The sequence below is a fragment of the Catharus ustulatus genome, chromosome Z (genome assembly GCF_009819885.2).
Source record: "Catharus ustulatus isolate bCatUst1 chromosome Z, bCatUst1.pri.v2, whole genome shotgun sequence".
NCBI classification, from domain to species: Eukaryota; Metazoa; Chordata; class Aves; order Passeriformes; family Turdidae; genus Catharus; species Catharus ustulatus.
The window spans coordinates 224,402-364,805 of NC_046262.2; the positions used below are offsets into that span (position 1 = coordinate 224,402).

Here is a 140,404-nt window from a genome sequence, read left to right on the forward strand (position 1 = left end):
CTTCTGTGGAGAAGAGAATAAAAAATAGGAAAAATGGGGTGATGAATCGTGGAAAAGTAGGGAAAATTGTGGGAGCAAATCTTGAGAAAAACTCCACGGTATTAAATAAACATTTTGCCAGCGGCGTTAAGGCCGCGCGCGGGGCCGGCGCTGCGCTCGCGCCGCCGCTCCGTGTCCGCCAGGGGGCGCCCGCGGGGCGGGAGGCGGCGCTGAGGGAGCGCTGAGGGAGCGGCGGCGCCGGGGCGGCCCCGGGGCGGTCCCGGGCGGTCTCCGTGCTCCGCCCGCTCCCAGCCGCGACCCGGCGTCTTCTCCGGCCAAGCGCCGCCCTCCTGGCGGGCCCGGCACCGGCACAGCCCCGGGCTCCCCGCCGCCGCAGCGGGAGCGTGTCCGGAGCCCCGGCGGGACCCCCGCCCCGCGCCGGCCGCAGCCGGAGCAGGAGCGGCAGCGCCGGACGCGGCCCCAGCGCCCGGCCCGGAGCGGCTCTTCCCGCCGGCGGCGATGCCGGTCCCTGTCCCAGCCCGCCTCGATCCTCCGGCCCCGGGATCCACACCCCGGCCGCCGAGGGAAAAGCGGCTTCGCACGGGACTCCCCAGTAGACGCCGTAGCCTTGGATTCCGCCGCATCCCAAGATAAGCATCCACCGCACAAAGTGAAAAGGGCGCGGATCCGCCGGGATTGGCGGGCCTGGCTCAGGTATGAAGGGCGGGGCCGAGGGGAGTTCCGCCCCCGGGCCATTTGCCTCCCGGCTTTCGGTGCGGGAGGCTGTGTCTGGGCCAGGCTTGGTATCTCTTGTCTGCTAAACTTCTCTTCTTCTGTACCTCTTTTCTGCTATACTTCTCTTCCTCTATCCCTCTCATTTCTCACCTCCCTTCCTCCTCTCCTCGACCCTCCTCCTCCAACCTTCCCTCTCCAGCCCGGCCTGGTGCCCCCACGCCCCCTCTCCCTGCTCCCCTCCTTCCCCCCAGATCCCCGCACTGGCTTCCAATCTTCCCTTTCCTCCTTCCATCCTTACTTCTCCCACACCCAACCTCTCCCTGCTCCCCTTCACACGCTCACCTTCTCCCCCCATCTGCTGCCCTCAATCCTCCCTCCTTCACCTCCTTTTCTGCCCCCTCCACCTCACCTTGCACCCTCTCCCTGCTCTCTTGCGCACCCTGACCCATCTTCCCTGACCTCCGTCCTTGACACCACCTCGACAAACCCTCTGCTCCCTTCCACTCCTGTTCCTACCTCACTACCTCCTTCTATTCCCCCTCTCCCCTCCCTTTCCCTCCTCATCCCTGCTGTCTCTCCCGTCTCCCGGTCTCTGTTCTCTCCTCCTTTCCCCCTCATGCGCGGGGCTTGGGGCGCCGGAGAATAAAGTCCAGAGGACCGGAGCCCGGCGCCCCTCGCCCCCGGCAGGGTCTGGGCCCGCTCGGCGGGTCCCCTCTGCTGTTCGAAGCAAGGGCCCGACACCGCCGGACCTCCGGCTCTCCCCACGTCACACTGGGAGGCTCCCCGGGAGTGAGGGTCCCCTTCTGAGGAGGGAGTTCCGGGACCCACCTTCCTTACCTGCCAGCCCCGCCCGGTTCCGCCCCCGGTACCGTCCTGCTCCACCCCGTTACCTCCTGGGTACCGCCCCGGTTCCGCCCTGGTACCGCCCCGGTTCCGCCCTGGTACCGCCCGGTACCGCCCTTGGTACCGCCCGGTACCGCCCCTGTCCCGCCCGGCCCCGCCTCCGTATGGCCCTGGCCCCGCCCCTGAGGTCGCCTGACCCCGCCCCCGGTGCCAGCCGGGACCTGCCCCCGGTTCCGCCCGGCCCCGTCCCTGGTCCGTATCCCCTCCTTCGTCCTGGCGGGCCGGGGCTCTGGGGCGGGCCCGGGAGTTACACGGGGCGGGGACCCGGCTGGTACCGGGCCGGTTCCCGGGCAGTCCCAGAAGACAGAGCCCCCGCGGGACCAGGGGCGGGGCCGGGCGGCTTCAGGGGCGGGGCCGGGCGGGACCGGGGCGGGGCCCGAACCCGGCACAGGTGCGAGGGGTTAGGGCCCGAACCCGGCACAGGTGCGCGGGGTTAGGGCCCGAACCCGGCACAGGTGCGAGGGGTTAGGGCCCGAACCCGGCACAGGTGCGCGGGGTTAGGGCCCGAACCCGGCACAGGTGCGCGGCGCCACAGGGCGCTTGCGCGGGACGTGGCCGAGGTTATTTAAGCCCTGGAAATCACCCGGCCGCCATTTCTTCACGCCGAGCACGGTGAGGGTAGGAGCTCCTTCTCCGGGCTCCCCAGGTGAGCCGTGGGGGCTTCGGCTTCCCCACCTCTCCCTCCTTTTACCCCTCCTTCCTTCTCCCCGTGTTCCTTTACTTTCTTTCCCTTTCTCCCACCTTTCTTCCCCCCCTAAACCGCCCCTCCTCTCTCCGATCTTGCTCTCCCTCCATCTCCCCGTACTCCTGTCTGCCCCTTTCTTCCCCCTTCCTTCTTCCTCCCAAAACTTCTCCTCTCTCCCCTTTATCCCTCCCTTCATCTCCCCGTGTTCCTCTTTTCTCCCCCTTTCTTCTCCCTTCTTTTGCCTTCCAAAACGTCCTTACCTCTGCCCCCCTCTACCCCGCTTCCTTCTCGCCGTACTCCTCTACGTTCTCCCACTTTCTCGTCCTTTATCCCCACTTCTTCCTCACCCGAAAACCTTCCCTCCTCTCACCCCGACCTAGCCCTCCTTATCTGCCCCTTTCTCCCACCTTCCTTTTGCCCCCCAAAACCTCCGCTCCTCTCCCCCCGTCCTTCCTTCTCCCCGTATTCCTCTTCTTTTTATTCCTCTCCTTTTCCTCGTTCTTCTGCCCCAGACCTGACCGCCCCCCCACTCCTTCCTCTCCTGTTCCTAAACAGCCCCTCCTATTCTTCTTCTGTCCACCGCTCCCCTCTCCCCCACCCCCCCATTCCCCGTCTCCCGGTCCCTCGTCTCTCCTCCTTTCCCCCTCATGCGCGGGGCTTGGGGCGCCGGAGAATAAAGTCCAGAGGACCGGAGCCCGGCGCCCCTCGCCCCCGGCAGGGTCTGGGCCCGCTCGGCGGGTCCCCTCTGCTGTTCGAAGCAAGGGCCCGACACCGCCGGACCTCCGGCTCTCCCCACGTCACACTGGGGGGCTCCGCGGCGGTGGGGTCGGGGGGAGGGTGAGGGACCCCCTCGTTAGGAGGAGGGGGGACCCTGGGGGGGTAGAGGAGGGGGGTTATGGAGGGCCCCCCTCGTTTGGAGGAGGGGGGGTCCCGGGGGGAGTGGGTTAGCGAGGGTCCCCCCTCATTAGGGGGGGGGATCGGTTGGGGATGCCCCCCCTCATTAGGAAGGGGGGGGGGGGGGTCCCTGGGTGGGGGGGTTGGGTTGGGGATGGCCCCTCCCTCATTGGGGGGTGGGGGGTCCCTGGGTGGGGGGGTTGGGTTGGGGAGGGCCCCTCCCTCATTGGGGGGTGGGGGGGTCCCTGGGTGGGGGGGTTGGGTTGGGGAGGGCCCCTCCCTCATTGGGGGGTCCCTGGGTGGGGAGGGGTTGGGTTGGGGGGGGCTCCCATATACGAGGGGGTGGGCCCTCCCCAATCCGACGCCCCCCCAGGGACTGTGGATTACCGCGTACGCTAATACGGTACGGAATTACCACGTACGGTACCAAAACCGTAATTCCGTACGCGGTAATTCCGTACGCGGTAATTCCGTACGCGGTAATCGTAGTACCGTACGCGGTAATTCCGTACGCGGTTATCGTAGTACCGTACGCGGTAATTCCGCACGCGGTAATCGTAGTACCGCACGCGGTAATTCCGTACGCGGTAATCGTAGTACCGCACGCGGTAATTCCGCACGCGGTAATCGTAGTACCGTACGCGGTAATCCCGTACGCGGTAATTCCGCACGCGGTAATCGTAGTACCGTACGCGGTAATTCCGTACGCGGTAATCCCAGTACCGCACGCGGTAATTCCGCACGCGGTAATCGTAGTACCGTACGCGGTAATCCCGTACGCGGTAATTCCGCACGCGGAAATCGTAGTACCGTACGCGGTAATTCCGCACGCGGTAATCGTAGTACCGTACGCGGTAATTCCGCACGCGGTAATCGTAGTACCGTACGCGGTAATCCCGTACGCGGTAATTCCGTACGCGGTAATCCCGTACGCGGTAATCGTAGTACCGTACGCGGTAATTCCGTACGCGGTAATCCCGTACGCGGTAATCGTAGTACCGTACGCGGTAATTCCGTACGCGGTAATCCCGTACGCGGTAATTCCGCACGCGGTAATCGTAGTACCGTACGCGGTAATTCCGTACGCGGTAATTCCGCACGCGGTAATCGTAGTACCGTACGTGGTAATTCCGCACGCGGTAATCGTAGTACCGTACGCGGTAATTCCGCACGCGGTAATCGTAGTACCGCACGCGGTAATTCTGTACGCGGTAATTCCGCACGCGGTAATCGTAGTACCGTACGCGGTAATTCCGCACGCGGTAATCGTACTGCACGCGGTAATTCCGCACGCGGTAATCCGAAATCGCAGTACCGTACGCGGTAATTCCATATGCGGTAATTCCGTGCTTTATTAGTGTATGCGTAATCCGAAACCGTGTTAGCGAACGTGGTAATCCAGTAGCACATTACCGCACGCAGTAATCCACGGTCCCTGGGTGGGGGTCGGATTGGGGAGGGCCTCCCCTCGTATAAGAAGGGGGGGGGTGGGTTAGGGTGGCCCCCTCCTCCTCCTCCAAAGGAGGGGGGCCCTCCCCAACCCCCCCCCCCTCCCCACCAGGGACCCCCCCCCCGCCCCCTAATGGGGGGGAGCCCCTCCCCAACCCCCTCCCCCCACCCAACTCCCCCCTGGGGACCCCCCCCGCCCCCTAATGAGGGGGGACCCTCCCCAACCCCCCCCCGCCCCCTAATGAGGGGGGACCCCCCCCTCCTCCAAACGAGGGGGGCCCTCCATAACCCCCCTCCTCTACCCCCCCAGGGTCCCCCCTCCTCCTAACGAGGGGGTCCCTCACCCTCCCCCTGACCCCTCCGCCGCGGAGCCCCCCAGTGTGCCGTGGGGAGAGCCGGAGGTCCGGCGGTGTCGGGCCCTTGCTTCGAACAGCAGAGGGGACCCGCCGAGCGGGCCCAGACCCTGCCGGGGGCGAGGGGCGCCGGGCTCCGGTCCTCTGGACTTTATTCTCCGGCGCCCCAAGCCCCGCGCATGAGGGGGAAAGGAGGAGAGAAGAGGGACCGGGAGACGGGGAAAGGGCGGGTGGGGGAGAGGGGAGCGGTGGACAGAAGAAGAATAGGAGGGGCTGTTTAGGAACAGGAGAGGAAGGAGTGGGGGGGCGGTCAGGTCTGGGGCAGAAGAACGAGGAAAAGGAGAGGAATAAAAAGAAGAGGAATACGGGGAGAAGGAAGGACGGGGGGAGAGGAGCGGAGGTTTTGGGGGGCAAAAGGAAGGTGGGAGAAAGGGGCAGATAAGGAGGGCTAGGTCGGGGTGAGAGGAGGGAAGGTTTTCGGGTGAGGAAGAAGTGGGGATAAAGGACGAGAAAGTGGGAGAACGTAGAGGAGTACGGCGAGAAGGAAGCGGGGTAGAGGGGGGCAGAGGTAAGGACGTTTTGGAAGGCAAAAGAAGGGAGAAGAAAGGGGGAGAAAAGAGGAACACGGGGAGATGAAGGGAGGGATAAAGGGGAGAGAGGAGAAGTTTTGGGAGGAAGAAGGAAGGGGGAAGAAAGGGGCAGACAGGAGTACGGGGAAATGGAGGGACGGATAAAGGAGAGAGTGGAGAAGTTTTGGGAGGCGGGAGAAAGGGGGAGAAAAGAGGAACACAGGGAGATGGAAGGAGGGATAAAGGGTAGAGAGGAGAAGTTTTGGGAGGAAGAAGGAAGGGGGGAGAAAGGGGCAGACAGGAGTACGGGGAGATGGAGGGAGAGCAAGATCGGAGAGAGGAGGGGAGGTTTAGGGGGGGAAGAAAGGTGGGAGAAAGGGAAAGAAAGTAAAGGAACACGGGGAGAAGGAAGGAGGGGTAAAAGGAGGGAGAGGTGGGGAAGCCGAAGCCCCCACGGCTCACCTGGGGAGCCCGGAGAAAGAGCTCCTACTCTCACCGTGCTCGGCGTGAAGAAATGGCGGCCGGGTGATTTCCAGGGCTTAAATAACCTCGGCCACGTCCCGCGCAAGCGCCCTGTGGCGCCGCGCACCTGTGCCGGGTTCGGGCCCTAACCCCGCGCACCTGTGCCGGGTTCGGGCCCTAACCCCTCGCACCTGTGCCGGGTTCGGGCCCCGCCCCGGTCCCGCCCGGCCCCGCCCCTGAAGCCGCCCGGCCCCGCCCCTGGTCCCGCGGGGGCTCTGTCTTCTGGGACTGCCCGGGAACCGGCCCGGTACCAGCCGGGTCCCCGCCCCGTGTAACTCCCGGGCCCGCAGCACCGAGGCTGGAGCAGGAGCGGCACTGGCCTCGGCCGATTCCTGCGCTGCCCCTCTTGCTCCGGCTGTGCCCCCGCCACTGCCCCGAACCCCCCAAACCCCACCGGGTTTAGCAGAACTCGGGGAATTTTTAGTCCAGCGTCGCCAGAGAATTAGTAGGAGAGGAAGGGGTAGAGCACACCAGGAGGAACAGTGGATTGTAACCCATAACCTGTCTCAGCTGGTGCCAGGCTTGGTCTGTGCCTGAGATGGCACTACAGCCTCATTGCCACAACAGGCCCAGCAGTCCCTATGTTCTGATAGATGCATCACACTTCACCAAAAATCCTCCAGGAGAAGACAGAGAAAACAAGTTCTGGAATATGACACTTCTGTCAAAAGCATTATACGTTAGAATAAGCTGTTTTTAATGTAGAGCTAAGTGGGAATACCTGGATTGATCTATTCTATCCCCAGAGCCAAGCACTCTGTCTAGCATTCCTGTCTACTCTTATGGCAGCCACTGTCTTGTGTTCCAGCTTGCTCCTCAGATGGAAAAGGTCAGGCAGAAACGCCAGGAATTCAGCATCAGCCTATTTAATAGAGAAGGAATCCTGAATTGCATTCAAGTACTACCCTAATCTTCCTCAGGCCTGAGACCAGAACTGCTGCAGGTTACTGGCAGTAAGGCTTCTTCCCAGCTGGGTGATCCTGTATCCCAGGCTCTGCAGTATGGCTGGACACACAGGTAAGGCTAGGGCTCAAAATCTTTTGGCGGTGAGGTGGAAGTTTGTTTTGGGAAGGGGTGTCACCTTGCTTGGATGCTGGGAACAGGCCGAGGCAGAGCTGCAGGTCAGTGGAACCAGCCCTGCTCCAGCAGTGCTGTCACCATGTCACTGCACTGGGGCAAGCACAAATCTGTCACCTTTAATCTGCCACAAAACAGATGCAAATCAGACATTATAGATTAGGCATGCAACATGTCATAGGTAACAAAATGGATTAGATAGCAGTGTATATTAAATAAATCTTTTTAAGTAAAAAAGAAATCACAGAAACAATTGCTGAGGAACATGTCTGCAGGCTCAGGTCTAGAGCTGGTTGGGTTCTCTCTTACATAGCAGCAGCCAAATCCACCATGGACAGATCTTGCACCAGAAGGTCATGTGCAGTGGGAAGGAGTAAAATCCCATTAATCTTTATGCTCAAACCAGGTCTGCCCTCCTGGTGGTACAGAAAGTGCCTTCAGAGTCAGTGCCGTTAGAAATGAACAACCCCAATATTAATTAGGTTCATTAGCAGGTGCACACAAACAGGAGCATGAACAGACCTGTGTTCCAGAGTGCCAGATTTCTTTTGGAACGGCTCCATTGCAAACAGGAATGAGGAAAGGATGGAAAACAAATCACTGTACAGAGAGAATGACAGGGTTCAGCACATTCTCCTCAAAGGCTTAATGCCAACCCCAGCCCAGATGCTTTGTAGCACATGTACAGCTTGGCAGTAATGAGGCAGTTTTGGTAGAACAGAGATCTGGACATGCTGTGGTCAGGGCTCTGCTGTGCCTTGACGCTCTTCTGGTACTTACACAAAAATGCAACATCCAGCCCATACTTCTGGATACAGAACAATAGTGCTTACTGAAGAGAGTTGCTTTCGATAGACAGCCCGTGGAGAGAAAGCTTCTGACAGAGCTTTCTCCTACTCTCCTCATGGTTTAGGAACACAAAGCTCAACGTGCTTTGAAAAAAAAAGTCTGGTATGAAATTAAGAAAAATGCTCATTTTTCCAAGTATATGATATTTAATTGTAATGAAATAAAATCTGCAAATGTCTAAATCAATTAAGAAGTAAACATGAGTTGTAATACTATACCTGTAAAATGATTAATTCCATTCATTGTCATTAGAAATTGTGTAAAATATTTATTAAGGGCTTTGCCTACAGAGGCACAACATAAATAGAGTAAGTCCTGCTGAAATGTGATCAGTTCGCAGCTGCTGCGGGAACATCAGCAAGGCCACCCCAGGTGCCAGTCCCAGCCTCGGGGCTCGGCCCCCGCAATGCCGGGGTCTGCTCCAGAGCCCAGAGCTGGGCAACTGCTATGCCCCAGTCCCTTGGAGTCCCTTGGGCAGGTGCCAAAGCCAGCAGAACGTGCTTGGAGAGGGAACGGGTGCTGTAAAGTTAATCCACCCCTTCAAACCCTTGGGCATTCTCCACGGCCATGAGGAGCTTCTCCCGCAGGTCCTCAAAAGATTCATACAGAGGTAAGTCTAGGCGGTTAAAGCTGGAAGGGACAAGGAAAGAGTCACTACATAATCCATGGAAAAATAGAGTTTTAAAGAACTAGAAAAGATGAAATCATTTGGGGTCTTGATTAAGAATGCAGCTTGTGGTCCACGCTGTTCCCTGTACACCTCAACACCTGCCCAAGGTGAGCTCTGCAGTAACTGTGCTGCCTTCCTTTGCAAAACTGGGAGCAGGAAATTGCTAAGAATCACTTAGAAGGCAGAAAAAAGCCAACAGAAAGCCCCTCACTGTACTTAGATGATGGAAAACCATCTTTGTCAAAAGATGATTTCTTGAGATTCAGTAAAGATATTCTGGATTTAGAGGACAGATCCTCTGTACTCTGGAGGGAAAAGAATTAGACATCAAGAGAAAAATCTTCCAAAGGTAAAAGCTAGAGAACTGGAACCTAAAGAGGATGGCTTGGTTTTGGAATGTGTTTTTGTTGTGTTTGTGTTTGGTGGGCTTTGTGCTTTTGTTTTCAGGTTTGTTTTTTTTTTAATTTAAGCTCACTACTATAGAATTAGTTTCATGGAAAGATCCCTAGTCTGCACTGATAATCTATAAGGTAATTTTCCAATTCAGAATATTTTTCTTTAAAAAGTCACATTCCTGAAATGTAACAGAGCAAGAAAAATTAGTACTGAATGCTTGCAATGTTTGCAAATTCCATAAACCAGGGTTAAATTATCTTTTATAACCTTACATTTGTTTTGAATTCTCCAATGGTTTATGGGCTTTCCATGGCTGTTTGGTGATGTCTGACTTGGTTCATTACATCCACTTACTAGGACATGGGAAATAAAGTAATATCCTTCAGTTTCTCAGTCTGTGAAGGCACTGGGGACCCACAGGGTGAAATGTTGTTTGATGCAGAGCTGAGCATGGTCAGCAGTGTGACCCTTCTGGCAGGAGCAGCTGTGGTGACTTACCAGGTGTGAGCTCGGGGCAGCTTATCAGGACTTCCCCACTGCTCTATTGTAAACAGCTGAGGACCATTTGAACCTGGGTGAAAATGAAAACCATATGAAACAGAAATTGCTGGACACTACAGAGATTGCCTAAACATTATTTTTAACATGAAATGTTGGCATCAGTTGTGGGCCAGATTTTTCACCCATTACTGGTACGTTAATGCAACACTAATGTGGTTCTTTCTTTCCAAGCCCAGTGAGTAGGGTTTAGAGCTTGTGTAATGCCAAGGCACTGAGCTCAGACATCAGCATTTAAAACTCAGTGGGGTCAGAGCTTGGCTGGACTCCCACGGCACCACGAGCAGCTCACCATAAAGTTCAGCAAATCCGTTCATAGGCACTCGTGACGTCCCGGTCACAAACTGCAGGAGCCGGATCCGTTTCTCAGCATCCATCAGCAGAACAGCCTGGTGGCAAACGGACACCATCAGCCTCAGCCTTCTAGCCCAAAGCCAGCATCCATCACCCTTTGTACACGCCAACCCTCAGGACACAATGCACTGTCTCTGCTCCAGGTCCCATCTGTGGGCTGCTCTGGCAGGAGCTACACCTGCCCTCGCCTGAGTGAGGCTGGAGCAGGTCCTGCCCCCAGCACAACACCCCCCGCTCTCAGCAGTTTTCATACAGGAAAGTGATTGCAAAAAAGGGCAGTAACTTGCACCTGCAGGACCAGTCAGAGGTGGTGCCCAGTCTTACCTTCCAGAACCACTGGATGACGGGATGATTTGGGCAGTAACCGTTTTTGTAGATGGTGTGCTGTCTCCAGTCATTGACATCGACGTCACCAAGGCCACACATCAGTAACTGCAGGGAAGCACAAGGGTGGGGTGTTTCCCTGAACTCACAGGGTAACAGAAGTCATTTGTGCACACACAGGGAGAGTCAGAGCATTCCCAGAGTATTCCAGTCACTGGGGAATGGCTGCACACTGCCATAATGTGACAGCAGCTTCCGTGTGTTTGGCTCAAATGTGACTGGCAGAGGCATGATGGCACTGATCCACTAAGCCACTTCCAGGCTTTCAGAGGCCACCCCCAACCACCTTCCTGAGTAAGTGCAGTTCTTTGCATGTCATGAATAGATTTAATAACTAGGAAGAAACATCTGATTTCCAACTCTGAGCAAGGCAGCTGTGTCTGCACATTCCCTTAGGGAGAGAGACAGGTGACTGAAAAGCCCAGAATATGGCACATCTGACAGAGAACTTGGGGCACCAAAATGACTCACCTCCAGTTCATTCTCATCAAAAATTTTAATCAGATCAATAGGAAGCAGTTCTGTGAATCCCTAAAAAGAAGAGCAAAGTTAAAACTCTCATCCCACATGAATCCTAATTTAAAAAATCAATGACCAAATTACTTCAAGCTCAAATAATTAAACTTGAAAGAGAATACCTTATTCTCATAAGGGAAAGGTGATACATTCTTACACAAGGTAAAACTGTAAAATCATAAAACATAAGTACTCTATTTGCATTCCTTGCCAAGATCCCCGCTCTCTTTACACAGACACCAGTGGGTAGGAAATCTGTGTTAAAAAATAAATCCCTGTTTTTGTGAAAGAAAGGAGCTAAAGAGCCTCACCTCCAGAAATGCATTCATTTGTTTCTGCACTCTGTTGACAAACCGCCACTGGATGACCAGGCTGCAGAAAGAAACAAAACCTCATCAGAAAAACAAACTCATTAGCAGGTCTCAGCCAAGTGAGCAGAGGTTTCAGCAACCCCAAATGCTTTCAGTTTGTCATTTACAACTTCAGCAAGTTCAGGTAACTAAGCAGCTTTCACCAGCTGTTCCAATTTATTGGCTGGTGACTGATGGAATTTTGAAGAAACAAACCAAAAACCCCAGTGACTATGACCAGATCACAGTGGGAATATTTTCACTCCTGTAGGTACCTACGTGAGCAGACATTTTATTCTTCCAGAGCACTGAGTAATTAAAAATTCCCAGCAAAGTCTGCAAGCTCTGAGGAGAGCTGTCAGGACACAGCACCTCGCCTATAAATAAAGAAATAAACTGCAGCATCAAAGGGACACCTTGCTTTCAGTACCAGCCACCCACAGCACAAACACCTCACAGGTGCAGGCATCAAAAATCAATTCCAGGCATGGAATTGGTTCAGGTCCAGGCACTGGAACTGAATTCCCAATTTGCATGAATGTAGCAATCGTAATGTCTTTCACTTTGGAAAAGGCCCTGATTTAAAATGCCAGCAGGTAGAAGTGAATTTAGCATTTTACATCCTGGTAGGTGGAAGAACTGAGAATTGTGAAAATTAAACCTAATTTTGGATTGGTAGAAATGCTGCCACTGGAATCCTAGCTCTGGTCTGTGACTGGCAGAGGAGGACAATGGGATGAGGGCCAGGCTGGAGAGCACTCCTGGCTCAGCTGAACTTGAGCCAGATGTTGGAGAAGCACGTTTCCATGGGGGGAATTGCAGGAGAACAAAGCACATAATGTAATTTACTCTTTGTTCTTATATCTGACTGGATATAACCAATGTCAACAGTAAGATTTTTTTTTCCCCAACAATCCCTGATGCTCCTGTGCAGTACAAACTACAGGGATTGCAGCAGGGTCAGCTGTAAGTACAACTGCTCTGTCTTACCCCAAGTATATTCCATAATGGTACTTACTCAATGTACTCCCGCTTGTTTTCATTTGTTACCATGATTTCAGACCCATTTGGCTTCAGGTCCACTTGATATGTCTGTATTTCAAGAGACCAAAAACCTGTTATTTGAGGACATCTTTCTCCCAGAACCCACTCTCCCTGAGCAGCGTTTTACAAGAAGTATCAGGCAGTCATCAGCAAATGGATTCACACTTTTGAACAAACTTGCATTGACAGAAGGGAAAACTGTCAGGGAGAAGCTGGCTATTTACTAATGGTTTTATTATTATAATAATTTATAATAAGAAAATGATATATTTATATAAAATATAACCACAAAATACATACTTTATATGCACAAAATTATAGTAGTTATTATTTATAATAAAAGAGGCTAAATCACATACTGAAACTGCCCCAAGCCAACCAGTATATTACAAAACCTCTATTCTGTGGCTTCAATACTCTCCCTAGTTCTCCATGTAATCCATAACCTTATGTTGCTTCAGGAAAAAGGCAGAATGCACTGGAAAGTGGATCAGAATATTTTTGCCAGGACATCGAATGCATGGTTTGAAATGCTGAAATCAGTTTTTATAAAAGGCCCTACAGTCCCCTGGACCTGGAGCCAGGATCTAGGTCTCAAGTAAACCAAGGGAAGACAGAAAAAAAAAGGTCAAAAAAACCTCTAGGCAAATTAATTTAATTTAATGTCTACAACATTTTCATTTGTAATAAAGACACCCATAGACTGAGACCCTTTTAAACCAGCTGCCTCTGTGACGGCACTACAGAGAGGGCCTCTGGTGTCATTCTGCTGCTCTCCTCTGAGCACACCTTCAGCCTCAGAAACCCAACAGTCCCTGAGCTTGGAGCATGTCCCAGCTGGACTGTGGGACACCTTCATTCCTCCTCATTGCAAGTATTTTACCAGCTGCAATATCCAGCCTGTCCCAGAGATGTCGCAGCTCCCTGCCAGGAGCGCGGCACCCCCTGGGAACACAGCGAGGTGAAGGCTCCTTGGTGCATTCATCACCACCAGACTCTGCTCAGTACTGAGGTTCTTGTTGGCAATAACCAGTCCTAAGATGGAAATAACCTTTACATACCTGTCCAAAGTTTTCCTCATCTATGCAAAACATGAGATCCAGCTCCGTAGGGTCATTTTCCAGGATCCACTTCAGAGAGTTGTAGTATTCACTGTCCTAGGGCAGATCACAATCAGGCGAGTTTGAAAATGGGCAATTAGTGCAGAGCTGTAGAAAGCCAGGGGCCTGTGAGCACTGGCACAGGTTAAATGGGCTCTTACCACTGACTCCATGTCCTTCAGAGTTATGGGCTTCCCCAGCATCATCTTGTAGAAAGGTCTGATGAAGAAGCCTGTGAGAGAGAGGACAGCATTACCTGCCCTGCTCTGCACCTGTGCATTCCATAAAGGTGGGATGCTTGGGGCACCACCCCTGGCATTTCCTGTCACCTCCTGACTGCAACAGTCCTGCAACTGCAGCAGCATCATAGCAGCTCAGGTTTATTTAGGCCCAGAAAGTTCAACTTTTCAGTTTCAACAATTATCTACTAACTACCATATCCACTGATCACCCTAACATGCTGCAGTTGACCCCCCTAACTTGGTTGCAGGTTTGCATGGAAATGACTGACAAAAATTCCATGCTTTTCCTCTAGGGACAGAACCAGACAATGCTGGTTCTGGAATTTTAACTTGAGCAGAGAAAGGAGCAAAACTCTGTATGAAAGCCACTTGTTGAGTAAGACCCTGTGATTTAATCAATCACCATCCAAATCTCAACAGTGCCAGTCCCAGGCTGTCCCCAGAAGCTGGGGCTCTCAGGCAGCTGCACCTCCTTCCCCAAAGCCCAGTGGCAGCAGCACAGCAGGAGCAGGACTCACCGTCCAGCAGCTTCCCGTGGTACACGGCCAGGCCGGCCACCCGGCCAATGAACGTGAAGTAAGACAGATGGTCTTCGTTACAGAGACCTGAATTAGGATTAATCTGAAGTGTGTAGTTGTCCCTTTTTTGGGGAAAGAAAAAAAATAGCTAAAGAACCAAGTCTTTAAATAAACAGACACTCAGATATGTTAATAAATAGCTCGTGCCTAGGGGCATTTCCCTTCAACAGCATCGTGGGGCCGTATCCAAGTCCTTTCCAGTCTGTCCCACCACGGAGCCACTGAGGGCTGAAGGGCTGACCCAGCAGCAAACCAGAGCCACTGTGAGCCAGAACGCCCTCTCTCCCTTGCACTAATGGATGGCTCCCAGGTTTTAAAGCTGGGCAGCCCCCAGTTCAGAGTGCTGGGAGGCCACTGCTGGGGAGCTCCTGCAGTGTGAGCACACAGCTGCGTTCCGAGCTCGCTCTACAGCGGCGCTGCAACTCTGGGCAGCAGAGGGAAGCAGCTTTTCTGTGACACCGGCCTCAAAACCTGCAGGTTTGCTGCCCTGGATACTGTCTGAGCCATGGAAATGTTTCCTGGGTTCTCAAGGACAATTCCAGAGGCTCTCTGAAGGGCAGCAGGAACAGGGCAGGGGGCTCCCCGGGGCACCCTGGTAAGGAGGAGCTACTTCAGCCCAGAGCCACTCTGCCTCTTATGCAAAATGTAATGTATATCTCTTGAGAATACAAATATTTAATGGACACTTACGTTGCTGAGTATTCAAAGAGACCATAGTAAGGGTTAAACATCTCCTTGGACAAGAGAAAAAACCATTCTCTGGCCACACCACCATAGTCAAGTCCTTTTTCTGACTCAAATTCAATCCAGAGCCTGGCTTTTAGTACATCAGGTCTCTTCACAGACATGATTCTTCTGTAGGACTCCTCAAAAATGTTATTTCTGTGCAATTTCATCTCAAATCTGTTGGGTATGTCAGCCTGTGTCAAAGAAGATCAGATTATCATTGTTAGTCTCAAGAAATAAGCCTTTGGACAAATTACTGACTGGTAACACCTCAGGGAGAGATCAGACACCTCGTGTTCCAGTTCCCCATGTTTTTATTTCCCAGTGCTCTCTCAGTGCACATGCTGAGAGCATGGGGGGAACCAGGCCAGTTCCCAGACAGTGCTGCAGACTTCTATGGTAAATATTTGATGAAAACGACAAGAAAAGCATCAAACAAGCAAACCAAAAAAAGAGGAAGATGGGCTGTGCTCTATTTTAAAGGCATTTGCATTTAGCTAGAAAAAATGGGAGTCTTAAAGACTTAGAAAAGTTTTTTGTTGAGAAACCCAACAAATTGCAGCTTTGCTTCCTCCCTGAGCCCTTCAGGAGCAGCACAGTGGAGTAAGGTGGCAGGTGTGCCCTGCAGCCCCTGCTGGTTCTACTCACAGGTTTCTTTAACTTCTTGCGGAAGTAGTCGTACTTCTGCTTGAACTCCCTGGAGTACGGCACGGCCTGTAGGGAGCAGTGGGAGCAGGTGTCATTGCAGCACCAGTCTGGCACCCACAGTGTTTAACAGGAGTGTACAGCCCTGCTGCCCACACACACTGTGCTATCAGCCCCCTTAAACCCACCCAGCAGGGACAGCAGCCAGGAGAGACTGCAAAATCCCACATGACATCATTGTACATGCTAACAGGACTTTACTACAGCTCTTAAATAATCTTTCTACATGTTTCCTTTATTTAAACACAATGTGAAATGCAATTTAAGTAATTCTGTTTGTCATGGCACCAGAAATATTATTACTGAAAGCATTCAGATGCTTTCAGGATTAAGATGATTCCTTAGTGCTTCTGTGAAATGGATTAGCTCCTGCTTTCCCTTAAACCTACAAACAAACCACTGTCAGTCACTCAAGGGGACCATGATCATTGCATTTCCTTCAAACAAACTCTCAAATAGTCTCATTTATGCTCAGCATTTCTGGGGAGAGGCCTGTTAGCAGGCACAGTGCTGTGTGTGAGGATCTCCAGTTTTAAATGCCTGATAAATGGGTAAATCCCTCCAAAAGCAACTATGGTCAAACAAGTGACTGTTATTGATATTATTACTAAGCAGTTGGAATTACACCATTCAGCAGGCTCATCTGCTGTGTCTTGAAAGTCTCAGAGGTCCCAAGGATTTATCCAGAATATCATAAAATGCATAAAGTGGCACAATTCAGCATAAAACCAGCATAGAAAGTCAAAGAGCCACTCTTTGATGTTTTAAAAATTTGATACTGAAGTAAAATGCTGTGTTTATTTTTTTTCCTAAGGCTGATATTCTGTAACCTCTGTTTACCTGCAGGAAGTTTTATGTCTCTTAAACTGACAGACCCATATTTTGTCTTTTTTTTTTTTCCCACTCTGAATCCACATAGGCCCACCTCTCTCCTCCCCAGTGCAAACAGCTTTTTATTGTCCAGAGATCCCCAGCTAAATAGAACTGGCAGCTCAGTGAAATCCCACTGTCAGGAATGACCCATGGTAAATAGAAGCACTTCTCCATAGGCATCCCCAATCCCTGAACAAGCAGGGAGGCTGCCCAGAACTTGGTGTGGCACTGCCAGCCTTTTCTGACTTAGATGTGGAGCAGCAGAGCTCCTGCTTGCCAGGCTGCCCCTCCCTGCTGCTGCTCCAGCTGTGCCCCACTCAGGGCATTGCAGGGAAGATCCCACAGCAGTACTTACTGGGCCAGTGATGGCTGGGTTCTGCAGCCTGGGGTCTTCCCACTGGGTGATTTTATTATCTGCAAATAACAAAAGAAATGATCCCATGGCTTCTCTGGTACCACACTGTGAATTGTCATGGGTTTTTTCCTCCCTAGCACTGCTCAGCTCTGTCAGGGTTAGCAAAGGCTTGTGTCTCCTCACCCTCCCCAGACCCCAACACACTGTTTAGTTGAAAACATTCACTCGAAAACACAGAACTGCCCCAGAACCCAGGGAATCTGCACTGCTTTGATGGCAACGTCTGCAGGAGTGAGTGAACATGGGCTGGAATTGGAGATACACGGCCTGACAGGGAAAGGAACCCAAAATTTTTGGCAATGACACCCTAGGTTCCTGTCTGGAAATTTTGCACAGAAAGCTGAAGTATCATACTTCTAAATTTGGAGGGAATAACATTTTTCCTAGACTCTGATTTAATGAGAAGGTAAAGGGAGGCAGAACTGTCCTGTTCTGGTGCAAGAGAATCACCCAGTTATGACCAGTGGAGATGCTGGCAGTGGCACAACACAGCCCAGTTCTTCCCATCTACAGCTTTGAAGTGCACCAGGATTAAGGAAAGGTTCTACAGGACCTTGGTGGGACTCCCCTTCCCTGCCTCCAGACAGCTGCTCCTCCCAAGATTCTGAGCACGACAGAATCACAACAAAACAATGGTGTTGCAACAATAAGACAATGCTCCAAATCCCATCTCAGGTGCCACCTGCAATGGCAAGGTGCTGGTCACCCTTGGCCTGTCATCCCTCTGTTTGTTACAGACACTCCTCTGGCTTGGGAACTGGGGATCAGGAATCAAGATTGCATTTTCCATGTTTCTAGAACTGGTAAAGTCCTCTAAGTTTTGAGCATCCCAAGCTGGTCTAAGAGGGACTGGGATCTGAAAGGTGTCATTCAGAAATGTTAACTGGAAAAAATACTAAAGGATTGCAAGCACATTTCAAGCCATTTGATCTATTCGTTAACTTAACAGTAAAATACTGCTTTATTTCCCTTCGCACATTAAAGTTATTTATCACTTATGGAAATGCTGAGGAGGGCTGCCAGCCTGAGACCCCAGAGCTGCTGCCAAGGCCAGACACCCAGCCCAGCCCTTTCCATTTTCAGTCCCTCCACTGGAATCCCCTTCTACAAAGTTCTCTGGTCACCTTCTTGGCAGCCACAAATCCCAGAGCCAGTTTTCTGTGAAATCAGAGGTAACATAGCTGGAAATGACTGACTGTGCGTCAGCTCTTTGCTCCCTGTACTTCAGTGTGCAATGACACCAACAAATCTCAGTCTCAGTTTCTTTTCAGAGTCTTACAGGGACTTTGTAACTAAAAATGCTCTTCCAGGGCTACAAGGGTCTGGCATGAACCACTCCACCTGGGACTGCAGCTCAGGATTCTCTGCCTGATCCCAACTGGACATGGATAACAAACTCATTCTTTTCAAAGAACATTTTCAAAAGTCTCAACATTTTCAAAAATTTCAGAAATTTGAGTCTTCCCACCAATACAATTCTCTGTCATAAACCAGGCTCTCAGGCCTTTGAGGATTCCCTCTTCTCCCTGCCTTTCCAAGGGGGCCACTCCTTCCCTGAAGTTTGGGACCCCCTGCCAGATACAGAACTCTCACAGCCAGATGTTCCCAATGCTGATGGCATCAGGAGGGTCACTCCAGCTTGGACTTAGGCACTGCTGTCAGTACATCACAGGGTGAGGTAACTCATGGCCAGGTGATGGTATTTTTCATGCCCTTTTCAACCAAAATTCTATTATTATTCCCATTCTGAGTAACACTTTGCAATTCTCCTTACACAGCCTCTTCCTGCACACTGCAATGACCATTTGCCAGACTCACTGTGACTTCCCATCCCATTCCAGTGAGCCCTCTCCTGCCCTGCTGAACTAAGGAGTTCTTCTCCCTAGTTCCTTTTGTGCACCACTGCTGCAGATTGTGAGTATCACCATGTGCTGTTGGATGTGGACAGACTTTGAGGGGAACCCACTCCCCTATCTGTGAATCAATGGTAACTGTCCAGAAAATGGTTGTTTTCCCTTCTGATCCCTTCCAACATGCAGCTAGTGCCTGGGAGGCTCCCAGGAATGGCAGCAGTGTGTGTGTGCTGCAGGGAACAGGGAACACCAGTGTGTCCATGGAGGTGAGGGGTCACTGTCACTGTCACACACAGCCTCTGGTACCAGGGGAGGGGTCTCTGTCACTGTCACACACAGCCTCTGGTACCAACACCACCCTTGTGCTGCATCAGCACTCGGTGATTCTGGTCTCTGTGTGACAGCACAGAGGCTCTGCTGCCTGCAGGGGACTTCTGCAGTTTCTCCCAAGGATGAGAAAAACATTTCAAAAATAGGACAAACAGCACTGGAGAACTACACAGCAGAGCTGCAGAAGGTAGCAGGGAAGCAGGACATGAGCAGCAGCTGGCTCTGTCACACCTGTCCTGCTGGTTTTGTCCCCTGGCCCTCCAGGCCCCCCAGCCCAGCCACCACAGCAGCTCTCAGCACCAGGCTGGGACCAAAGGGACATTGGCTGCAATCAGCATTATCTAAAGCTTCCCTAAACTTCTGTGAAAAAGGCTACATAAGAAGCTAAATCCACTCACATCAAAAGAGACTAGAGGGAGAAGTCAGATGCACATAAATTTTGCTTCCTAATAGTTGCATATTCTTTGAGGAATTCTAATTAATGTATGACTTTAACATTCCATTTTAGGGACTAACATGCTCAAACAGCTTTAGGAGACTGAAAAATTCAAGTGTTTTAAGAGAGACTGGGAGGCTCAGCAGTTACACAGGTGTTTTAAATGGGACAGTTTTATCCTGTGACTCCTTAGTGGCAGCAGTTCAGAATCATTTGCCATAGTTACATTTCCAGACCTCTGCTGGGAAAAACAATTACAGAAGGGATAAAGGATAATAACTCTGTACTGAAGTTTGGAAGAGGTTTAAGGGGTGCTTGACAAGTGTATTATTTCTAATGTTAAGTTAAAAGTATTTATACCATTTCAAAATTGGTATTACTTTAAAGGCAGCCTTTTAATAATGACTTAATACTGTCATCTTTATGGATGAGCGTGGGCGTCAGTGATGCTGAGGGACAAACCTAATTCTGTCAGAATGGCTAAGTTTAGCTTTTAACTCTCTGTGCACCCTCCTCTGATGGTTATGAGAGTTAGCTGTGGATGTGAAGAAATGTCTCATTATAAGTCTTAAAATCTTGAAAAGAACAACCAAAAAAAAAAAAAAAAGACCCAGCCCAGCCTTTGTGGGCTGCTTTGTTTTCAAACACCAACAAAACTCACACAGCAGTTCTGAGATGCTCTAGGAAGACAAATCTACAATGAAACATCACTTACACTAAAACTCCACTAACAGAACTGGAGAATATTAATGGGCTGGTGCAGTTTGACATGCTCTAAATAGGAAATAAGATCAGAATCAGCACTGCCACAGACCTGAAAGCAGAGGAAAGTACTTCTCAGTGCTAATTGCTCCACTGCCTATACGTGGAGCTGTGGCTACAGGATCTTTTCTCATCTTATTTTCTATTCCTAGTGTAAATTTTAATTTATTAAGTGCAAATAAGCCATGGGATCATCAACAACAACAACAACAAATCCAAAATATCAACAAGAACAAAAGAAACCACAGAGAGGAAATGTTAATGCTTCACAAGTCAGAGAGGGACAAAGCTTGATGAGCCAATTAAAGCAAGCTTCCAGTGAATGTACAGTACCGTAGGAGGGCACTAAGTCTCTGGTATCAATGTCTCCACATATCAACACCTGGCTTCCTAAATGAAGAGTAAAATCACAAAGCTTTCACTTCAATACTTAGTACCTCCCTTTGTCTATTTGCTCTAGTACCTGAGTGCTTACTTACTATGGTCTATATAAAACGTTCTTCCATCCAGGTGTATTCTTTCCTCCCAGCCAGGCTGGAAATGGGAAATAAAAACAAAGAAAAGACAAAGTAAGTGCAAGGGTCACACAGCCTGAAGCAGTGCACTGCCCACACCTACTGGACTCGTCTCAAAGATGCTGATGAGGTAGGAAACCCCAAGTGACAGAAATCCAGGCAGACTCAGACCCAGATCTTACATAGGTGACTGCATCCCATGCAGGGAATACTTTTGAAAGCTTGGAAATGGACACCTCTTGCCTCAGCATTCCCACCCATTTCCTGCTCAATCACACAGAACAGATGGCCCATCGTGGCTAAGTTTGAAACTTTCTGCTCCTACTTCTGAAAGCCATGTGGGTTATTTACTGTGAAAGTGTAACCCAGGCTCCCTGTACAGTGGGACAAGAATGTCCTAACCCAGTCCTCAGTGCCTCCCTTTTCATCCATTCCCTTTTCTCATGTCCCAAGCAGTGCAGTGCAGAAAGGAGAGTGGAGGGCAGGCTGTGGGGACAGGCAATGCTGGCCAGCCTGGGCTGCCAGAAAACACACAGGAGAAATTATTTCACTTCAATCTTGCTGGAGAAACTCATGTTGAATTCTGCAGTCATCCCAACCTCACTCCAAACCAGGAGGTTGCACTGAGGTGCAATCTGTTACTAATGATCTGCTGCTAGTGATGAATCAGGCTGCCCTGGTTTCACTGCATGTTTCACCCCTTGCACCTGACAGAACAAATGGGATTTGGCCCTTCAGTGCCTCCAAGGGTAACACAGGCCCCATGTACCTGGACAACAGCAAAAGCACAGCTGTTTCCTAAAGCCACAGAGCATTCCTGCTGCTGTGACCACTCTCTGCCTTTAAAGTCAGGGAGTCTTTTAAAACCAAAGCAAAGCTCTGCAATTGACATGTCTGTAAATCACCATTACACTATGACTACAAGTATGACAAAATTTCTGACATTAAATTGATGATCTGCTCCGCAAAATACAGAGGTTTCATTGAAAAATCAAAATGTATTCAGATTTCTAAATGCTGGAATATGCTGGTGCACTGATAGAGCTTGCTTGGCACAGTCTGCTCTGGTTTTCCCAAGCAGTAAATTATTAGCTAAAAGCAGAAATACACAGCCCAGGTAAGTGTGTGCAAAGCCCAACACTTCAGCAGCACAGCAAAAGGCCGTGAGTTGGAGCCTCCTGGGCTGGCTCTGGAGGGCCTGAGCGAGCCCCAGCACACAGCAGGGCTCCAGAGCCTCCAAGGGCTGCAGCAAGAAGAGCCCTGGGACAGCAGGGGTAGCTTAGAACACAGGCACAGCATCACTTACAGGAAGAGGGCCCAAATCATTGGGGTTCAGAGATGCTTTGGATCTCAAATGCACTGGAAACTTCAGCCGTGGATCCTCCTGGAACACAGATATGCAACTGTAAATCCAACAGATAAGGCAGATCCACAAAGTCAAGCACAGACTTATCTGGAAACGTTCCTACATTAGTTATTCTTTTATTTTTGGAGAATAAAACAAAACATGCCTTATGAGGATTCCTACAGTGCAATGAGTTTTCCAGTGCTGAGTGAGTTAGGGTGATGAACACCTGACTCCATTAAATGTGTGGGATATGCTTCAAAACCCACAGGCCTGTTCTTAGGCTGCCTGTACCCCACAAGGGCTTTTACAGCCACATGCACATTTCTGGCTCTCAGAAACACAAAGAATGAGGGCATGCAGGCAGACAGACAGAGATAGAATGGCTCTTACCCAGGTGGTGGTCTTGGTGTTGTGGTCGATGAAGAAGGGGCGGCCGTTCGGGGCGATGCGCATCTCCCAGCCCGGGGGCAGGAAGCTCTGGGCCCCCTTGTGCTGGGGCTTGGGGGAGTTGTAGGGGGATGGCTGTGGGGACTGCGGGTTGGAGAGGGTGTCCTTCACTGCCCTGCGCACCGGAGAGTCCTTCATGCCCTGCGGAGCAGGAAACAGCACCGCTGCTCACACGGGCTGCAAAACAACCCAGCCTGGCTCCACAGCCAGCAGCTTTCCCTCCCAGATGTAATGAATACCACAGTTAAATGCTGGGGCTGATTGCTAGAACTTAATTGGCTCTATCTGTGCCTTCTGACATCCCAGTCTTGCTGTGAAGGACGTGGTGTTCTGTGCCTTCCACTGCACTGACCGTGTCCCCAGGATTTACAGCTGACTGCTCCTTCCCCTGCACCTGCCCTGGATGTGCCCACATTTCATTTTACCAAGGAAAAGATAAAAGCAGTGCTTTGTGCTTCAGGGGCAATGGATCTAATTTACAAAACAGCCTTTAAGTGCAAGGCTGTGTGAGCCACAGCTCTTCAAACTTGTAAGTGTGAGAACTGGCTCTCTTCAGCACAGCCACGAGTAGCTGAGGCAAGAGTTTGAATCACACCATCAGAAATCAAATACACACAGGCTCTGTGCAAGGAGCCACTCCAGCTATTCTTTAGCCACATCACACTGAACATCAGCTCACCTCGAGTGGTGCTGACAGGGTCACAGTGGGGGAGCTGAGGCTGCGGGGCCGCCGGATCTGGGGCTCACTCAGGTGGTTGCTGCTGCTCGTGCCCGGCCCCACCATCCCATCCTCAGCGAGCTGTGCCAGAGCAAAGCCAGGTCACAAATGTCACAAACATTACCCACACACAGGACATGTTAAAATTGAGGTCATTGTTATCATCACTACCATTCTTCTTAACCCTATTTCCTTAAAGGCCAGCTATTTAATGTAATTCCACTGGAAGGGCCAAGAACTATTAAGTTCAGGCTCTATTAACGGCTCCAGGCAACTTTCAAATTCCATCTGAAGAACACATTTGCCTCCTTTTAAGAGCTCTTCTGCACCTCTGGAAATTGCTTGCCTTGCAGCAATCACCTTAACCTGTGCCTTGACACATAATTAAAAGTAGTAACCAAAACCATCCCAGATTGTTGCAGCTTTTTATGATTCATCTGTACTGCCATGACAATGCCCAGGAATTTTCCTGCAAATGTCAGATTTCTAGGAGCTGCTTTCTCTGCAGTGAGGCTCAGCCAGCCAAGAGCTCTGTCCCTGGGTCAGGGTACCTGCATGATGGGCCGTGTCCACGTCGTGGTGCGGTTGTTGTGGTTCACGTAGTAGGTGCGGCCCTTGGCGTCCTTGCGCTCCTCCCAGCCCGAAGGTAAGCCAGGCGTGGTGTGCACGTAAGCCACAGAAGGCTGCTCAGGCAAGAAATCACTGAATTCTTATTTTAGAATAGCTAAAAACCATTTCTAAGTCTGTTCTTTGTAAAAAAAAAAGCAACTTGTTAACTTACACTCTTCCTAATCCTAACAACCATATGGAAAAATCCAGTTTCTAATTTAATTTAATTCAACCTCTTTGTCATGTGCCTTGAATCAAATAATTATTTTCTCCCAAGAGATCTTTTGGGTCAGTTTGACACAGATTCAGCAAACACACAAGTTTATATGCTGTCAAACATTCTATTTTGTTACACATAGTGACAAAAAGGAACTCAGTGTTTTAATGAGTTATCCTTAAAAGGCTGGGGTTTCTTCCTTTTATCAGGATGGATAAGTAAGAGCTGAATAACCATGAAGTCAAGATCTCCCAAGTCCTGTTCTTGTCTTTACCCCAGGGTGTCCTGAATCAGTTGCCAGAAACTGATGGGTTTAGAAAATTAATTTTAACCATTTGGCTCAGTCACAAGTGCTGCACTCAGGGCTCAGTGTCCACCAACGACACAACCCCAAACTGGAGCCTCACCTTCAGCATGACAAAATCTTTTAGTGAAAGCTCCACAAGTCAGACACTACTCTGAGAGAAGCACACAGGGAACAGAAGAGTCAGGTCCTGCTGCCCCCAGGAACTGTGTCCTGTGTGTGGCTGCTGTTCCCTCCTGTCCCCAAAATACCCAACACACGAGCTAGGAACTGCAACCAAGTGGGGTGAAGGACCTGCACAATTCAGATGTGATGCACTACAGACTCTGGGGTTTGCCATGAAACAGTAAAGGCTCCTGCTGTAATCCAGGACACATTCTCTTCCTACCCTCTATATTCCTTATTCTACCAAGATAAGGAACTTAATTCTTGTTCTTGCTTCATCTCTGTCAGACCTTTGCCAGAGCAATGCCAAAGGCTGTTTAAGAGAGAGCACAGATGACACAGGGAACTGAGAACTGCAGGGATAATCAAGAAAGGGAAGGAGAAAATATACTGGATGGGTCAGGAGGCTGACATACTCCAACAGGGAATAGAAAACAGAGGGAAACAGATGAAGAATCCAAGCTCAGACTATTTTCTTTCTCTCCTGAAGCACCAAGGGTTATTTTCCCTATGAGAAAAACACCTTGGAATGTGCCAGTGACTGCCAATCCATCAGCCAGGTGAGTCACTGATGTTTGAACCCAGTTATTTGCAGGAAAATATTACTATTTCTCTCTAGAAAGTCTAACCAAGACAAGATGCTCTGCCAAGGGAGTACCACTGCAGTGCAGGTTCATCCAGCACAACTAACTAACTACTACTGAGTCAGGCATTCTATTTAGACTTTGCTATTTGCAAGTGTGCTACTCTAGTTCTAAAATTAAAAAGAAGTGAATATAGACAGTATTACAGAATGATGCATCAACACTCAAAGCAAGATTTATCTGTTTCCCAGATGTAAATAGCAATTTATACCAAGTATAAATTGAATTTCTTTCTCTGCAACAAATTCTCTAGGAGAGCATAAATTCATGAAAGCCATTTATGATAGTTACTGTAAATGATTTTCATGAAATAACTCACTTCAGACTGGCAGTTAATTAGGTTAAAGGTTCAATATATATAATTTGGTTGAAGTTCAATACAGATTAAACCCATTTTCCTTGTATTAGAGCAAAGTACATCAAGAATTTTATGGGATGATCAAACTACACTTGAGTGCTGAGGAACTGCTGGAAAGTGGAACTGGCACTAAGAACTCTGTGCTAGATCACTGTACCCCCAAGGCTCTCAAATCAAGACCAACTGTAAGAATTAAATTTAATTAGTCTAATGGAGAGTAAGGAAAGACAGATACAAGATGCAAACACAGCTACATGTACAATGATTTGATATCTCTAATCACTGGTGCTTCCAGTATCCCTTTTTAAAGAATTAGTTGCTATAACTTTCACTTTTCAGGAGCCCATGGCATTTTCTTAGTGCACAGCTTCCTCATAGTTCCATGTCACGTCCATGTCCCTAAACCATGACAGCATTTGAGTGCAACTGCAGCGTTTTGAGAAAGAGAAAATTGAGACAAAAATATTCAAGTTTTCATTCAATAGTTGTTTTTCATTCAACACCAGGCTGCTTTAAAAAAAAAGCTCCTCCTTGTACAAGACCTAAACACCCCCCACTTTATTCAGAGAAAGTGCTTGATAAAGAGTTTCATTACCGTTGGCTCCTCTCCCCCTGTGACAGTTGAAGAACGAGCTCTCCTAGAGGGGCCATTCTGCTGTTAAATGACAATTCATGTTACACATATTTACTGAAGGTCACAGGTTACTGGCACATCTTTAGGAGCAAGGCTTCAGACATTTACCAAGAGAGAGCAGTTAGATGGATACCAGCAAATCTGAAAAGCCAGCAGCTGCTGGTAAGCAGCAGAATCCCAGAGGAGTGCTGGATTTAGGAAGAATGTGTTCTTAGTCAGCAGAAGAGGAATGCTCATTAGCTCAGGGAGGATGAAATGTGGTTAGGATCAGGTAAGATGATGTGTTAGAGCAATGCTCTCAGTGCTGTAATTTGAATGTGTGCTCAGTGTCCCTCAAGCAGCCCCTGCCAGCCCCCACACAGCCCCTGGCTCCAGCAGTGCCAAACCCAGCAATAAAGCAGCACAGAGCACCAGCTGAGGCACCTCTGCTCAGCCCCAGAGCCAGGGACATGCTTCAGCTACACTAAACAACTGCTACAGCAGAACCATCCAGTCAGGAGGAAACCTCTGTGGTTTCTGCAAATGTTTGCCCAAGAGCAGCAGAGAGAACAAGCAATGCAGAGACAGCAGCCTCAGTAACAAACTCCTGGGTATGCACAGGTTTTCTATTTGCAGATTCACACAGGACATACAACTTTTTAAAAATGAAGGAAAAACTCTTGGAAGAAAAGCATAATCTTTTGAAATATTCTTTTGCAATCTGACCAGTTTTATTCAAAAGCACACCTTGCACACTCCTACTGTAAGTGGTCTGTCTGTACCTACTGCTGAGGTGGCAGGGAGAACTATTCTGCCACCTCTGCAACCTCTGCACGTGGCACCACTTCCTGCCAGCTGCAGCAGCACGGCTCTGATGGTAGAGAGCAGCTTGGTTTACAAAACAGCTTTGTATATTTTCCTGTTTGAACCATCTCCTTGAATAAACCTGCAGAAGTTGCTTCCTTTTCACTACAACCAGGCAAAACACCAATCCTTTGGGATTTTACACAGATTTATATATTGCAAGTAAAATCAACTTATGTGCCACGGAAATTGTCAGCTCTAGGAGTCCTGTGGCTGCTCCAGCTCCAGGCAGAGCTGCTTCTCCTGCCCTCTGTGCCCAGCTGGGAGCACCCCTTGGAGGAGTTTCCCCACTGACTGCACAGCAGTGCAGCAACCTAAATTTCCATGGTAAACAACCAAGGAGATGGTGACTTGCTCAGTCTCCAAACATTCTCCTGTGTCAGGAGTGTCCTCCTTTCTTAGCTCACATGAATTTGGTCTCTGTCACTGTTTGGGACAATGAGATTCCCACCCTGGTCTCTGAGCTGTGCCTGATTAGAGCTGAGCCAAGGCAAGGTGTTACTCAGAAGCAGAGAATGGGCACCCCCAAAGGAAGGACCAGAAGGGAGCTCTGGCTTACCAGGGATAACTGGGACTGTTCAGCGACTGTGTCTGTCACACTGCAGGACCTCAGCCGTGAAGAAGGTTCTCTTTGCTGCAAGGAAAAAAAAATGGAAGATGTCATGTCTCCAAGTTAGTTATGTTTATTCAGAAAATTCAGTAATTACAGGTACTAACCTCTGTAAACAATTACCTAATTCTCTTTTACCACAGAGTGGTATATCTCATTTCTCTACTTCCTATATACTAGCAAAAAAAAAAAAAAGAGACCCATGTATGTGTATTATCCCAACTTTTTATGGTATCTAATGGATAACACAGAGACCATTTTTTTGTTTTTCCCTTTCCTTTGGAAATTCCTAGCTTGATACCTCCTACTCATATATTTTGTTTCACTAAAGGTTTAACAGTAGCAGAGTCTGAAGTTAAACTCACACAGAACTCCTGACATCTGAACTGAGGAATTCTGCTGTGAGGCAGTTTGCTTGATGGTGAAGCTGTGATGCATTTTTGGAAGGGAATTTTAGCTTTTCCCTGAGCCCAGCAATTGCTCCCCATGCATGAAGTGGTTCAGGAAATGCCAAAGAACAGCACAGTCGTGCATTAGAGGGTTACAGACCCACGTTACGTACAATCAAAGAGCCGAGTTGTTCCCCATTGGAATCAGGAGTGACCTGGAGTCTTCTGCTCAGCTCCTCAGACAGCTCCTGAGGACTGGTCCTGGACACTGGAGATGCAGGAGGAGGTGGCAGTGACAAGCTTAAGGAATCCCCACTGGCACTTGCCTCCTCTGAAATGGTTTCCCAAGGCTAAGGAAAGAGAAGAAACTAAGTTCAGGTTTTATACAGACCGAGTCTGCTTTCCCTCTGCCTTCTGTGTGATCACCTCACTGTGCCCAACACACAAACAGCTTCTCTGCACCCTAAATCAAGGCACAACAGACAACTGAAGCACAGGGCAGTTCCAGCCAGTCCACTTCCCTTCTTTTGATCATTTATTCCACTGTTGTTCAGAGCAGAATATGGAAGTATCATATCAATACTATCTATAGTATATATGTGCATATATAGATATACTATGTCAATGCACACATGATAAACAATTTGGAATGATAAATGCTTCTGGCAGCATTCACACAGGACTCAGTGCTGTCCACAGGCCAGCAGGCAGCTGCAGGGGACCCTGGCAGTGTGGCTCTAGCTGCACTGTCACTGTGCTGCTAGCACTTTCCCAAGGCAGTTTCCACAACCACCATGTAAACCACAATTCTGTGTGCGGTGTGGTAATCAGCTCAAGGTGTGGTACTAAGCCAAGGCCTGGGCATACCTCAGGAATGTCTCCACTCTCCATAGGCTCTGGCTCCAAATCCTCGCTGATGTGGCGCCGAGAGCGGAAGCGCCTGTGAGCTGCCTCTTGGTTGATCTGTCTGATATTGTTATCTGACTCAGATCCCACATCGCTGCAGGGGGGAGAAAAGAACAGGAAAACAACCCAAGTTCAACTAAGCCCCCATTTTGTCCATTGCCTTCAAACCCTCGGTTATAAAAATCATTATTCATGCATGTATCAAGAGCTTCGTAATTAGGAGACTGTTTAATCCCTCAGTTGAAAGAAAACGAAACCAGAAGCACTTAACAAATATCACAGAACATCAGGTTGGGAAGGCTCTCAGGGGTCATCTGGTTCAACCTCTCCTGGCAGGAAAGCCATGCCTAGCAAGATGGCCCAGCACACTTTGGAGCCCCACCCTGAACGTGTCCAGTGGACAAGGTTTAGTGGTGGCCTTACCAGTGCTGGGTTAAACACGTGATCTCAGGAGAACTCTTAACACTCAGTTACTCACTCTGTAAAATGTGAGCCTGCCACAGCTTTTTAAATCTAATCTTGAGAAGATACTGCTGTGGCTTGCAGACCTCTCAGCAGATCTAGGGAATGAAGCCTATTCACAGAATAATAACCAGGATCTCCACAAAGCTGATCTGTCCAACTTCATAAGAATCTAACAGAGTTGACTTTCCCTTCCCTCTTCAACAGTCTCTATAAACCAAGTAATTAATTCCTATTAAATCACTTGCTGAAAATTCCTTTTCTGTCTCCTATTATTCCAAGGTGCACTGTTAATGTACTGCCTTGGAACTTCCCAGAATTCCCAGACAGAGAATTCTGTCTGCAAATCTCTTTCAGGCATAATCCAAGTTTTCCTTTGTGACTGCAGCCCCAGGCTGACTCCACCCCAGAGCCCCCAGCGCACAGGAGGCTGCTCACATGAGGCTGGGCCGGTGCCACTGCGTGGTCCTGTTGTTGTGGTTGACGTAGTAAGTGCGGCCCAGGTTGTCCACCTTCTCCTCCCAGCCGGGGGGCAGCGGGGGCGGCGGCAGCTCCTCCTGCCGCTGCGACGCGCCGTCGCCGGAATCCACCACGTCCCAGCCGTGCTGGGGAACGAAGGGAAAACACCTCTGTGGTCAGTGTGCCTCATCTCCAGGAGAAAAGAGTTTCATTTAATAATCCCCCTCAGTCTATTAAAGGGGCATTTCCAGAGGTGGCTGGTGCCTTGGTGCCAAAGAGAACCAATTGCCAATTCTATTTCTAGGGCTTTATCCTTCAAGTGCAGCTGACTCTATAATTTTTCTTCAGCCTTACCTCGGAGTCATCCCTCTGATCACTGTTTTCTTCCTCTTGGCCACCATTTTTGGGCATATACGCCATCTTCAGTCTCAAGAAACCCTTCACACGAGATTTATGGCTGCAAGACACGGAGGTACATTGCATTTAACAGCTCTTAAATAAAATAATGAAGTAAGAAATGTTTTAAAGTCCTCAAATGTCCTCTCACCTTCTTGGTCTGAGGAGGAAATCCTTAAATGTGTATGGCCTCTCCATGGTTGGGTCTTCAGTCTGTGAGTAGTGGAGAAAATGGCAAATTGAAGGGCTTGCCCACAAGTCCAGCCACATAAAGAACATTCACACATCAGGATGACTGTAGATGTAGTGTGCCCCCTGAGCCAGTGTGCACACAGCCCTTCCCAACAGGTAACTCTCCCTGGAATGGGGCAGGAGCAGGCAGGGGAGGCACAGCTATGAAGGAAGGACTGCTCTCAGACACAGCAGCTTTGCCATAGAAAATGGCTGAGGGGAAAAGGACCCTTCCCACTGTTCCCCCAGGGTCCTGGAGATCATGTCTGGGCACAAGGATACATACATGGAGATTTGCTCGCAAGCAATCCTGCACAGCACAGCTGGGATGGGTGACAAGAGCTCCCCTTACAATACATTTATCACCACAAGGTGTTCCTGATCCTTCCCTTGCAGCTTTCCACTGTTACAGTTTATAACCCAATACACCATGTGCAGACTCCAGATCAACCACCACAGATACATCTAAACAGGCATCACTGTGCAAGTCATTACAAAGCCATTTTTCTCCTACAATAACATCCATCAACAGCAAGAAGTCAAAATCAGACACAGAAAGGCAGTTATGCTCAACTGACACCTTATTTTGATGTAAACACTGCAGTAACTTCACCCACTCACACATAAAAAAGTCACAGACATTAAGATTAATATGCACAACATTTAAAAAATATTAACTACATTCAGCCAATGTTAGCCACCCAAAACAGTATATAACATCAGAAATGTTTGTACCAAGGCTAAAGCAATCACTATAGATACATACACATTTATATTTATTCCTATTTATAAATCTATAAATAGAAATTGCACTTAATTTAGCATCTAATTTTGCAGCCCATGCAGAATCCTGGCTGCTGGGGGAAACCCAGAAAACTGGAGCTTTACAGAATTACAGAACCAGCTTTACACTGAATTCCTCCATTAATTAAGAAACAGAAACAAACATTCCCACCCTCTAACCAAACACCTCAAATGTCTGTTGACAATAAAATGATTCAAACCCTGTGTCTATTGCTTTCAATTGATTGCTATTGAACTCTTCCTGCTGGCAAAGAATTCAATTTCAGCTGAAAAAATGAACAGATGACATAGCTGTGGCAGCCTTTTGGTTCTCCATGCATTTTCTGAAGCAAATCTGCTCTCCTGAAGCTTTTTTTGCACAGTAAGTGCATCCCTTCCATGCACAGCTGATGCATCTCCCTGTGCCTGTGCAGGTGAGGCTTGGTGGTGCCCAAGTTTCCTTTAAGCTCTTGCTTTGGGAGCAGGAGAGTGAGCAGTGAGCTGTACACAGCCCCAGGGGTTTCAGATTTCTGGTGCTTACCGGGAGGTGACTGAGCGGCACATCCACCTGGCCCAGGAAGTCGTCTCTGGTCTGTCACACAGAAAAGCAAAGAACAACAGATATCAATCCAGTCACAGTCAGACAAAGACACAGATGGTTGAGTACCATTATTTCAGGAGTTTCTACCCCCTACTGGTGCCCATTACTTGTTGTTCTAATTCATTTATCTCAGTGCAGTATTTCCTGTGACACTCCAGGTTCCTGAGCCCACAGCACACGTGATGGTGCTGACACAGTTCTGCCTGGGGGGAAACCACCAAAAACCAACCCAGAACCCCCCAAAGCACTGGGAAGGTGCAGGTGGTTTCCTGTTGGAGGGGCACAGACCCAAGCCCTCCCTCATGGACTGACAGTGGGAGCAGCCCCAGCCCTTGGGTCTAACCGGGAATGTCACCCAGAGCAGGCAAAGCTGGGAAACTCTGGCAGCAGCCGAGGCCAAAGTGCTGCTGCTGTGGACTGGGCCCTGTGCTCCAGGGACACTTGGGATTCAGTCAGACAGGAATTTTCACCATCAGGCACTGGTGTTGTTCCAAAGCCAAGCACCTAGCAGGGAAGGCAGCAGATACTGTTTGTGACACCAGACACCAGCCCCAGTGATTCCCAAATAACCTGCTGCTATTTATAGCCACGCTATGCACGGAATTCCAGGAAGTGCATGCTGCTGCTGCACAGCCAAGTTTACATATTTCTCATAGCAGAGCATTAAGTTTAATATTAAAATTCATATTTTATATGATAACATGGTAAGAATTCTGTTTCTACTACAAAGATAGGATGAGGTTTCATGATCCCCACAGAATGGACACATCTTGCAGTGCTGGATGGTATGGACAACACAAAAAGCACCAATTTTCAGTAAAAACAGTCAGCAGATTTTTCATTACAGAATTTTGACTATTAATCTTTTCCCTAGCAAATACTAGAAAAACCTGGTAACATGCCCTGTTTTTAGGGAATTAATGAATTTTCCCCTTAATAAATCCCAAGTATTCGCCACCTCCTGCTTCAGTACAGTCACTCCAGTAACTACTCTGAAGAAAACACACACCTATTGCTAAATCTCTTCTTGCAGCTTTTAGCTCAAGAAAAACACAACTCATGGATCCAGAAACTGTTCAGGTAGGTTAGGAACAGCCTTAAAGAAGTTTAAGCTACAAACATATTTTGTTGGTTCCAGTGGAACTGGAAATCCCTCAATCCCAGCCAGCTCTGTAAGCAGAATTAGTTCATCATCTTATTCTGCATGGATATGGTCACCTCTGGCAGAACTAGGGCTCTTGTAAAACTCAGTCTTTGTGTAACACTTGGCTGCACACACACATCTCTAAGGAAAGGGGAGGAGGTTAATATATTAATACTAACACTAAGCATTTTTGGTCTGTGAAAAGAATTTTCTCTTGCAAGCCTCCACAGCCCTAAAATTTAGGCATTCTCACTTTGAGGCTTCCTGTTTCCAGCAAAAGCACCTCATGAGGCACAGGAACTTTTCCCATTGCCTTCTTTTTCCCATTTCCCATGCTGTTTAAGTTTTGCCTGTTTTCATTTCTATGTTCTCGGTCACCTGTTGTATTAGTAGCTGGTAGCTCCCAGTGTCACACACGCCCCTCACTCTGCAGCCTGGACACCACAGGAGCAGGGAATATGCAGGCAGCCCCTGGGCCTGGGAGCCTAACCACAACTGACATTCATCAATTATGTCCTGAGCTGCAATTTCCCACATGAGGCAGTGGAAAATAGGAACAGAATCAATGTATAAAAGTGAAAGACAGGTGGAAAGTGCAGAACAAAGTAAATATGTTTTGGCAGCTGCTGTCCTGTGTTCTGTAAGAAATGAAGGAGTTACTGATAAAAAACCTCTCAGAACAAAAATTAAACAATATTCCTCTGAAGTTCCACTGTAACTCCCCAGGAAAGAACAGTGAGGCACAATGCAATGGGCTCCAATTCCCAGTGCAACAGTCAATAAGCACCAACAAATTCTAAACATTCTGCACCACAATCTGCTCTGCAGTAACACAATGACCTGCCCTCTGCAATGCCATAATTGCAGCCTGTGCTGCACAAACAGCACTCCCACATTAGCCCCAGAGCTGCAGCCTGGGCAGGAGCACAGACCTTGGGACCTTGCTGATGTGGCCAGGGCAGCCCATGGCTCTGGCTCTGAACGTAGCAGAGCTGTGGCACGTGGGGTGTAACAAACACCTGCATACCTCTGATAGCTGAGCAGTCAAAAGGCACAGAATTTCAAAAACATTGGCATTCAAAGCTGAGAAACCGGAGATGTGAGGCCAGCTTGGTAAAGGCAGCAAGCAAAAGGAAGGCAGTTAAGAAATACAACTTTCAGAAAAACCAAGTACTGTAAGAGTAGAAATGCTCTCCGGTGTTAGGGGAATTTATATTCCCCCTAAAGCTATTCCAGTGCTTCTGCTATATCCTGGAGAACTGCAGAAACAGATCTGAAGGACTTGAGATGCACAGTGTATGCAGCTCTTGCAAGTGTGCTGGAAGATGAGCACTAGGATAGTTGGTATTAACAGGAAGGTTTAAAATGGTCATCACATCTTAAAACACTTTCATCTCCTCCTGCAACTTAAAGGCAACTGAGAAAGAAGAAAAATGTTCAGACTCTGACTTCAGTGGGAATTGAACCCAGACAAAACTGAAGAAATTCATAGATTCTCTCTCAAAATCAGTAAAAAAGTGGAACTGCTGTTTTAACAAATAGCTTGAAAAACAGAGGGATTAGGGGTGCATCACTTCCAGAGGTATAATGTGCATATACTGTGCACAGACATGCTGAGTAAGCAAAACCCTGCACTTTGGAAATTTTCCTCTCTGCAGCTCTTCCACGATTCTGGTCAAATTTACTGGCACTCTTCATACAAATTAGAATAATTCTCAACTCAAGAACTCTGCCACAAAGAGCTGCTCTTGAAGAACAATGAAATTTTAGTCATCCATCATACCCATCACGCTGATGTAACATCCCTCATTAATGAGCATCATTCCTGAATTTCCTTGATATGCACACTGCTCACTGCAAAGCAGCACTAAAAGAATATAAAATGACTCATGGCCAAGTGAAAGTCCCCAGTTTTCCACCCAGCAGAGACACTCATTTCTGCCATTCCAGCCCCCCCTTACCCACACCACAAACATGGGCATCAGCCACTCCCAAAGTGCAGAGCAGCCTCAAGCCCACAATAATCCCCAGTGTAACCTGAGCATGCCAACCCAAGCTCTCTGGAGCAGGACAGTTTGGAACCAAATGTTTATGTGAGCCCTCATGAACCCCACCAGCTCACATTTGTACAAGCTGTGACTCCCATGGCAGTGTGGTTGTGTCCAGCTCCTCAAGTCACAGCTCCCTGTGTGCTGAGCTGAACTTCTCTCTCCAGGGAGGCTGAGGGTGCCCATCTTTATTAGCAAGCTGTGGTTGGAGTTCTCTCAGTAATAACGTGGGATCAGACCTTTGTTTAAAACTGCCATCCAAGGGTGCAGCAGTGCAGTGAAAGCTCTGCTCTCCCCAGGAATTGCCAGCACCTTTGCCAAGCTCTGTCCAGCTCTGTTACATCAGGAGCATCACCACGCTTTTCTGGATCGTGATGCAGTGCTTCAGCTATGTGGGCTGAGGTTAAACAACAGAAGGGGTGGCAGGGAAATCAAAGTCGTGAAAGGCTCTGCAGGCAGGGAAATGAGATTGCTGGAATGGAATCAGGGAAGGCACGCTGACATTTATTCAGCCTGAATTTTCCAAAGGTACTAAGTGCGTTCTTTCAAGCGGCTGATCCCAGCAGCACTTACACTCGAGAAGGCATTAGGCCTGCAAATGTGTGACATCGGATTTTTGCTTTAATGGTTTTCTTAATGTTATGGAAAAAAGCAAGATCCACTGTAAGAGTTCTAAAGGACACTTTTCTGTGACACAAAACTGAGTTCTGCTGGGCAATATTCAGAATCCTGAGGGGAAACATGGCTGTGCACTGACCAGAGGGAACAGGAAGGTACTTCATGCTTAGGCTACCAACATGTTAATTCTGTAAATTAATCATCATTTACACCTACACATCTTCAAACACTTTTTCCTTTTTGAGACCAAGAACCTTGACATCTGCTCAGTTTTCAAGGTTAGAAACAACACATTTGTTTGTAACAGAAAGGAGAGCCAAGATTATATTGACTGGTTCATGGGGATCAGTCACTAACAGTGCCACATTTTTTATGGTGGGTCATTTAAATTGCAGCCAGTTGAAAATCCAGTGGGTAACTGATAATATGAACTCTCTGAGTCTCTCAAGAACACAGGACAAGGCTTGAAAAGTTTATTGCACACATTTTTTAAAAACTTACTTTGTTTGAATGCTGGAATTCTGCGCAATGATTTGATTAGAGCAGAAAGCAGAACAGCCAGAACTCGGCTGCAAACGCCTGCTCAGAACTGCCAATCCCCATGAAATCTGGGAGCAGAACAAAAGGCAAGGCAGCCTTGTGGCCAGCTCAAGCTCCCAGGAAGGCTGAGCAGGAGCCTGCCTGTGCTGGGAAGGGAACACACCGTGCCAAGTCCCACGGCAGCTCCGTGGAGAATGGAGCTGGCGCTGCAGCTCCGCATTCCCCCTCCCTCCTCTTCCCGCATCTGTTTGGGCTGCACCTGGCACAAGGAGCCCGAGTGATGTCACCTGCCCAGCCAGGCCCTCTGGAACTGCCTGCAGGCACAAACAGGGCCCAGCACAGCCAGCGTGGCACCTGGGGGCACCAGGAACTGTCCCAGCCATTCTGGCTGTTGAGCAGGGCCAGGCAGCATGACAGACACTTCAGACACTGCGTCCTGCAGGGCCATAAAGATGCATCTATTCAGTGGGAAAGGAAAGGACTGCACATTCTTACAGTGGGCCAGTTGGTTAATCACCAACAGCAAGAGCAGGAGCAGGCTGACTTCAGTTCTCTCACTAAATGTAAAGCAGGAGAGGTTTGCTTTCCTTTAAGACATTTGCTTTAGGGTGCTGCTGCAAGGCCAAAAAGATATTAAAGAATGGTGACATCAGACCAAAACAAATCTATTAAGACCAGTTCCCACAGTGAAATGGTTCCTGGAAGGTTTTCTCTACTCAGCCAGCGGTGCCATTCCCCACATTTGCAAACAACAAGAAAACCATCCTGTATTTCACTTGCTCAGTTAAGATCAGGTATTTTTACACAGTAAATTAAAAGTAATAGTCCTCAAATAACGTCACCACAAATGAACTGATTACTGACAACCTCTTTTTCATACTTCATGCGTTACTAAACCCTTTCAGAAATTGCTGGTATCCACTTCACATCAGAGACAAGGTAACCACTGAAAATGGAAATATAATTTATTTCATTATGCAATTTTTATGCATAGAGCTGACTCACAAAAGTATATTTAGGCCCTGGATAACATCCAAGCTAATAAATAATTATGTTTTAAGCTACATGCAGTGTAATTCCTAATATTTCCCATTTTACCTCTTCTTTTTTAGTGCTGTAGGTGTGACTGCACGACTGACTGGTGAGCAGAAGGGGCAGAAACAATGGGACACTGACATGGTAAAGAGACAGAAGCAATCACAGAGGCAGCATCAGATTTGTTTTCTAAAATTAATGCTCAGCCTTAAAATAAAATATCTTTGAGGTGCTTGCTGAACAATAATCCCACAGTACTGTTCATCCTGGAATCAGGAGAAAATCCTCAGCACACTTCCAAATGCAACTCAAAGGAGTAAGCAGATATTAAATACACAACCAGCAAAGCCTGCCTTTGCACAGGGGCACCAGCCCCAGGAACAGCAGGAACACAGATGGATCTGCAGGTTTTCCTTCCCCCATGGCTGCCATGCAAATAGAAGCAACCTTTTGGAAGCACAGACTGTCCCTTCCAGCTGCACAAGCACCCTGAGCACATCCCCTTCCCTTGGCAGCACTCCTGCACACCCCTTTCCCACACAGGCATGCTCAGACAGAGCTCAGTTTACAGCTCTCAGGGCTTTGGGTCCTCCTTTCCCTTTGCCCCAGGGATGAATGACAGCACTTGAGACAAAGCTGACAATCCCCTCAGGCCATGGACATTCAGGGCTGAGGATAAAACTCCCACCTTGCAACACAGTTGTAAAAATTATTTTCTATAATCCATAAAACACAGCCTGGACGTTGTTATTTCCAATCAGGTTCTTTCCAGCAGAGCACACAGCACAATTTTTATTTTATTTGAACAACTCATCTCACTCCTTTGCCTTCAGCTCTGGAAGCTCCTCCCACACACCCTTTTAACTTTTTCATTCCTTTTGGAGACAAAAACCTGGATTATCATCATGCTGGTTTAATTAATCTATTTTTCTTACTTTTGGAAGCTCCCAATGCCATCCTGGTAGAGGAAAAGATGGATAAGAGCATGGGACTTCAGATGAAGAGATGCAATAATCTATTTTACAACGAGATTTAATCTGGAAACTAACTGAGGGTAGATTTGGCTTTGGGATAGCTAAAAACTAAAAACTTCGTGTGCAGAACTTCTGTTCTGTTTATGTGCACAGAACATGCACATTCTGAAACTCATCATTACTCGACAGCTTTTCTCAAATAGAAAAGCAGCTGAACAGCACAAAAAGCAATCAACACTCCCTGGTTTCTTAGCTGCAATTTTCTGTGGTTAGATCTGCACCAAGGCAGCTCTGGCTGGCACCTGCAGCGTTAAACCCGTGTCAGCATTTCCGTTATAAATTCTGCACTTTAGAGAATGCTGTGTACCCAAACTCACATGCAGATTTTCCAGGCAGGAGCAAAAAAGTTTAGTACTGCTATTTTAAAAAGTGATACTATTTTCATCTCTGCTGCTCAAAGTTTTATTCTGGTGTCTTCAGAGAAATACCAATAGACACAGTTTTCAGGGAGAAAATGAAAAAGGCCTAACACAAAATTCAGAATCCCAGGGAGCTCTGGGAATGTGGAAGGATGAGGTAAAAAGACAGCACTGCCAATTCTTGATTCTCTGAAACCTTGACTAAAAATTACAGATGGGTTTCTTAATTCTATGAGCTAACTTACACTACTTGCCATTTGTCCTCCACCACAGTGGGGGACTGACAAAAGCAAAATTTATTCAGGTCCTGGGTACTTCCTGCCTTGAAAACCAGCTCCTGCTCTGCCCAGGTTTGAGAGTGCCCACCTGCCCCCTCCCCAACAGCCAGAGTGCTTCAGAACAGGCCTGCAAGCTGATGGACACTAGAATTAAAAAGAGGGGCAGGTGATTTCTTGTTTGAGAACAACTGATTTTGTCCTTAAGAGAAAAGCTAAAGAGAGCCAAGAAATGCAATTCATCATCCTCTACCTGCAGCTGTCAACAAAGTCCTTATCTGCAGAGAGCAGAGGCTCTCCAGATGGCCATCTGCACTCCTTGCAGAGCATGTGGAGAGCCAGGAAATTCCCAGCACTATTCATTTGAGCCATTGAAAGCTCCAGCTAAGACCACATGAGTTATTTTCTAGAAGTGCCCGCTACAGTCCAGGCAGCACTCCCTGCAGGAGGGCTGTAAACTCAGACATGTGCCCTGCAGAGGGAGAAAGCAGCCCCTGGAAGGTGCCCAGTGGCTGGCACACACCTGCCTCCCAAGAATGGCAGAGTGCAGGTGAGCTGTGCCAGTCCAGCTGGCCTGGAAGGGACCCCCTGACAGGAGGAAGAGCTGGGGCAGTGCATCCAGGTTTGGGATCTCAGGAAAGGGAGATGTGCACCTGTTGGAGTGGGTCCAGAGGAGGCCACGGAGCTCTGCACTTCTGTAACAATATTTATTCCAAAATGATTCCTAAGAAAGGAGAGGAAGAGCTGAGCTGTGAGAAATGCAGGCCTGCAGAACCCAGAGGTGCTGCTTCTGTTTGTTTACTAAATATAATTCAGTCCTACTCCTGCAACACTCTGTTAGGGCACGCTGTATTTTGCTCACAAAGATGCCTTTGTCAGCTCTCTCCAACAGTTGTCCAATACATTTTTGAAGTGTTTCCCACAAATCCAGCTCTGCACTCACAGCCCCCAGTGATAAACAACAGCAGTATGTGGGATATGCACAGTGCACAGACATTCTATTGCGTGGAGTATAAAGTATCAGGGCAGGCAAAAGAATTCGCAACAAGGCTTCCAAATAAAATTTTTCACAGTTTGACATGAGCTCAGCCTTTACTTCATATTTGACTCTGTCTGGTAATGAAAGACATCCTGCCTGTCCCAAAGCACTTGTCTAAAAGAGCAGATATTTGAAAGGTCACAAGCACTCGGAGCAGCAGGACTGCAGACGCCCGCTCGGATGTTTGCTCTGAGATAAATCAGGCTGCAGCAGCTGCTGCTCCCAGCCCCAGCCCCATATCAATCACATGCACTGAAACTTCTTGCACTGGGACACACCAGTCATTTCTTTTTCACACTATCAACTATAAACCATGGCAACCTCTCCCTGCAGCTAAAGAGATCAGATATTTCAGGCACTCCCTCACTCACATCATAGATCTTTCAAACAAACTTCTGTGGGACAGATTTAGAAAACCTTAACAAAGAATGGCCTGTGGTCAAAAAACGCAACAAAACACTTGCACCAAAACACTTCCATTCCCCACACTTCCCATGGCATCCTGCCCAGCCCGTCACCTCTACCCACAGAATCCCTGGATTTACTACAAAGATGAGAAATACCACAAAAGAGGGTAAAGTTTCAGTTAGCTCTTTTCCTCAGAGAGTTTCTGCCCTGCAGGATGCAGTGCCATGTGGGCTGAGAGCCTCTGTGCCTGCCCTGCTGCATGGCTGCCTCGAGCCATTCCTCACAGCCCCTCCAACCAAGAGCACAGAGGAACACATTTCCTCATTCCACTCTGGACACTGAGGCACCTCCTTGGGCTGGGAGCTGTTACTTCAGGGGGGTGAAATCAGGGACTTGGAGGGGAGATCCTTTAGGGAAATGAGACCCCAGGGCACATCTCTGCTGCCTCTGTGCTAGGTCTGACATCCCACAGCTACTCATGGACCTGGTTGTGGTGGAGCTCCATCAACAGCTGTCTTGGAAAGGAGCAAGAGGTAATAAAGAGGAAAAGGAAGCTCAGACATACTTCTTCTTCCTGCTCCCTGTCCTGAACCAAACCTGTACCAGCAAGGGAATTCTTTTTATTTCCCTCTTTGAAGAGCTCCAGAGAAGGCTGGAAAACACAGAGCCTCTAAGCTTTTCCATGGGAAAGCTGCAGAGTAACCCCTGGCCTTGCTGCAGGGAGCAGCTGTCCCTGTGCTGCATTTCAGTGCCTGAGAGCCCAGGAGCTGTGGAGCCTGAAATCTCCTCAGCCACCATGCCACAGCTGGAGGCAGAGCTATGCTAAATACAGCATCCCCGAGCTGGGAACTCGAGTGGGCCGTGTTGGATTGCACAGCAAAGCAATTTAAGCAAATGACTAATCGAAACCCTTCGGTTTCCTTCCTACTTTGGGCTTTGAAAAAGTGGCTGAAAAGCATCAACCATCGAGCCTCACCCACTGTAACAAAGCAAACCCAGAAGATTAATTTTGCCATCCTAATGCCAAATCGAGGCAAATCCAAACAACATGACTGTTAACTGAGCTGTGCTGAGCCACTTGGATCAGGACTTAAGGTATACAAAAGGCATGACATGTTTTTCACTTCTGGAAGGAGGAAAGAAAAATTACTAAAGAAGATTACTTTTCCCCAGACTTCTTGGTACCTTGACTAAGTCAGTATTTTGATTCCCACAGTCTTAACAACTATTTCATTACAACACACATTTTTAAAGTGTATAGAGCTACATGAGTGTCAGTTACACTTAGAAAGTGCCAAACTATTTGTTTTTAAAACCAGAGTGCACAAAGAGCTCTTCAAGCAGCAAGGTCTCTGCCAACTAAGTTAACAGGAACATTTAATTTGCCATTTGAATGCTCTGATTTTAAAAAATCTTTCCAGCTGACGTAACAGTGAATTAAGAAACATGTGACAGTAAGATCTGGAAATATTACACTGGATGTAATCATGACTGAGAGAGAAGTTACATTAGCCTAGAAATAAAATGATGATTCGTGGCTTGCTGCACAGCAGTGCAGAACATTCCAGCACAGACAATGGCCGTGCTGCGCTTGGCTCCGGGGGGCAGCTTTGTAAGGCAATCTGTGTTTCCCCAGCACACACCGCTCCCGGCGCTCAGCTCAGCTCAGTACTTACTGCGGCTGCCGGGGGAGCAGGGCTGCCCCGACCCTCCTCACCACCAGCCTGACTCTGCTCTTCAGCCCCACGCGTCACAAGGATCCTGAAGTGCTGCTGCCTCATGTTTTGGTCTGGTCTGATTTTAAACAGGCATCCCTTCCCTTGAGGCATCCGCTCTACCGAATTGCTCCTAGGGATTTCTGCCCTGTTCCTGCTGTTTGCAGGCAGTTCTGGATTCGGCCCATCACCTGTGGGGCTAATTCCTTCTGCTGGGGGCTGGACAGGGTAGGAAGTACTCCTCTCCAGCCGAATCCGAGGGTACCTGACCAATCTGTCTCCTTTTGTTCCAGTGAAGCCAAAGTTACCTCCACCTCCTGCGCCCGTACCGCTTGCCTGCGGCTGCTGTAACTGGAGAACAAAGAACTTTTTCCCTGAATTTGCTGACGGGTCTGGCACATGCTGCAAGGACCAGCGCCGGGGTTCAGGCGTGGGAGCGTTATTTGGAGCCTCAGGACCAAAGGGGAGTAGAGTCACCTGAGGCACATCTGCACTCGAGGCGCGATGCTGAATCCTCACACCACTGATGTTTAAACCTGGAGCTTCGCTCGCTGCTTCTCGCTGGGCAGTCAGCAGAGCCTCCTCGCTCTGGTCACCGGGAGGAACGCCACAGAACACCCTACGGTTACAGCACGCAGCTCCATCCGCCTGCTGCCCTAACTCCAGGGCCGGCCTGGCCGCACAAGCGTCGGGAGTCACCTGTGGAGAGTGTGTTTCAGCAGAGGCTGCGTGCCGCTCCCCGCGCTCAGAGAGCTGCCAGGGAGGGGTCTCCTCCGGACCCCGCAGGGCCGCGCACTCGGCGCAGCCGTCGGCGGCTTTGCGCTGCAGCGAGATCTGCATGGACGAGCTCCTGGTGGGGCGCGGGCCCAGGCCGCTGAGCAGCTGCGGGATGAACATGGATGTGCTCCTTTTCAGGGAGCCCACTTCGGGCAGGTCTCCATCGCCGCCGTCGTCCGCGCCGTGCCGCGAGAAGGCGTGAGGGCCGCTTCTCCTGGGCAAGGTGTGGAATGCCATGAAAAAGTCATCTTCTCTCTCCCGGCCCAGGATCTCCGACTCGGGGGCCGTGTTGCTTCTCCCAGAGCCAAAGTGAAACCGCAGCCGATGGGCCATGGTTTTACAGAGAGGAGAAAAGGAGAGGGAGAACAGCAACAATTCAGGCACTGCCAGAAGTCAAAAACCAAAGACATCAACTCCGAGAAAACGCGTCCCATCTGCCAAACGGTTAGCACTGCAGCCCTGGGAGCGACAGATAGCAGAAATAGCCCAAGTGGCAAGCAGCATTCCAGGCATGATTGGGCAGGAGCAGTCAGCGCTCCTACACACACGGTGACATAGGGTAGGATGGTGGGAGTCACGTGGCCTGGTTCCCCCTCTCCAATGTAAGTGTGTGAGGAGTTTGTTTTTTCCTTTTTTTTTTTTTTTTTTTTTTAATGCCAGCAAGAGCCTGAAACAGCACCTTCCCAGCTGCTCCTTTTCCATCAGGGAGGAGTGGCCCCAGCGGGAGAGCTCTCGCAGCTGACCGAGGCAGCGAATACACTCAGCACTGCTATAAATCTAATCCACATCAGATTCACGGGGCACGCTCGGAGAAAGCACTTGCAGAAAAATGTAACTACAACAGAACCACTTCCATTTTGTGTTAAAAGTTTAAGTCGACACCACATGCAAATGAGGAAAATTCCTTCAAGTGTAACATTTTGATGTGTTACAGCTCTGGGCTGTCACAGCAGAACAGGAATAAATACAACGCGGTTACGCTTCCAATTTTAACCATGCTCATAACACAATTAAGCACCAAAGTTTTGCCTTTAAAAAGCTCCAACAGCAACAGAACCTGCACTCCCCTGTGAGTAAGTACAAATTACAAACAAGCAGTGGTACATATCTCACACAGCAGGAACGCGCAGGACAGCAGACACAAAGCTCCTGTTCCAGATTTACCAGGCAGTCCAGGTGAGGGAAGAGCAGAGCTGGGTGCTGCATGTCCGTTTGTGCTGATTTGTCCCAGAGCCTGCACAGAGCTGCCTGCTCCTGGCTGCCTCAGCGAGGGAGTCAGCAATGCTGCCACACGTGGCACTGCCAGCACGGAGTACAGTTACACTGAGAGCCACAGGAGCAGCACAGGCACGCAGGATACACCAGAACTGAGCCTGTCAGCTCTGCTACAACAAAGATACTCAGTGCCCTGAGGGCACTCTCAGGGAAGGATGCACACACTCCTCAGCACACACCAGAAAACAAACCGGTTAACCAGAAGTGCAGCTCCATCTCAGGACCTGGACAGCTGTTCCCTTGGAGAACTGGAAAGCCTAAATCTTGTCAACAGCTCTGAACACTGCAGGTCAGTCCTCTGCACAGACATCTGAACTCTGCTTGCAAGCAGTTTGTCTTCAAAAGCCAGAAAATTACCAGTCCTGAGAGCAATGGCAGCTCAAAGTGATCGAACTGCCAGCAGCCAGCACAACCCCACATGGTTTTATGTGGAGTATGAGACACCACAAAAGTGTGAAAGTACAATCCCACATGGTTTTATGTGGAGTATGAGACACCACAAAAGTGTGAACAGCTTCCATACAGCAATGGTCCTGGAGACTGCCCTGCAGAAGCACAGGTGCTGGTATTATTTTACCTTAATTTTCAGTTAAAACATACTGCTCAAGAACACAGTCTCTGCACCCAAAATGAAGCTGCATCACATTTACTCTGTTGAGATTGAGGAATAGAAAGGCATGGACACCTGCAGAGACAGAATGTACTTTGGTAGTTTGGGAAGAAGGAGGAAAAAAGTCCTTCCAATGAAAGCCATTTAAGTATTGACAATAGGTACGTGAGAGAAAAGCCAAAACAATCAGTTCAGTGTCTTCTCATTGTATAAACACAACCTGATGAAAAGCTGCTACTCCAAACCCCCCAAAGCAGGCACCTTGCCAGAGACAAGGAAAAGCCATGGCTCCTAAGCCCAGCTGCTGCCTTGGCAGGAGGAGGTAGGACAAGGAGAATACACAACAATCAGTTCAATAATAAAAAGTGCTGGAACTGCCAGGGTAAGGCCAGTCCTGCACACCCAAACCTGAGAATCCAAAGTAATGTGTCTGAAATGAGCATCCCAAATCTGTCATTTCCCAGCTGTCACTGTATGCAAGCTTTTTCTCTAACCCACCTCTCTGTTCCTGTGGCACATGGCAGTTTGAATAGTGCAGTGGTCATTATGATCATTATATACAAATAAATATGCTGCTGGTCAGCACACTGGAGAGGCACAGTGCCACTGGCTCACCAATTCACCTCCTCCTGAAGAAAGATCCAGTCATTCAGCTGCCAAGTCCCCTTTCTCCCCACATCACAGCTTGTGGTTTCCTTTGCTCTTTATTAATGAGGCAGACAGAAGGAAAGAAACTATTTGTTGAAGACAGATGCTGCTACACTGTCTTTTCTTAAATGAAAGTATTTTTGCAACTCTGGTCCTAATTTTCACAAAGTATCCCAATTTTCACAAAGTATCCCCGTTTTCACAAAGTATCCCCGTTTTCACAAAGTATCCCAGTTTTCACAAAGTATCCCCGTTTTCACAAAGTATCCCCGTTTTCACAAAGTATCCCCGTTTTCACAAAGTATCCCCGTTTTCACAAAGTAAACAAGTTTAGGAAAGGTTACACTGTCCCCAGCCCCGAAAATGTTAATTCCTATCTCATGACCAGAGGGATGGTGTTACAGTGTTCAAACCCCCAGGAGCCACCCACCAGTGTGTCACTGCAGTGGCATGGACACAGGGACACTCACTCTTCCCATGGTTTTTACACATCTGTTTGTGTCTCCTGGCACACTCACTGAAACAACAGACTAAAGCCAGCTTTAAGCTGTGCTGCATTTCTGTAACACAAGCCTTGTGGTCAGTGTAACACAACCAAGACAAGCACTCACCAGTCTGTTTTCATCAAACACCTCGAACAGGAGCCGATGGTTGGTGGGGTTTACCTGTGGGGAAATCCAAATGTCAAACTTAAAAAGAACTCTGCCAGAAAGACAAAACAACTGCTATTAATAACAAATTTTATAGTGTTTGATCCAGTTGATAATTTTTTTCAGAAAAGCCTTGCAAGCCAGGTTACTATGACCAGCATGCTTAATTAAGAAAATTTAGAAATAATATACCACAATGCATTGATAATTCTGTGGGCTGGAAATGGGACTTCCCAGTTCTGAGAAAATCAGGGAACTGTGACACACAATATTAGGGTGTAAATTACTTTGTAGGTCCCATTATTGCTGAGGACTTTCAAGATGTTTTAACAGAGCATCTATGAACTATACAGAGGTTTTGAGCAGGGCTGTGCATTTCCTGCTCCTGAGATTTTAGATCTGCATTACTCAGCTGCCAACCCCACAAAAGTCATGTGTCCCAGTCAGCATTCCCTGTGAAGCTGGGCCTAATGACTGCAAATAAACTTACCCTGAAGTAAAACTCTTCATTCCATTTAGGGTTCAGTGTCTGTAATAAAACAAATAACAATATTTACATGCTAACATTTCTGGTGTGCAATTATAAGAACAAACATGCAATTGACAGTTTTCTAGGGAAATAGAAAGAAGGATATGTAATAAATGAAATTGAAAAATATATTGTCATCTAGAAATTCTCTACTGAGTAAACCAAATGTGGGAGGACAATTGAGTCAGATGATCCTAAAATAGACATTAAATAGTAATAGAATTTGATGATTAAAAGATAAATCATTGAGAACCTATAGAAATAAAACATGAAGACATGTAATTCTCACGATTCATGTAAACCCAGGTTAAAAAAAAGTATTTTTAAACACAAAGGTAACTTTAGGGGTACAAAAATATACTCAGATTTATACTGTGAAATAAACAGAAGAAAATTTTTAAAAAACCCCAGAAACAAAGAGAAAAGGTTACTCCTTGGAATAGGTTAAGATACTCTTCCAATCTCCCAGCCCAAGGATTTTAATTTTAACAACCTGACTAAAATGCACAGAATAAATGTGCATATAGACTGCAAGCTGAAGTGAGCTCAAGCATGACATAATCAACTGATAAAAGAGATGAGAACTACAAACAGTCATTGGGACAATTCAAGCTGGGGTAAGTATAAAAACAATTGGACAATATGTCCAATGTTTTTGTGCTCATGCCAAATCATTCCCTCATGCTCTCACACAGCAGAGATTTATGGGCAGTGCTGACAGGAAAAATTGGCTTTACACCCACAACAATTCTGTTCTAGCAGAGAAGGGGAATCTTGGCTGTTTCTCTTACTCCTTGCTATGGATCCAACAGATTCCTCATGGGCAGGACATGGGGGCTGACTACACTGCATCTCTCTACAAACTGGGAATACAGCACTCATGGCAGAGCAGGAAATACCCCCTGAAAGAAAAGACAACTGTAAAGGACAGGTGAATCAATGAGGGGAGGGGTAGGAATGGGCTTGTGGGCAGGGAGAAACTTTCAGCTTTTTTCCCTGAAGGAGTACAATGTATGCAGTAAAAAAAAACTCAATTACAATGAGGCAGTAAGGGAAACAATTTTACATTTTAAACACTTGTATCCATCAAACGCTACTGCTGTTGGCTACAGAGGGCACACACAATTTACCAGAAAAAGAATGGCTTCACACTGGCTTTGAGGGCACTACTGCCCATTGATCATCCATTAATTCTGAATGCTGATTAACCACAGAGCTCAGGGAAGTCTGATGGACGAGGCAGAGGAGTCTTTGGGAAATGCCTGGGAACTCACAGACATTTCTTCCACCTTTCCAGGTGCCACTCCTGGTGGGCCAAGTCAGAAAGTGCCAGCAAAGAAGGAACTGCAGCAATAGCTCCAAACAGGACATGAGCAGGGAAACCATAACAAAAACTCAACCTCCAAAAGAGCTACATCCTAAAATGGGCAAGGACTGCCAGAGTCAAACTGAGCTCGACCTTCCCTGGGAATTCAAAAAGGGGTTTCAACCCTCCACAGAAAAGGAGGACATGGAGAGAAAGGATGCTCCTGAACACTGGAGCTCAATGGGGAGACTCAGAGATGGAAAACTATTTTTAATATTCCATATTGGAGCTCGGTGCAGTCAAGGTGAAGAAATGAAGGAACTGGATAATCTTCATCTGAACTTTGAAATTCCAGCAGGAATTTAAAGAACACTGACCACAGTACACCATCAGAAGGCAGCAAACAGCAAATCCAGCTTTCCCTCCTTCAGAGAGCCTTTTCAGCAGGGCATTCCAAACAGCTCCAAAGTGAAGCACAGAGCATTCATCAAACCTTACAGCTGGATTAGCTATGGAGGGAGAAAAAGGGAAGCAAAAAGCCTCAAACTCAACCCAGTTAGGTCATGGCACGTTAAGCTGGCATTCTTCTGGTAACTTTGTTTGTACTCAGTATTTCTTTATTAGTGATTTGAACTCAAAACTGGGATATGCTAATGATGTTTGGTATTTACAAAACAGAGAGGATTGCAACTCTGCCTCGAGATGAAATGTAAAAATTCACCTTTCCAACATATGAGTTAATACCACTATTACAGAAATGACTGAGAATGTCTGGGATTTAACTGACAGCAAGAAGAAACAGTGAAAAATCAGCAGATGCAGCTCTGGGAATGAAACAAGCACCAACAGCTAACCAGGAAGTCTTTGAAAAATCCCTTTTGCACATCAAACATGCCCTGGTTCTGGGACAGCTCTGCTTGGATCTTGCACACCTCCAGGATTCCACACTGGTTTTCTCATGACACCCAATGTCCTGATTTCAGAACCACACCATCCCAGTTTGTGTTTTCAATAACAGAATTCTCCTCATTATTCTGTTTTGCAGTAATGACTTCAGCTGAACCCCTGCTGATTCCAAATACCTCCATAAAAAATGACAACTCATTATTTTCCCTTATTTTTCATATAGCTTATGACTAGTTTCCTCTCTGCCACCAATGCCAGCAAAAGAAAAAAAAATACATCCTTACAAAACCTGATAATGACAAATATCCCTTGGTGGAATTTTGTTTCTGTGAACTAAAATTGAGGAATGAAACAGAACTCAAAATAAAATAAATGAAAAACTCAAATGAAACTTTTGGTTCTAATTAAAAATGTAACAAGTCTCGGGCTTTCCTTACAGCATATTTTCTGTCATCTGCTTATTTTAAATTCCCATATTAGGAAAATATTTTGAAAATGGAAATTTTGAACAGAATAATTTTTGCTAAGTCCTTTATTTCAGCCATGTCTTTCAAAGAAATATGAATTTGAAAAAAGAACCTGCAGTGGGATTTGATAAGCCAAGCCTTAGGGAACAACATGCAGCACGTTAGGTGCTGTCTCCAGGCCAGACACACTGAGGTGCACACACCTGTTCTCTGATTCTGGTTTGGAGAAAACCACATTAAAATCATTACATACATGTATGTAATGGATAATTAGTGCTGCATTGTGTTCTCAGTCTTTCCAAAGCCAAGGAATTAAAGAGTATATACATACCTTTTTGATAGTTTTTGTCTGCACAAGAGCAAGTTCTCTGTTCTCATCTGCTACATACAAGGAAAGTTTCACATAGGGGTCACTGCAAAAGAAGACATCAGATTTAATGGCCTGCAGTTGTACAGCAGACAGCACTGCAGAAGGAATTTGTCATTTAATTCATTTAACTGGGTAACAACAGCACCTCCAAAAGCCTCCAGTGCAATTGTGTTGAGTGAAAGCTCAGAACTCTGGTAAGCTACTGCCACACTGACAGTGTTTGAATGTGCTCAGTGAAACCTTGCCCATGACAGCAGAGATCATCCCCTGCAGCTCTGTCCCTGCTGCCTGGAAGAACTGCTGCTCCCACACAGCTCCTGCCCACAGGCATGCCCCTGGCACTCCACTGAAACCACTCAGGGAAAATGGGAGCTGTGGCCTCTGCAAGAGCCTGGCTACAGCTAACCCTGGAGGCTGACAGCAAGTATTCTCAAGCACTGGTTGTAATTGTTTTGAGCCACAAAATCAAGCTGCACAGTACCAGCAGTGATTCAGACAGGCAGGGCAGAGAGGAAGCTGCTCCTGCCATGGCAGAGGGTGGGACTGGGTGGTCTCTAAGGCCCTTCCAATGCAAACCATTCCATGGCTCTGTGCTCCAGACTGGGACAAAGAGCATCCTGCAGAACTGATGGACTGCACACAGGTACAATGTCAGGATGTGGAGCTGGAGCAGAGCCTGCCTGAAGGGAGGAAATGGGTGCTTGAGCAAAACCAGGACCTGCTCTGGTGCTTCCCTCTCAAGGCTGCAGCACACTCAACTGGAGGATGAGCCAAGACTCCCAATGCCACCAGTCACTCAGAGTTAGCAACCAAGTCATTCAATGCTGGTACTTTGTGAGTTTAAGGAACTATTCTGTGACAGTACCAGGACAGAACAATCAGCACTTGTATGTCTATTATACTGGCTGCTCCATGTGTTGAATATAAAATGCTGTAAGGGTGGAGGCAAGAATAAACAAGACATCGTGTTGGACTGATTATTCCTAAAAGTAGATGCACATAAATGCATCAACTTCAACTGCAGTTACATTCAGAATTAAGCACCAAGGTTTAGAAGAAAGCAGAGCATCACTGTGATTACAAAGAAATGTTGATACTGCTTGGAATAGCTTGAGGTACTGTGCTAATATTTACAGCATCCTCCCAGATCTGGGTTATCAGTTCATACCTGGACAATGCTGTTTTCAGGAACCCTTAGAAATACTAAAATTTTTAATGCTAAAATATGCTGGGTGAACTTTCTGTCTATAGAAAATGACAACTCTGAAAGTGGCACAGATTATTTTTAAAATCCATGTCTATTTTTAAAAACTAGAGAACAATGAAGTTTATTAGCAGTTTCAGAGAGGAAATCTGCCTTTACTGAACAGACCAGTGCCATCTCTGCCTGCTCCAAAAGCAGGCCAGAGCGAGTCAGACTGAGCTGTGCAGCCAAGCTCTTGGTACTGAAGGTGAAGCTGGAGTTTACCCAAACGACTGGATATTTGAGACTGTTTACTTACATGCATTTGTTTACTTAAAACAAACAGGGAGCTGGACAGAGACTGGAGCCCAAGAAAGCTGATACTGAGAGAGAGTGGAGCTGTGTCACCCAGCCCTGCACTGCAGCCTCTTGCTCTGCCCACCCCAGAGCACAGAGTCCTGTTCCCTGCACAGGAGACCAGCTGAGGCTTCCTGGGGAGCAGACACTGGCACTGAGCTCACTGGTGAAGGAACCAGAAAATGGGCAAAGAATGGAAGAAGGCAGAACCCCAATTAAGAACATAACTACAGCAGCAAAACAAAATAACTGGGATCCCAGAGAACAGACACTACATGTCAAAGCAGCGGTGGAAACGCTGGGGGAACTTTACAGTGGTTAATTATACCCTGAACACCCAGCTAACAGCAAGCATTCCAGATAAATGTGGCATCTTTGCAAGGGAAAATAAGCACCAACATGTTTGATGTGTCAGATAAAAACATGAAAATCAGTAAAATTGAGGAAAACTGGCAAAAGAATGGAAGACCACTAAAAGTCACTGGAAAACCTAACCACAAATTGGAATTAAACAGACACAGTGACAAGCAGTAAAATGCTCCTTGCTACAAAATCATAAATGATTAAAAGCATCAAATCTTGTCTATCCAAACATGACTGGCCAAAACCTAAAGAGAACATCAGCACCTGCCAAAATCAGGAGAACCTTGAAGCTCACAGCAGTTCTCTGGAGAATAAAAGGGAATCCTAAGAAAATTATGCTAATAATGAAAGTTATGTTAATCATAATCACAAGTTAGTACAAAGTTTGATACAACAACAGCCATCAAACCAATCTGTGCTTAAGAAATCCTTTTCCTGACCTCTGGAATCCCTCAGACATCCAGATTTAGCTAATTGCCATGGTTTTGCCAACTTGCAGAATTTGTCATTTTCTTAAAGCTCAAGCAACTGTAGATATATAATTATCATCTCTCATTTCAATCTCAGCATGAAAAGGCAAGCTTCCAGTTCTTCTTCTGGAGGACAACAAAAGCTCTGATGACTTAAAAACTCCAGCAGAAAATCTCAAGGAAGATCAGCCTCCTTTAAAAATCACATTACTTTGGAGCAGTGTGAAACTGGGACTCATGAGCAGTGTCCCATTTGTTCACTTGAGTCTGGAATCCCATTTGCGCTCTACTTTTGAAACACTTTTGAAAGCAAGTCTCAAACCACCTTCTCCAGTGACATGATGTATTATTTACTTATTTTAAGCTCCAAAAGAAGGGGGTGGAGAGCACAGGCACATGTGAAAGAACAATAGAACTACTAAGGCCTACATGGCTCTATTTTTATTTGAAAAGCTGAAACCGCCTCCCCACATATAAAATTTAGTAACACTTGTTATGCAAGTGTGTGAATGCCAGGCCTGTCACATGCAGGCAAACTTTGCATTTCAAAATAGCCCGACTGCTTCTCTTTGGAACAGTCTTGCACAAGATAATTTTGCTTCTGTAAGAAACACAGAGCCATTCCCTTTGTGCTGCCACTTTTCTGCCTCACATATGTGAAAGAGCTGATCAACAGCTCCTGTAATTGTGGCTACAGACACACACCAACACAAAGGCAGAGGAGCCACAAAATTATGGGAGCCTCAGGGCTGGAAAGAAGGTTATGTGTGACAAAAGGAAATTCTGTGAACCTGAAAATGTTTTTCAAAATCATTTAAACACACTTAGAGAAACTGTCTATGTATGCACTTAGTGGAGCTTGCAACATTTTTCTAAAAATTCCAGTGAGGGAAACAAATTGCCAAAGCATGTATCATTAAAGATCAGAATTACAAGGAGATACTTCTGACCAAGTTTTATGGAGAGCAGTGAAAACAGTGTTCTAAGGCAGAGGCTCTCTTACAGCCACAATCATTTTATCCCAATAAGCATTCCCCTGGTGACTTTCCCATTCCTGCACTAAGAACACACAGCAAATACAAGGAAAGCTCCAGAGCACACTGGCTGTGTTTGCTCCCTGGTTTTATTTTAGCAGAGCTTTCTGGGTTTCACCTTTCTGCCTGTACTAACATTAAGAGTTTTTCTCAAAAAGAAGCAAGATTTTGAGCTCACTGCCATAAAAGTCTCATGTCCTGTGACTCAAGCAAAGCACAAGGATAAAGGAACATCGGCTTCTGGAAAGAAAACAAAACCTTACCTTACCCTTCACTGCAAAGCCAATCTTGCAATCCATTGTGCCTAAGCATCCCAAATCTCACTGCTCCATACCAAATCCCAGAGTCATTTCACACAGCTCCCATTTCCCTGCCAGTGTGTTATTGCACAAAGGAAGGCTCACACTTCTGACTCTACAAGAAACGTAGCAAGGCTTTACCAAGGAGCTGCTAGAGATAATGACTCACATCACAGACAGCTGCAAAGAAGTGTCTGTGGGTGAAAAAAGGAGTTAAAAATTACACCTCAAACCCCACCTCCAGTGTCTCCACCTTCCTTTACCATGTTATGTTCTAATAAAGGATGGCAAGATGGATTCCTCTTGTATTCTTGCTCTCTTGGAAGTCTCCCAGAGGATAAAGGATATTTTAATCTTCAAAACAGATGGAAGTGTAAATATGGGGTTTTTTCCTCCCTGAGGCCATTTTTTTTTTTGCAAAGGTTAAATGAATGCTCTAACAGAATATGCTGAGGGGCTGATGTATGCATAGATCTTCTTATGCCATTTCACACTCCCAAAATATCTTAACAAGTTCCAAAATCCAGCGGGCGTGGGGAAGGAGCAAGAGAACTCCATGACACCTGGCTTTAGGAAGAAAAAAAGCTCAACACAGCAGTTCTGCCTTAGATATTTAAGATCAAAAGGTTTTCTTGAGATGATTTTATTGACATGCCCCTTTTTTCTTTTCAAGATACCAGATTCAGGTAAACTGACAGATTACAGCAGACAGCAGGCAGGTAGGAAGCTGAATACAGAAGATTCAAGTAACCAGAAGCATTTTGTATTTCTGTATTTCTACAAAGAAAATTTGCCATTGAGCAATTATCTGATGGGAATTATTTTTTACTATGACATCATAACCATTAGGAATTATTACCAAGTCCTCTTACTAAGAGGCAAGACCACATCCTCCCAGTGCATCCTAAAGAACAGAACATGTAAAAATGGGTAAAAATCCGCTCATTTTGGGGAAGAAGCTGCGAGCCTGCTCGCTCCAAAGCCACCAGGTGCCGGTGGGAGCTGCAGAAACTCTCTGGTGCCCTCTGCTGCCGGGCTGGGCACACACACCCGGCTCTGCACCCAGCAGGGACTGCGCTCATCCCAACATCTGCAGCTGCTCCCTGACCCACAGCTTCATTCCACAGGGCAGGCACGAGCCACGTGCGCTTGCTGAGCAGTGCAGACGCTGCTCTGGCATTCCCAAGTCCAGCTAGGGCTGGGTCAGAGGAAACTCTCAGCTGGTTTCTTTCCCTTCCCACACTGTTCAGAACATTTCATTTACAGCTACACTGGAAAAACTTCCATTGCCAATCAGCTGGGAAAAGGAAAAAGCAACAACAGAGTATGAACTCTCTCCTACTTGAGCAACTGCCCTCTGGTCAGGTGGCTCTGGGAATTCATCCCTGGGCCAGGATGCACACAGCACTCTCCCTCTGGCACACGTGCAAGTGCTGAAGAGGCATTCAGGAGCCAGATTATTTTTTAAATGGTTTGAATAATTTATGAAAGTAACTCCCTTCAATGGGTTTGTCTCTGCTCCTCAGGGGAGCCATCAGTACAGAAGGGGAACAGGCTGGGAGCCAGTTCCAAGGCACAGCTCCAGGGGTACAGCTGTCACCACACTTTTTGCAGTAGTTAAAACCAGATGCACCCTAACTCAAAGTGGACTAGAAGCAGTGCTAGAGGACTTCAAAGAACAGGCACAAGGTGAACACCTGCCATCACTGTCACCTGCAAAGCCACAGCCACGAGTGCTCTCCTCCCATCAGGAGCCACAGGGACAGGGCACACATGAATTAAAAATTCAGCCACATTTCAAGCAGCCTTGCTCACAGTAGGGGTAATACAGCAGGACTTTCAATCCTGCCAGCAGCCTGGAGCCTGCCTTCCCAGCTCCACCATGGATCCTGCACACATGACATCAAACCAGAAAAGTGCTTTTCAGAAAAGAGCAGGTAAAAGCAACAAACCCATAACAAACTCTTCTGCCACTAGAAGCACAGCTTTCTGACAATGAAAAACATCTGCAATTTTAACTGAAAAGCACTTCACATTTTCAACTTGCAGACAGCCACAATTTTCATTTATTTCATGCTTTAGAAAGCAAAATACAGTAAGTAGCTAAGGCATCCCATCAGCTGTACCTTTATGGGATGCACACAGTCTGAGTTCAGCCAGTACTTGGATTCTTATATGAAATTTATTAACACATTCCAATTAAGAAGTTGGAAGGAAATTAATTCACACATGCAAGCTGATACTAAACTCACAAAATCCCAGCCTGCAGTATCTACTCACCATCAGTACCTATCACAGACTTGTAGTTTTACAAAATATAAAATATATATAAAACAAAATGTACTGCTCCAATCTCCAGTTTCTCCAGTGCTCTACACTGGTAAGAGACTTTCCTCAGATTTAATCAAGAAGGAAATGGCTTTCAGACTCTGCAAGCCCACAGGCAGAGTTTCATAATGGGGAAGTTGATTAAAAAGGGTCAGGACAACCCACTGAGATGTAGCTGATCTTCCACAGTTAGGCAGGAATGGTACCTGTCCTGCCCCAGTCTGGAGCCCTGCACAACTCCTCCACACAGAGGCACAGGAGGTGTTTTCAAACTGTACATTAACTCATCTGGAAGATTAAAACATGTAGGGAATATGTTTTTAACTCTCTGCTTTTATTGAAATCCTACTGAGTTTAAACCCATTTCCTTAAAATATGTTAAGGGCCAAACCAACAGGATTCAGCACAAATTACACTTGGGTTTAGCTTCCAGCATTTTGAAAGATGAAAGTTATGTTGCTAATGGTCAGCATCAAAACCTGTTCTTCAAAACAACACATCTGGAGAAAGAACATAGCAAAGCTTTGGCACAACATATTCTGCACTAAAGGAACGCTTGTTGCAAATTTCACCCAAAACACTGAAGTTGATGAAACCTTTTAATTGCTGCTTTCATGTAGTTTTAAGCTGATACACAAGTTAATGAACAATTTGTAAGCATCATTAAAGAAATACAGGAAAACCCACAGGGAAGCTCATTTATCCATTAAGAAATTAGTCACTTCAATAAAAGCTAAAATTGGATACCACTAATTTCAAACTGATAAAAACCCTTCTAAGGAGATTGGAACATTTGCAGTAAAGCATTTTGTCATGCTTAGGCAGAATTAAGCTTCAGAAAAAGAAAATGACTGTGCTGGGGTTCATTTCAGCTTCAGCAGCAGCCTGTCCCCCAGCCATTACCTGGTTTGTCACAAGCCCGGGCTCTGAGCTGCTTGCTGTGCCATGAACCATGGATTTGTGTGGGGAACACAAATGCTGTGCCAATGCAGGGGCTGCAGCCCTCACCAGCTTCCCCAGCTGATCGTGCTCCAAGGACCCAGGCACTGCACAACACCCACCTGGCTCCAAAGATGTCCTTCTTTGCCAGATCAATGCCAGAAACCACCTTCACCCTGAGGATGCGAGACTCCTCCTGTGACAAAAAAGAAAAGTGGCTTTAGTGTTGATGCTGTGGGGAATTCTGAAGAGGTTAGCAGATAGCAGCAGTGTCTCCCAGGGAGGATCTGGAACAAAGCTCCTCTTGGAAGGCTTATCTGAATCCAGCCATGAGGAGTATTTGAGTCCAGTCAGAGCTGTTAAGAGTTCAATAAAGACGGAGTAAGAGCAGATAACAGTAATAACATCACAGCAATAACACTGTAACAATAACAGCAATAAAAGTAGGAGAGTATTTGCTGAACAAGGCCATTTCACATCCTAAGTGATCCACATGCCACAAATTCATTCTGCATTGACAGTAAAGCTCTTCAAACACAAGGGAAATTTCTCCTAACATTTTAGTAATGAGAGATGTCTGTGGTGTAAAAATCTAGGGTGCACAGTTAAAAAGAAATCTTTAAAATTAAATTTTTAAGCCTGTCTCACCACTTTGGTGTACATGGAGAGCTCCACATCAGCACTCACTGACAGCCAGCAAGTCCTGCAATGCACATCACTGGAGCATCAGCCTGATGCTCAGTTTATCATTTTATTACATGGAGCCCTGAAGAACATCAGTAAAAATGGCCTTTTTTACTTTTTTTTCCACCCTGTTTGAGCAACACAAAGAGGCCACCAGAATAAAACCTGGAAAGTCTTGTACAGAAACAGGTTCTGCAGTCCCCCATATCAGTGATACCTTCTCTCCTCTGATAAGGCTCCCCGAGCTGCAAGATACTGGCTTCAATTACAGTAACCTGACACCCCGTTCCTTGAAGCCTGTTCAGAAAACAATTACACTTTCCCACAGGTTTCTCCCGGTCTGTTTGCTTTAGGCAGCTGAAAGCCAGACACAGCTTTGTCAGCTGTCTTGGCACAGATTTCGTGACTGTGAGGAAGGTCAGGACCGGCTCCAAAGCAAAGCCAGAGCTGGCAGCCCAGCTCATCCCTCTGGAAGGACGCACGGACACGGGAGCAGGAGAGAACAGTCCCACTGAAGCTGTCTGCAGGGCAGGCTCCACCTGGCACACGTCCTGCCCTGGAACAACACTTGAGACACAAATCCTTCCTGTAAACCCGGCCTGTGGTATGTTCCCAGCAGCACTTAACACTGCAAGGTGCTTTCTAATTTGGGAACAGGATTTTTTCCCCAAAAGAGCCCAAAGCTTACCTGACAGGTGAAAAAGAACAATGGAAAATTCAATGGAGAATTCCTTCAGTAAGAGAGGACAGCACAGAAAAACCCAAGCAGAAACTCAGACTGTTCAGACCTCACTGAAGTAGAGCTAGAGGAGAAGTTGCAATAGCTGTTTCTATGTTCACAATGCTACTCAGATTCCCTCTAGCAAAGGCCAACATCAGCTTTGCTAGAGTGGCACCTTCTTCCTGCACTCTGCATATTAACTGATTCAAAAGAAATCAAAGAAAAACACAAACAATTCCCCCCACCACCTTTGAAAGAGAAAAGGAGGCAAGAGGAGGTCCCACTACCAGAGGATCCCTAAATGAGTTTTGCAAGATACAAAAGATGATGCTCCAGATGATCTAAATAGATTCTCAAAAGCATACCTGAAGGGTCACAGTCACTTTAAATATCCCAAAAGCTATGACCCTGTTCCCTCCTGTGGGGAGGCTCTCAGCCTCTCCTCAATATTCCAATTCAACAAGCAGCACAAGTGCTTTTGCAAATGTTTGTTCTAATTTTCCTATACACCTATACATGGAATGTTGAGATAAAATAGTTAAACCACCTCCTCAGTTAGTGATGAGGTCTGCCATATGTGCCACATGCATTAACTTTTGCTGGCTCCTTGTATGGCAATTTCTTCCTTTATCTTCAAGTGTGCTATGTCTAGGTAAAAAAGGAGTTAAATTATTTCAGCAACAGCGAGGTGATCTCACCTCATTGTCCACCAAAAAATCAGATAAAAGTTTGCTTGGCTGGGTACAGCCTGGAACTCACAGAGTACCAATTACCTGATGCAGGTTTCCACCCAGCCCTCTCTGAAAAGGCTGTACAAGAAAAATTAGGATTTTGGTTGGTTTTTATGTAAACCCAGGGCACAATGACAGACATCACTAACAATACAAAAATTCTGTGTGAGAAGACCCAGGATCCAAACCCCAAATAATAAAGTGATCCCCAGCACAAGCAGAGAATGGGATAAGGAGACAGACTGGGAGGATGAAGAAGTGGGGATTGGACATGGCACAGAGTAAGGCTGAAGGATAACAAACACCCAGCTGGAGTCCAAACAAGAGCAAGCAGAGCAGGGTACCAGGGCTGATCAGCGACACTGAAAGACTTCCATCAGTGATCAACCACCTCATATATTCTTAAACAGCAATTTCCCAAACAAACTCCCATTTTCTGGCAAAAGTATCCAACATCCCTTTGAGTCAGCAAGCAATGGACAGGACACAATCTTGGGACACTCCTTCCCTCCTCCTGCACTCAAGAGGCCAGCACCCACCCTCATCTCTTATCATGCCACCCCATCCTTGCATGAGCAGCCAAATTTCCTCCTTGCAGCATCAGAGACAGGCAGCAGGAAATGGCTGGGAACAGTTAAAGGGAGACAAGGCTTCAGAAGTCACTTGCCATTGAGTTGCCTTTTGCCAGGGAAGAATCTTTGGTTCTGCTCAGAGCTGAAATTACATAGCAGAAAGAAATACTTGTCTGGTGATGAGATTAAGCTGTATTCACTTGCTGTGCAGGAAGTGAACACCTGACTGCAATTTTTGTATTCCACTGAACTCCCTGTTCTGTAAGCACATATCCAAAGCTGCTTTTTGAAGCACAGCTCAAAACAAAAGTTCAGCTCACCCCACAGACATTTTTCTATCCTATTTCACAGAGCACAGAGAGCCTGGAAGGGGCTCAGGTGCTGTCACCCCCTGCCCTGGGTGGCTCCTGTGCTCTGTGCAGCCCCAGAGCTGATGCTGCAGTTCCACTGCAGCACCCACAGTGCAGAACACAAGCAGCAACTCCAAGCACTGTCCTGAGCACCGTGATTCAATCCTGTGGTGAGGCTGTGTGTGCAGTGGGGATGGCAGTGGAGCTGGGAGCATTCCAGCAGCTGTCCCTGCCCCCAAACCCAGCCTGCCCTCGAGGGCCTAGTTACCTATTAGTGCTGAGCTCCACACCGACTTCTGTTTTGTCCAATCATTAACAGGAGTTTACGTACTCCTGCCTTCCCAAAACATGTCAAAGGTTACAGAGCTCTCCTCTCTGCTGAGGGATAACCTTTACACGGGTTGTGTTCTCTCAGCTGCAGTTCACAGTGCCATTTCAGAGGACTCTGCTTATTTAGGTGGAACCAAGCTGTGGAACTGGGAGCCTATTAAAGATCAAAATCCAGACCTCATCAACAGTGAACAAACCTCAACTCACCTCAGAAAAGATGAAGGAAAACAGATGCATTTGCAGATTTAAAAGACTTGTATGTATATTTATCTGTATGATTCACTTTTGTTAACTATTCCTTAAACACACCACATTGCTCTGGAAAGCCAAGTAATTTCTGAGACCCATTAATAAGTTTTCTTTATGTGAGTGTTTTAAGTCCTGCTCTTGGATTAATAAAATCCCCTGGAGCTGGGGAGTTTAGAGAAGAGAAGAAACGCAGGTCAGAGTGTGCTGAGCTGCCTTCTCCCCCGCAGGCAGGGAGACACAGCTCAGCCAGCACCAGCTGTAAAACCAGCCCCAGGAAGCCCTGGAATACACATCTGTGTTCTGAGGGCACACACAGGAAGCCACAGCAGTGCAGCCCCAGACAATCCCGTGACACGCGCCGCGGGAGAGCGCCCGAACAACAATCGATGGCGGTATAAAATTAGAAGGCTGACTCGTTTAAATGAACAGACAAGTGTGAAAGGCACAACGGCTGGATCGATACAAACCAATGTTTGAACAGCTGTCGGGCAGAGCACAAGATTAAGCGTTTAACGAGGTTTTCCAGAGGTGTATAAACCACCTCCGAGTGGAAGAGCCCGAGCTGGGCAGGTCAGGACTCCCCCGTTTCCTGAGCCGGGTGTGGGATGCCGGGCTGTCCCCTGACCCCAGCACACCCCAGAGGCACAGCAGAGCCGCACTTACCGCAGTCCCCGCGCCGAGAGCTCGCAGGCACCGCCGCTCACCGCCGCACGCGGAAGTTCAGCCAGGAGGAGGCAATAAATGGTATCGCCAAGGCAACCGGGGGAAAGGCCGGCGAGCTTGGGTTTCACCTGCGGAGAGCTTCACCTGAGCCACGCTGGGGGAGTGGTGCTTGGGTTCACTTGGGCTTTTTTTCCCTGCTCTGTGTTGAGACATTTTTGATCCCGAGCCACGATAGGCGCCAGCGAGGTAAATTTCCACTGAGTGCGAGGAGAGAAACCAGATCCCGCTGGAATGTTACCTGCACCTAGAGACTCTGTGAATCCGGTTTCATCCACTGAGCACCTCACTCTGCTTTTATTAGATCTCCACGTTTGCAAAACATAATGTACTAAAAAAGATAACAGATCTTTAACTCGGTGTTTTGGTGGCAAAACAAATCCAAATGGAAAAGACAACAAACCTTTAATTCAATGTTTTAACTGTGGCACTTCTGGTTTCCTGAATGAACGCTCAGAGAACTCGGTGTGCCACACACACAGTCACCCAAACAAACACTGCTCCTAATGCTCCCCATCTGCAGGGGGAAAATCAACCAGGATCTGCAGCTCCAAAGCAAAACCAGGCATGTGTTCTACCTAAGGGCCAGCCTAATAACCATGTCAGGCTTCTCCTAAATCTCCTAGGAACTGGAACCCAGGTCAGTGGCAGAAGAGTTGAGCTGATTCTTACTTTGATTTGGTGGATTAACCCAATCCACATATGGCTGAGTGAAAAAACGTGCTTTTTAGGAAGCTATTCCACAGCCCAGGAGGGAGGATCCAAGTGGGGTGCCCTGTCACCACCACTCCCAGGGAAACAGCTCCATCTCTGAGGGCATCACAGTGACTTCTGAAAGCCACAGCAGCACAGTGTGGTAAATCTCACTGTAACTCCTGCAATATCTTGCTAATCTTGAGATTGTCAGTGGCAATTTTGCCAACAGTGTTTGATAAAATCTCACTTGTGCAATGCAAACAAAACCACGCACCAGGGCTATGACCCAAATCTCCACTCTCCTCTGCAAGTTCAGCACAGAAAACAAACTGAAAAGGTCACTTGGTTACAATTCATCTGGCTCAAGCAGGGACATTAAAGTCTCCTTTCAGCTGCACCACAAGCAGCCTAGGCAGCCAGTTCAGAACTTTGTCCTTGCATGTGTTCATCACACTCCTCCTCACCAATCCAAGAGTAAATCAAACTCTGCCTTTTCTTACCCACAGAGTTCTTCACTACAGGATGCAATGTGTTTGTAAAAACCCCATTATTTTCTCCACAGACTGCAAAATTAGAGCAACTCAACCTAAAAGCTTTTGGAGAAAAGAAGGTTCTGCAGTTTGGATCATAAGGACCCTCCCAGCTACAAAGCATTGGTGAGTTCATGGAGCATCCTTGGCCAAGCCAGGATTCTCACACAGCAGGAATCAGCAGATGAAGCAAACACCAATAAAAGAACTGCAGAATTTGGAGAACTGTGGTATACATAAGTTCATACAACAGAAAATCAGCAAATATTTTACAACAGTGATTCAGGTCCCGTTTCAGAGCTCTAAAGAAGAGGACTTTATTCACGTTTTCCTTGGCTGCAGTGACACACTCAGCTGAAACAACCACCAGGCACAACTCCATCAAGGCACAGGTTTGTCTTAGAGGGACACTGCCACGCTGCCTCCCTTCCACAGGGACAAAGCAGCAGAGCAGAGCACACAGAACTGGAAGGAGAAGTGAGAACCCAGAGCCAGGAGCGTGCCTGCGGATCAAAAGCACCGGCACATCGGTGACAGCGCACGGGACCGGGAGCCCGCACGCCCCGCCCCGTGCTGAAAGTACAATTAACAACAATCACACACAGTGACAGCACAATTAACAACAGGCACACACAGGGCTGCCCTCCTGCCGATCTGCTCACAAGGGATTTTTACGACGTGTTTTGAAAAACTGAGTGTTCCAAGGGAATTGGGATCCGTTTTTATGGACACGCACTGAAGTCCATGCAGTTAGATATACTTGGGTGTTGGACCAGGGCACTGTGAGCTTTGGAAATACCTAAGAGGATGTAAAAGAACTTCCATTTAATGGACCTGCTGTACTGCACAAGACTTTTTTTCTCCTTATTTAGCTTCATTAAAAGAATTAATGCAAGTAAAACTCTGTTTTCTGCACCCCTCATTGACTGAGCTCTCCAGGGGCTCATGCAGCAGTCACAGAATCATTACAGCTGGGTGAGACCCCCAAGATAACCAAGTCCAACCTCCAACCAACATCACAATGCCCACTAACACCCTCAGGGCAGGAGGGTGTGTTTGCTGAATCATCTCTACCATGCATTTACAGCCTAGGAAATTCTCTTTCCAAAGGAGAAAATCTGCTTTTCTTCAGACAGGACAAGAGAAGTGTTGAATCTTTGGTGGGAGCAGAGAGAAAGAAAAGCATTACTCTGGTTAATGATATTCCCAACTCAGGGCCAGGCTGGGCAGGGCTCAGAGCAGCCTGCTCCAGTGGAAGGTGTCACAGAGCAAGCAAAGATCTGCATCAAACAGGGGAGGTTGAGCTGCACTCACTCCAGCAGCCCAGCCAGTTGCCAACAGATCACACAAACATGTTTATGTAACCACAATCTATATCCTTGTTAGATATTTAATGATTCCAGACCATAAACCAGCGGTGGCTGCACTGTTTAATGACAAAACACACATTCAATAAAAGCGTAATCCAACAATAAACTGTGATTGGAGGCTCATTTCTAACCCAGATAACTGCGGGGATCGATTCCACAGCACACACCCACAGCCCAGAGCTGCACTGCTGCCTGTTCCACCTGGAGGGAGGTGGCACAGGGAGCTGCCTAAGCAGGCTGTGCTGGAAAAGCCTAAGGACATGCCAGTGCAGCTGTGAACAGCTGAAATAGCTCTGAGCTGGTTCAGCCTCACACAAGGCTCAGGTACCCTGCTGTCACACTCAGCCAGGCTGCCACAAGTGTTTGCCAGAGGGAAGAGCTGCTGGGTTACACTTTGGGATCCCAGAACCCACAAGTCACCTCTCCCAACAGCCCATGGATGCCTCAGTTGAGGCAGTGCTCTTGTTACTGCCCTGCAGAGCCTGGGGAAATGGATTTACTCGTGCCTCACTGGGCTAAGGATGCTGGGGCAGAAGCTGAGGCTGAGGGAGGTGGCTTTGCTCAGACTGGAGAAGGCAGTAACTCCCAATTCCTGTGGATCACAGCCTGACATCTGCAGGGAATTCAGTCTGTACTTTCCATTCTTTAGCTGTTTTAACAGCTTACCTGCAGCACCTTCAGCTCACAGCAGAAGCTGGGAATGTTTTCACAGAGACACTTCATTTTCTGACACACTTTGATTTGTTGCATGAATCATCCCATTATCCAACCAGAAATTAAATTAGATCTTCCAGCTCTTGGCTGGAGTTAATAATTAATGTTACTGTATGAATTTCCAACCTCCTCTGGTAAAAAAAATTCTTCCAAACACATTAACATTGCAGTGAGTGGTATTGTCAGTCACTCCAGCAGTTCACTCCTTTAGCTTTTCTTCCTTTTTTTTAAAGAACAGTAAGTCACAGTCTCTAGCAGTATCTCCTATCCATTAAGGCTTTGCTCCTCAAGAATTTCTCATTTGGGGGAAGAATCCCTCCATTACAGCCTGTGCTCAGATTAGGGGAGAAAAACCAGCCACTCAGACAGTGAAAATTCAAGTCAATGTGGAAGGGATTGCTTTTGGATCCTGCTGTTTCCAACCTACTTGCACACCATGTTCTGCCTCCTTTCCCCCTTCCTCCCCAGCTCACTTCACAAACACAGCAGCCCTTGAAAAGACTTGACTCCTTCTGTTCATTTGGAGTATTTATTTGTCATACAAATGGATAGCCTAGGGCTAGCAGGCTCTTCCACACCACAACCGTGGTGTCTCACAAAGAACGAGAAAACTGCTCAGTTACCAATCCAGGCTAAAGGCTCACTAGATTTGGGCAATTGAGCAAGAAGGACAAATCCCACAGTGGAATTCTTCACTTCTTCTCCAGTGCATCCACTGACATACAGGGATATGTTATGAGGACAGAATTTAAGGTGGTGTGAAAAATAACTGGAGTAAAAGAATATGCCCAATGCAGGAGACTGAGAAATTTAGCTGCAGAAGTTGAAGGTGCTTTTGAAGAAGAAGAAAAGTAGGTACTACCTTAATTTAAATTTTTTCTTTTAATGGAATATGCTTGTCTTTTACACATTGTAAAAGAACAGGCTCTAAAATTCCTTCAAACTTTGTGAAATCCTATCAATAAACAGATTGTTGCCAGAGCGAGCTCAGAGGTTAGCTCAGTCACTTGTTCCCAAAATGGTACTTGACACTGACTAGACTAAGAAACACTCATTAAAATATTCACCAGTCATTATCTAAAACAAAGGCTGCACTTTGTGTCCTGCCAGGCATTCTGGATGCAAACTGGGGCTCGATGCCCCGAACAAAAGGCACATTCAGAACCCACGTTTTGCAATAGGGTCGGTCATTCAGCATCCCAGGGCAGGACCTTGTCCCAGGGAAGCACAGATGCATGTTCCTCAAAGGGGCAGAAAAGGAAGGAGCAGGGGGCACAGCAGTGCTGAATTCCTCAGGCAGGTTCCAGGCACTGCTTCAGCTTCCACAGCAACCAGTTGTGGAGAGAAATGATTGCTTCTACCTGCTTATTGCTGAGCCTGTATCACATGGCTCCTGCAGAGATGAGGAGGGACACACAGGGCTGGATGCTCCTGACACCATAAAGAGAGCTCAGTCAACAACCTCGGGAATAAAGATCAGGACTTTTTCTTCCAAGAACACAAATGCATATTACAGTGACTGAGGTGCAGCAGTGAAAAGCTCTTGGGATCACACAAATGAACACAAGTCTGAAGAACAAACTCCATTTCCTTCAGGCAGGTTTAAATGAAGTCACAACAAGATGATCTACACAAAGTCCAATTTTTGTACAAAGCAAAGAGAGAAGACCAGCTTGGAGCTGCAGATGATCCCACTGGAGATGGGCTCCCCAACAACATACAGCCTAACACCTTCCATGGGATGGTATCTGTCCTGTAGGCAAGCTTACACTGAGCACAGCTAAATCTGCTCCCAAGATCAGGGAACAGCTCTAGAAAACACAAATGTTGGTAAGGAACTTGTCACACTGAGCAAAGTGTGAAGTGGTCAGCAAAAAAAACAAAGCTGCCAGGCACAGCAACATCCTGAAGGCAACCAAATCAAATCAAACCAGCACACCTGGGTCAGCTGTTTGGAAAAGCACCAGTTCCAACCATGTAAGCAATAACCAGTGAGAGATGGGAACACATCTCAACCAGAAAGAGGTCCCAGCACAACGTGTAAGCTTCCAAAGATACAGGGTAGCAACAAGAAAGAAATTTATTTACTGTCCCTTCAACTCTTTGCAACAACTTTATCCTGTTTTGCTTTAACCATCTCAGTGGCAACATTTCAGCTCAGTCACTTCCCAACTTGCCACAGTCCCTCCCCACAGCAGCCAGGCAGAGCTGCCACTACACTGGACTCAGCTGGAATAATGAGAGATTCTCACTCAAGTAATTGCTTGAATGTAAAAGGGTAATTTTTATTTAATCATGAGAGTGCTGGCCAGCCCAGCACTGTGCCACCTTCACTGGCACACAAAGCCAGTGCCATTTGGTACTATCTTCTTATAGAAACAGCCAATATTTCTGCATCCAGAGCAGCAAAGTGCTCTCTCTTCCAACACTCTCAGCTCTCAAACAGTAATCTGGACATCTGTCCTTATCCAGCCTTCCATAAAATCTACAAGTGAGGTCAGAAAACTGTAAAAACCAGTAATTCAGTGTACTCCCTGTCCTATGCCATCATGTACCTCCTGCCTCTAATGCACCTTCCAAGCACTGAAGGCATTTATGGAATGTTAGGAAGGAGAGGAGGAAGGGACTTTCTCATGAAAAAGCTTTTCCAAGGAGATCACACAGTGCAGGCTGTCCTCTGTCTCAATTACCCACAGTCCTGTCTTTCTATCTGACTGAAAGACTCGAGGTTTCTCACAAAGAGAAATCTCCTGAGTGTCATTGAAACAGCAAGGATGTTCCAGTGTGAGCAGCATCGCTCCGAGGACTGACACAACATTAACGGCCAGTTTGTCAGGAAAAGGGCTTCAACCTCTCCTGGGAACTGCAGGGAGTACCACCTCTATCTGGGAAGGCACAAAGAGCACAGACTGCAGAGATCAGAGATGAAATCCAAAGGTCAGGAATTGTCCCCCTCACAGCAAAGAGCAGCGTGCTGGCCCTTCAGCCTCTGCTTGCTCTTGAGTTTAATGCTGAGCCCCAGGGACACAAGTGAGACAACAAAGGGCAGCAGAACTGAGACCACCAACCATCCCCACAGGAAACACATGACCCAGGTGAACACCAGAGACACAGGAAATCAGGAAGCCCTGCTAAGAGCTGTCAACAGCTTTTGTCACACTGAGCTCCTGGATTTTTGGACATAGCACACCCAGCCCCAGGACACAGGCAGAGCCTGTGCGACCTCCTGATGGCAGCCACCTCAGGTCACACATCCAGCAACCTGTGTGACAGCCCTGGTGTCCACCAGCCCTGGCATGTGATTCCACGCTGGGGGATCAGCTACTGCACTGCCTCACCTCCCCAGTAAACATCAGGAGATGCTGAGTGCTAAACCACCAAAGCAGCCAGTTTCCACAGCAACGGTGAGCAATGACACACAGAGCTCCTGTAGCACATTCCAGCCTTATCAAAGGATCCATCTATGGGCTCGTGTGCTCCAGCCTGCAGGGACACCGGGCTGGGGACCCCACTTCACTTCCCAAATGCCAGTCTGGGGTCCCACACACTGCAGTGAGTGCTCAGTGATTTCCACTGCAGCACTCACCTCTGACCTCCCTCTCACACAGAACCTACTTCCCGTCCAAGTTTTGGGAATCTGAAACAACTTCACCCCCTGTAGGGCACAGACACTCAGAGCTGCTGGGAGCCGTGCAGCATGCCTGGCCCAGAGCACAGTAACAGCTGATCATCTCTCGCTGCACTGAAATAACACAAATGCACCTACAAGTAGCTCAGAACTGAACTGACCGGACCCAAAATAAAATGACAGCAGCACAAGGCATTAAAGGTAAATTCTCATTATGTCAGCAGGCTAAAGGAACCACTCAGGGTTTTGCTAAATCAATCTGAGCAGTGTTAAGAGGCATTTCTTTAATAACAATGTCAAAGCAGTGACTAAAGCTGTGATGTTTTAAAATATGCACTAGTTCCAAGCCAAATTTTGGACAACATTCTAAGGAAACAAGTGACACAGGCAGGCATGAGATATGAGGAGGTGTCTGTAAGACTTGAAAACATTAGCTGCAAACTCCAGCATCTTAACTCTGCAGACTCTGAGGCCAGTCACTCACAGCTGTGAAGGGTCCATGGTTTAAACGCTTCCAAAGGGGCTCTGTCAGGATCCTGCATTAGGAACATGCAGGAACAAGGTGACAAATGACCCGGCAGGTAATCCACACCCAGCCTGTAACCACTTAGCACACTCTGCTTTATAATGTTTGACTTTCAAACTACAACAGAAACTAGTCAAGACAAACCCAAAACCTGACTGTGTGACTTGATTTGGCACAACCTCTACTACAGCTGCAAGATGTTCCTAAAAACAACTCACCTTACTCCTGGAGAGCCAGGGGGGTCTGCTGGCCTTTGCTGCACCCACCTGTCCCATTCTGGGCTACCAGAGTGGCACAGCCACCCCCTAAATGCAGCTGGCCCCTCAACAGGGCAGGAAAATGCAACATGCTCTTTATCATGCTAATTAGAACACAGAATGAGAATGCAACTTCTGGCTAAGAGACCGACAGAAGCATCAGGATAATCCACTTTGTACAAAAAACAAAATTTGGAAAAAATTGTCTAAAGTGCTGCCTTAAAAAGAGAACAATCCATTCAGGTTCACTCCCATTATCTCTGCTGAAGGCCCACATCCAGCTCTGGTTTCCAGACCTTCAGCCAGCCCGACACTGTCAGGACCCAGGTGTGTCACAGCATTGCTGGGACCAGCCCAGCCTGCCAGGGAAAAGCACAGAGCCAGGCTCCTTCCCACGGCAGCAGAAGGGAGAAGTGCCTCCTCGGGCCATGGGAGCAGGAGGGTGTTATTCACACACACTCCAGCCCGGGCATGCACAGGAATTTATCTGACCCTGAGCACTGAATGTTTTTCTATGGACACTGGGAATAAGGAATAAAATAGTGAATGACCAAATGTGACCAGATGTTCGGTCACTGAAACAAGCCAAACAGCCAGCAAGGATAAACACCCAAACATGAGCCCCCAGCACTCACCCAAAACCAGCACAGGCTGTGCACACAGCACCTGAGCTGCCCAAGGCCCCACTTCTTGGGCTGGGCAGTTCTGCACCTCAAGTGCCCACCCAGCCACTGAGACTGCGTTTTAACAAAAGGGGGAAAGGCACTTATAAAGTGAGGCAGGGAGGTGCTCCTGCAGCCCTGAACACTAAACAGTGACACCATTACCACAGCTATAAAATGGAGCTGCAAGTAAGGAACACCTGCCCAAGACAGAGCATTTTCAAGCTCTTTCAGCCCAACTGTTACAAACAACGGCCAAGCCAGCATTTTATAACACATCACACATCACTGTACCAAGAGCAGAGGTTAGAGGAGCAAGCCCATTGCTCATCACTGCACAGCAAAGCTGCTGCTTTGTTAATGAGGCTGAATCAGCACAAGCACAAAGCCCGGACAGTTTTGTCCACACACCACTTCTCCCTCCCACCACTCCCTTCACCACAAACAGCAGCAATGGTCAATTCCAGAAATCTCCAAAGAAAGCTTAAAATCTCCACTTGTTTGTTAGGGAATTCATCCATTTAACATTCTCATGTGACTACAGATGCTTTTAGACAAACTTCATCAGGGTCAGGATTCCAGCCAAAGCTCTGGATTCATGAGACCCACACTTTAACAGCTCACAGCCACCAAAGAGCTCACACCCAGCCTCCACCACCACCCCAGCAGCTCATGCCACATACCTGACTTCCACTTTTCCAGAAGATACTGCAACTCCACAGCCCCACAAAGACACTGTCTGCACATTTGTACCAGTACAAGAGAGAGCAGCTTCTCTCTTCCAGCAGTGCAAACCCTCTAGATTTGTGGGGGCTACTCCAGCAGCCATCATCCTCAACTCCCTCTGCTCCAGTAGAGGGTGAGGGTGCAACTGAACTGTCCAGGGATCAGTAACTGAGACCAGCACCAGGTGAAGGTCCTTAGCACATATTAATAACCAGAACCAGGTGAAGGTCCTTAGCACATATTAATAACCAGTACCAGCTGAAGCTCCTCAGCACATATTAATAACCAGCACCAGCTGAAGGTCCTTAGCACATATTAATAACCAGAACCAGCTGAAGCTCCTCAGCACATATTAATAACCAGAACCAGCTGAAGCTCCTTAGCACATATTAATAACCAGCACCAACTGAAGGCCTTGGCACATATTAATAACCAGCATCAGCTGAAGCTCCTTAGCACATATCAAACAGCAGCACCAACTGAAGGCCTTAGCACATATTAATAACCAGCATCAGCTGAAGGCCCTTAGTATATATTAAAAACCAGCACCAACTGAAGGCCTTAGCACATATTAATAACTAGTACCAGCTGAAGGTCCTCAGCACATATTAAAAACCAGCACCAACTGAAGGCCTTAGCACATATTAATAACCAGCATCAGCTGAAGCTCCTTAGCACATATCAAACCACAGCACCAGCTGAAGGTCCTCAGCACATCATACACACCTATCTGTGCCACAAAGGCCCACTGCTAAGGAGGCAGCCACAACAGGCAATCCATAAATCCATAAAGCATTTTAATAAATCAGATTAAAGTACCTCTGATGGGAGCAGCCAGTAGAGCCCCATTTCCAGTCACCTGGGCTGTCTCCATCACCCATGGTCTCAGCTCAGCCTCCTCTTTCCCACCCCAAATGCCAGCACTTCTGTGGGGAGACATTTTCATCCACATGGCTTCCATGCTCCAAACCTTACATGCAGTGCCACCAGGAAGAGGCCAAAAGCAGGTTTTCCCCAGCACAGCATTTCCAAACAGACCACCCATGAGGGAGTCATCCCAGGACACCTTCTCCTGCACACTGCTCCTCACTCCCACCCTCACAAAGGCCCACCACGAATTCAGTGTGATTATCTACATAACATAAAGAGAGCCAGACTCTGAACTGCCTTCAATTAAAACCAACAGATCACAGAACATACTTTCCATCCTCAAGCCAGGATTATTCAACAGCAGGATGTGCCAAAGGAGAGCGGGCTGCATGGCTGTGCTCCCCGTTCCAAATCCTTCTGCTCCTCTCCAGCAGATAAACTACATGGAAACAGGAAAACCTGACTTGGGCAGGACACCAATGCAGCCACACTGATCCGTGCACTGAGGCACAAAAATAAGTGCTATGGCTTAATGGCAAAGCCCAACTCATTAATGGAGTGACTCCTCAGAACAGCCAGTGTTCTCACACTGGAGAGATTTATTTTGGTTACAGGCAAGGTTCCTAAATTCTAGAAATCAGGATTCTGACAAATACCTACAGCCTGCCAGCACACAGGAATTATGGTCAAATGGAGGGAGGAAAAAAATGAACAGTTACAAATACACACCAAGTCTGTTGCCCAGTCAAGACATCACCTGGTAGACATAATACATCCCAATTAATTCCACAATCCATCTCAGAAATCAAGTTTCTGGATTTCTTTTGTTGGGGCTTTGAGTTATTTTTATAGGTTGGTTTATTTTTAACTATTTTAACTGCAATTAGCTTCCAGGCCTGTGCAATTTAGCCACAGAAACAATCCCTTTCCTAAGGATTTGGTTTTCTTCCTTCCCTTCTGGCAGGGGAAAAGAGGAACACTCCAGCATTAGAAACTGGGCAGCTTAAGAACCCCATGCTGGAAAAACCTGGCAACTGTGTTAAATCCTCCTGCAAGGCCCAGCTCCAGTCCCAGGTAAACCCTGGCAGGTGTTAGTGCTGACTAGCAGCAGCTCCAGCCCTGAGCACAGCAGCAGTAAAACAACATTCCTTCCTGCCAGTGCTGGAGGTAGGAGTCACCCAGGCCACACCACATTCCTAGGCAGCTTACCCAAAATAACAGTGTACACAGGGTTACACTGCACTTCTTCCCAAAGGGGACACTTCCACTGCTGCAGTCAAACCTCCTGTTCAACACAATGAAACATTTCAGGGGAAGGAGCAGTGAAAGCAAAAGATGGAGACAATTATGGAAGTTACTGAGATTTCTTTATTCAATACCAATACCAAAATTTAATTGTAATTAAATCAAGCTATTTCTGCACATTGTTACCACATCCACCACTTTCTGTTGACTGAAGCTGTTGGATGATCCAGCCCTCACTGCTATTACAAGCCCTGGAAGTTTCCAGCTTGCCCAGAAAGTCCCAGTTTATATTGCACAGAGTTTAATTAAGCAAAGGTCTTGGTCCCATCCAATCTTCTGGGACTGAGGTTGTCAATTCAGCCCAAACCAGCAGAAATCAGTGAGCTGCCACCAGGCTGCACCCACAGCACCACCTCTGGATCCTACAGCACCTCTGCAGGCAGCCACCTCCCAGCAGGAGCTGTGTTTGGTCCAGAAAGGATAAATATTGTATCTCACAGAACTCTTCACTGGCTGCAGACACAGTAGCAGCCTGGAAGCTGCAGGGGTGAACTGTTCCCACAACACTCTAAGATGTAACACTGACTCCTTTCCGATAGATAAGCTCACCGCTCTCACACCATGCCTGGTGGTATTCTCAAAACAAACCACAGACAATCCCGTCAGATCTGTGTGACTCCCGGCACAGGCCGTGCCCGGGGGAGGTGCCCGCTCACCAACAGGTGTGGGGCTCACAGTCCATGCCTGCTTCCCAGGAAAATGGCCCCTGTGCAGAGCAGAGGAAAACAGAGCTCCCATTTCCCAGCTCGCAGTGCCCTCCAGCGGCCAGCCCTGCCCACGGAGCACAAGGAATGCTCCTTCCCCCTTCCCAAAGGGGAACCTTGGGCTGCACCACCTGCATTCCACCCCCAGAGCACAGAACAGCCAGGGCAGACAGAGCCATCTCGGAATGGGGGTACAGCTAAAATAACATTCCTCACCCCCCTCAGCCCCTCATGGTAAATACAAGCCTCCTTAAATGTCTTTACCTTCATTTTATAATAAAACCAGAATTTACTTAGCATCAGCACCAGTGACCAAAACATGCCAATAACTCATGAAAAGCTGGTTTAAAATGCAGGCTGTTATAAAAATCTATTGACCTCCTGAGAACCACAGCCTACTTTGATATTCTGCCACACGAGTAGATATGCAAGCCCTGTCATTTATGAAATGCTTCCTTACCTGGACTTTTTAATCATCATTTAAGGCTTACATGCTATCCCTGAAGCCAGTGCACTTAAGAGTCTATAAAAACAATGCAGGGTCAATAAAAAATTCACCATTGTGAATTGCTTATTGCTAAGCCACTGTCAGTGCTGTGACCAAGGGAGGCCCCTCTCACACTCAGATGGCAGAGTGAGGCTTTTACATAACCGGAATATTCAGAGCAGAAACAACAGAGCTCCCGTTTAAAGGCTCTGTGTTCAGTGCTGGTGACAGAGGGTGCATCTCCTCAAGGAACTCAAGGGGTTTTCCACATAAAGCCCCCAGGAGTCACAGCGGCACAAGCACATGCCCAGCACATCAGTGCCCTGCTCCTTCACCCAGTGCTCCCGTGCTGCTCCAGGAGCCCAGCTGGGAGCCACGCCATGAAGGGAGGTGGCTCTGGAGCCCCTCCCCAGCACCAGTCCTGCCAGGGGCTCTGTGGGGACAGCCTGGGCTCAGCAAACACCCCTGGCTGTGCCAGCACAGCGTGGAAACGGGTGAGCAGCAAGGTACAGCCTCAAGGAAACATCACCTGAAATCCAACTGCAGCCCCTACAACAGGCACTGCCCCAACAACTCAGCATTGCCACTGCAAAGTGGAGAAATCCAGCCCTGAGCTCCCACTTCACTGCTGTCACCAAGTCCAGGGAGGAAGGGAAAATCACAGCCCTTTTCCTCCCCAATAAATCCTGCTCATCAGGAGCAGTAACATCTTCATCTTGAGGCCTTTGCAGCCCCATCTCACGGACCTGTTAACATGACACTCGAGTACTGGGAAGGAGACACCCTCAAGGGGATCATTCCAGAGCAACAAATCCAGCAGGAACAAGCAACCACGAGGCACAAAAGCCAGCCTCCCATATGCCTCAGTCTGAAACAGTTTGCACAGACAGACAGTTTATCCAGCACAGCACGAGCTGCACTTCACCACCGCACCACTGTGGCAAATCTTGGCTCATTCCTCACCCTGATGTCAGATCCAGTACAGGGAAGCCTGTGCTTTACAGGAATTCATCTTGTCCACAGGAAGCATTTCCACCCTACTCAGAACTGGGCTTGTCTCCCTTTCCCTGAAGTGTGTCTCAGTACAGGTTCCTGAGGTCCTAAAATCCTTCAGGATTCGTTCCTCAGGCACAAGGCTTTGCCCAGCACAGCACACAATCACTAAGATGAAAGGTTAGGCTGCAGTGACTACATGCAGAATTATTTATCTTGAGGCATATGGGATTGTATCTCACACATCGAGATATTTTCAGGAACATAAGATCCTTTTGACAATTTCTAAGGCATGACAAAATGTCATCTCAGTAGGAAGCTTCTAATTCCAATTGACTCAATCACAAGTCACAGAAGTTAAACAGAACTTGAAAAGAGAAGAATGCTGGAACTGCAGAGAGCAGCCTCACATAATGCTTTTTTCCCCTAATTTTTAACCTCTTTTTCCCCCTAGTATTTTAAAGTATAAAAAGACATTCTTCAAGGATCTTTTCTCTGAAGTCCCATTCTTTATTCAAGCAAACAAGATCCAAGGAGCTGCAAGTTTTTCTTCCATCCAAGGACACTGAGAAAGCAAAATATTTGTGGATTTGTGTGGGAAACATTTGACTCCCAAGAAACCCAATCTGAGGTACATTTCATCCACAAATATTTTCTACTACAAAGGGCTGCAAGTTTACATACACACTGATATTCAGAGATTGTATGAAAGCACCTAAGCTTCCAGGAGCCCGTATAAATATTATTTCACAGAATTGCAAAGTTCTGGAGGTCACCTGGCCCACCCCTTTAAGCCAGAGCTGGCTGCCCAGGCCTGTGTCCCCATGGTCCCCAACAGCCCCAAGGATGGAGTTCCAGCACCCTCTGGGCAGCCTGGCCCAATGAAAAAACAGTGGGATATGAATCTGATTCACAACTACTTTAATTAATATAAAACACTTTACAGTTCAGGTTTACAAGGAGGCTGATCTAGACACGACCAACTGCAGCAGTTGGCTCATCCCCTGTGAGCCAGTGATCCCCAAATCCCCCAGAGTCCCAGCACCTATGAGAGTCCCTGGGCAAAAGGGCCAGTGTCCCGTGGAGGGCAGCCCTGGGAAGCACAGGGATGAGTGCAGCCCCTGCTCTGCAGCCAGCCAGCACACAGCACGGCCTGCTCCACGCCTACCACGCACATCAGCTGTGTGAGCAGCAGGGAAGCCTCTGCTCTGTAGCAGAGACTGCTGCTTCCCTCTCTCTGGAGAGCCACTCAGCAAGTCCAGCTTGCATGGAAATCACTGCATTTTCCAAGCAGCAAATGTGCCAGGAGTGGAGGCACTGCACAAGGCCACTCAAAGCCCTCCAAACCCCTCTACAACGGATCTGCAAACTGCATTTCAAACCCAGGCAGGAACAAAGGAAATTAATAGGCTGAATATGTCCACATATGCAACCCAGCCTCTCACAGCTAACAGAGCTCTGCTTTCCAAAAAATCGTGAGCCAAGTCCAAGGCAATGCTAGTGGGAAGTCATTACCCACACAAGGCAGCATAGAGAACTGTCAGCACACCTTCCTCGGCCCTCTTGAGCTTTACTAGAGCTTTCCTACAGCCACCTTCCTGGGAGACCATCCTCCCATACCCATTACTAGTGACTCCACAGCAGGTCAGGCTCTCAGGATCATGAAACCAGAGCCCAACAGGCTGTATCACCTGCATCCTTCTCCATGCCACCTCTCCCTCAGTCCCTTTTCCCTCTTTCTTCCATCCCATTTCCATTTGTGGACTCCTGCAGTAGTTTTAGATGGTCACTGCTCTTCCTGAGACGTGTCCAGCATCAGCAGCTGCACAGCAAAGCAGGAAACAAAGCACAGTCTCCTGTCCCTCAGGCAGTGTGGCTGTGGTCATCACTGCAGCTGTGACATTGGCCACTGCTGAGAGACCAAACTATTTATTTTCCCAGCAGCTCCTTTTCCAACAGCTTAGTTTCACCTCGGGAGATGAGTGCCAAACACATCTCCCTGCCCACTGCCCCACAGGCCAGGTCCCCAGCACCAGCTGGGGCTGAGGATCGTGGCAGGAACAGCCCCTGCTCTCCCGAGATCCCTCCCTCTCCAAGCCAAGGTGAGAGCAGCCAGCACATTTCTGCCTGTATCCGTTTCTCTTTAGCATTCTGTGCAAGTACCAGCACATATCGAGGCAGGGACAAAAGACACAGCGAGCGCACGCACAACAGAAAAGGCAGCAGCCAAGCTCCAGCGTGATGTTCTCAGCCACCTCCCTGGGACCTGGCAGGGTGGCCCCACTTTCCCTTTTCCTCACAGATCACACTAGCGAATATAAGCTCCAGCTTAATGTTTTGGAATGCCCATGTTGGGACAGCGAACCGCGCTGCCTTTAGCTGTCCCCTAGGGCTGTGCAAGCCCCCCAGCAGCCCAGGGACGGGCAGGGTTCCCGCAGGCCCTCCGGCAGCCCGGAGCAAGCAGGGCCCTGCAGATGGCTCGGCAGTGGGCCCAGCTACCTGCAGGGTCGGGCAATGCACCGGAGCTGGCCAAAGCTGCTCGGGGACAGATGCCAGGCACGGCTGTGCTCACACAAGGCTTATGGAACAGCCTAGGGAGGAGAAGGTTCTCCTGCGCTGTTGTGCTCGCCATCTCCATCACCCAAGGCTCCTGCAACACCCTCTCCTCTCCCCTACCTTCACACACAGAGATTTGCAATCACTCAGCTCTCAGCTTTATAATTTAACAACAACAGAACGACACCCCCCCTCACCAAAACACCCACCCCTGCCCAGGAGCCTCCTTCTCAATGAGAACTGAACGTTACAGTCATGCAGAGTCGGTGCCTGTGAAACACACCAGGTAACAAACAAGGTCTGTCAGCTTCACAGGGCAGAAGGTGTTTTTCATGTCGGTTTCTGCTACACCACAAACACACTGACACATCCCCCGTTGTGTTCAGCCCCACAAAACCGGAAGCAATACTGTTGCAATTACTATTCACTCCTGTAAAAAGAAAAGCAATAGGTGTGCTCCTAACAGCCGATACCCTGAAACCACAGCCCAGTAACGCAGCCTTGCCCACTGCTGATGCTCTACGACACTGGCTCTTAAGAGAAGGAGCACCTGACCACGGCAATGAAATAAGATTTTTAACACTCACCTAAAGTTAACCGCACCGCTCTCCTCATGCCTGTATGATTTGGTTCTGCAGAAAACACCGGCTGATAAACCCGGCACACGGTGACTAGTTATCGCGGGTCCGACCCCGCTTATCACCTCCATCTGCAATGGGGCCAGGCTGTGTCTGACACAGTACCCGGCGCTCCCGCTGCTCCGCTCCGGCCCCGCGGCCGCTCCCTGGGGACACGGGCAGCGCTGCGGGGAGGAGGCGGCGAGGGGCGGCCGCCCCCGCCCGCAGCACCGCCGGCCGCGGCTCTTTGTTCGCCGCCGGCCCGGCCGAGGCACCGCGGGCTCCGGGCGGCCGCACCTGCCTGGGGTGCGGGCAGCGCTCCCCGGGCCGGGCCGCCCCCGGCAAGCGAGCGCCGCGGGAGGGGCGCGGAGCCCTGAGGGGCGGCCGACGCTCGCCCTCCTGGACCGACCGTCGACCTTCGCCCAGCTCCCGAAGCTGAGCCGCGGCTCCCGCCGACGGGCCCCCGGCGCACCCCGAACCCAGCCCGTCCGCGCCGACCCACCTCGTCTTCCGAGAGCCCGTACACTGGTTCCGCCGCCGCGGTCGCCATGGAGCCGCTCCCGGGCCCGCCGAGCCGCCCACCGCCGCCGCCTCCTGCCGCTGCTTCTGCCGCCGCTGGCCCGCGGGCGGCGGAAGGCGCCGGGAGCCAAGCCCGGCGGAAAGGGGCCGGGGGCGGGGCCGCCCGGGGCCGCCCGCGCTGCCGCCGCCGCCGCGGGCCGGGGCTGAGCGCGGCCGCAGGGACGGGGAGTGCCGGCGGGGCGGGGAGAGCGCCGGGCCGGCCCAGCAGCGGCGGGCGGGGCGCGGCACAAAGCACGGGAGGGGCCCCGCTCCGCACCCGCACCGCCCTGAGGGACGGAAAAGGGGGAGAAGGAGGGAGCGCGAGAGGGGCGCGAGGAGCGGGCGTGAGGGGGCGGGCGTGTGCGGCTGGCGCCCCCTAGCGGGCGGGAGCGGCAGCGCCGGGCCTGGCCTGGGAGAGCGGGAGCTGTCCCGGGACCGGGAGCTGTCCCCGTGCGGGACCGGGGCTGTCCCGGGACCGGGAGCTGTCCCCGTGCGGGACCGGGAGCTGTCCTGGAATCCGGGATGTGTCCCCGTGCGGGACCGGGAGCTGTCCCGGGACCGGGATGTGTCCCGGGATGTGACCCCGTGCGGGACCGGGATGTGTCCCCGTGCGGGACCGGGGCTGTCCCGGGACCAGGATGTGTCCCGGGATGTGACCCCGTGCGGGACCGGGATGTGTCCCCGTGCGGGACCGGGGCTGTCCCCGTCCCGGATCTGTGCCCCCGGGATGGACAGGAGCGCAGCCCCCGCTGCCCGCAGCTCAGTCGGAACTGGTCCCTCACTGTGGCATTTCTCCCCTCGCCATCACGGGTTTTAGGGAAATAAACCCTGTGGGCACTTGGAGCGACTTGTGGGCCAAATGCAGTCCCGCTGTAGCCGTAAATGAGCTTTTGTTTTGTTTGTGCCCCTGAGCTGGCAGTGGCCCAGCCGTGCCCCTCCCTGCCAATCTGCATTTATGATCTCCCGTATCTCCTGGCAGTACCGTGGTGTTTCAGTGCGGGCTGTGCAGGCAGCTCCGTGGCAGCACAGCCCAGACACGTTTGTGCAATGTGTGACCCAAGGCACGTGGGGCTGCTGGCACGGGACACATCTGTCACCACAGCCCGGCACACGGCAGCTCTGGGCACTGAAGGCAAGTGCCGCCGCCTCTGTGTGCTCAGGTGCCTTGTGCCTGTTCCTGTTCCACGGAGCCGAGCACAAGGGGACACGGGAGATCCCTTTTTCTGGAGAGATTGCACAGCAGCCTGTAGGCCAGAAAGCGTTTCCAGCCTTTGCAAAGCCCTTGAGGGGCAGGAAGGATGTGACCTCTGCCCAGATAGCAGTGCCTCGCAGCTGAGCACGAGCTGTTAAAGTCCAGCCTGGGGACACATCAGCCTTTGTACTGCCCGGGTCCCTCCTGCCATAAACCACACGTGGTGCAGGCAGGGCAGGGGTTTCCCCAGCACCAAACCCTGCTCTGTGCCCGGCCAAGGCCATCCCTGGCATGGTCGAGTCCTCAGGAGCACAGGCCCCTTGCCAAGACACATTCTGTTTTATCCTCTTTGACCTGAGCTCAGCAGATCATTCCCAACTCTGGGTGTAGCTTTGCCGCCCTGCTTTTCACTCACCTACTTGGTTGCTTTAACAGAAGCATCTCCACCACTTCCCATCGCCTGGAGACCACGGAAACCAGGATTTCAGGAGTCTTTAGTTCAGTCCATAAACACATCTCAGTTCTTTGTCTCCATATCTTTCTGTGCTGACACCAAGAGTTGGAACCTGGCATGTTTTTATTCCAGGATATTTCTGAAGTACAGAATGAAAAAGAAATACTTAGTGTAGTACAACAGTGGACAGTAATCCCAGCACAGTAAAGGTGGTGATATATGGATTCCTCAGAATCCAGATCTTTTCTGCAGCACAATGTTCATTCCCTCTGGAATCACATCCGTGGCTTTTCTCCCTGCAGCTCACAGCACCTGGGCTGTACAGTCAGCCAGCATTCCCACCAACAGGTGCTCCCCAGGGGAAAATACACCTGTAGAGGAGCAGAATGGAAACATCTCTGAGGTCAGAGCAGAAAATTAGTGCCACTAACAACTCAAAGCTTTAGCATTGATTCCAGGCTGAAGATTGCTTGTTTGTTTGCCTGTGCATGTTACATGCATAATTCCTCTTTGGAATTGTGTTTACAATAATAGATGGCCCTGGAGAGATGTAATTCATGTGATAATGCTGACATCAGAAATCTCCAGGTGCCGCTTGCATGATTTATAACTGGCCTCTTTATAGAACCCAGCCCCATGAATTATTTACAATTTTCTGAGAGAAATAGATTCAGTATGTCTTAGGGCTGGCAATTTTCCATGGGAGCTGAGGTGAGGAGGGAGGATGCAGCACCCCTGTGAGCAGTGCATGTCCTGGGTGGCACCCAGGCAGGACAATGTGAAGCAATGGCTTGCAGGGCCACATCTCCAGTGACTGCTTCATCACTTCCTGAGAAATTCCTGCTGCAGGAACGAGCATTGCTGTGTGTTCCACAAGGAATCTGCAGTAAAACTCCCGGTGAAACGCTGAAAGCTCAGCTGTGCCCGCTCCTTGCAGCCCTTCTGCACTGCCAAAGCTCAGCCATTTCAGTGTTTGTGGCTGTTCTTTGTTTCCCTGCTGGACTCAACCCTACCAACTGTTACCCAAATACTGAGAGATGCTACTTAGAAGGTCACTGTAACATGCCAGCAGAGAGACTTTACACTGCAAATCCCTCGTACTTTTAATCATCCACTGACAGCAGACACAAAGGGAATCCAAATAAACCGTGATCTTCCCAAATACAGATGGTTTGGATTTGAGAGAATTGGCTTGAACAGATTAATAGAGCCCCGACCTAAGCAGAAAATGCTCTTTAGGAAATGAGCTGGATGCTTCCAGCTCACCAAACAGCATTAGGAGAGCAAACTGCTGCCAGAGGCTGCCCAGAATGACTTGCTTTTTGCTGTTCAATTTATTATTTATTTATTCTCAACAGCTCTGGTGAAATACAGAATGAGAGTGCAGAGGTGAAAATCACCCAGACCAGGCTCCCTTTGCTTTGATGTGGCACCAGCTGCACGTGGAGTTTGGTAATTCCTGCATTTGAAATGATTATTGTACTTCAGTGGCTGCCAAGGGGTATTTAACACGTTCTATTCACACTGTATTACTCATTCCAGTGAACTTAACAAATCATAAAAGTAGTAGTGGCAAGGTACAGATTTTATCTGATTGGTTCTTCCATCATGGTTTAAAACAGGATTTCATTATTTCTGCAGAGGAAGAAATAAAATCTGCATCACACTGGGCCAAAATGAGGCTGTGTACTGGCACACCTCAGCATCATTCAATATTTAATGTTGTTACTTAACAATCTTTTGCTGAAAAAAGGCTTTTCCCACTGCAAAGCTTTTTGCTGGTGATGATTTTTCTCCTTCCTTCTGGAAAAATTTCATAAGAAATGTTAATATTTTATCAGGTTGCTGTTGGAGTGACATAATTGCCTCTGTGCTCTCAGTATATACCTTCCTTGAAGCATTATTGAAATGGCTGGGGGCTGAGCATGGTTCAGAACACACAAAACTGGTAAAAGATTAACTGTTTCAGAACATGTCAGTATTTCATAATGTATTATTGAGAATGCCATAGAAAACTCATCAAAGCTAGAAGCCAAGTTGAATCAAGCTCCCACAAAACATAAATTGTTAATTGTTGCTCAGTTCCCAGTGACAATACAACACTGCAGGCATGAGCAAGAAAAGAAAGGCTAACCCTAGAGAGGTCAGAAGAGCCCTGTGTTTGTGGCAGTAATTTACAGCAGTTTACAGGAAAGGAAAAACCCAACATTTTGGGGCTATTTAAAGAGTAATAATAGAATTGCAAAGAGGTGTGGTGCCACAAGGCTTTGGACAGGGGCTGCTCATTGTTCTGGCAGGCCTTTGATACAGTTTTCCAGACAATTCCCTGCAGCTCCCCATCTCCCACAGCATGGAAGTGCTCTGGATAGTGTGGGAGTGCAGGGCCAGGTCCCCAGGCAGCAGTGTCACTGGCACAGGCCAGCTGGGCAGTGTGGCACAGGGCAGGGCTTCACCTGAGGATGTTTTACCTTGCTTGGCCCATGAGCAATCCAAATGCCATGAGATTTGTCCTGCAGACTGTTTCTTTCGCTTGGATTTCACATTCTGTCTGTGCTAATACACCTTGGGTTTGTTGGCATCACATCCCTGGGGAGGACAGCAAAAGAGAGAAAGAGGAAAAATAAAATGAAATGAAACCTGAGGCATTCATGGAGGTAACTTTGCTCAGATTCACACCGTGTCAGGTCACAGAGCAGTGTGTGCATGTGACACTCACCTGTCTGGGTGGGTGGCAGGGAGGGAGACCTGGCTGAGGGCTGGGGATAGAATCAGCCACAGGAGCTTTCCATGGGAATACCGGTGCTCAGGTGAGTCACATGGGCCTGAGTCAGGCCCTGAGCCTCTAATCTCTGGGGCATCTCCCAAGCAATGCTGTCCCTCCTGTTCCACCACACCACACCACACCACACCACAGGCCACTGCAGGGACAGCAGCTCTCCCCAGTGCTCCCTGGGCTGCTCACCCCTTGAGGGAGGAAAAAGCCCCAAACCTAAAACTGACTGGTGTAATTAACATTCAGGCTCATCTTGCTTGGAACTGGCCAGAGTGGAAAATTACCTCCTTCTGTTGGCCTGTCTATAATTCTATGTAATTTGATTTCTCCTGGTTCTTACATTATGGTGCATAGGGAGTAAGTATCAGCTGTCCATCTTCTCCAGGGATTTGTGCTCTTACAGACCCATAACCTCTCCTTCAGTCCCTTTCCAGTTTCTCCAAGATCCCCAGCTGTCCTGAACCTTTCCAACAATCCATTTCAGTTCCAAGCAGTGCCTTTGCAATCCTCACCCTCTTTTCCTCCTCTCAGCCTGTTACAGGGAGTAAGAGCCATGACAAACACAGCCCTGAGACAACAGCCCTGCACCTTCCTGAAAAGCATCTTTTGGCTGTGGATTTGGTACTGGCAGCACTGGGCTACCCCACCATGCTGCTTTCCTTTGCTCACATCCTGCTAAAGCTGCTGTGGACCTGAAGAGCTGTCACCATCCATGCAGAATTATCAGTAGGGAATTTGTACTAAAATCCCTCTCTGCAGACTTTGAGGTGACCTTGCTGTGTTCAAGCTGGAGAGCTCTGGGAAGGAGCCCAGCTTTTGTAAATCCTCTCTCATTCCTGCCTCAGACTGTAATCAGCACAGCCACCCCACCCGTCCCATTGGAATTCCCAATCACCGTGCATATCTCTCTCCTTTCAGGGTGGAGATTTCTCCTGAACTTTGCGTTTCGTAACCCCAGTGTTTGGGTTGCAGCTGACAGCCGTTTCTCCTGTGTCTGCAGGGCACAGAATGGCTTCTCACAGTAGCTTTGTGGAGGTTTATCCAAGTTAGGACAAGTCCTCCTCCAGGGAGAGCTGGGAAGCACGAGGACGATGTGCTATCCCTACTTTTAACGTCATCTTTCTGCAGGAAAATACGTTCACTTACCTCAAATCCAGGATTTTTCTCCTTGTAGAATTGAAGGCAGGTCAGACTCACAGTCCCAGCTGACCACGTCTGAAGGAGAAACAGGAGTGATCCCCAAGACATGCCCTTCAGGTCCTTTAAAGTGTGACAAGCATGCAATTAATAACAGACAAACTACTTCAGTGAGGTTTGAGAAGAAATCTCAGCCCCCCTTCTTTGTTCCTGTCCAAAAAAGAGATGTTTGATATCTCTCCCAAAAGCAATGAGGAGCTTTGCCATTTCTGTGCCTTCATTTCAGTTGTGTGGATTCAGACAATACTGGCAGGTGCTCCTGAAAGCAGGTGTAAAAAGCTTTCATCCATTTCTGTACAGGGCTATAAAGATTTGAGAGAAATGGACTTTTTGTGGTTTCCTTCAGGTGATGTCCCCAAATCAAATCAAATCAAATCTTCTAGGAAATACCTGCTCTTTAGTAAAACCTGCTCATCAGAAGAAGGATAATAATGACAGACCCTGAAGATCCTTGGGCACAGAAAGCAGCAGCATCCCTCCTAAAGGGGTGGAAGATTTGGCTCCAACTCCACGAAGTGCTTGCCAGGATGTGGCTCCCATCCCATCAGCTCACACTGAGGCATTTGGATATTCCTGGTCAATGAGCTGTTTGGTTCCAATTGGGTTTGTATTGTTTTCTATACTTCTGTGCATTCAACTAAAGCAAACTTTCGTGTCACAAGTTACTGACTGAACTTCCCAAGGAGCCTTAACCCACAGTGGGCACTGCAGCAATGAAATTGCAGAATGTTAATGTGGAAGTGTTTCACTGGCATTTCTGTGAGTGTGACTGCAGCAGGGAAATCAATCTGTTGTCTGTGCTTAGTGGAATTATCTCTATAAACATTTCACTTGCAGGCTGAGGGGCATACCATGAAAGCAGCCATGTGCAAAACAGCCAGAATATTTTCCCTCTATTTTCTTATGCAGTTTGTCTAACTTCAACTCAAGCTGCCCAACATCTCCCAGAGACTGGAGATGGTTTGGGAAATGCAGGCCCTTTCTCCAAAACAGAGATTCCAAACAGTCTAATAATTGATTTCTTAGGATTCACAGTACAGGAGAGTCCTGGTGTAGGACAGGGAATGCCAGTTGAGAAAATCCATATTCCAGAATACTCCTGGGAGTGCTCAGTGTCACTGTGGCACGTGGCACCCCTGGCTCAGCACCCCCTGGCTGGAGAGGCTGAGCACCACAGAGGAGGGAGGAAAAGGGAACAAACAAAACAGAGCAGAGGGAAACAAGAGGGATTAGTTAGAGGAGAACTGGGAGGAGAGTAGTGAGCAAAAGGGTGAGTAGGAGGAAAATCAATGTGAGCTGTAGGCGGGTAAAAGGTACATAAAGCCTTGAAGATGGTACCAGATTAGAGTCGTGAGTCAAACACTGAAGCATGAAACAAGTGTACAAAGGGTATCCCAGATTCTTCCAATTCACCCAGAACCTTGGGGAACTAACCCCAATATTCATCATGTGCAGTAAGCAGTGCTCAAAGGTGAGTCATGGAGCTATGCACATGTGTGGGGTCAAGTGGTGGCACAGGTTCCAAATGTGCCCAAAATACAGGGGAAGAATAGAATGGGATTAAGAACTGTGCAAAAATGTAAAAACTGGATTACTTTGAAAGACCTCACCCTGAGAAAGGAGGAATTTGTATGGTTTACACTTGCAGAGCCAGCTTAGACTCTGAAGAGCAATCAGTTCAATCCACCCAGCCTCTGAGTTACAAGTTACACTCACAGACATTTTTCCTCAATCAACAACAGAGAGCAGAGACACTTGCCCTGGCAAACAAAAAATGGTCAGTGCCAGATTATGTGAAACCTGTGATGTTTTCTCTTGCTGTAAAACCTCATCTGCCTTACTATTTCTTTCTGTAAAGTGACACTTCTTTATAGCACCCTCTAAACTTTGCCATGAACTGGCTGAACATCATGTGGAGACTGTTCTGGTGCTTCCATGTTCATCTCCCATCTGGTACACCGGGAAGAAGGGCCAGAAGGATGCAGTGAGTGACACCTCCTCTTGCCAGAAGACCCTCCAGGTAGGAGTTCATGCCAAAGGTAGAACATGCTCTCCAGGGATGGGATCACACACCTCATGTACTCAAGTCACCCTCAAAAGAGCAAACTCCTTCTGTGACACAGAAAGATCCAGAGAGAAATCTTCAGCAGCAGGGAAGACATAGAGACCTGTCAAATCTGTCAAAAACACCATCTGAGGTTACCTGAGGTTCAGAAGATTGGCATTTCTCCACCAGACAAACATGTTTGTCATTTCTGTTCAGAAATTCTGAGCACAGGCATTTCTGCCGGCACTCACAGGGACGGCAACACATGGCAGGGGGAAGCTGGGGACAGCACAGCTCCATCCACCCAAGTGAGGCTCCTCTGAGCTTCTCTGGCAAAACAACAATCTGCAGGAATTCTGAGAGCAAGACTAGGAAATAGTAATCAGCCAGAAGCCAAATGTGTTATTTATCTGAGGGTACAGGCTGAACAGTGCAGAGTCAGGACCGGTTCTCCAGAGATGTGTTAAATGATTCTAGAGCAAGGCAGAAAGCTGGAATCCGTGTGAGCCTGTGCAGCCACCTCTCCTGCTGCGTGGGAGGAGGATTAGTGGAGAGAGAAAAAAGCCACCAGGGAAGGTATTCTGTGTTGTCAGAAGCTGCAGCACGTGTCACTCTGTGGGTGGCTGTGGAGTCCCCACGGATTGCAGCGAGGCTCTGCATCTTTTCTCATCAGCCAGGGCTGGCTGCATCCTCCTGTGGGCACACACCTATCACAGGAATCTACCATGGGTTTCTTGTGCTCTAAACAAACAGCAGCACTTTGGAAGAAGCTGCACAAATTAATGCAGATGTGCCTACATCAAGGATGCTGACATTTTTATAGAGCAACACACACAAAGCACAAATCACACTGACCAGCAACCCAGTGCTTAGGTATTTCCACTCTGCTTACTCTGGGAGTTTAATCAAACAAATGCTATCACCATCTAATATCATTAATTAGCCATTTTGAGCAGTATTGGGGGCTTCAAGTTGGATGAGTGAGTGAATTTCTAGTTAGCTCATGCTTCTCTGCATTTTAATTTTAAGTCTTGAATAGAATCATAAAACACCCTGAGTTGGAAGGGACCCACAGGGATCAGCAAAGTCCAACTCCCAGCTGGCCAGTACAACCTCTCCTTGCCCTCATCCTGTTTCAAATCAATCTTTGCCACAGCTCCACATGAGCTCTGCTCAGTGATTCCTTTTCTGGAATGCTTCCCCCTTAATTTCAGGCTTCAAGCCATGTCTATAGGGAACAGCATTTCAGCTTCCACAAGGAACCTTCTTTGGTTCAAAGACCAAAAGAATTTCTGTTTCCTGTGTATGTGGAGCCTGCAAAAGAACCATGTGAGTTATAAGCCAGGCAAATAAGAAAAGGAGGCTGTGACAAGTTATGTACATATAGATATACATGTGGCCACTCTATTGTAATGCCATATATATACACATGTACATATATATATACATCCATGGCCCACTCCTGAACATGCTGCCTAAAATGACACTGTGAGGTGGCTAAAAGCAGCAACTTCCCCCCAAAACAAACAAACTGACTCACTTGCACATGTCTCTGGTGAAACAGGGATGCTGCATGGTGGATAATCAATCCCTGTGGATCCTGGGGACAGCAGAACTGTGTGAGCCATGGCAGGACCTGGCTGCTCCTAAATGGTTCCTCACCTGTTCCTGTGTGCAGGGAACATTGCTGGAAATCTGTGCACAGAGCTGGGTGTCCTGCTTGCAAACTGTTCCTCCAACAGAGAAAAAATAACAATCCACATAGCCTATTGTCCCTTTCATGTCTCAAACCTCTGCTTCCCTGCCCAGGCAGGCTGCCCATGTGGCCAGAGAGCAATTGTAGGGCAGAGGAATCCATTAGGAGCATCTGGATGCATACCCTGAAGCCACAATTTGTCCTTGCTGCTCTTACTTTCTTCTCCTAATTGTATTCCCTGCCTGCTGGTGTGTGAGAAGCACTTCAGTCACTGGAATCACTTCACTAGGACATATCACTTGGAGCTGCTTCAGAGATGATTTAATCTTGCACAATGCTTTGAATTTGTAAGTAATATGATTGCTATGTACCTTGCTCTCTCCTGGAGGATTCCCCCACTACTGTGAATCTTCATGGAGCCACAGCTAGGATTGCCTGGCAGACTGGCTGCTCCCATCTTTTCCTGCATGCCAGCCAGTCAGGAGAAGAGCAGTGTGCACTATCTGGGATAACATCCCAAAGTAAACGCCCGCACACAGGGCTCTGAGTAATGTTGTAGTAATTCCTGAGCACAGAAGTGCCTTCAGGGAAACATGAGATGGATTCCCTTTTTAAACCACACAGAATAATAGCAGGGTTTTGTTGGTGCTTGAGTCAGGCCAACACAGATTCCCTTCCCTCAGAAAGTATGAAAGCAGCAAATTACCCCAAATGGGCCTGGTTTTGTGCAGACAACAATGCAAGTCATAAAATCAATCATATCCCAAAACAATTGCCCAGAGCTGAACAATGGGAAGCACTGGGTGAAAGCTAAGCAGGAATAATGCTCCCTTAAGGAAGGACTCATCACAAATCACAGCAGACAGGATGCAGCAAGGAAGAGTGACAGCCAGAAAAGCCTGAATTCAAAACTCACCTTCCCACTGACATTCCAAGTGGGAGCCTGAGAAGGAATGAAGTGCTTGAACACTGCACAGCCCCAGGACTAAATCAGTTCAGCTCTTCTGGGGAAAGGAAACTCAGAAAGGAAATACAGTGGAACCAGGCACAGAACTCGGCTCAGTGATGTTTAGTTCCTCGGTTTTACCCTTCATTTCCAAACACCCCTGCAAGGCCACTTGTATATTCTGCTGCTCTGGATGTGTCACTGTACCAGCAGCATTTGTCATTTCCAGATCCAGTACCCCCACTGCTTCCTGCACTAATCCTGAGTGACAGCACGCAGTTAATGCTGTGAAAGCGTTGTTTAAAGCCAAATGTGCTCGGGCAGGAGCCGCAGCAGGGCTGGAAGGAGCAGGGCTGGTCAGCCCGTGCTGCTCCGCAGAGCTCACGCCGGGAATTCAGCGGTGTGCTTCCCCATCTGTTGGCAGAAGGAAGGAGTGACACCAGAGCTCCTCAGGAAAACGGACTCGACATCAGATGGAGCCAAGGGCCCCGTTCTGTGCCCCTCAGAAACACCAGCTCCTGATTTCACAACCTGGGGAAAAGAGTGTTCTCCTCATGGGAAATGTCCCTGCCGTGCTTGGTGGAGAGGTTTCACAGAAACATGGACTTGTATCAAATCCATGGATTTGATGGAACTCAGCCAGAAAGAGGAATGCAGAAGAAACAACATTTTTTAATAGCTGGAGTAGGAAAAATCTCCACAGCTCCATGTCCTTGCTGTCAAATCTGCGTTAGGATTTCTGTGTTAAAATTCTTTCAGCATGCAGAATTTCCACCATTTATTTCCTGCCTACAAACTGTACAAGTTATAGTGTCTGCCCTTTGCTTAAATTCATAATTCTCAAAATTACCATCTAATTTATTTTTGACTCCAGGTATAGAGAACTAAACTCTTTCCCCCCCCTTTTGGATTAATTGATAGAGAAAACAATGGAAAGATGAACAGGGAGAGGATTGCTTAGAAAGACAATCTGCATTATCCCCTGGTTATTGCATATTAGGAAATGAGTCAAATAAGAATGTGAATAAATAGGTGTGTTCAGAACTGCTTAAATACAGAATTGCTGATATGTTTGACCCTTTCTACACAGTTGTGTCCCAAACCCTGACAAAACAGGACAAACAGGAATAGACTTTGGGAAGGAGAGAAGGAGCAGTGGGACAGAAAGGAGTGTATTTTTGAGTAGGGCATGTTGCTAGTGAAAGATGAGACTGAGGAATAAAGGAGAGGATGGAGGAGAAAAGACCCAAAGCAGAATTGGAAATACCTGCTGGAACTGGTCACACCAGGGTCTGAGAGGGGCAGTGGTGCGTGCTCATCTTCATGGCCCCAGCGTAGGGAACAGCTGCTGTTCCCCTCACACATGGATCTGCACCGTGTAAGTGTAAAACCAATATTTGCCTGGGCCATTAGTCACTGTTAAGGGGCCCTTTTATCTCCAGTAAACTCTTTCCTGACAGTGTGTCCCACAAACCAGGATTTGCATGCAGCAACCTTGTGAATAATTTGGCGAATTCCAAATGTTCAGTCCCGGACAGGAATTAACATCCTGCACAGAATGGGGATTGTCAAAGGCACGAGTAACCTCTGCTGCTTTGTTAAGCCAAAATGTTCCTGATTTTAATTAATTTTGGTTTTATTCTGGTGTGAGGAATTTGAGGCAGGCAGGAAAACAGAAAAGTGCTGAAAGACACAGCTCTGGAACTCAACATCACATTTTTGGTTTAGGAAAACCAAGTCTATTTGAACAAAACTTTTCTGGCACAGAAAAATTGAGTATTGTTGCTGCTGAAAAATAAACCAAGTGATCTCTCCAATACCTGCCAGTCCAAAACAAAGATCACTTTTAGTACAGAGCACCAGCCCATCATCACTTTAAGAGACAGAATTTCCCAGTTTTTTACATGTAATCTGATCAGTAACCATACCTGTGTTCCACTTGCCCTAAATTGCATCATTTGTGAACATATGTGTATGTGGCAGGATGGCACTACTGTCATCCCTACATATGACCACCTTATCTGTTAACTAATTTATCTGCTTATTAATGAGCAAAACCATCGGTTAACAATGAGCCTCTCCCAAATCTCCAGTCCTTCCTCAGAAGGATTTGGGAAGCACAAGTCCGATCTGAGCTTTTAAAAAGCCAAATAAGGAGCGATAAAGTAATCCTGTCACTTAGAACAACAGCAGGAGGGAGGTCCCAGCTCCACCAGAGCTTCCCCGCATCCTTTCCCGGGGCTGGGCTGGAGCAGGGTCCCGCTGCCCCGAGCCCGAGCCAGGAGGCGGCGCTGGGAGCGGCCGCGCTGTGTCGGGTCCGGCCCCTCCCCTGCTCCCCGCCCGGAGAACCGGGGAAACCCGTCCGGCCAGTCTGGCTGCCAGGGAGCTGCCGGGGAGCTGCCAGGGGCGGGCGCGGGGCCGCCGGGGCTCGGCAGGCGCTGAGCTGAGCTGAGCTGAGCTGAGCTGAGCTGAGCGGGGAGCCGCGGGCACAGGTGGGGCCGGGGGCTCCTGTGGGGCAGGGGCTGCCGGAGAGAGAGGGGCTGCGGGCTCGGGGTTCGGGGCTGTGGGGTTTGAGGTTCGGGGTTCGGGGGCGCGGTGCCTCCATCCCCCCCGGGATCTCCAGTGCCAGCTCCGCGGGTGGGTACCGCGCTCGGTGCGGGCCGGGGGTCGGGCAGGGCTCTGTGCCAGCCGCACAGGAGAGGCCGGAGCTGAGCCCAGCCGCACCCGGAACGCCTTCCCTTCTTTTTCCTTCTCAGAACATCACCTGCTCGGGGACCCTGGCGCGTTGTTTTGGAGCGTTTCACCCCAGCGGGGCAGCCCTGGCCGAGCCCCGCGGAATCCGCGTCCCCCTCGCTCCCTCCCACCCGCGGGATGTGCGGCCGCTGATGGTCGAGCTTAGCGCCGGCTCTCCAGCCTAGAGAAAGCTCGGGAGTTTGCTGGGAGGTGAGGTAAGGCACTGCTCGGCTCCCTGCGGCCTCCCCGAGCCCCCCGGGAACTGGGCTGGTTGCCCTGCTCCCGGCTTTTCCCCCCGTACCTGTAAATGATGAAAGCAGCCTTCAGGGCTGCGGCGCTATTACACATTAGTCAGTGTTTATACAGCCATAGGTTTCTGCATAAAGGAATAGTAATCCCGCAACAGAAAATACTGGATAAGTTACTTGTGAGGTTAGTGACTTGCTTGGGGAAAAAAAAAAAAAAAGAAGGAATGGGTGTCTTGGCCCTGGTACCTCGCGGTCGGTGCCTATAGCTTAAATAGCATCCCTTCCTTGGAGTGGGCATGGAGCTGTGCTAAATGGAGCAGTTAATGGAGCATGTTAATGGCTCGGGTGTCAGCAGGGGCGGATGGAGAGCGAAGCACGGCCCGGAGCTGTGGCAGGGAGCTGGGGACAGTCAGTAACAGTGCGGGGTCTTTGGTGGCTCTCTGGTCCCGGGGTGTCTGGCTGTGACTGCGGCTTGGGCTGGCTGCCCTGAGCTGTCCCCACCTGTGTGGCTGCTGCTGGAGCCCTGGATTGTTCCCCTGTAAGTGTCTGTGCTGGATCAGGTCCCTGTTTGGTTGTGGGTTTTGATCGGTCCTTCTCCTCAAAGCCTGCTTTAGAAGTGAGTAGTGTCTGGCCATTTTTGAAGTTGTCCTTGTCATCTCACCTTAGAGTCTGCTTGCTTTCATACCTGTCCCAGGCCTCTGTTTTTTATGTATTAAATTATCATAGAGATAATTTTCAGTAACTTCTAAACTGTACCCACTTAATTCTGCCATATAAGACAGCGTGTGAATGTTCTGAACCTTTGCTTTGGAGTCTGGGATGGTGAATTCCACAAAGCACTTGCACTGAAGCTATTTTAAATGAGCTGAAATTTATTTCCTTGCTCTCTTGTCGGTGTGGCTGTTGTTTGAGGGCTGAGAGCACGAAGGGCTGCCTGCCCTTAAATGTGGAAAGGGGCTTGGTTGGTGTTGTTTCAGATCTGAGAGGTTTTGATGTTCTTCCTGGCCTTGGGCTTTGTCAGGCCTCTGTTAAATGAGATGCTTTGTGCAGCTGTAATTGAATGCAGGACGTTGGCCAGGAGCTTCTGAAACCCAAGCCTGGCTCTGTCAGTGCCTTACCCAATGGCCTTGGGCAAATCACTTAACCTCTCTGTTTCTGTGCTGGTCGGGGTGAAGGGCAGGATTCCCTGTGAGCCTGTGACAGCACTGCTCTCTGGCCAGCCTGCAGCATCCCTCTGGAACGTGGGCTGTGTTTTCCCCAGTTCTGATAGAAACCTGAAATATGCTTTGTGCCCTCCAAACCTTTGAGAAACTCCACCCCAAAGGACTCTCTCCCTTTAGCTGAATAAAGTTGCAGGACTCCTCTGTCTCCTTGGTGGACACTGGCTTTTCATGGTTTTTCCTCACAATGGGCAATTTCAGCAAGTTCATGGATGCTCTTGGGTACCAAAGGCTGTACAGTGATGTGTAAAAAGAAAAAAGGGGCTGAGGAGAAGCACTGTAGGGGAAAGCAGGAAACAAATCAAGGGAAGAACCATCTGCAAAAGTGACTCTGTCCCTGAGGTGGCATGGAAAGGTCTGGAGAATGAAGCAGAAATTTTTGTAAGAAATTTTGCAAGGCAAATTAATTTCAGGATTTTTCTAAAGGATATTTTTTGTCACTGCGTGCACACCAGGTGGAATCTGGCAATAAAGCATTTTCTGTGTTGTTTCATTGCAGATGGAGCCTCACTGGAAGCTGAACACGGGATTCTCTGTGAGTGACAGCTGCCAGCATCTGTGATGCAGTCTGAGCTTCAGTCACACACTCCACTGGATAAAGGTCAGTTTAGGAAATGGCTTCAGTGTCGATTGTAGGTGTTGCCAGAAGAGGTGGATTAATGGAATCTCCAATCTTGGTAGCAGGAGGTAACCTTTATTTATTTAGTCCAGTTAAAAATACCTGCTGGTTTTGATGGTGAGAGTGATTGCTAGGGAAAAAACTATGAAGTTCCCAAAATCTTCTGCTCCAAACAATGCAGTTTAAGCATGCACAGAAATAATTGTTTTCCTCTATTAACCTCAGTATGGGCTGTTGTATGATGAGGATCTTGGGACCAAGGCAACACCCTCTAAAGGGCAGGTTGAAACCCCTTCAGAGTGCACTGGAAACTGCAGCTTGAGCAAAGGTTACCAGCCCTCTTATCTTCTGCAAAGATATCTTGTCTTGCCTTGGACTTTAAATGATGGAACTCTGCAGATCTGTTAATGAGAAATCCTAGGGCAGATAACGGGGAAAATGATGATTTTGTTCCTGCAATGGCCCATCTTCAACCATTTCAGTGTAACCTCAGGCAGCTGGCCTGTAAGCTGTGGGTCTCTTTCTCTGAGTGATTTTCAGTTCAATTATTTGTGTCAAATCCTGATGGCTCATCAGGATAAATCAATTCTATTGGAATGTCCCTCATACTGATTTTCATACAAGTTTTAAGAAGTAGCTACACTGGGGAGTACACAATAGCCTCTGCTTTCTATTTTCACTTTTTTCCCCAAGATGGGCCTGAACATTTGTCAGCAGCAGAGAATTGTACCCTCTCTCCTCTCTCCTCTCTCTAGACGGTTTTGGGGTCTTGGTGTCTCAGCTTGCTTGAACAGGTCTGCAGTGTGTTCAGGGGAGGAAGTGTCACCTCCCTGCAGCCAGGTTGGGCACAAGCAGCTTTATAAACTAAGATTTCAGGGCTTGGTGGTGCCAGTGTTACAGATTTACTGTGGTGTTTGCCTGCTGATGGTGCAGGTGATCGGGCTTGTTGTGGCACTGGAGGAGGGACTGGGCTTGGCTCCTTGCAAGGAGAGACCTGTGGGTGTTGCAAGGTTGGCTGCACACAGCAGCAATTAAAAAGTCTCTTGGAGCTGGAATTAGTCCTTAATCCTCAGAGGCAGTGCAGCCTCCAGAGCAGTAGTAGGTGCCTGTGTGAATCAGATACACTTTGGATTTAAAAACGATACGTGCAAACCAGGTGTAAAATGAGGGGCTGGCTGTAGGCAGCAGTGGTGCTGCCAGGCTGACTCCTCCCGGACTGTCACTCGCAGAACAGGGTCCCCAAGGCTCTCTCACCTTGCAGGGAGAGCTGCAGGCCCTCGGCTGTGACACTTTGTGTCTCCGGTGTGACACTTTGTGTCTCTGGTGTGACACTGTGTCTCTGGTGTGACATTTTGTGTCTCCAGTGTGATATTTTGTGTCTCCGGTGTGACACTGTGTCTCCGGTGTGACATTTTGTGTCTCCGGTGTGACACTTTGTGTCTCGGCTGTGCCATGCTGTGCTGTCCCGGGCAGTGTGGGTGCATGACTTTCCCATCAGCACTCTATCTGTATCACTATCTGGAATGACTCTGATTTGAGCCTTTTGGGGTGACTCAGAGTCACTCAGTGTTGGGTGGATGTTGGCAGGTTCCAGCTGGAGCTGTTTCCAGGATCACAGTGCAGGGAAGGTGTGTAGGGCCAGGAGCTGGGTTTCAGTACCTTACACTCTTGACCCTCAGCTGGCTCAAAGTACATACCTGAAGTCCTGAGCTCACCTTTCTCTGGGGCATCCCAGGAGCTGGGGTTTCCCTTCTTAGGGTGTAGTGTGTTTCAGAACAAATGACTACAGGAAATCACCCCTTCAAGATATTATTTTGGAGTGTTCATTTATTGTAAAGTAGTCATTCAAGGAAGTTACTGGAGCTGTGTGTGAAATAGGTATGAATTGATCAGCCTTAAGCATGTCATTGTCATAGCAATCTACCTGGAGCTCAGCAGTGTTTGGAGTGAAGGTTATTTCCTTGGCCCTTTTGTGCTGATTCGTGCTATTTCAGCTGCTGTTTTCTGTCCCTCTCAAAATGTCATAAAGATTACCTGGAAGGTTTGAGCTGTTCAGCAGACCCTACCTATCTGTTACCAATAACAGTTCATATCTGCTCTCAGTAATCAGTGATCCATCTCACCTATTGGAAGAAAATGCACTTTATGATTTGCTGGTGTCCCTGTAGCAGCTCTGGTTCCAGGGAGATGACTTGCTGAATACATTTTTAATGAAGGCCAATATTCTGTGGCTGGGATCCCTGAGGGGAGAGCAGAAACACAATATCCTGCTGTTGGAGGCCTTGGCTTGGCTTTGGAGGGGTTAAAAATAACTGTGGGAGCATTAATTGGCAGTAGCATTAATGAGCAGTTGGGTCATTATCGGGCTTGAGGGTGGACCATGTCCTGAGAGGATCCTGGGCTGGCTTTGCAATTCCACATTTCAGCTCTGTCCCTTAATCCTGTGCCCACGGGTGAAAGATCATCCTGAAACCTCTCAGGGTGTAAACTGGGGTACAGATTTGAGCCCCTTGAATACAGGTGCCTGCTCTGGTGGAGCCATCCAAGTGCTCTGTGGGCTCTGATTTCTCCTCTGGGTGCTGGGCTGGCAGCCCTGGGAGGGTCCTGTTGCTGTTCCCTGCCAGGCTTTGTCTGTGTTCCCAGTTTGGCTCTGGCTCTCTGTTACTGGTGAGGTGAGCAGTGTGGGACAGCTGAAGGTGGCAGAATAATCACTGCTGGCTCTTGGGGAAAATGTAATTGGAGTGAGCATGCATCTGCCAGCAGGTCCTTGTGGGAGCCCCATGGCAGAGGCTGATGTCAGACACGGCTTTCTGCTGCAGTTTGGGGAGTTTCTGTTCAGCCCTCCACAAGCAGGTTTTGTTTTGCAGTGCCAGATGCTCCAATAACACGTAGTAAAGAGATAAATCTCACATGTCTGAGGATCAGGCTTTGCATTTAAGTACTTTTTAAATGCCAAATTAAGTCAGTGAAACATCTTGCTGTAGCTTTTTTGTCCTGTTTGAACTCCAGAGACCTGAAGCAGTTCAGAAGGATCTCTGAGTGACTTTTGGTGCTGTTTGAGTTTGCTTTATGATTCCTGTTTAAAATGCTGATGTTGTGTTCTGAAAGAGCAGCGTGTGCCAGGTTTGAGCAGCTGCTGAGCTTGGCACCGCCCAGGCAGTGAGGTAGTGCAGAATGTGGTGCCAGGAACAGGAACATGCAGGGTGTGGGCTGGGCACAGGCTGTGGTGGCCAGCAGGTGTGTAATGGTGAGGCTTGTGCTTCACATGGTAGGGCTTTGTACCCATAACAAACACAAAATAACACCTTTTGTGGCATTTTAATCCTTTTTCTATCCGTGTCCTTTGTTCTAGATGGATTCATTAACTCTCAGGGCACTGAGTGATGATCTGATTTGTAAGGTCACTCCAGGTTCATGCAGCAGTGTCAAGTGCAGTGACTCTCCAGAGAAGAATTTAGAGTAAGATAGGGTTGTTATTTACTGCCTTGAAACAAATGCAGTAATTGGAGTTTTTACAAGGTTTAATTTATTCCAAATTGTCTGGTGCTTGCCCTGAGGCAGAAGCAGACACAAAACCTGAGTGACTGAAGCACTGTGGAATTTGACCTTTTAGTAAATAAACTGGATCAGGTGTACTTAAACCTGTGCTTAATACAATTGTGATGTCCTTTACCTCCCCGTGTATCCACAGTACTGTTGGATCAGCAGGATTTTCCAAGCTGGGAGGCAGAACTGGGAGCTGGGCATTGCTCCCCAGCCGCCCAGGCAGTGGGAGCTGACACTTCCTGTAAGGTTTTCTGATCTGAAACTCATCTGGAACAGTGTGAAAGCCCCTGTTGTCAAGTCAAGGAGCTAGAAAATGAGGGCCATGCAGCCAGGAACCAGATTTTTAAAGTGTTCTCTGAGTATTTTATCAAGCAGTATTTAACAACTGTGTTGTTCCACCTTAGGCCCTCCATGAACTCTTTCCACAGCCCTCAGAATAGTGACCACATCAAAAATCAGTAGTGCCTCCTCTTTTCTTGCCGTGTTTGTTCCCCTTTAGTTTCTGCTGGGTGTGCACTCCCCTCTCTTACCTGGTGCCTCTGGATTAGTTGGCATCTGTGCTGCTCCACGCTGTCGGCTCCTCCCATCTCCCCTTTCACATGGTGATCCCCACCTTGCTCTGAACTTCTGACACGGCACTGCCCTCCCAGCCAGCCCTTTCCTTCCATACCAGGTGTCAAGAAACTTAACTCTAAAGCAATTTGTCAGCCTGTCACAGGAGCACTCCTTTGCCCTGGGTCCCACAGCAGCTCTCCCTCTCTCCCAGCTTTTCTGCAGGCTCCCGGCCAGCCCCGGGCACGATTCCACCGCCTCCTGCAGCATGCTAATGGTGTGCCCGCAGCACAGAGCACTTGTGCTGCCTGCAGGGCAACATTTAATGAGATCTCCTCTCTTAACGAGGTTTCCCAGTTGGCAGTTTAGTTCTCCGAGGAGGGAGAGTGACTACAGTTAATTTAACTTACCCCAGATCACTTCCCTGGCGTCCATTCCCAGTGAGCATCACAGGCTACTGCTGGTGGCGTTGCAGGAATTGCCATGCAGCCACAGGTCTGAAATGGAAAACAAAAGCAGCTTGGTTTTGATAGCTCATCTAACCCTTTGTGTGACAAATTAGTTCATTAATCATTAAAGTCTAATAGACTAACAGCTGAATGTCTGTGTGCCAGGGATATGAGCTTGTTTTGGTTCTTGTAGAGTGAGAGCTGTCAAAGATCTGCTGGCATTTTGGGTTCTAGGTGTTAGCAGGACAGAAAGAGCTAAAGCACTGAAAAGAGGAGAAATAAGCCAAGGTATTCAGGGGTATTCAGTGAGGTATTCAGGGGCCTGAGTTGGAGCTGGAGGTGTATTCCCTAACTCCAAGGCCATTTAGGAAAACATGATCTGTCACAGAAGTCTCAGGCTCTATGCCTGTGTTGTCTGTGTTAGTGACCAGCTGTCATACTCCTGGGTAATTCCATCGAGGAAGCTGCTCCAGCAGCTTGGGTGGGTCTTGGCAGAAGTCATGTGGGTGCCTGTACTGCCAGCCTGGTGGATTTGTTTTATTTTGTGGGCTGTCAGTCTGTGCTGGGCAGTAGCACAGTCAGTGCTCCTGGAATATTTCTCCTGCTCTTACAGGACACACAATTCAGTGGGAGATGTGTGTGCACTCCCCAGTTCCTGTGTCAGGAGCACACGGTGTTCCTGGGGCTGCACTGTAATTACACACAGCAGAACAGTAATGAAGGGCTGGCTGGCACAAGAACTGCCCCTGACTCTGCTCAGTGCTGCAAAACCAAGCCTGTGCCCTGTGCTGCTTTCAGATGTGGGGTTTGGTGGCCAGCACCAGCAGAGTAAAATTAGATGTGGTCTCCAGCTAGGTGAGCTCTTTTCCCTAACTTGTCCAAAATGCTGGCAGGGTGCTAGCAGCATGATTTCAGAAAGGGATTCAGAGACCACCTTGGAGGAGGATTCCCAGCCCAACGACGAGGTGGTGCCCTACAGTGACGATGAAACAGAGGATGAGTTGGACAGCCGGCAGCCCGGGGCTGAACCAGGACCCCACCCAGCCAGCAGAGACACCGAGGACAGCCGAGATCCTGGCAAAAAAGGTAACAACATCATGAACTTGGTCTGGGGACAGCACCATGCTGGATGCAGAGCCTCAGGGACCCATTGGATTCTGTGTTTATTTGTCACGTGAGGTTTGGAATGACTTCTCTGACTCTGGAGGAGTCATTGATGGCACTGCAGTTTAACAATGTCAGAATGAAACTCAGCTTCATTCTGGTTCTGTGCCACTGCTCCTTGTGTAAAGATAATGAGCAGCATGTACATGTGCTCTGGGAACTGTTCAGACAGACCTTCAGGTACTTTTTTCCCCAGCCCTCTGGAAACGGGCTCCAGCATAACAAACATTTTGTTGTGCTCAGTCAGCGTGAGCAGATTTCCACCTGGCTGCTCATTCTGTGGCGTCATGAGTTTCCTGAAAGGTAAAAGGTGAGTAGGAGGAGTTCAGAGGAACTGGCAGGTACAGCCTGTGGCTGCTGCCTGTGTAGGAACAGCAGTGGGAGGAGCCTTCCTGGCATCCCTGTTCTGAACCTTTGCCCAAGAAACATCTGTAGCTTCCCTAAATTCCCTTTTCTCACGCTGCAAAATGAGCCTGGGTAATTGATACAGATTTTTTCCTGTTTGTGTGGGAACAGTCGATCAGCTCTCATTCCATAGCCACCTGTTGTGTGTTTTCGTTTTACAAGCACCTGTCACATGTTTAGTTCAAGGCTTTTTTTATGATGACATCCTTGAAAGCCGATGAATTACCAAAGCAGCTTGCCAAATATTAGGTGTTAGTATCACAGTTTAAAGTCACTTTGAGGAGCTTCCTTCCTGCAGGTTTCCATCAACTTTATCAACATTGCAATATTTTTTGAATATGTTATGTAGACTTTATGTTTTTTCTTTATGCCCTGTCATTTTGACAAAATTTAGTAACTTTCTCAATTCATGCATTTAATCTGTTAACTCTAAACATGGTTCTTTGAGAGAAATATTTCTCAATTATCTTCTGGGTTTGTAACCAAGGTGCTGGAAATGAAAGTTGTGTAGTCATAGGAAAAATCCAGATACGTCATTCTGGAAAAAAAAAAAGTCTTTGCACTTGGATTTGGGTTTTGGAGTGTTAGTCACAGCCCTGCAGGCCCCACGCCCCTGCTGCCGGGAGTTTCACCCCATCCATGGGTGAAGATCTATGAAACAGGAAGAACTCCCATTGGGGACAGTCACCGTGGGATGGAGAAGGGGACACGCCTGGCCAGTGAGTCAGGAAAGCTGCATTTCCAAATCCTGCCTGCGTCATCCTTCCCGGGCAGGCAGAAACAGAAACCGGGCCAGGGAGTTCCTGGGATGTGGGCAGGGCTGGGAGCGTGCCTGTGGCACCAGGGTGGCTGTGGCACCTGGGTGGTTGTGGCACCAGGGTGACTGTGGCACCAGGGTGGCTGTGACACCAGGGTGGCTGTGGCACCAGGGTGCCTGTGGCACCAGGGTGACTGTGACACCAGGGTGGCTGTGACACCAGGGTGGCTGTGACACCAGGGTGGCTGTGGCACCAGGGTGCCTGTGGCACCAGGGTGACTGTGGCAGGCTGGAGGGAATGGCACTGAAGGATCTGCGAGGGAAACCCGTGAAAGAGCGGGCACAGAAAATTACCTGAGCACTTCAGATTTGTACTTTTGAATGGGTGTGAATGAAAACCGAGTGGTTAAATCAAATAATTGCCTCAAAAGGTGAAGTGACCACTTCATTCCCAGCTTAGCACTTCACAGAAGCAAGCCAAAAGAGGGGAGAGAAGGGAATTTGGCATGAATAAATGTTATTCTGCAGGTTTTCCACAGAACTTTCAAATGTTAAGCAACTTTTCGTCCTACCTCTGAATGTACTTGAATTGCTAATAAAGACAAACAGCCTGGAGCTCTCTTGAAAAGGTTTTTTTAAAGGATATAAAGCGGGTACCACCAGCCTTGCTTCAGTCCAAAGTACCTTTAAAATATGGATTTGAGGGAAAAGCTGAAAGTGGCAGATTTGTTATAACACTTTTTGACCCCTTTTGTCCCTTCCAGACTGCAGCTGGCAAGTTAAAGCAAACGATCAGCACTTCTACGAGCAGCCCAGCTTCAAGAGAACAATCTTCCTGTGCTTCAAGAAAAGCAAATATGCGGTAAGCTGTCTTATGCCAACGAGGTGTTAATTGTCGGGTGAATGCTTTCCTCAATCCGATAAGATCTAGGGAATGGTGGTGAGCGGTGGAAAAGCCACCGGTCACAATTGCTCAGTGTTTCTAGCAGAGAAATAATAATAATAAGAATAAGGGGAAGAATAACTGGGTTGGGGTTTTGAAATGGAAAATCAAGGTATCAAGAGATGTGTTTAAGGTGAGATGGAGAATTAGGAGCTTAAAAAGATGCACTGTACATTTGTGTTGTGTTTTGTGACTGATGTTTGGGTTTCTCCCACAGGGAAATGCAATTAAGACGTGCAAGTACAACCCCATCACTTTTTTGCCTCTGAATCTGTTTGAACAGTTCAAGAGAGCAGCCAACTTCTATTTCCTTGTTCTTCTCATATTGCAGGTGAGCAAGATGGAGAATACTCACTGTGAAGGGAATTTGAGCTCAATAATATTTATGTCCCAATTCAGGGCTGTCCTGTCAGGGAATTGAGGGGCACTATCTGAACTGCTGCAGAGACCATCATAACAGAAACCTGCAACAAATCAGGATGATCTGTGGCAGAGTTCTGGGGTGAGCTAGTTGCACAGAATTAGAATGAACTCATTGCAGAGCTCATGAATTTCATGAGGAAAAGATGTTTCTTGAGTTCATCTCATAAATCAGAAGCACCAACAGACTGAGCCAGTGCAATTGTTAAAGGGAAGCTGACTCCTAAGTAGAACAAGCCAAACTTCCCACAGAGTTTTATTCATTTTAACAACCTGACTTAAAATTCTCTCTGATGTGGGGTGGTTTTTTTTCTCTAGTCAGGTTACTATGTAATATCTCTGACTGAAATGTTGGATGATCCTGTACTGAACTGATTTTATTGGTCCTTTGCAGTCGATTCCTCAAATATCTACCCTGTCATGGTTCACAACACTGGTGCCCTTGCTCTTGGTGCTGGGGGTAACTGCAGTCAAAGACCTGGTGGATGACATTGTAAGGACACTTTCTGTCAGTAAGAAAAGCCAAAGCCACCCAGTGTGGCTCATTTGTCCCCTGTGCCACAGAGCAGGGAGTACATTCTTTGCTCTGGTTTCAGGCTCGGTACAGGATGGACAAGGAGATCAATAACAGGACATGTGATGTCATCAAGGATGGAAGGTTTGTGTGTTCCCCTCTGAGCTCTGGAGTGATGATCATCGCCCTGTTGCTAAGCTTTGCCACAGATCTGAAGCTGTAGATGATAGCCTGTCTGAAAACCTAACTGAAGGTGGAAGAGAATTGCTTAAAGGAGTAATTGAAAGTTAATTCTCTGGACTAAACCTGTGCCAAGTTTTTTGCAGTAAATTGCAGTTTCTGCAAAGCAAACCGACAGTGCACCAAGAGGTTTTTTTGTTCTAAGGAAAGCTCGGTATGATAAGATTTATAGAGTGCATCATGTTCTAGATTAAAGAGTAATAATGATTAAACTATCTTGATATTAGGTTCAAAGCCACCAAATGGAAAGATATTAAAGTTGGTGATATCATTCGTCTGAAGAAAAACGCTTTTGTTCCTGTAAGTGCCTCATACATTTGTTTTATGTTTCTAGAGAGCTCTGTAGGAGTCTTGACCTGGCTTTATTTGATGTCTGTTTATTTGCTTTCTAGGCTGATATTTTGCTTCTGTCCAGCTCAGAACCAAACAGTCTGTGCTATGTGGAGACAGCTGAACTGGATGGGTGAGGTTCTGCTGAAGGGTGTTTGGAGATAATTTGGGCTGAGTAGGAAAAGAGCCTGCTTGGAAAGCCACACCTGGGAACTGTATCCAGCTGCTGATTCCCACAATTCAAGAAGCATTAAAAATTGTCCACTGGAGTGCTACAGACACATCAAAAGTGTTGGAGAATGTGACATAGGAAAAGAGGGGGAAGGACATGGATTTATTTTTTACTTGAGTATAGTTTGCTCAGAGAAGTAGTGGTACCTTAATTTAACTGTGTGTGTTTAAACTGCTCTCCTGTATCCACGGTTTTAATAAAATCACCTTTTTATCCTTTCTTCTTAGTGAGACCAACTTAAAATTCAAAATGGCCCTAGAGGTGACACACAGGTACCTTCAGGAAGAAAGTGCCCTGGCAGACTTTGATGGTTAGTACAGTTCTACACCTAACACTGTTAGAACACAGCTCAAATAGCTTGCAAGTCAATAAAAGTAAAGTAAAGCTACAAATCAATGCATTTGGATTTAAATTGTACATTAAACACATCCTCCTCCACATTTTCTAGGTCTGGTTGAATGTGAAGAGCCCAATAACCGGCTGGATAAGTTTACAGGAACATTATCCTGGAGAAACTCCAAATATCCCCTGGATGCTGATAAGATTTTGTTGCGTGGCTGTAAGATGAGGAATACGGATTTCTGCCATGGGATGGTCATTTTTGCAGGTGTGTAATATTTCCCCACTAAAAGCAAACCTGTAGAGTGAAAAAGAATCTTCTGTATTTCATGTCCCAGTTTAGTAGAACTTTAATACCAACATGTGTTTGCTTATCCTGTCTTTTCACTATTTTTAATTTTTCACTGTTTTTAGGTGCTGACACCAAAATAATGAAAAATAGTGGAAGAACAAGATTTAAAAGGACAAAAATTGACTCCCTTATGAACTACATGGTTTATACTGTAAGCATTTTTTAAAATTTGTACTTTAAGTGAACAGTGAATGCAAAGTTAGGCAGCTTCTTCTTGTGTGTGTGTAATAAATATGTTTTGACTTTTGTCTGGCCTGCTGAGCTGGGATGGAGTAGGAGGAAATCTGAAAGGTGCCTTGGTGGGAAGTGTTTGCTGCATTTCTTTTCTACCTGTCCCACTCTGTTTGGAACACGAGGAGCAAACTGAAGTGTGAGGCCTCTGTGTGCCCCGCAGATCATCGTGGTCCTCATCCTGCTGTCGGCTGGGCTGGCCATCGGCCACACCTACTGGGAGCAGCAGCTCGGCAACTCCTCCTGGTACCTGTACGATGCAGAGGACTCCAGCCCCGCCTACCGGGGCTTCCTCAACTTCTGGGGCTACATCATCGTCCTCAACACCATGGTGCCCATTTCCCTCTACGTGAGGTAGGCACTGCCCTGAGGGATTCCTGTGCAGATGTGAGTGCAGCTGGGAGTGAGGATATTCCTTCTCTTCCATCTAGTGTGGAGATGATTCGCTTTGGCCAAAGCTATTTCATCAACTGGGACCTGCAGATGTACTACGCCGAGAAGGACACGGCTGCCAAGGCCAGGACCACCACGCTGAACGAGCAGCTGGGCCAGATCCAGTACATCTTCTCTGACAAGACTGGAACCCTGACCCAGAACATCATGACCTTCAAAAAGTGCTGCATAAACGGGCAGAGATACGGTAAGTTGTGCAAAGCCTGTGCAGAGGAGGAGGAATTTTAGTGCCTGTTGGAGATCAGGTACACACAAGTACAATTTAGACCTGGCATTGGGTAAAGCATAGGGTTCAATCGTTGGGGTTTTCCCACTTATAAAGGGGAAATTGAGGACTGAAAATCGGTCATTTGCACAATGTTTTGTACACATTTACTTTCACTAGAAATGCTTTGGGGACAAAGTCAAGAAACACAAGGAAATTTTAGTGAGAGCAGCAGTTTGTCCTTTGCCTTTCCTTTCAGTCCTGTTGTAGCTATGTTTTACTCAGTGGTGGGCTGGGAAAGCTCTGCCCTGCCCGGTCCCCCTGACTGCGGGTGCTTGCCTTGCAGGAGACTGCCGGGATGCAGCGGGGCAGCTGCAGAGCCACCCAGAGGTAGGTCCGTGCAGCCACCACTGTGTCCTGCTCGGTGGAACGGGAGCCCTCCCTCAGCACGGCACCTCGGTAACTCAGACTCTCTCCCCCTGTTTTCTGTACAGCAAGTTGATTTCAGCTGGAATATGTATGCAGATGGAAAGTTCTTATTCTATGATCACTACCTGATAGAGCAAATAAAGTCTGGGAAGGAGCCAGAAATCCACAAGTTCTTTTTCCTGCTTGCTATTTGTCACACAGTCATGGCTGACACTTCTGATGGTGAGTGTGGCTTTTTGGTTGGTTTGTTTTCCTCGTGTAGCAGAAAACAGTAATTCAAATCCAGATCCACAAGGGAGAGATCTGCAACTACTGCTAATACCATAAGGGAGAAGTGTTAGGCTCTCCTTTTGAATTTAACAGAACTAAATGTAGAGGTGATCAGCTCCCATCTTTGTGAAATCTCCATGAAACCAACAGTGTCCTGGTCCTTTCTTGTTCCCAATGTTTTTGGTGCTGTTTCCACTCACTGTATTGGTGTCTCTGGCCAAGGATTTGTCTTTGGGAGCTTCTTTTGAAAATGTTCAAATGACTGGATTGAGAAAGGAGGGTACTGAGGTTTTGCTTTAATCTGTGGAGGGAAGCAGCCGTTTGGGAAGCTGGTGTGACAGGTTCCCGGTGCCTGTTTTGTCCGTGTGCACTGCCGGGCGCTGCAGCAGTGTCCGGCTGTCCCCCAGCTGTGCCCTGCCACCCCACAGGTCAGCTCCATTACCAGGCAGCTTCCCCGGACGAGGGCGCTCTGGTGACGGCGGCGCGGAACTTCGGCTACGTGTTCCTGTCCCGCACACAGAACACCATCACCATCAGCGAGATGGGGATTGAGAGGACCTACGACGTCCTGGCCATCCTGGATTTCAACAGCGACAGGAAGAGGATGTCTGTCATTGGTAAGCTGATTGCCTGCAGGGAGAAGGCCACTTGTGTTTCAGGGATGTGCAAAGGGAGCTGGGCTCAGGAATTTACAGCTGTGTGCCAGTTTGAGTCCACTGAAGAAGAAACACCATCCTGTACTTTGGTACTTGGCAGTAGGCTGGAAAACCAATGTGAAATGATTGCTGTTTCCCTCTGCAGTAAGAGAGTCCAGTGGCAGTATCAAGCTTTATTGCAAAGGGGCTGATACGGTGATTTACCAGCGGCTGCACCCCAGGAGTCTAAAGAGAGAAGCCACAGAAGAGGCACTCGATGTATGTTGGCATTTTTGTATGCTCTTTTTAAAACAATAGTGTTATTCATTTCCTTTTCCTAAGCTATTAAGACAAATGGAAAGCTGCAATTGGCTCTGAAAGTTGTTCTCTTAAACTTGTCAAATGCTCATGTTTGGATTGCAGATGAAGAGTTTTCTTTTGTGTGGTTTTAATTATTTTGCAGGTCTTTGCAAATGAAACTCTCAGGACACTCTGCTTGTGCTATAGAGACATAAGCCAGGATGAATTTGAAGTGTGGAATAAAAAGTTTATGGAGGCCAGTTTAGCCACAAGTCACCGGGAAGAAGCTCTGGACAAAGTGTATGAGGAAATAGAAAAGAACTTGATTGTAAGGAGCTGTACATTTTTAGTACATTACAATTCTTATATTAAAAGAAGCATGTTTCAGTGCTGCTAACCACCTGTATTTAAAATCCCTTCCAGCTGCTTGGTGCAACAGCTATTGAAGACAAACTACAGGATGGAGTTCCAGAAACTATTTCCAAACTCTCCAAAGCGGACATTAAAATCTGGGTGCTTACTGGCGACAAAAAAGGTGGGGCTGCTTACAGCCAGACAGCTAAAAACAGGAGGATTTGTCCCTGTTCACCTACACTGTGGCATTGAAAGGGAATTTTCATACCTAACATAAATCTGAAATTACTTAAGAGCATTTGAGGTGCATCTGGCTGCTCCTAACAATTACTTGTGATGGAACTTTCAGTAAATACTTTCCCCTCTTAATTTTTTTTAATAGAAACTGCTGAAAATATTGGATTTTCTTGTGAACTCTTAACACAGGACACGACCATCTGCTATGGAGAAGATATCAGGCAAGTGAAAACACAGAGTAGTTAGTTTTCAGGATTTTTAGTCTGGGACTGACCTAGCTTAAAGTTTGTCCTTGACTTTTCTGTAACTGTTTGTCCCTCTCTTTCCAGTGCTCTACTTCAAACCAGGCTGGAAAACCAGAGGAACAGGGCTGGATCCAGTCCACATTCCTCTCTCAGAATGAGCGAGCCCTTCTTCCAGGACAGCAAAGATCGGGCTCTAATCATCACTGGCTCCTGGCTGGTATGTACAAAGGCTGTTCTCCCAAGTGTCTGGCATTTTGGGGCACCACCAGACGACAGTGTCTCTCCTTGAGGACTCTGTTCCTTTGTCTGCACGAGCAGTTCATGAAAATGCCAGGAATGGATGCTGGGAGCAGCCAGGTGTGTTCCTGGAGCAGGACTGGAAATGGTGCAGAAGGGAATATAGTAAGTGTTATTTTTGTCACAGAATGAAATCCTGCTGGAGAAGAAAAAGAAGAAAAAGAAACTGAAACTGAAATTCCCCAGAACAGCAGAAGAGAAGAAAAAACAAACCGAGAAGAGGAGAAGGGCAGAGGCCTACAAGGAGCAGCAGCAGCAGAACTTTGTTGATCTGGCCTCCGAGTGCAGGGCTGTGATCTGCTGCCGTGTGACCCCCAAGCAGAAGGCCATGGTGGTGGAGATGGTGAAGAAGTACAAGAAGGCCATCACCCTGGCCATCGGGGACGGGGCCAATGACGTGAACATGATCAAAAGTAAGGCAGCTGGCGAGCTCTCTCGCTAGGACAGATCTCCCCTGGCCTGCTCCTGCGGTCTCTCCACTGTCCCTCTCTGTCAGAAGACTCTTCCATCTGCTTTGCTGCCGTGGGGCTTTTAGCTTCTGGGCCAGTTTCCCTTTCTGAGGAAGCACTTTAGGAAATGGTTAGTGGTTTTTCCTGATCTACTTTATTTTTTCCCTGAGCAGGAATCCCATCTGTTCTCATGCTGTGTGTTACAGAAGTGTAATCTAAAACCAAAGCAGTAGCTTGGCTGCCCCTTGCCCGGTGGCATTAGCCATCCCAGATGGTACCTGCTGCTCTTTGAACAGCTTCCCAAGAGATCCCAGTGAGATAAAAAACATCTAGGATAGGGCTTATGTCCTGAGGGTGTTTGTAAACTGCCTGGCCAGTTTGTTCAGGACTTTATTCACTCTGTCTCATCGCTTGGTTCTCCTTTGGTCAAATTTCCCAGGTGCATTGTGACAGAACAAGCACTGAGAGAGAATCCAGGTGACAGCAGAAATGTGGCCCTGGTCACGTTGCTGTCCCTTTGTCCAACCTAGCGTGTGGTGTTTGTGTCCTTCACCCAGCTGCCCACATTGGAGTTGGGATCAGTGGCCAGGAGGGGATGCAGGCTGTCATGTCGAGTGACTACTCCTTCGGGCAGTTCCGCTACCTCCAGCGGCTGCTGCTGGTCCACGGGCGCTGGTCCTACATCAGGATGTGCAAGTTTCTGAGATACTTCTTCTACAAAAACTTCGCTTTCACACTGGCCCACATCTGGTACTCATTCTTCAACGGCTTCTCTGCCCAGGTAGGGAGGTGTGCTCGTGTGGGATGACAACAAGCACTGTGGAACAGCAAAGGCTTAACCTGGGAAGTGTCAGGAATGTGGAGCTACAAGCATTGATTTCTGCAGGAGGATGTGATGAGTGCTGAGCAAGTTACAAGCAGTTGGGTATGGTTCCAGAGCACCACAGTCAGGATCACTGTTGTACAGGGAGGAAGATTTGGAAGGAGTGGGGCAGCTTAACACAGACTAAAGAGCTTCAGCAGAGCCTTGAGCCAAGACAGTGCTGCCTTTGGGTGAACACTGAGACAGGGAACTTAGAGCTGCAGCAGAGCAGAAGGTGGAGGGGAAGGATGTAATAAAATGGAATCTCTCAGCCCTGCCATTCCCCCTCTCTTGCAGACAGCCTATGAGGACTGGTTCATCACAGTGTACAATGTGCTGTATTCCAGTCTCCCGGTCCTGCTCGTCGGCTTGTTTGACCAGGTATCCCCGTGTTGTTACAACTGAGCAATCCCAAGGTCTTTAAGTTTCACTGGTTGTCCATGAAACCAGGGGTTTGGTTTTGTGGCTTGCATTACTCTGTGCAAATCCCTGCTATTGGAAAGGGAAAGGGATCTGCCGTTCCCTTAGGGACACTGCACAGTTCAGCTTCTCACTCCTCAAAGCTCAGGCTGAGAGCAACAATTCACAACTTTGTTTTTCTTCTTCCTCTTTTTTAAGGATGTGAGCGACAAACTGAGCCTTCGGTTCCCCAGACTTTATGTTTTGGGTCAGAGAGATTTACTTTTCAACTACAAGAAGTTCTTTATAAGTTTGCTCCATGGAACTGTAACTTCACTGATCATCTTCTTCATCCCGTACGGAGCCTACCTTCAATCTATGGGACAAGATGGGGAAGCCCCTGCAGATTATCAGTCCTTTGCTGTCACAACAGCATCCTCTCTGATATTTGTTGTCAATTTTCAGGCAAGTAAGCTTGGTTTCCTGAGCTCTGGTGCTCTGAGAGCATTTGCTGCTCACTGTATTCTAAATTTCTCTACTAAAAAGGTAACAACATGCACAAAGTATTTTGCATTATTTGGAATTAATAAACTAATTAGGCATTTTTGTTTACTTTTAGATCGGCCTGGATACATCTTACTGGACTTTTATTAATGCTTTTTCAGTATTTGGGAGTATTGCAATTTACTTTGGGATCACATTTGACTTTCACAGTGCTGGAATCCATGTTCTCTTCCCTGCTCTCTTTCATTTCACAGGTCAGTCCTGGTGGTTTGTGGTTCTCAGCCCTGTCTCATGTAGCTTTGTCATAAATTAACTTCTACTCTTTTTTATTCCAAGGAACTGCTCCGAATGCTCTGCGACAGCCGTATCATTGGCTTACCATTATTTTATCCACTGCTATTTGCTTACTGCCTGTAGTGGCACAGCGCTTCTTGTTCCTGACAATCTGGCCTTCAGAGTGCGATAAAGTGAGTGAAATCTGTGGTATTTGGGTGAATATGGCAGGTGTTTATTTACAGGGGCTGGTGCCAGTGCTGAGGTGTGGTGGAAGGTGTCCCTGCCCATGGCAGGGGTTGGCACAGGATGGGCTTTAAGGTCCCTTCCAGCCCAAGCCATTCTGGGATTTTCAATGCTGTCCCAGTGCACGACCCGCTGTGTTTGCAGATCCAGAGGAACCGTCGGAAGTACCTGCAGGAGGAGCAGCAGTGGAAGCGGCGGCAGAGCGCGTTCCGCCGCGGTGTGTCCGCCCGCCGCTCCGCCTACGCCTTCTCGCACCAGCGCGGCTACGCCGACCTCATCTCCTCGGGCCGCGGCATCCGCAAGCGCCGCGCCCCGCTGGACGCCGTGCTGGCAGCTGGGGACACGGGCCCCGGGCACACCGGGCACACCGGGCACACCGGGGACACCGGGGACACCAGCTGATGGACTGCCTGCTGCGGAGGAGCTGTTCGCCACAGCGACTGCACAAACCGCTCCGGACAAACTCGGGAGCTTTTTTAACCGTGGCATGAGGATGTGAAGGTTTTTATGTCTTATCACCGAAGTTTCTGGGTTTGGACTCGTGGGAACACAGAAAGGCCAAGAGTTCTCCGTGGAGCTGCTGATCCTTGTGTGACCACTCTAATGACAGTGAAGGATACATGTGCTGGGAATGGAAACCCAGCAGTGTCATTTTTAGCGATGACTGGAATTGCAGACTTTTCACTATTCCATGCTATGTTGGTATAAAACTGTATCTACATTTCATATTTGTCATTGAAAGTAATTTCGCTTGTGTGCTCCGTTTGATTAACTGCTCAGACACGATGGCACGTGGGGTGCCCAGACCTGGCTGCTCCCATCGGAGCTGTCACAGCTGAGCTGGGATGTCTTTGGTGATGAACTCCAGCCAGTGTCACATTGGATTAGGAATCAGCCTGGAGCTGGCACAAGCGATTCATTTCAGTTCTGAACACAGTGATGGAAATCAGATAGAAATCAGTCATGGGAATGTATTTCACTTGCTGGTGCCTCAGTTCTTACAGGTTAAAAAGTGTTTTTATGAGTCTCTTTACATTTGCACATTCTTTACTCAAGCTGAAGTGTTTGAATGTTTCACTTTTATCTACTTCCCCCCTGAACTAAAGCTAATTATTGAAATGGTTTTATAGTAAAAATTATGACCTACAGCTCTCATTCAATGGAACGCACATTTCAAAAGTGTCATGCAAATAAACATCCAAAAGTATTTCCTTGCAGTGAGTTAGACCCGGCTACGGGGAGGGGAAGGGAAGGGAAGGGAAGGGAAGGGAAGGGAAGGGAAGGGAAGGGAAGGGAAGGGCGGGGCTGGCTGACGCAAGGCGGGGCTGGGTTGGCTCAGCCCGCCCGTGACGCAGTTCCTGTGCCGCGGCCATGGCGGGGGACGTGCTGGGCAGGACGGCGGCGCTGGCCCTGGGTGAGATCGCGGGGCCCGGCCCCCCAGCCCGGCTCCCCTCGCGTCCCTCTCACCCTCGGACCCTCCCGGCAGTGCCGGTACCTCGGGGGATGTCCCCGGCCACGGGAGGGATCCGTCGCTCCTCACTGGGTTCCGGCCATGGCCGAGCCCGGCGCTGCCCTGCCCGCTCCCTACCTGCGCTAAGCTGTTCCTGGGAGGGGCTGCTCCTTCTTCTGCTTCCCATGTGCAGGGTTCGGTACCCCGGGAGCCCTCGCGATTTTAGCGAACACACTGCATGCATTGATTTTTTAAAGTGAAATGTGTGAAATAATTCTTATCCTGGCTGACCAGCTGGTGCCTTTGAAGGTTTATCCTGCTGGTATATTAGAAAGGGTTGGGTTGGAAGAGGCCTTTGCAGGGTCACCTCATCCAGCCCCCTGCAGTGAGCAGGGACACGCATCCATGTGTGTCCACTTTATTTCTCATTTTCATTTTTTTTTGAGTAATTGCCTGTATTTACCATGTATTCCAGAAGAGCTGTATGTGTCTGAACGAGAGGGCAATGACTCCACTGGAGATGGGACACAAAAGAAACCATTCAAGACTGTGTTGAAGGTGAGTGTGGAAAACACCTGCTTTGTTTGGTGTGAAATGTGTTCTGGGGCAAGTGATGGATGGCTCTTGTATTTTAAATGTGAGTTTCATACCTATTTTTGCAGCCTGAGCAGGAGGAAGGTGCCTGCTCAGGCTCTGCAAGGATGATTTTGGTTAATTTTGGTTATTTCCCCCCCTTTTTTAGGCATTGATGACAGCAGGAAAAGAGCCATTTCCTACAATTTATGTGGATTCCCAAAAAGAAAACGAGGTGCTGTGGCATTGAAGGGTTTCCTAGGGGTATTATTTTACTGCTTCTTGGTGTGAAGGGACACAATGTAATCTGCTGTCTTTTGCTCTCTCCTTGAATTCTTTAGAGATGGGCCATCATTTCCAAATCACAGATGAAGAATGTAAAAAAACTATGGCACAGGGAACAGATGAAGAATGAAGCTAAGGAGAAGAAGGAGGTAGGCTACAGAAGGAACAGAGCCCCATTGTTTTCTAAAAGCATTACAATCTTATCAGCATTCCTGCCCTTCTAAAAAACCTGCAGGTGTTCCTCACTGGTGCTGTTGTTTCACATGCTATTTTCAACTGGCCTGGTCACAGCTATTTAGTAAGTAATTTATTTCAAACCAGGCAGAAGACCTCTTGAGAAGAGAGAAGAACTTGGAGGAAGCCAAGAAGGTTGTTATCAAGAATGATCCCAGTCTGCCAGAGCCCAAGTGTGTGAGTATGATCCTGTGCCTTGGCACATCTGGGCAGCACAGAGACTGTGCTGCTCTGGGCTGGGGTCTGCATGGCTCTAAGAGGTGGTGACCCATTCCCCTATTGAATGGCTTTTATTCCCTGCCTCACAGGTGAAGATTAATGCTCTGGAGGCTTACAGAGGGCAGAGGGTGAAGGTTTTTGGCTGGGTCCACAGGATACGGAGGCAAGGTAAAGCACAAGCATTGCTGAGCCCGTGCAGGGAGCTAGAACAAAAGTTGGACCCAGAATGAGTCTGACAGCACCTGGTCTCATTTTTAAACCAGTTAGGTGCCCTCTTTGGCTGATCTCAGTGATCACTGCAACACTTCCCTGATGTGGGTGCATACAGATATGTTTAGTTTTTATTAGTTATTATATTATATTATTATATATTATTAGTTATTTTTATTAGTTCAGATCCTACAAGATTTTCAGTTTGGAAGCTAGTCCTGCAGAATTTTCTCGACTTATTCCCTGCCAAATGAGGAACTAACCAGCACCTACCCATAGTGAAACCAAATTCCTTCTCTTTTTAACCAGGGAAAACTCTGATGTTCATTATCTTGAGAGATGGCACAGGGTTTCTTCAGTGTGTCCTTTCTGATGATCTGGTAAGTTGTGATGATTTTGCTGTGGTGTTAATTGAAGAGTTCTCTTGTGTAGATGTAAACCCGCTGACTCAGCTGTGTTACTGTGAAGTTGTATGCCCTCCCAGTGCAGTTTGTCAGTGTGAGGGCTGTGTGGCAGTGTCTGTGTGCCAATCTGTGATGCCTTAGCAAAGGTAGGAATGAAGCCTCACTCACCTGTGCCTGTTGTGTCTCGCAGTGCCAGTGCTACAACGGGCTGGTGCTGTCCACGGAGAGCAGCGTGGTGGTGTACGGCACGCTGAACCTCCTGCCCCAGGGCAAGCAGGTACAGGAGCTCCTCCAGCTTCTCCTCCTCCCTCACGGGCCCCTGGTGTGCTGAGCTGCAAGGAATCATGGAATTGTTTCAGAGGGAGTTGGGGCTAGGGAGAGAACAAAGCTCCCAAAGCTCTGCTCTCACCCAGTGTTCAGTGTGAGACAGGTGAACTGTGTGTCTGTTCTGCTGCTGCTTAAAAATTCTCCATCTACTGACAATTCCTAGAGTATAATGTGGAGAACTCTCAAATATAAATGACCTGGCTCCATTTTCCTTAACAGGTTTATTCAGTTTTTGTTTTGTGAGGCTAAGAATTTTTTCACATCTCTTTTACTGAGGTGTTTGTAGGATCGACCCAAGGTGAGATAGTGTGTGCCCCCACTATTACATTTTGGTAAAAATCTGTGGGTTAGCCTTTGAAAAATTGCATTTCTACCCTGAAAATGCTGTAACTGAACTAAAAATGCCATTTGTCAGGGGTGCAAGGCAGCTGTACCCACACGGGGGAGCTGATGAGAGCAGAACTGAGTCACAAACTATTTGGGTTGGGAGGAACTTAGAGCTCACTCAGTGCCACCCCCTGCCCATCCCAGGTTGCTTCAAGCCCCGTCCAACGTGGTCTTGGACCCTGCCAGGAGTGAAGCAGCCACAGCTCCACTGTGCCAGGGCCTCACACCCTCACAGGGAAGGATTTAATCCCAATATCCTATCTACCCTGCCCTCTGTCCATAGGAAGCCATTCCCCTTGTCCCATCACTCCAAGACATCCAAGGCACAAGCAGTGGACTTTTCCCCAGTGTTTGCTCTCTCCCACTGCAGGCTCCGGGAGGCCACGAGCTGAGCTGTGATTACTGGGAGCTCATCGGGCTGGCCCCAGCAGGAGGGGCTGACAATCTGCTCAATGAGGACTCGGAGGTGGACGTGCAGCTCAACAACAGGCACATGATGATTCGCGGTGAGAACATGTCCAAAATCTTCAAGGTGCGCTCCATGGTCGTGCAGGCCTTCAGGGATCACTTCTTTGCCAACGGATACTATGAAGTGAGTGTGTGTTCCCTGTCAGGAAGGACTGCTCTGGTGGCCTGGCTCGTCCGTGTCCTCAGTTCTTCGCTCAGGCAGTGACAGCCCTGTTCCCCTGCAGGTCACCCCACCAACCTTGGTGCAGACGCAGGTGGAGGGAGGCTCCACCCTGTTCAAGCTGGATTACTTTGGTGAAGAGGCGTACCTGACCCAGTCATCACAGCTCTACCTGGAGACCTGCCTGCCAGCTCTGGGAGATGTCTTCTGTATTGCTCAGTCCTACAGAGCTGAGCAGTCCAGGACCCGCAGGCACTTGGCAGAGTATGGACACTTGTCCTTGTTTCTCTTTAAAAGCTTCATTTCCTCTGCAGTGTGGGAGTGAAAGGGGGTCAGAAGTGTGTGTTTGGGTTGTGGGGTTTTTTAATGAGTTTGTTTCAGAGCTGAAGATGTGTTGCTTGTATGTGACTTTGCAATGGTCTGGCTCTGTTTCAGGTACACTCACGTTGAAGCTGAATGTCCTTTTATAAGTTTTGAGGATTTGTTGGACCGTCTGGAGAACTTGGTTTGTGATGTCGTAGACAGAGTGTTGAAGTCACCTGCAGCGAGCTTACTGCATGACCTCAACCCGGTAGGCAGCAGTGGGAACAGCCAAGAAAATGGGATCCTAAGCCTTTCCTACTCAGCACATTCCTTTGGGAGATGCAGGGCGTGGCACTGAGCTTACATACTATTTGTAATAATAATAATAACATTAAACATAGTAAGAATGAAAAATCTGCAAGGCTGGCAACGGCCATAGCAAGGAGCTGTGGGGAAGGTGTTCCCTGCTCCAGAAGCCAGCAGTGTGCCAGGGTTTATGGGAGTGTGGAACAAAAACCTCCATCCCAGAGCTGGGATATCGACTGACTGGTGCTTGCTGATGGAGCATGAGGGAGCAATGAAACAAGTGGTGTTTCATTTCCTTCCCTGGAACGTAGAGCCCTAAAGCTCCGGAAATACTTCCTTATCTTTCCTCCCAGGTGATCTTTGACATTTGCTGGGCTTGGCACGGTTGTGTTTGGCTCTAGCTTTGTAGTACTGAGCTTGATTTGTTCATTTAAGTGATAATTTGATGATGTGTGAGCTGGAAAAGTATCCCTTTTAAAATGGTGCTCCTCCAGCTGTCCTTGCTCGTGCCCACAGGGTTTCCAGCCCCCCAAACGGCCCTTCCGGCGCATGAACTATGCTGAAGCCATCGAGTGGCTGAAGGAACATGATGTGAAGAAGGAGGATGGCACTTACTATGAGTTTGGGGAGGTATGCCCTGCTGGGGGGTGGGGTAGTGTCATGCAGGAATGCAGCTGGGGTTGGGATTTGACCTGATGCCCTTGTTGTCACCTGCCATCAGGCCAGTTCCCTGGCCACGCTCCTCCAGCATGAGACATTTGTTTGAAGGAGCTCAGGAGAATTTGACAGCATAGCCAGGATTTTTTACCCCCTGGTTTTCTGTCTCATACACTGGGGAGACTTAGATTTTAATTGAACAGATCTCTTTCCCCAGACTTGTGGGTTTTTATATCTTCTAGAATAAATTTAAGACTTTAGGCACATTAGGATGAAAGCATGGACATGTGTGTTCCTGTGGGCCCTGTGTATGGAGCAGTTTTGGTGCTGAGTGTTACTAAAGCCTCCTGTGACCGCAGGATATCCCAGAAGCCCCCGAGAGGCTGATGACAGACACCATTAACGAGCCCATCCTGCTGTGCCGCTTCCCTGCAGAGATCAAGTCTTTCTACATGCAGCGCTGCAGCGACGACTCGCGCCTCACCGAGTCCGTGAGTGTCGGTACCTGCTGGGGTAGCAGGAGGCTCCCTGGCGGATCCTTGCTGTTGTCCCGGGTGCCTGGGCATGGCTGGCTGGCAGTGAGTGGGATGTGCTGTGGTGCATTGCAGGTGGATGTGCTGATGCCCAACGTGGGTGAGATCGTCGGCGGCTCCATGCGCATTTGGGACAGCGAGGAGCTGTTTGAGGGCTACAAGAGGGAGGGCATCGATCCCACGCCGTACTACTGGTACACGGATCAGGTGAGTACAGCACACGCTGCTGGGCTGGCCCTGCAGCTTAGAGGGCTTGTTGCTCTCAATTACAAGGTGTGTAATGTCCCCTCCCTGAATTCCAGAGGAAATACGGCACGTGCCCTCACGGAGGATACGGTTTGGGATTGGAGCGGTTCCTGACCTGGATTCTGAACAGACACCACATCCGAGATGTCTGTCTGTATCCACGCTTTGTGCAGCGCTGCAAACCTTAGCCATCCTTGGGAAAGCCTCCTGCCAAACTGAGCAGCTCATGCTTGGGAAAGAGTGGTACACTTGTCTGACAACAAGACTTCTGCAACTGTTGCTAATTCAAATACCAATTTAGGATGTGAAAAGGAAAAAGAACAAAACCTCTTTTTTAAAACAAAAGTGCTAGTATTAACTGGAAAAAGCCTTAGAAAAGTCGTTTAGGTGCATTTATGCTCTTGAGTCATCACAAAACAAAGATCCTGATAAGTTGTCATTTATAAAACAAGATACACTTCTGCTTTTAATTTCTGTGACTTAAAATATGCTGGGCATTTGACCATTTTGTTTTTAAATTTGCTCTAATTTTAATCTCTTCTCTCTTGGGGTTTCTTGTTGGGGAAGTCAGGAGTTCCAGCTCCTGAAATCCCCCAAGAGTGCCCTGTGAGAATGGTATGGAGAGACGTGAGCAAAGGATGAAAAGGAGCACTGCATGTTTTTAGTTCCTGCTGATTTTAAGGGGGTTCTGGGAGTTGGTTCAGTAGCAAGGTGTGCGGTGCAGCGCACAGAATTGCGCTGTGAGAGAGGCTCTGGGGCTTTGGGGTTTCCAGATTATTTGTCGCTCAGCAGTGCTGAGGCTGTTGGCAAGGCAGGCTTTGCTCCCTTTCCCAAGAGCTGCCGTGGTCCCTGCACCCCCAGCTGCACGTGTCTGATGGCTCTGGGCCACGGGGGGGTTCTGGTGCTTTGTGCTCCCTGTTTGCAGCCAGAAGTGACTGACTGAGACCCGAGGAATGCCAACTGAAACCTCGGATTTTCAGCCTGTAGTCCCAGCAGTGCTTTCCCATGTTGTGCTGAGGTGTGTTCATAGAGCAGCTCCCTGTTTCCTTGTGCTACTGCAGCTGAGCAGCTTCCCTGGCTGTAATCAACTTATCAAATAGGGGTAATGAAATACTTCATGTGTTCAGTCATCTGTATCATTTCTAGTCATAAGCAATTCCTTCACCAGAGAGGGGGAAGAAAAAAAAAAGGTGGGTGCATCATTTGCCACCTGCACTGAGACTTGAGCTGGGTTTGCCATTCACTCCTGGAATTGCTGAGCTGTGGATACCCATATTTTTGTAATAAGTGATTGGTTTTCTTCATCTTGCATGTTATATAAACTGGTCTAAATCAGCAACCAATAAATGATGGCAACAGAAGCTGGTGTGCAAGGCAGTACTTGACATTAATGCTTGTTCCTTTTACTGATACACTGTGGACAAAAACCCGGGGAAAGGGAATTTTTCAAGTGCAGTAAATGTATCCTAAGAACTGGCAAGAGCTTTCCCCCTCTTTTAAACAAAATCCCCACTAATTAACTTAAAAGCATGACTTTTTTCTAATTTGGAGGGACCACCTCAGCTGCCCAGTGAAATGTCCTGGAGAGAATCAATGTGGTTGACTAAGGTTGCTGAGGTAGCAGTGCTGAGGGGAGCAGCTTGGAACTTCTGGCAGCAGCTAAAGACTTTATTAAATACTTTCCTTTTAGTGCCTGAAGTGATGGGAAGGGAGAAGTGTCAGGAAAAGATACTTCTAGAAAAACATCCCTTGTTTGGGATGAGTTTTCAGCCCTTAAACCTGACAGGGCTGAGCTGCTTTGTGAAGGTTAAAGGCTTCCTTATCAGGGGAGCTGCTAGAGAAGGACTGAGGACTTAAGAAGTGCTCATGGAAGAGACAAATCAGATAAGGAGCTTAAAAGGTGACCGGATGAAAGATGCTATGGAACTTACCGGAGACTGCTGTGCAATTCCCTCGGCGCTGGTGGAGAGAGGTGGGGCAGGATCTGGGAAAGATGCTGCAGCTGCTTGGAACACTAGGGCACCTGGATTTATTTTTAGTTTTATTAGAAAGGGAAAACAAGCCTGCAGAAGAGAAGAAAATGTGCAATCAGAACTTGGATCGCCTCTCATCCTCACTTTCATTTAGGGGACGCCCGCCTCGCGACCGCCGCGTCTTTTCCCCGGACCGCCCCTCTTACCGTGCCGGGGAGGGGCCGGGGCCTTGTCGGGGCGGTGCTGGGCGGTGCCGGGGAGGGGCCGGGGCGGTGCCGGGGCCTTGTCGGGCGGTGCCGGGGAGGGGCCGGGGCCTTGTCGGGGCGGTGCCGAGGCCTTGCCGGGGCCTTGTCGGGGCGATGCTGGGCGGTGCCGGGGAGGGGCCGGGGCCTTGCCGGGGAGGGGCCGGGGCCTTGCCGGGGCCGCGCTGGGCGGCACCGGGGCGGTGCTGGGCGGTGCTGGGGGCGGTGTAACGTGAGGGGCGGTAGCGGGGCTGTCTGAGGGAATGCGGGTGGCCAAGATGGCTGCCTGTGCCGCTGCTGCCGGGCGTCACTGTGAGTGTGGGGGCACCGCCGCGATGGCAGGAACGGGGGGCCGGGGGCGGCGGGTGGACGGAGGGCTGCCCGGACACCGCGGGCGCTGCGCGGGCGGGAGCGCGCCGGCACTGCCGGCACCGCGTTACACAACGCCCGACAGGCGCCTTTCGTAACGCTGACCCGCGCCGGAGCCGGCGGGGCTGCTGCGGCTGCCGCCGCGGGGCCGTGCGCTGTGCCGGCCGGCTTACCGGGGCGTCCGGGAGGGGCTGCGCGGGATGATGGCGATTTCCCGTCCGTGCGCTGAGGGGGCTTCCAGAACCTTCGGGGTCTCCGCGCCCACCTTGCAGGGGCCCCTCACCTGCCCGGGGTCTCCGCGCCCACCTTGCAGGGGCACCTCACCTGCCCGGGGTCTCCGCGCCCACCTTGCAGGGGCACCTCACCTGCCCGGGGTCTCCACGCCCACCTTGCAGGGGCCCCTCACCTGCCCGGGGTCTCCACGCCCACCCCTCACCTGTTCAGGGGTCTCTCTGCCCACCCCTCACCTGTGGTACCCGGTCTCTGCCCCCGAGGCCGAAATGCCCTTTGCTCTGCCAGCCTCAGCCTCTCGCTGCTTGTCGATAGATTTATGTATTTTGCCCTCCGTGGAGTTCGGTGTTAAACGAGTCCCACGGTGCCGCTTGTGAGACACCAAAGAACACTTTTGCTGGTTTTCCATCCTGCTGGGATGGTCCTCGTTGCCCGTCCCGTTCTGCGCTGTGTCCTTGCGGTGCAGGTGGAGCTGTGCACGGAGAGCTCTGCAGAGTGTGCACGGTGGGACAGAATTCCTGCTCTGGGTTCAGCCCTGGCAGAGTTATCCCAGGGCCCTGGCCCTGCACATCCACCTGTGCCTGGCAGAGTTATCCCGGGTCACTGCAGTCCTGCACATCCACCTGTGCCTGGCAGAGTTATCCCGGGGCTCTGCAGCCCTGGGGCCGTGCCCATTCCCGGGACACCCTCTGGGCTGAGGACAGGTGCATTCTTACAGCGCTCAAGTATCAACGCAGCCCTTGGAACTTCCCTTTTTATTCTCTATAATTGGCATATAGTGTCAGCACCTCAGAAAGCAATAACCTAAGAGCTGGAAGTAAACAACAAATGTTTGGAAAGAGCCTTTTGGGCACCAGCCATGCTTGAAGTTCTTTGGTTTGCAGCCCTTAGTATCAGTGCAGATGCAGAGGCTGGCTTTGCAGGATGTGTTTCACTGCCATTGATTCCAGCAGGCTTTGAGGCCGTTCAGCATCTGCCCTGGAGGTTATTAGAGAGCTGTGAGCTGTAAGATGCTCTTCCCGGCGGGTGGGCTGGCTGCTGAGGAGCTCTGTGCTGCTGGGGCTCAATTGCTGCTGAGCCCCTGCGGTCTGACGGGGGAAATGTCGCACTGAGCAATTGCGTGCAGAATTTAACCTTCTTTTTTTTTCCACCGTGAGCAATTCACACTATCTTCGCACTAAACGAATACCATGCAATGACAATGAGCTCCCGAGGAGAATGAAGTGTGCCTTTGAAAAGGCAGGCTGTAACCAGCACGGAGCTGTGTGGAATGGGTTGGAAGGAGCCTGAAGGATAATCTGGTTGTGTTCAGATGTTCTGGCATAGGGATGTGGAGATGCTGCAAGAGCCCAGAGGAGCTGGAGATGCTCTGGAGCCAGGCTGGGAGAGCTGGGGGTGTTCACCTGGAGAAGAGAGGGATCCAGGGAGAGCTCAGAGCTGTTTGCAGTGGCCAGAGGGGCTCCAGGAGAGCTGGGGAGGGAGGTGGATGTGCACAGATGTGTAAAATCCTGGTGTTTGTCTGATGCTGAAATCCAGATTTATTGCCATCACCTGGCTGGGCAGTGCGAAAGAAGGTGGCCAGGTCTGCAGGTAAATGGATTCTGGAGCTGCTGCTCAGTGTCAAACAGGAGCAGATGTCAAACCTACATGGTAGACATGGTGTGGAAACCCTGTGCTTGTCTGGGGGTACTCAGTGTCTGCCCCACTGGTTCCTCAGTGTCAGCCCTTGTTTCTGCTCTGTTGTCTCCAGTTATTTTGCAGTTATGATTGGGACTCACACATTAGCAAGGCTTTGGGTTGGGGTTTGGTTGCTGCAGGGCTGTAAGGGGTAGAGTGTTCAAAGAAGGGCAGAAACTTTGCGATTTCCTGACTTTCTGTGATTCCAGGACCTGGAGCGTGAGTGAGGAAACGCCAAGCTCGCGGTGCTGTGATGGGTTTGTGTGCTGGGGAGGGCTCTGTGCTGCTGTGGTGCAGTCCCCTCACCCAGCAGGGTTATCAGTGCTGTTCCCAGTGTTGTTGTCTCTCCCCACAGGGCTGAGGAGCTGCTGCCAGCTGCGGGTGCCGGTGCGATGGAGGGGCCAGGCCACGGCTGCTGTGGTGACCGAGAGCACCAAGCCCCACATCCAGCCCCAGGAGAGGTAGGTGGGGGCTCTGGGCTGGCTGCCTCTCCCTGATAGAAGCAGGGCAGCACAGGGCTTGGTGTGCTTTGTGTGTGTGTGATTGTTTATCTGCCTGGCTGCACTCGTGTTCTCTGTGCTGCGGGGCCAGGGCAGCCTTGGTCCTGCACAGCTCTGTGAGCCCAGGGCTGTGTAAGGCCTGAGGCACTGCAGGACAATGGAAGGACAATATCATTATTATTTGAAGTTCTGGTTCCTGCTTCCTGGGTTTTATTTGATACAGGCTCCAGCAGAAAGGGAATGGAGGTCCCAAAACATTGGGGCAGGCCTGGGCTCCTCTCAATGCCCTCTTGTAGGACTTTGGCTTTACCAAGAGGAGGGCAAAGCTCCCTGTGCCACCTAAACCATCTGCTGGGGAAGTGAGAGGTCCTGCTCTCTGGGCTCCCTTGGGCAGGGGAAACTGTTCCATGGGGAAATGTGTGGGAGCTGTGTTCAGCAGTTCTGTAAATGCAGTACCACCATCTGTGCTGCTGTGCCGTGTGGGATGGCATCCTTACAGCAGCGTGCCAGACCTGCACCCGGATAGAAAATCCATTCTGGAAAAGCCCAACCCAAACACAACTGGCCCTGCACTGAATTTATGTGCACAAAGGCTTCTTGCTGCAGGAGATGAGATGTGTCCCCACAGTAATGCAAAGACTTGTGCGAGTGGCTCATCTGTTTTCTGGGGAAGCTGTGCTTAGTTTGTTTGCATTCCACAGCTGAGACCCTGTTTTATAACCTCCCTTAGAGCCAGCAGCTGGGACACAGCTTTCTCAGTGTGTTTCCAGCTAAAGTTTGTGTTACAAAGGGATTACTTTTTAAAAAGCAAAGATAGAGTAGATTCCTGTGTCTGGCCATTCCTGTTCCTAACCAAGTGTTTACATAAGCAGGAGGAGCCGTGGAATAGGAGCTGCCTTTGCACAAGGCAAAAGCAGGAGGATAAACTGGTTGTTTTGTCATCATAATAAAAATAAAAGTAAAAGCTGTGGGTCACTTGCATTTGAAATCTCTCTTGCTTCCATAGGAAACCCAAAACAGGAATCTTGATGTTGAACATGGGAGGCCCGGAGCGGCTGGATGACGTCCACGATTTCCTGCTGCGTCTCTTCCTGGACAGAGATCTGATGACCCTTCCAGCTCAAAAGTGAGGAGCCCCTGTGGTACAGGCAGTGTTGGGTGTTGCTGTAGGCTCTGACAGTTACCTTGTGTGGAGGGCAGCATTCCCTAAGACTGCTCCATGCTGGGAGCAGCCAGTGCAGGAGGCAGAGCCAGACCCCTCTGGAACTCAGTGTGCTGTGGTCGCTCTGTTTTGATGGCAGGCAGGAGTGGGAAGGGTGGTGGGGAAGAACAAACCAGCCATGCTGCTGTGCTGTAGCTTGCAGATTGCCAGGGTTTGGGCTGTGCTGCTGACAGTGTCCCTCTCCACTGCTGCAGTCAGCTGGCTCCGCTGATCGCCAAGCGCCGCACCCCCAAAATCCAGGAGCAGTACAGCAGGATCGGCGGCGGCTCCCCCATCAAGAAGTGGACGGCGGTGCAGGGAGAGGGCATGGTGAAGCTGCTGGACAGCATGTCTCCTCGCACTGGTACTGCTCCTGCTCTCTGGTTCTTGCTCTCAGCAGCTGTTTCAGGGCTGGAAGGGGGACAGCTGCAGGAAAGACAAGGCTCTGTAGATGAGCAGTGCAGGGCATGGCTGAGCGATAGCAGCGAGCCCCACCCGGGGACACAGCAGGAGATAAGGCTGGAGGGAGATGCTGTCTGTGCCAGTCCTTCATGATGAGAAAACTTCAGACATGACTCTGTCTGTGTCACAGAGCCCCTCTGAAGCTCACTCCCTCCCAGCAAGCAGTGCTGGCTGCTGTGGGGTAGCCTGTGCCACTGTCCTGGTAGGGTGTGACATTTCCCATGACTGTGGTGGAAGTGATGCTTCTGTGAATGCCCCTTCAGAGTGTGGTGTGTCACTGGTGCCTTCCTTCAGGTGCTGTTCAGTCCTTGCTCCTCAGATGTGGCTCCCTAGCTTGGTTTGAGCTGTGCTCAGAGCCTGAGGTGCAGTCAGAGCCCAAGGCCTGCTGTGCCATCCAAGGCAGGAGTGTTCTTGGAGCAGGGTCAGGCTTGCAGCACGTTCTGCAGATAAGGCTTGGAAGGTTTATCTGCTTTTCCCAGTGTCCCACTCCCACTTGCTTTTGTTTGGTGACCACTCTCTGTGCAGTCACACCCTTCTCTGGGCACCTCTCCCACCTGATAAGTCCTTTGGAGGCTTTTTTTAACTTGCCAGCAGCTGCAGTTTAACAATAGAATGTGCTGAGCACTGCCAACCATTTCCTTCAGCATCCCAGGTGACAGAGCACTGTGTTCCTTCAGAAGAGCTCAGAACACTTGGATGTGCCTGCAGCCAGCATTTGGGAATATGGTGTGTTCTGCTCTGGGCAGCAAGTGAAACCTCAGTGTGTGAGCAGCACTCCTCTCATCCTAAATGCAGACACAGCTCTGTTCCAGCTGCCAGGAGGGGACTGACTCTGAGCCAAGACCAGGACAGGATGTCACTATTAGTTAAACAGTCTGTACACAGACACCAACACCTCTCTTTTGCTGCCCATGGTCCTGAACAAAACCTGACACTGTGAGGGTATTGCTTCCAGGTTGGCCATGTTCTTCCCAAAATGTCCTTTCCCAGGTTAAACTCCTCCAGCCCCTGCTGTGCTCAGTCAGACTTTTGTCTGTAATGCCATTCAGAGATGTTAATGAGGTTACTGGCTCAAGGGCTCCTGAGGTTGGGTCTTTATTTGCTGCTGCTCCCAGCTGGGAGCTCTCGTGCCTCCTGCAGAGAGCTGGGGCTGACTAAACCTGTTTTCTGCATCCTGCATAAATGTATGGAGTGGAGCCCAAGCATGGGACATCTGCTTCCTTCAGAAACCTGCTAAATGTTATTTCAGAGCCACTGACCCGGAAACCCTGAAAAAGAAACTTTGCTTTTGTTCTCCTAAGAGCCTCTGTCCTCCACTTAAAAAAACAAAGAGCAAACCTCTCCTGCCTCCCATCCCCTAACCAAGCCATGCTCCCAAAGCTGACACCCAAAAGATTAGAGAGAAAAAATGGAGGAACCTGAGATGTCCTCATATTGCCTCCAAAATTAGGTGTAGGGGCCATGCAGCTTTTTATGAAACCCCTCCAAAATGAGAATGGGAGAGCACGTGTCCCTGATTCACTGTGCAGTGCTGGTGCTTGGGTGCCACTGGAGCAGCAGTGCTGGGCAGGGAGGGCACTGGGTGTTCATTTAGCTTCTCATAGTTTCTGCCAGCAGTTCCAAGCTGTCTGTCTGTCTGTCTGACATGTGATGCTGTGTCAGTGTGAGTCTCACCCTCGCTGTGCTCCTGCCCTGGCAGCTCCTCACAAGTACTACATCGGGTTCCGCTACGTGCACCCCCTGACCGAGGAGGCCATCGAGGAGATGGAGAGGGATGGCATCCAGAGGGCCATTGCCTTCACCCAGTACCCCCAGTACAGCTGCTCCACCACAGGTGAGCCCTGCCAGGGCACAGCAGCTCTGGGCACTGGCTGGGACTGTGGGTAAACCACCTGGACTCTGAGCAGACTGGTGCACTGTATGATCTGGGGTATGGCTGTTCCCCTTGGAGACTCTCAGCTCCATTGATTGATGGGTGTGGTTTAATGATGTAGAATTTTAAAATATGATCCCAGCTTGCTGCCAAGCTGTTTCAGTGTGACAGCTTGCTGGAGTGGTGTTGGTAATTCTGTGTTTCAGGCAGCAGTTTAAACGCCATTTATCGCTACTATAACGAGAAAGGGGAGAAGCCAAAGATGAAGTGGAGCATAATTGACCGGTGGCCCACACATCCCCTTCTCATTCAGGTGTGTTCTGAAGGCTTTCAGGTTCACATCTTTTCTTTTTGAATATAGAAAAAAATACTGAGGGAGGATAACAGGAAGGTTTCAATCTGAGGGTGCATTTTACTTGTGTGATGAGCTGGGTCTCGTCTGCCATATCTTAAATTACAGGAGGTTATTTCATGCCCCACGCTTTGGCAAGATAATGTGTGACAGTGCCCACTGTGCACAGGCTGTTTTAAAAGCTGGGTGATGTTACCCTAATGGAGGTGGCTGGAAGGAACCTCTCCAGGCCATTAGTCCAAATTCCCGCTCAGAGCGGGTGTGTGATCAGCACACACACAGATTATGTTGGTTTGTCAGATTCCCCTCTGGCAAGGAGTAATTCCTGGCTGTGGCAGGAGCAATGAAGGGAAGCTCCTTGCTGCTTTCTTTGCAGAGAAAATGGCTCTTTGATCTTTATCAGGGAGCTCCTCCTTTGGTGTGGGTTTGCAGTTCCTGCGGTGTGCTGGGCAGATGAAGAAATTGCTGCAGGCAGGCGGGGTGGAGCTGCCTGTGCTGCCTGGTGCTCCTGGACACTGAGGGAATCTGGGAGCTCCCAGGGCAGCACAGACCATGGGGACACTGAGAGCAGGGATCCCTCCCACTCCCAGTGCTCCTGCTCAGCTCTCTGGTTCTGTTTCCCTGAGCAGTGCTTTGCTGACCACATCCAGAAGGAGCTGAACCTGTTCCCGCCGGACAAAAGGAAAGAAGTGGTCATCCTCTTCTCAGCCCACTCTCTGCCCATGTCTGTGAGTCCCTGGGGGTAGCTGGGGGTGTGCCAGGCACTGTGTCCTTCCCCAGTGTCCTGGTGACACAGGGCTGCTGTGTTTGTGCAGGTGGTGAACAGAGGAGATCCGTACCCTCAGGAGGTGGGAGCCACTGTCCAGAGGGTCATGGAGAAGCTCAACTACTCCAACCCCTACAGGCTGGTGTGGCAGTCCAAGGTATGTGCTCAGGGAAGCCCTGTGCAGGGTCTCACTGGACTGAAAAAATACACCTTTATTTACATTCTCAGTTATTCTCTTCAGTCCAGGCCAGCCCAGGCTCTGCTCCTTTGAGATGAAATGGTGGGAAGTTTGTCTTCATTAAACATTTCGTGGAGAAAGTGAGAAGTCCAACATAAAAATAACTGTTTATTCCATCCATAGCCTGCTCTGTCATCCTGCCTAAGGAAACATGGGTGTTCTTTGTAAGAATGATTCCATGAATGTCCTTCCTTTATTTCTGCTTTTCTCTTCAGGTTGGGCCAATGCCCTGGCTCGGCCCCCAGACAGACGAGACCATTAAAGGGCTGTGCCAGCGAGGCAAGAGGAACATGCTGCTGGTCCCCATAGCATTTACCAGTGACCACATAGAAACCCTGTATGAGCTGGATATCGAGTATGCCCAGGTTTTAGCCAACGAGGTGAGTGCTCTGTGGGTTTGTCCCTCCTTGGGTAGTGCTGCTCTGAAGTTATTTCTCCAATTTGCAGTTGCTTCTTGCTGTATTATTTGGGATTGGCTTTATTTTCTTGGAATTCAAACATTCATCTGAACTGGCTTAACCACAAAACAGTTGAGAGTTTGTCTTTCTAGATTTAAACCGTTACAAATATTGCTAAAAAAGAACAAATGTTTTGGCAGCAAAATGCAGTGTTGCCCCATAGTAATGTTTGCTAAAATTACTAAAACCCATCATGCTGATGGCATTTTTGGGGTGACTTCTGAATGAAGTGGGAAGATTTTGAAGGCCACCCAGTGAAGGATCAGATGAAGAGGTTTAACTTTTTCCTCCTTATTTTTGGTTCAGTGTGGCGTTGAAAACATCAGAAGAGCCGAGTCCCTCAATGGAAACCCGCTGTTCTCCAAGGTAAAGCAGTGCTGTAAAGGTTTGCTGTTGGGTGTTTCCAGGTGGTTTTTAACTCGTGCCCCTTGTCCAGGGGTGGGCTGGGAGGGGTTGCACAGCTGGATTTGCCCCCTCTGAGCCTTGCCCCCGTCCCTGCAGGCCCTGGCAGACCTGGTGTGCTCCCACCTGCAGTCCAACGAGGTGTGCTCCCGCCAGCTGACCCTGTGCTGCCCGCTGTGCGTCAACCCCGTGTGCAGGGAGACCAAGGCCTTCTTCACCAGCCAGAGCTGCCAGCCCTGAGAGCCACGGCCTGGCACTGCCCAGGCAAGGAGCAGCCCTGCCAGCACAGCCAGGCTGGGCTCAGAGCTGGTGTCTCACGGGGAACTTGGCTGAGGGTTCATTATTTTGTGTTGTTTTTGTTGAGAAGAGCTGTAGGAAGTAGGGAAATAAGGGCATTTATCTGTCAGGTGTGAGGAGATCTCACCTGACCCCGATGGTGAGCCCAGCAGTGAGCACTGAAAAACTCACACAGCTTTTTTACAATTAGCTTCTCTTTCTATGCAGGGATTGATTTGTATGCAGGCTGGTCACGAGTGCATTAACTTGCCAGGTCAAAGGTGCAGTTATTTTGGTTTTGCAGTCTGTTGTCTGTTCTGAGAGGGACTTTGGAGATCAAGTGACTTGTAATGCTTTTTAATAATGTTTATATATATATGTTATTTTTTTTTTTTTAGGACATAAAGATAAGGTTTTGTTTTGGATTGGTTTTCTCCTGCCAGAAACTTCCAGTGAAAGCTTAGCTGGGATAGTGGAACGCACAAAACTTGTTTACATTTTCTAGGAAAAACATTTTCATTATCTGAAGAGCATAAATGGAAAGGAATTAGCCTGCTTGGGTGATACTGGAGAATTTGCTCCATTGAACCTGCATGTTTCAAGTCTAGCAGGAGCATGTGTGGAAACATGCTGGCTTATCTGTTCAGCAGAATGGCTTTGAACTTCTTATTTTTATTAAAAAGGGCTTTTTCTGTTTGGTGAAGTCAATGTAGGAAGTCAGGCTTGTTCTCCAGGAGGTTTATAGATCCACTCTGTGCTTTCTACTGTGGTTTTGTGGGGTACCTGTGGAGTGCCATAGGTAGGATTGATCTGGCTTAATTGCTGTTATTGAAACGGAGATGATCAGTCAGGTGTAATTTCCAGTTTCACACTGCAGATGCCTGAGGACAGGCTGGGCTCTCCTGGAAGCCACAGGGTCCCCAGAGCTGTGACCCTGGCACTGAGGGTGCCACAGGGCCCCCAGAGCTGTGACCCTGGCACTGAGGGTGCCACAGGGCCCCCAGAGCTGTGACCCTGGCACTGAGCCCCAGGTGTGGCAGCCCAGCTGGCACCTCCCTGGGGACACACGTTTACTTGATGTCCTTAGCACTGAAATGGCAGGACCTGGGCACTGCAGGCTGGCTCCTGGGAGTTGCTGGTGGCTGCAAGCAGAAGCCATGCTGCTCAGCCAGGGTGATGTGCTCAGGTAACCATGAGGGGGTTCAGAGAGAGAAGAGGCCTCTGGTGGTGTATCAGGGGTTTGTCTTGTTCTCTTTTGTTGTTGGAATTAAAGATGGGCTGTGCTGAGCACCCATGGACTGCTGTAAATCCCCAATACCTCTGCAGAGTTGCTTGCTCCACTGCCAGAGCTGCTTCCCAGGGGGACACAGACTGGTTCCTTCAGTGCCAGAACCTCCTGCAGCAGCCTGTCCCTCACAGAAAGAAGTCTTCCTTGACCCTTCATGCCTGTGCCTGTTTCAGTGGCAGGGAGCCAGAAACTTCTCTTCTCCCTCCTGTCCCTCCCCTTGGGCTCTGCTCGCTGCCTGGGCAGGGAAAAGGAGCACAAATGTCCAGTTTGTCTGGGAACACTGGCCTTATGTCTCTCTTTGGACAAAGAACTTTCTCTGTTTCACTCCTCTGTGTGACACTTAGGGATCAGTGTGTCAAATCTTCCTACTCACTCCTGTTTCCTCCCAGCTGGAGGGAACGTGGAGCTTCAGGTGGTCCAGGCTGTGACCACCACATTTACAAGTGTGGAAAGCAAAGGTTAACTTCATCTGAACCTTGTGGTGTTATAAATACAGATGGCTTTTCATTTTCATACTGGAGAGAGCCCTGAAAATACTGGCTGGCACTGATTCTGAGGCATTATGTTTGTCCCCAGCAATAAAAGGTACTTAAAATTCACTTTTGAGTGTTCTAACCACAAGTGGGATAATTACTCTGTTGCTGCTATTACACCATCGTGTAGAAATCACTTAATTTTCCAGCTTTTAGCAGATGGGGCCTGTCTCACAGAGCTGGTGCTGCTGTTTGCTGTCAGGGTGGTTTTCATGAGGAGTTCCCATCTCTCAGGGCAGTGCCAGCGGGTTGGGGAGTGTCTGCCCTGAGGGGAGATGAATTTATTTTCTCTTTTGGGTTTCTTTTCACCGTGTTCCTCGGTCCTGGCTGCATTTCAGAGAAGGTGGGAGCTCCCCAAAGGTGCTGTGACACCAGGAGTGTGTGGATGGTGTCAGCTGAGTTCAGTGGGGCCAGGGTTCCCCTAGCAGTACCTAAAGCTCAGTGAATTCTCCCTTCCACCAGAGAGCTGGGGATCACCATGAAGTGTAAGCTGCAAGGCAGAGCAGCTCCTTTGATTTTGTTAATGCCAGATGTGTACAGATACTTGCTCTTAACCCAACATATGCATTTCACATTGACCAAGGACTTCCATTTGATGTAACACAGCAAATTTGGATAAACCTACTGTGTGTCATTTGCCATAAGGATGGAATTCCAAATAAAGTTGTTTTTGAAGAAATGACTGAGCTGTGTGTCTTTGTAGGAGCCCTTCATGCTGGTGTTTGAAGTTCTCTCTGCCCCTCTGGTGTCAGGCAGGGATGAGGTGAGTTACACCTCCCAAAAAAGCTGGAGAAGATGGTGAATCAGGATGTGCCCTGCTATGGGATCCCACCTGTGATGGATAATTTGTTCTGTTCCCTGTTAGCGGTCTCTGGGCAGCTCCTGGCTGATGTTACTAATTAAGTGCTGGATTGATTATTTTCTGGAGCAGGGCTTGCAGATGTTGGACACTTCAGCTGATCCATTAGTGAGCTTGTGGCTGAGTTGTGAAGGGAGAGAGCAGGATGCAAACCCAACACAATGGAAGGTGGGAATCTGGAGGAGAGCAGTGCTGGTGCTTCTTCTCTTCTGGAATCTCAGTCCAAGCTTTGCTGTTTGACCTCTGGGTGGGGATTTGGCTGTGTGAGCCTGGCAGAACTTCAGCAATGTTGTATTTGAATCCAAAACAATCTCTGACATTGTGTGTGACTTTTCCTTCCCTTTGATCCCTGGGCTCAGGTTGGACCAGGCTTGAGCACTGGTCTGGTGGAAGGTGTCCCTGCCCTTGGGATGCTCTTTAGGCTCCCTTCCAACCCAGAGCAGTCCAGGATTCTGAGAGCCACTGAGGTGCTGCCTGTGATCCCACTGCTCATGGGGCAGGAAGGGGATTGCAGAACTGGAGCCTGGCAGGTCTGGGAATGATGGAGAATCCAGAGCACTCCTTTCTCCTGTCACATTTAAGGATGATCCATAACGTGTGAACATCAGCCACAACTGAGGCCTAATTGCATTTTTGCAGGCACTTCCAAGGAAGCTTAAAGGAGCACTTAAGGGCTAATGCTGGAGCAGCCCGGGGGGGCTCAGCCCCATCCAGGCTCCCCACAGCCAGGTCCCCCAGCGCTTTTCCCTGCAGTTCCTGGGCCATTACAGCTTGTCTTTTACTGCCCTGGTGCTGTCAGGGAGGGGAGGGAGGTGTAACATGACCCAAAGTGGTCTTGTATGTTTTAATCTGCTGGTTTAATATCTTATGGCTTCCTGCCATTATCCCTTTGTGAGCTGGACCCCGGAGGCAGTGCTGGAGCTTTGCTGTGTGCGGAGGCTGGAGCAGCTCCCAGGGCTGCCCTTGTGGCAGGCAGAGCTGGCCTTGCCTTGTTCTGTGTGTGGGGCATTGCTGTTCCCACCTGCTGATCCCACCGTGGTGTCCAGGGTTTTGTTTGTCCTGCTTGTCCTTCAGCAGCTCCATCCCACCGTGCTGGAAATCAGTAGCATTGCTGTTTCCTCCAGAAGAAGCCCATTCCCTCACCGTGGTGCTGTTGGTGTGCAGGCTGCATCCCAGGCTGTTTCCCGAGGGGATTCCTGCAGGGTTTCAAGTGCTGCCGAGTGTTTGGATCACAAGAGCTGCCAGCACTTCATCTGCAGTCAGGAGGGAGCCGTGCTGTGATCTCTGCAGGTCCCACACGGCAGATCAGTGCTGTCAGCTTCATCCTGATGGATGCTCTGCTGTTCCCAGCACTGCCCCAGGAGGAGGAGGAGCAGCAGGAGGAGGATGGGAGCACGGCATCTGCTCCTTTGGGCTGGGCTCCCTCCAGGGAGCAGGACACCATCCAGCCTGGCTGCCACCAGGTGTCCCTGCATCCCTGGGCCGGTGCTTTGCTTTTCTGTCTTTGCTGCCAAAGCTTAGGGGGTTTTATAGCACTCTCACCTGGAATGATTGCTGGCAGGGTGAGGAAACAGTGAGCTGAGGGGAATGGCCCTGGAGCTGAGCACTGGGAAAAGCTGATGCTGATACAACATCCCAGCCTGGCTGCAATCCTACCACACACCCAGCTCATCCTTCAGCTTTGCACAGCTTAATGAAATGGTCCCATTTCCTTCTTCCAGCTGTGCCCACTGCTAAGTGCCTGCACAATGCATTCCCAGGGGAGCAATCCTGCAAGTGAGATGGAAATGACCTGCCCTGGCTGCATTAGTCTCGGTGTCACCACTTTTGCCTCTTTGCTGTTCAAGTGTTTTTTACCCTTGCTGTGCTCTGTGAGCACCCTGGTGGCCCTGGCTCCTGCAGCCCTCAGCCCCTCCTTGCTTGGGGCTTGGGCAAACTCTCCTCATCCACAGGTTCCTCTGGCTCAGCTGGTCAGAGTTAGGGCCAGAAAGGGCTTGCTTTGCTTTTTAAAGACACAAATACAACCCAGTGCTTTTCTCTGCACTTTTTCTCAAGGAGACAAAACAAACAAGACTTGTCCACAGCTAGGGTGACTGACTGAATAAATGAATGAAAGCAAACCTGCTACATCCTCCTTGCCATGGAACTTCAGCTCCAGGAACCTCCTGCCTCCTCCTGCCGTAGAGCTGCTTCAGGGAAAGAAAGTGCAAAAACTACCACAAAATTCTGTTAATTACATTGCATCACATAACTCCATGACTTACATAAACAGGAAGTGATTTCCCCTGTAATCTGACAGCTACACAAGCTGTGCTCGTGGCAGAAGGTGCCAGGTGCCCTCAGTCCCAGGCAGGTTTTTGGGATGTGGTCCTGCATTAGTCTGGCTGTGCTCAGCTCTCCTCCTGAGAGCCCCTGCTTGGCTCCACTCCACCCCTTGGTATGGAAAAAAACATGGGAAAAAACCTTTTGATTGCACAAGGAAGCAAAAGCATCGTTTTCCTCCTTTATTGAACTTTGGCAAATAATATGTGGGGGGGGGCTTTACATCAATAGCTATAAATAAAACTTTGAAAGCAATGTAATACTTGTCATTGAGATAAAGGACATCTATTGGCACAAATCAGTGAGTAAAAACCCTTTAATGATAAAATAACATTCACTCTTTAGCTACTTTATTTGTCTGAAAAACTCAGCTTACACTCAGTTCAACGTACCACCTTCCACAAAGTTAAAAAAGGACATAAAATGACATAATAAAATAGACCTTAAATTTCATAACCCGAGTACCTTGGCAAGTTGCAGGCAGCTGGAGCAGGGTGGCAGCCCCGCTGTGCCCTTGCCATGGCCTCACATACCCCTTGTACCTCTGGGTGAGGATGCAGGTGAACTCGGCCCGGTTACAACAAGCGCGTGTCGGTGAGGAGCGCTGGCACCGCCCAACATCCCGGCTCTTTATTGCGCAAGGGCGTGGAAAGCTTTCTGCAAGATGAACCACTGTTACAATCATCAACTGTCTCACAAAAACCCCACTCGGAGCTCTTGTGTCTCATGTCTTTGGCAGAGGAATCAGGAAAGAAAAGAACCCGACTACGTGACACAGCTTTCGTTATTACCACAACCTACCGAGTAAGGCCAAACGAAAACGTCTCCTTGCACTAATGAGAGCACATCTCTAATAAACCCTTACTGACAGACCATACCCACACTCTGCTGCTGGCACCCAGAGGCCTCCTCAGGAGGCTGAGACTGCCCCTCCTCCCCAGGCCTCCTCTTCCCTGCAGAGTGAAGGGTATAGAGCAGTTGGTTTGGTTTGTGTCCAGTACAGCCCGGGACCAGGGGGCTCCAGAGCTGGGCCTGGAGAGAAAACACAACCCATTCTGAAAGGGGGCTCAGTGTGAGTGTGGGCACAAATCAAAGGGGATAAAGCACTGCTACAAACCTGGCCCAGGGCAGGGGGGCAAGGGGCTGCCAGGCTCAGGGCAGCACAGGACACAGCTGGGATGGACAGGTGACAGTGATAGGGCTGGGATGGACACCAGGCCAGCAGCGCTGGGATGGACAGGTGACAGGGCTGGGATGGACAGGTGAAGGTAACAGGGCCGGGATGAACAGGTGACAGTGCAAGGGCTGGGATGGACACCAGGCCAGCAGGGCTGGGATGGACAGATGACAGTGCAAGGGCTGGGATGGACACCAGGCCAGCAGGGCTGGGATGGACAGGTGACAGTGCAAGGGCTGGGATGGATACCAGGCCAGCAGTGCTGGGATGGACTGTCAGGCCAGTAGGGTTGGGATGGACAGGTGACAGTGACACCTGGGACAGCAATGCCCTGGGCTGTGTGTCCTGTGAGGGCTGTCCCTGAGCACCTGCCCTGTGCCCAGGGGCTGCCATGAAGCCAGGGCAGCTCCTGCTCCTGGCACAGCAGCTCCGTGCCCTGCCGCGGGACCGAAGGGAGCGAACGGTGCGGAGAAGCTGGGCCAAACCGCTGCTCCACACTGCTGCTCCAATGGCAATGTCACTGCAATCGAATTTGGGTGTGTGTGACGCAGGGACAGACCGGAGCTGGCCTGCACAGCCGCCCTGAGCAGCGCTGAGCTCACGGGGCGGCGTTTCACAGCGGCAATGCAAACACAACTGCGCCACGACTGCGAACAGCTAACAGGCTCCATGCATAAATAAACCATCAACCCAAAGAGCTCGTCCCAAACCCCAAGGAAGAAGTTGCCATTAAGAACCACGATGCATCACACTGCTAAGGGTTTGCCTCATGCATAAACATGGGAGCGCTGATTGGCAGTTGCTAATTATAATACTACACCGTCACACAGGACAATCAGCTCGTCAGACCAAGTAGCACAAATGTAGAAAATAATTTTTTTTTCCTCTTTTTTTTTTCTTTTTTTTTTTTTCTTTTTTTTCTTTTTTTTTTTTTTCCAACAGAGCAAATGAACACAGATTGTTTCTTCAGCAAAATATGAAACTGTAAACTTTGGGCTCATTCTGCAACTTTTCCCCGATCCATAATAACAAAAAAACCCGATGGGAAGAAAGACTGACGTACCTTGTTAAGCGCACCTTCTCTGTCTAGTACAAAAGCACAACCTAAAACATAGAAAGCTTCTTCTGTTTTTTGGGTTTTTTTTTTTTCTTTTCAATCACAGTTACCAAAAAGAAACAGTGAATAATTTCGTACATACGCTATATAACATTACGCTAACCAGCTATTCTCTATGAGGTATATCTGAGAAAATTCGGTAAGGGATTGCACGGTCTGCGTTGCCAACATGCCCAGTTCGTAATAAAGCTTTGGAACCATGGAGAAAGAGAGATCAGGAGCAGGGGGAGGAGGAGGAGGAGAGCCTTTGGTATTATCAGGAGTCTGTTCTTTGCAGGGCTGCTTTGCAAAGCACCACAGTACAAAAGCCCACCAGGTACGATTCGGCGGCCCAGTCGAAGCTGAGGTATTCACAGGAAGAATAAAAAAAAGCACAGAGAGGTCTAGACTGGCAAAATCGTTGCTTTGGTTCAAGCAAGGCACTCGTCCCGTGGTAACATCACTCTTTGCAAGTGAAGCAGGAGTCGGGGGGACCCTGCCAGCTCTGGGGACTGTCTGTGTCCGAGGGCACAGGGACAATGGGCTCCCCCCGCCCAGAAGGCATCCTGAGAATCATTATAGCTTTGGAGTGAAGGAACACAGAGACACAGAGAAAAGCACACTTGTCGAGTCCTGCCATTTCCCACACAGGCTTCAACCCCCAAAGAAATACCAAATCAAAGGCAACACTGAATGGAAGCGCAGCGTTTGTGTCCGGCTGGCTCAGCCTCTGAATCCAGGGCAGGGCTCAGGCAGGTTCCTCGGGGAAAGGCCTGGGCTGGGGCAGTGCCCAGGGGGGATTCAGCTCCTCAGAGCATCCCTGCAGCCTCTGAACAGCGTGAAACAGGCTCCAAACCCCGGTGCCAAAGGGCACCGCTAATTCCCCAACCAAACAAGCAAACAACTTGGAAGTAATCACTCAGGAACGTGATGCTAATGGAGCTTAATGTAGCTCACTTCATTGCTAACTTGAGAAAAGTAATTAATTGATTTTTATCTGCAAACTGTACTTGTAAACAACAACCCAAGGTGAGGAGAGGGAGCAGCTCCTGGCTCTGTGCGAGGCTGCCAGGGGGGCACGGGCAGCGGAACCCCAGAGCAGCCCTGGGCTCTGCTCGAGCACGAGAACAATCATCATTAGCAGCGCTAATTGCTGCAAACACAGCCCACAGCTCGGCAGGCAGCAGCTGCAGAGCCTTTCCCCAGGGAACCTGCAGCTGGAAAACCCCCGCAGCCACCCCCAGCTCACACAAGCGCTGCAGGCAGGACCTGCAGTGAAGCAGCTCCGCGTGTCCGGTGGCTTTGGGCTGGCAGCAAGGAGAAAGGAACACAGAAAAGGGCAGCACCAGAACTGGCAGCTTCCAGGGCAGCGTTTCTTTGGGAATGTGGGCTCTGCTGGACGTTTCTGGGCGTAGGAGAGAACAGGGGGAGTTAGCAGAGAGCACAAGCAGGATGCAGACCGCACAGAGAAAGAAATCTTTGGTATCTTTGGTATCATCAACACGATTAAAATTACAAATGGAAAAGTCAGTGAGGTAGCCTCTTTGGTTCTCACTAGAAATAGAAAGGTTTTTTCTGGTTTTTTTTCTTTTTTCCTTTTTTTTTTCCTTTTTCTCTTTTTTTTTTTTTTCCACACACAGAAGTTCATTCTTGGAAGCAGCTAGGTTTAAGGGTTTCTCTCTTTTTGCTTGACATGAATTATTTTCCCCCCAGCTTAAGTTTTAAGAAGCCACAAAGTTCAGGCAAAGTATCCCAGTGTCTTTTTTTTTTTTTCCTATTTTTCTGAACGCACAGTTTTAGGTTGAATATTCATTGCTTGTCCTCAAAGTTCGCTCTGCTGTTCTTAGAGGAAATCAGCTGTAGTGCTTTATAGATAATTCTAAATAAAAAATAAAAACTCTACAAGGGCATCCCTGGGTGCTGATGAATAAGTTAAATAAATAAGTTATATTATGAAGGCTTCATGTGCCATAATAAAGGTATGTCACACTTTCTAAGCAGGAGAGAAGAGACTAACTTAAATAATTTAAACTCTGGTATTTAAACAATAAAATTAAAGAAAGGAAGGAATTCAAAGCAGACCTGTGTTTATGGAAGGAGCTGCTGCTCCCTGTCTGACAGAACCTGGCTGCTCTACAGAGCAATAGCAGTTCTGAAGGGTTTTTGTTACGAGGCTTCGCTACAACAGCCCCGTGGATAAACAGGCAAAATGACTCCCCAAAGAATTCACAAATGGCTGGATTAAACAGATACAAACAGCTAACATCAGAGCCTGACCCCCCAGCTACATTCAGGCAAAACTCTCACTGAATTCAGAAGCTAAACAGAAACACAGTGGGATTCAGACTGAACAGAGATCTCAGGACCTGCCCTAAGACTAAATTAAATAAATTACATTATCGATAGATAATATATCGGGTTAAAACCCACAAGTGTCTGGAAAAAAAAAATAAAACCATTTTAAGCTTTGCCTTCTTAAAAAATCTTAAACAATAAAAATTCCCCATAATAAATATAAAGGAGGCCAAGTAGAAAGTTTCCCCATATGATAAAAATCCTCAGGAGTGGTGACAAGCAAGGGAAGCATTGGCCGTGTCCGAAGCCAGCACTCTCTGTGTGGTTCCCTCCTTGGGGACAGGAGAGAGGAGAGGAGAGAGGAGAGGGGAGAGCCCTTCCCTCCCCCAGGGCTGTCCTTTGCAGGTCTTTGGATTCAGCTGTAGCTAAGAGAGATCCACAATAAAGCTTTGCAACCGAAGTCAGCGAGCACATTCTCTGTTCCTGCACGGGAGACCCAGCAAGATCCAAGGCTTCTCCAAAGCTGAATTCATCTTGGCTGTGCCCAAGGTTGTGACTCCAAGTTCCTGGTCCAGAAGATGCTGGGATACTCTCTGCACACACCAGTCTTTCTCAGCACAATAAATAAACAGGTTACACGACACAGCTCTAGAGATTGATCAGCACGTGGCCTAGCGATGGAACACGAGGGTTTGGGGTGGGGTGGTGTGGGCAGAGCACAGCACAGACTCTGTCACACAGACAAACATCTCCACCACAGCCTCTGGCTCCTCTCTCAGGGAGCTGCTACGTAAGAGAGAGTGGACAGTGACATGGAAGACGTCACACAGGGCCATGGGAGATGCAGGGATAAAAAATGCAGCAGGATTTTATGTCTGGCTGGAAATGGGTTGTGACTGTTGATAGAGCTGAGGCCCCAGCCCAGAGTGTTGCTACTCCATAAGGCTGCCTAACAAACACTTCCACAATTGGAGAGAATTTCACTGAGGAGAAGTCTGTAAGCCATTCAGTACCTGATCTAAACTCCCTTTGCTGGGACTATTGGATGAGCTCTGGGTGGGACAAAAGGCCCAGGTGTGCTCCCAGGCCTCCCCAGAAGCTGAGGGCAGCTGCCCCTGCCCCTGGGGAAGGTGGGAGGCAGAGCTGTGGCAACTGCATGTCCCTCAGGTGACAGGAGCCTGGGTGAGGCTCCCACAGCCAAGCACATCCCCAGGGGCTCATTCCCTGGGGGACACAAGGCACTCCCACTGCTGGAAGGGGAGCTGAGCCATGAGCACTGGGGTTTCCACTGCTCCTGTGCCACCCCCTGCCACTGCACTCTGCAGGGGGACACTTCCAGCACGGGGGGAATGCTGAGCTCTGAATGCACCAGGAGCTGCTGTGATGGAAGTGAAATTCAGTGTGAGCACATCACCTCAGCTGGGCCCTGCTCCACTGCCTGCTGGCTCCAAACTCCACACTCAGATATCTGGCATTTGGGGGAGAGCCCTCAGAACACATCAGCCAGATTGGGAGACTTTATTTCATGTCTGGCTAAAAGGATTCTCCAAATCTCTTTGGAAATCTCTGCCAAAGGATCCTTTGATTCCCAGAGCAGGCACATGCTGTCAGTTCAGCTGTGAGGATCCTGGATTTGCTTCCAGAAACCTTTCCTGTCCTGAGCAGATGACGCCTCTTGATTTTTATTTTATTTTTTCTATTTTAAGTGCAGTCATTGGAAAGTGCAGCAGTTCTGTGAAGCAGCTCAAATGAAGCCCTTGTTTAAAGGCAGAGAGGAGCAAGATGTGCTCTGGCTCTGAGGATAAATTTGGACATGTCATGATCTGGATCATCATGACCTGGCTCAAACAACACTACACAGCTAATATGTCAGAAGCAGCTCCTGAACTGCCTCACAAACTGCTCAACACTTGGGTTTGGGTCAGGTGGAGCTCTGGAGCCGGGCTGTGGCGCTGCTCAGCACTCACAGTGACACGGATGGGAACACACATATTGCAAGTTTTATCCCTGGGGAAGAGAAGGAAGGGTGGAGCACGGGAGGGGGGCTGTTCACAGCTCCAGACACCAACACACAAGTCACAGCCAAGCCACAAGTGTTCCCTGCAGGGAGGAGATGCAGCAGCAGCATCCCAACATCCTGCACTGGGAGTCCATGCAGCTCTTGGAGAGATGCTGTGTGGGGCAGAAACAGGGCAAACATCAACAAACCCACCCTTCTGGTTGCACAAAGACTCACGAGTGGTTACCTGTCCAGAGAGCAGTGGGGCTAAATGTGCATTAGTCGTGCAAGAGGAGAAACAAACTGAAACACAAGTAGGGAGAATCCTCATCTTTGGTATTGTAGCTGTTGAGGTTTTGGTTGCTCTGTTCCTTGTTCTTTTGAAAAAACTGCATAGGCACAAATTAAAGACAATCTTCAACTTTAAGATGACTTGAGTTGTCAAATGAAGCAGCAATTGTACTGGCTTTGCTTTGTTCTCATTCTTGTCAACCCTTTCTTTGAGATCTGCTTCCGAAAACGTCCGAGTTGTCTGTAGAACACAGTGTGGGACTCGTTTGCTTCCTGACATGCTTCCTTGTTTTTTTGGTTTTTTTTTTTATTTTTAGTTTTTATTTTATCTTTCAATGGAACAGTTTGTTGCAGAAGAAGTAGGTGCAGAAAACGTTTCTTTGGTTTCGATTAAGGAGTACATAAAAAAGTCTCAAGTGTCTGTAGCAGAGCACGGCCGCGCCGGGCCGGTCCCAGCCAGCGGCCGCGCCGCCGCCGCCAGGGCGGCTCCGGGGCTGGACGCAGGCTTGGAGCTCGCCAGGCTCCCCCAGCGTGGCCAACCACCCGCACCAGCCGTGACTGAGAGAAATGGCAAGGTACAAACATCTTTGGCTTGCAGAAATGCTGTCTCTTTGGTGTGCTGTGTTCCCGCCGGCGCGGGCAGCTGGCGGGGAGAAGGAACTTAGGGATGCGATAGAGCGAAACGCGGCACGTCTGAAACGGTCGGTGGCATCTCAAGGGCTTGTTTCTGTTTCTTTTCCTGCTTGAAAGTACCAGAAAATACTGAGAAAATGAACA

At 48.7% G+C, this 140,404-nt stretch overlaps 5 protein-coding genes across 16 annotated transcripts in view; 3 read left to right on the forward strand and 2 right to left on the reverse strand.

The window, feature by feature from the left end:
- Positions 1-7,264: 7,264 nt before the first annotated feature.
- Positions 7,265-78,261, reverse strand: NEDD4L (NEDD4 like E3 ubiquitin protein ligase). Of its 9 annotated transcripts, XM_033085480.2 has the most exons (32): positions 78,173-78,261; positions 56,795-56,868; positions 49,661-49,742; positions 46,612-46,650; positions 46,083-46,136; positions 31,887-31,937; positions 30,483-30,544; positions 30,290-30,392; positions 29,915-30,081; positions 28,976-29,108; positions 28,282-28,458; positions 27,669-27,743; positions 26,228-26,287; positions 23,887-24,018; positions 23,297-23,416; positions 22,561-22,758; positions 22,129-22,206; positions 20,787-20,841; positions 20,641-20,697; positions 16,867-16,925; positions 15,582-15,647; positions 14,898-15,127; positions 14,148-14,269; positions 13,549-13,619; positions 13,349-13,444; positions 12,262-12,335; positions 11,205-11,265; positions 10,849-10,908; positions 10,318-10,425; positions 9,932-10,028; positions 9,580-9,652; positions 7,265-8,645 (listed from the first exon to the last, which is right to left on the reverse strand). In XM_033085480.2, exons 1-32 carry the CDS (start codon positions 78,218-78,220, stop codon positions 8,543-8,545), a joined length of 2,985 nt encoding a protein of 994 aa, XP_032941371.1. In that variant the 5' UTR covers positions 78,221-78,261; the 3' UTR covers positions 7,265-8,542. The 9 variants fall into 9 exon arrangements, with proteins under 9 accessions (XP_032941371.1, XP_032941372.1, XP_032941375.1 ...); XM_033085481.2 differs by lacking the exon at positions 20,641-20,697; XM_033085484.2 differs by lacking the exons at positions 20,641-20,697; positions 78,173-78,261 and adding an exon at positions 77,641-77,796.
- Positions 78,262-90,932: 12,671 nt separating this feature from the next.
- ATP8B1 (ATPase phospholipid transporting 8B1) lies at positions 90,933-111,192 on the forward strand. Of its 3 annotated transcripts, none has more exons than XM_033085910.1 (30): positions 90,933-91,025; positions 91,290-91,481; positions 93,234-93,335; positions 98,794-98,986; positions 100,991-101,088; positions 101,387-101,500; positions 101,984-102,082; positions 102,186-102,247; positions 102,571-102,643; positions 102,736-102,806; positions 103,133-103,215; positions 103,354-103,512; positions 103,659-103,747; positions 103,991-104,181; positions 104,259-104,467; positions 104,832-104,875; positions 104,980-105,136; positions 105,613-105,801; positions 105,986-106,098; positions 106,283-106,447; positions 106,543-106,654; positions 106,856-106,931; positions 107,040-107,172; positions 107,380-107,665; positions 108,259-108,482; positions 108,861-108,944; positions 109,182-109,427; positions 109,582-109,720; positions 109,803-109,933; positions 110,130-111,192. In XM_033085910.1, the coding sequence occupies exons 4-30, from the start codon at positions 98,806-98,808 to the stop codon at positions 110,385-110,387; spliced, it is 3,786 nt and encodes a 1,261-aa protein (XP_032941801.1). In that variant the 5' UTR covers positions 90,933-91,025; positions 91,290-91,481; positions 93,234-93,335; positions 98,794-98,805; the 3' UTR covers positions 110,388-111,192. The 3 variants fall into 3 exon arrangements, with proteins under 3 accessions (XP_032941801.1, XP_032941802.1, XP_032941803.1); XM_033085911.1 differs by having other exon boundaries at positions 91,290-91,476; XM_033085912.1 differs by lacking the exons at positions 90,933-91,025; positions 91,290-91,481; positions 93,234-93,335 and having other exon boundaries at positions 98,800-98,985; positions 100,989-101,088.
- Positions 111,193-111,310: 118 nt separating this feature from the next.
- NARS1 (asparaginyl-tRNA synthetase 1) lies at positions 111,311-118,108 on the forward strand. Its single transcript, XM_033086215.2, has 15 exons — positions 111,311-111,399; positions 111,911-111,993; positions 112,178-112,243; positions 112,350-112,442; positions 112,615-112,704; positions 112,836-112,914; positions 113,266-113,336; positions 113,551-113,637; positions 114,445-114,666; positions 114,767-114,966; positions 115,138-115,273; positions 115,828-115,941; positions 116,328-116,459; positions 116,577-116,708; positions 116,804-118,108. Exons 1-15 carry the CDS (start codon positions 111,357-111,359, stop codon positions 116,933-116,935), a joined length of 1,680 nt encoding a protein of 559 aa, XP_032942106.1. The 5' UTR covers positions 111,311-111,356; the 3' UTR covers positions 116,936-118,108.
- Positions 118,109-119,167: 1,059 nt separating this feature from the next.
- Positions 119,168-128,470, forward strand: FECH (ferrochelatase). The gene is made up of 11 exons (XM_033086011.1): positions 119,168-119,274; positions 121,595-121,700; positions 122,746-122,865; positions 123,156-123,304; positions 125,102-125,236; positions 125,482-125,588; positions 126,257-126,355; positions 126,443-126,550; positions 126,847-127,011; positions 127,396-127,455; positions 127,591-128,470. The coding sequence occupies exons 1-11, from the start codon at positions 119,226-119,228 to the stop codon at positions 127,729-127,731; spliced, it is 1,239 nt and encodes a 412-aa protein (XP_032941902.1). The 5' UTR covers positions 119,168-119,225; the 3' UTR covers positions 127,732-128,470.
- Positions 128,471-132,938: 4,468 nt separating this feature from the next.
- The window catches only part of ONECUT2 (one cut homeobox 2), a 16,841-nt gene continuing 9,375 nt past the window's right edge, over positions 132,939-140,404 (reverse strand). The window contains exons 2-3 of one of the 2 annotated variants that reach the window (XR_004420780.1): positions 139,584-140,404; positions 135,014-135,050 (exon numbers count right to left, since the gene is read on the reverse strand). The exon at positions 139,584-140,404 is cut by the window's right edge and continues 1,064 nt beyond it. The gene's annotated coding sequence lies outside the window, so the exon portion shown is untranslated. The other variant, XM_033085901.1, reaches the window with a different exon arrangement.

Bases quoted from the DNA above. Each gene is read 5' to 3' on its own strand.
- NEDD4L (XM_033085476.2), bottom strand. From the start codon at position 43,271: ATGGCCCATCGGCTGCGGTTTCACTTTGGCTCTGGGAGAAGCAACACG. The intron at 29,109-29,914 runs GTGAGCAGCCTC...TCCCCCCTGCAG, and splicing joins TGGCACCGGCCCAGCCTCAT to CGATGTGGGATCTGAGTCAG. The intron at 8,646-9,579 runs GTAAGTCACCAC...TGTCCCTTCCAG, and splicing joins CTGCCCCGAGCTCACACCTG to CTTTAACCGCCTAGACTTAC.
- ATP8B1 (XM_033085910.1), top strand. From the start codon at position 98,806: ATGATTTCAGAAAGGGATTCAGAGACCACCTTGGAGGAGGATTCCCAG. The intron at 104,876-104,979 runs GTAGGTCCGTGC...TTTTCTGTACAG, and splicing joins AGCTGCAGAGCCACCCAGAG to CAAGTTGATTTCAGCTGGAA. The intron at 108,945-109,181 runs GTATCCCCGTGT...CTCTTTTTTAAG, and splicing joins TCGTCGGCTTGTTTGACCAG to GATGTGAGCGACAAACTGAG.
- NARS1 (XM_033086215.2), top strand. From the start codon at position 111,357: ATGGCGGGGGACGTGCTGGGCAGGACGGCGGCGCTGGCCCTGG. The intron at 113,337-113,550 runs GTAAGTTGTGAT...TGTGTCTCGCAG, and splicing joins GTGTCCTTTCTGATGATCTG to TGCCAGTGCTACAACGGGCT. The intron at 115,942-116,327 runs GTATGCCCTGCT...CTGTGACCGCAG, and splicing joins CTTACTATGAGTTTGGGGAG to GATATCCCAGAAGCCCCCGA.
- FECH (XM_033086011.1), top strand. From the start codon at position 119,226: ATGCGGGTGGCCAAGATGGCTGCCTGTGCCGCTGCTGCCGGGCGTCAC. The intron at 126,551-126,846 runs GTATGTGCTCAG...TTTTCTCTTCAG, and splicing joins GGCTGGTGTGGCAGTCCAAG to GTTGGGCCAATGCCCTGGCT. The intron at 127,012-127,395 runs GTGAGTGCTCTG...TTTTTGGTTCAG, and splicing joins CCCAGGTTTTAGCCAACGAG to TGTGGCGTTGAAAACATCAG.